At 39.3% G+C, this 115,685-nt stretch overlaps 10 protein-coding genes, 2 long non-coding RNA genes and 3 other non-coding genes across 18 annotated transcripts; 7 read left to right on the top strand and 8 right to left on the bottom strand.

Moving 5' to 3' along the window:
* Positions 1-590: 590 nt before the first annotated feature.
* LOC133843513 (low-density lipoprotein receptor-related protein 1) lies at positions 591-76,346 on the bottom strand. Of its 2 annotated transcripts, XM_062277111.1 has the most exons (21): positions 75,388-76,328; positions 27,215-27,328; positions 20,175-20,300; positions 19,958-20,080; positions 19,627-19,875; positions 19,293-19,556; positions 18,802-19,178; positions 17,165-17,910; positions 15,202-16,281; positions 13,320-15,078; positions 12,607-12,902; positions 12,183-12,538; positions 11,038-11,303; positions 8,229-10,974; positions 5,815-7,852; positions 5,365-5,751; positions 4,057-4,870; positions 3,432-3,996; positions 1,674-2,994; positions 1,489-1,615; positions 591-1,432 (listed from the first exon to the last, which is right to left on the bottom strand). In XM_062277111.1, the coding sequence occupies exons 1-21, from the start codon at positions 75,593-75,595 to the stop codon at positions 1,280-1,282; spliced, it is 14,115 nt and encodes a 4,704-aa protein (XP_062133095.1). In that variant the 5' UTR covers positions 75,596-76,328; the 3' UTR covers positions 591-1,279. The 2 variants fall into 2 exon arrangements, with proteins under 2 accessions (XP_062133095.1, XP_062133096.1); XM_062277112.1 differs by lacking the exons at positions 591-1,432; positions 1,489-1,615; positions 1,674-2,994; ... (2 more) ...; positions 5,365-5,751; positions 5,815-7,852 and adding an exon at positions 7,977-8,128 and having other exon boundaries at positions 75,388-76,346.
* Positions 27,695-28,338, bottom strand: LOC133843519 (uncharacterized). Its single transcript, XR_009894514.1, has 2 exons — positions 28,110-28,338; positions 27,695-28,059 (listed from the first exon to the last, which is right to left on the bottom strand). It is a non-coding gene; the product is annotated as an uncharacterized LOC133843519 (long non-coding RNA).
* Positions 57,314-58,177, bottom strand: LOC133843516 (uncharacterized). The gene is made up of 2 exons (XM_062277116.1): positions 57,834-58,177; positions 57,314-57,748 (listed from the first exon to the last, which is right to left on the bottom strand). Exons 1-2 carry the CDS (start codon positions 57,994-57,996, stop codon positions 57,339-57,341), a joined length of 573 nt encoding a protein of 190 aa, XP_062133100.1. The 5' UTR covers positions 57,997-58,177; the 3' UTR covers positions 57,314-57,338.
* A 135-nt stretch (positions 76,347-76,481) lies between the features above and the next one.
* Positions 76,482-77,261, top strand: LOC133843517 (succinate dehydrogenase assembly factor 2, mitochondrial). The gene is made up of 3 exons (XM_062277117.1): positions 76,482-76,641; positions 76,752-76,918; positions 76,976-77,261. The coding sequence occupies exons 1-3, from the start codon at positions 76,624-76,626 to the stop codon at positions 77,256-77,258; spliced, it is 468 nt and encodes a 155-aa protein (XP_062133101.1). The 5' UTR covers positions 76,482-76,623; the 3' UTR covers positions 77,259-77,261.
* A 1,219-nt stretch (positions 77,262-78,480) lies between these two features.
* Positions 78,481-80,666, bottom strand: LOC133842889 (DNA mismatch repair protein Mlh1). Its single transcript, XM_062276182.1, has 2 exons — positions 79,741-80,666; positions 78,481-79,672 (listed from the first exon to the last, which is right to left on the bottom strand). Exons 1-2 carry the CDS (start codon positions 80,543-80,545, stop codon positions 78,504-78,506), a joined length of 1,974 nt encoding a protein of 657 aa, XP_062132166.1. The 5' UTR covers positions 80,546-80,666; the 3' UTR covers positions 78,481-78,503.
* Positions 80,667-80,976: 310 nt separating this feature from the next.
* On the bottom strand, positions 80,977-83,007 carry LOC133843188 (uncharacterized). The gene is made up of 5 exons (XM_062276624.1): positions 82,792-83,007; positions 81,850-82,733; positions 81,723-81,785; positions 81,423-81,618; positions 80,977-81,366 (listed from the first exon to the last, which is right to left on the bottom strand). Exons 1-5 carry the CDS (start codon positions 82,876-82,878, stop codon positions 81,208-81,210), a joined length of 1,389 nt encoding a protein of 462 aa, XP_062132608.1. The 5' UTR covers positions 82,879-83,007; the 3' UTR covers positions 80,977-81,207.
* Positions 83,008-83,272: 265 nt separating this feature from the next.
* LOC133840766 (probable ATP-dependent RNA helicase DDX27) lies at positions 83,273-86,246 on the bottom strand. The gene is made up of 5 exons (XM_062272812.1): positions 86,069-86,246; positions 85,171-85,995; positions 84,228-84,960; positions 83,573-84,110; positions 83,273-83,508 (listed from the first exon to the last, which is right to left on the bottom strand). The coding sequence occupies exons 1-5, from the start codon at positions 86,159-86,161 to the stop codon at positions 83,358-83,360; spliced, it is 2,340 nt and encodes a 779-aa protein (XP_062128796.1). The 5' UTR covers positions 86,162-86,246; the 3' UTR covers positions 83,273-83,357.
* Positions 86,247-86,268: 22 nt separating this feature from the next.
* Positions 86,269-87,021, top strand: LOC133840768 (uncharacterized). The gene is made up of 2 exons (XM_062272815.1): positions 86,269-86,420; positions 86,475-87,021. Exons 1-2 carry the CDS (start codon positions 86,386-86,388, stop codon positions 86,902-86,904), a joined length of 465 nt encoding a protein of 154 aa, XP_062128799.1. The 5' UTR covers positions 86,269-86,385; the 3' UTR covers positions 86,905-87,021.
* A 593-nt stretch (positions 87,022-87,614) lies between these two features.
* LOC133840767 (transmembrane protein 53) lies at positions 87,615-91,790 on the top strand. Of its 2 annotated transcripts, XM_062272813.1 has the most exons (5): positions 87,615-87,750; positions 88,146-88,292; positions 88,435-88,619; positions 90,544-90,825; positions 90,908-91,790. In XM_062272813.1, exons 2-5 carry the CDS (start codon positions 88,175-88,177, stop codon positions 91,496-91,498), a joined length of 1,176 nt encoding a protein of 391 aa, XP_062128797.1. In that variant the 5' UTR covers positions 87,615-87,750; positions 88,146-88,174; the 3' UTR covers positions 91,499-91,790. The 2 variants fall into 2 exon arrangements, with proteins under 2 accessions (XP_062128797.1, XP_062128798.1); XM_062272814.1 differs by lacking the exons at positions 87,615-87,750; positions 88,146-88,292; positions 88,435-88,619 and adding an exon at positions 89,660-89,752.
* A 58-nt stretch (positions 91,791-91,848) lies between these two features.
* On the bottom strand, positions 91,849-91,930 carry Trnas-uga (transfer RNA serine (anticodon UGA)). Its single transcript has one exon. It is a non-coding gene; the product is annotated as a tRNA-Ser (tRNA).
* A 158-nt stretch (positions 91,931-92,088) lies between these two features.
* On the top strand, positions 92,089-92,170 carry Trnas-uga (transfer RNA serine (anticodon UGA)). Its single transcript has one exon. It is a non-coding gene; the product is annotated as a tRNA-Ser (tRNA).
* A 124-nt stretch (positions 92,171-92,294) lies between these two features.
* LOC133841176 (rRNA 2'-O-methyltransferase fibrillarin) lies at positions 92,295-94,066 on the bottom strand. The gene is made up of 3 exons (XM_062273506.1): positions 93,917-94,066; positions 93,348-93,772; positions 92,295-93,085 (listed from the first exon to the last, which is right to left on the bottom strand). The coding sequence occupies exons 1-3, from the start codon at positions 93,927-93,929 to the stop codon at positions 92,504-92,506; spliced, it is 1,020 nt and encodes a 339-aa protein (XP_062129490.1). The 5' UTR covers positions 93,930-94,066; the 3' UTR covers positions 92,295-92,503.
* Positions 94,067-94,380: 314 nt separating this feature from the next.
* Positions 94,381-98,667, top strand: LOC133841175 (basic salivary proline-rich protein 2). 2 transcript variants are annotated; one of them, XM_062273504.1, is made up of 7 exons: positions 94,394-94,526; positions 95,271-95,494; positions 95,899-96,668; positions 96,729-96,820; positions 97,155-97,512; positions 97,576-98,043; positions 98,114-98,667. In XM_062273504.1, the coding sequence occupies exons 2-7, from the start codon at positions 95,419-95,421 to the stop codon at positions 98,249-98,251; spliced, it is 1,902 nt and encodes a 633-aa protein (XP_062129488.1). In that variant the 5' UTR covers positions 94,394-94,526; positions 95,271-95,418; the 3' UTR covers positions 98,252-98,667. The 2 variants fall into 2 exon arrangements, with proteins under 2 accessions (XP_062129489.1, XP_062129488.1); XM_062273505.1 differs by lacking the exon at positions 95,271-95,494 and having other exon boundaries at positions 94,381-94,526.
* Positions 98,668-100,004: 1,337 nt separating this feature from the next.
* Positions 100,005-100,619, top strand: LOC133843556 (uncharacterized). Its single transcript, XR_009894519.1, has 2 exons — positions 100,005-100,161; positions 100,248-100,619. It is a non-coding gene; the product is annotated as an uncharacterized LOC133843556 (long non-coding RNA).
* Positions 100,620-103,486: 2,867 nt separating this feature from the next.
* Trnar-acg (transfer RNA arginine (anticodon ACG)) lies at positions 103,487-103,559 on the top strand. Its single transcript has one exon. It is a non-coding gene; the product is annotated as a tRNA-Arg (tRNA).
* Positions 103,560-115,685: the final 12,126 nt, after the last annotated feature.

Genomic DNA, 115,685 nt, shown 5'->3' with positions numbered 1-115,685 from the left:
TTATATATTTATTGTATTTTTACAATTGCATTCGAATGTTTTATGTATTTAGTGCACATACATATTTTGAATTAAATATATTTATTAGGTTCTTTAACTCCGCACTTTTTTTACATTCATCATTTTAGAGTATTAAATGTTTTATTGTATATGTATTATTATTTCGATTTTTACATAGTATTTGTTGTTTATTAAAATTTGGCTTTTGTCTGAGCATTAGTTTTGTTTTATACAGGAAATCGCATTTGTTCGATTGCTTTAAAAAGTGACAAACTAAATAAATGTTATGTAATAATAATAATATATGTATATAGTTGTTGTGTATAATGTAAAGATATATCCTTTAATTGTACCTTATGTTATATAGACTAAGCAATTTGTTCGTTATATCGTTTGTCATGCGTTTTTGTTCGGTTTCAGTAACTGCTTATAGTGTTTTTCGTTTTGCGATTTGTGCGTTAATTTAATTTATATGAATGTAGATTTTGTAGTGTGCTCATTAAATTATTTTTAAATGCATTTCTCTCTTCTGTTGGTCACTTTAAAAAGTTGAGTTTTCCTTTAGCAATCACTTGCTAATTGCTTCTAAGTTTTTGCTTTGTGTTTTTAGTTTAAGATTTTTCACTAATTGGCAAAGGGTTTTTAGTGCTTGGTTTTTTTTTAAATGTTAACTAGGCTGCCGCACTGGGCGTTAAATTTATAAAATATTTACAAAATTTTCCATTAGCTGTACGTGAACTTCAACTAAGTCTACGAACTACACAAATTTACAAATGCACAAAAATGTTTTGTATAAAATTAAAATCATTATATAAAGAGGAAGGCAAATTTTTGTAAACTTTGCGACAATTACATAAAGGGCGCTTAAGCAGAAATGACAAGAAGGATTAGGAGTGTATGAGTATAAGGACATCAATATTAAGGACATAACACTTGGAGCACAAGGAGCTGCCTGAGTTGCAAATAAGACTAAGCGCTCTTTGGATGGACGGCCCCCCTCTTGATCTCCCCTTCTCTCCCCTTCCATTTCCCACTCCCTCCCTTTACCCTGCCCCTAACCCCATCTACAACAACAAGAAAAGTAAAGGGAACAAAATGTATACAAAACGTTTACAAAATTCGTAATATGGCTACGCTATCAGTCCATTGTTCGTGTTGAAGTCAGTTTTGGATTTGGATTACGTTTTCGATTTTGGATATCAATTTTGGAGTATGTGTGTGTCGATATGAGCTGCGCTTAGCACAGCTCACGATCCGATTGGCTAACACGACCCAATCATCAGAGTATGTCCGGTGTATGCGTCTCGTCGTGCGTATGTTGCAGCAGACCCTTGCGTTCATCGGGAGCTGTGCTCAGCGCTATCTCCACGCTGGCCGGCTCTGCTATGGCATCGGCGTACATCGATTCGTACACGGGATTGGCGAAGTTGCCCTGCAAGTATCATAGAGTTCAGTATCCAGACTTGTTAGTGATTTATCTCTACTTACCTTATCATCTTCGTGTGCGAATGGCGGCGCTTCGTCGGCGTCACCACGATACATGGGATTGGTGAGCATGATCTCCACGTTGTCCGTGAGTCGAGCATGCGAGAATGGTTGCGCAATGCGATGTTTTCTGCAAAAGCAAAACGAAATGAGTATACAGAATGTTTTTAAAAGATTTGGCAACTCACTTGAGTAAGTAAACAGCGCCGCCAAACAGGGCAAGGAGAATTGTGGTGATTGCCAGTATAACCGCAAGCACAGAGAGCAGACTGCCCGACTCCTGTTCGCCACTCAGCGCATCTGCACTCTCACCCAAACAGGGCACCACACGCTTGTTGTCGCACAAGCATTCGTTGATGGAGCTGCCCGGACGACAAACGCTGCACTCGCCGACACAATGCGGCGGCTTATCACAGTACTCGCCTTGCCACTCGCCAATGCAAGTGCAGCGCGGCATCACATACTCGTTTAGGTGGCAGAGTCCGCCATTGGCGCAGTGATTCACGCAGGGATTGTCATCGCCCACAGGCTTGTGGCAAAACTCGCCATTCCACTGATCCGTGCAATTGCATATGGCAACGCCCTTGATCACATGACAGGTGCCAGAGTTCTGGCAAATGATGCCAGTGCAGGGATCACGCGGTGGCAGCTGTGACATATCGCAGAATCGCGGCGGCATCGAAGTCTGACACAGATCCGATTCGCAACGATCGCCAATGTAGCGAGTGGGGCAAGTGCAGGTCAAGCGGTGGCCACGATCCATGCAGGTTCCGCCATTCTGGCAAAAGTCCCGACACGAGTTCGCTTCGCAATGTTCACCGTAGTAGCCACTGGGACATTTACATTGCCTCTGTCCTTTGCCACCAATGCTACAGGTGCCGCCGTTCTTGCAGAAGTCAGCACACTCATTGAACTCGCAACGTTTGCCCGTAAAGCCATCGGGACATTCGCATTGTGGTGCACCGGTCAATGTCTCCCGGCAGATGCCTCCATTCTCGCAGGTCATGTTCAGACAGTGCTCGCATTGCTCGCCCACATACATCTCTGGACAGCTGCACTTCATGCCTTCCGTCTCGGACACAAGACACGAGCCGCCGTTGTGACAACGACTCTGACAATCCGATACAGAAGTCTCGCAACGCGGTCCCGACCAGTTGGGCGGACAAGTGCACTTCAGCGGCGGTGGCTCCTGCAATCCTGGCAGCTGTGGCGCCACCGTGCAGTGGCCATAGTTCATGCAGTATCCAGAGCAGCGATAATGTTCGCAAAGTTCGCCCTCAAACTGGGGTTGACAAATGCATTTGGGCACATGATTCACCAGCTGACAAGTACCCAGGTTGCACATGAGTGGACAGTAGTTGGGTATCTCGGCGTGTGACTTGCAAATACCTTCGTCGGTCATCACATACTCGTTGGGACACTTGCAGGTGTAGCCAGTGGCAGATTCCGTCGAGAGTATGCAGAGCGCTGGGGATCCCTTGCAAGGTTCCTTGGCACAAGGATTGCTGACTGCAAAAGACAAAAAAGGAATTAATAAGTGAAAAACAAAGGCAGACTTGAGTAGGTTAACTTATGAAAACTTAAAGTGGAATACTTAGGAATACTTCTTACTATCCATTCGAAATATTAATATGATTGCATTACAAATTATGGTCTGTTAGTCCTAGCTCTTATTCTCTTTGAGGTAAGTCTGAAGTCATCTAACTAATAGACTCAGATAGGTGGTCACATCTATATCATCTTAAATATCGTATATTGATACAGAACTACATTCATAGATTGCAAAATTTACCAGATTTTCTGCCAAAGCAATTAAGACTTCTATCCTATGGTTAGCGGGTATTATAAAAGCCGAAGAATATATTATGGACTCTGCTTCTTATGTAATTTAGCAGTAAACTACCTCTACCCGTTATTCAACTTATTCAAAAGAGATTTCAACTTACTGTTGCGATTCTGTTTCATGGGATGCAGTATGCCAATGTCCGAGGAGCGATATCCCTTAAGCAAATAGGTGCCGTTGTCATTACCAAACTTGTTCATCTTGATGATGCTCTGATCGTACAGCTTGATGTACAGATAATCCTCAAAGACGTCAATCTTCTGTGGTTTCTCGCGAGTGCCAAAGCGACGCACAACATTGCGATCTTTGCCATTGAGACGGCACGTTTCAATTGTGCCCTTGCGGTAATCGGCCCAATACAAGCGACCCGTGGGATAGTCAATCGAAAGACTAATTGGCCAGCCAACATCACGTTCCACAAGGCTCTTCTTGTTGCTGCCATCCAGCGAAGCCACCAATATACCATTCTCCAGCGTGGACCAAATCATCACACGCGATTCCGGCTCCAGCACAATGTCCGTGGGATTCATGCCCGTGGAGACGAGTGAAATGTATTTCTTGCCCTCAATGTCGGTGGCAATAATCTCGTTGTGACGCGAATCAATGATGTACACCATTTGTGTGATCCAATCCACAGCCAGAGACTTGGGATCATCCAGATCGGGAATCTATAGAATTGCGAAAAACCATTTATTGATAAGTCTTTTAAAGTATTGCTGCATACTCACATTAAAGGCAGTTAGTTCCTTGAGATCGCGACGCACTCTTACGCCCACACCTTCGACGTGGGGCGTGGCAATCTTCATGGTGTGCACCTTGCCGTGATGCGAGTCAATCCAGAAGAGCAGCGTATCCTTCGGCCGGATGAGTATGTCGAACACATCGATCTTTAAGCTATCCGTTTGGAAGAAACCCACCACAGTTGTGCCCTCCTGCTTGGCGGGCAGTATGAAACGGAACTCTTGCTCCGAGGCCAGCAGCAGTATTTGATCGGGTCCCGAGGCCAAGCAAGTCGCATTCTTCGGTATGCCCTTGTGATAGCCAGCCGTGCACTTGCAATTATAGTGACCCGCCTTCTTCTCAATGCAAATCTGCGAACAAGTGCCAAAGCCACAAACCGGTGGCTGGCAATTCGTCTCATCGGAGCCATCGACACAATTGTACTGCCCATCGCAGCGGAAGTTCTTCGAGATACAGTCATTGTTCTCACATTGGAACTGATCATGTCGGCACTTGGGCAACGCAGCGCACACCTGATCCGATTCGTCCTCATTGTTGCCACAATCATTGACTCCATCACAGAGCGCTGACTTGCGTATGCACAAGAGATTGGCGCACTTGAAGGCATTGTAATGACAATGAACGTGGGCACAGGTTGCAAAGCTCTCATCACTGCCATCCAGACAATCGTCCCAGCCATCGCATTTCCAGCGGGACATTATACACTTGCCATTGCCGCAGCTAAAGTGATCCGGCGGACATGTGCAGTTGACCTCATCGGAGCCATCGGGACAGTCGTCATCGCCATCGCATTGATATTGCCTGTGAGTTGATTTAAAATTATTGAAAAATTATATATGAAAATAAAGAAGTCTTTTGATGGGTAACAAAGTAAGTCTTAACTAATGATCTGATCTTTTCTGACACAACCAAAAATTTACTTATTTTGCGAATTTATTTAAATTCATCTTTTGAGCGATTCCGATAATTTTGAATTCTATCTGCTATTAAATATACATTCTCGTAATCATTACTACCAAATGATTAATGCATTTAAAATTGCTTATATCATTAAACCTAATTGACATGATATGAATTTAGTATATTGAATCCCAATGCTAATAGAAAAAATGGTTTTTGTAAAATCAACAAGAAATTTAATTATTTTCGTGATAAATTTAAATTAACAAAAAAATAATCATAAATGCCTCTTCGAATATCTCCATAAAATACAAGAATATCCTCTACAAAATTGTATTATTTCAACTAGTAAAGTTCAATAAGCAATTTCATCATTTACTAGTATTCATACTCACTTGTTAATGCAGGTGTTAAAGGCGGCGCATTTGAATTGATTGGGCTTGCAGGTGATGTTGCAGTTGATCTCGTCGCTGCTGTCGTCGCAATGGATTTCACCATCGCAGCGGAAGTCATGCTTGATGCACTTGCCAGTGCCACAGCGGAACTCGCTCTCGGAACAGTTGCGCATTTGGCAGTTGAGCTCATCGCTGCCATCGCCACAATCGTTTTCGTAATCGCAGCGCCAACGGCCGGGAATGCACTTGGAGTTGTTGCACTTGAAGTAGGTGGGATCACAGGTGGCCTTGGAGGTGTGGCAGCTGGGCGGTTCGTCCTCCCCATTGGGACAATCCTCCTCATCGTCACAGCGCCAAGCCAAAGGTATGCAGCGACCTGAATTGCATCTGCAAGCAAGTAAAATAAATTAATGCAAAATAATGAATATATAATTGTATGATTGAGCTTACTGGAAGTCATTGGGTCCGCAGGAAACATGATCGCAATTGGCCTCGTCGGATTTGTCGGCACAATCGATGTCACCATCGCAGACCCAAACGTAAGGCATGCAGCGATTGTTGCTGCACTGGAACTGATCCTTCTTGCAGACGAGCGGAGTGCAGCCAGCCTCATCCTCGCCACCGGGACAATCCTGAACGCCATCGCAACGCTTCACACTATCCACACAGAAGGCCGAGCTGTTTGCCGTTGCCTCGCACTTCAGATGATTCTCAAAGCAGGTGAACTTATCGCAGTTGAGCTCATCGGTGTTGTCACCACACTGATTGGCGCCATCACAGATGGCTGAGGGATGAATGCACTTCTTGTTGCCACACTGATACTGTCCCGGTTCACAGTGGAAGGGCGGACAGGAGTCCGGTTCATCGCTGCCATCTCCACAATCGTCCTGCGTGTCGCATCGCCAATAGAAGGGAATGCACTTGTAGGTGTTGATGCACTCGAAGTGCGCCGCCGTGCAGTTGGCCCGACACGTGCGTCCATCGTCGGCGAGCACAAAGTTGTTGGGACAGGCACACTTGTAGTAGGGCTCCTCGGGAGAGAGGAGGCACAGGGTTGAGCAGTTGGCCTTCAGGCAAGGATTACCGCTGATGGGCTGCTGCTGACGATACGGATGATAGACACGCAAGTCCATGGGTCGATGTATGGTGGTGATCAGGGTAGAGCAGTTGCGACTATCGAAGCGACTGCAGTACTCAATAGATTTGGTCTCCCAGTCGGACCAGTAGATGCGATCCTCCCACACGGCAATGGCAAAGATGTGATGCAGATTGATCTGCGGATTGATGCTGCGCGACAGCAGCAAACGTGTGTGGTTGCCATCGAGATCGCTTACAGATATCGTATCTTCGCGAGCATCGCCCCAGAACAGCTGCTGCGTCTCAAAGCTGATGGTCAGCGCATTTGGCCAGCCCAGATTCTCGCGTATGATCATCCGGGGCTGTGAGCCATCCATGCCCGCCTTGCCAATGTGCGGATTGTCACCCCAGTCGGACCAGTAAATATTACGATGATACGGATCCAAGGCAATGCCACGAGGCTCGCGCAGCTGCTCGTTGATCAGCACACGCCTGTACCTGCCATCCAGCTGCGAGACCTCAATGGTATCCAATCCCTTATCGCACCAGTACAGATTCTTGGCCACCCAATCGACAGCCAGGCCATCGGGATTCTTGAGCATTGCCTGATGCAGCGTTTGTGTCTTGTTCTCTACCAGACAGTGTCGCTTGATGGTGCCCACAGTGCTGGTCACATCCGACCAATACAGACATTGACTATCCCAATCAAAGTCCAAAGCGACAGCATTGGACAGCGAGTGTATCAATATGGAACCGTTGCCCGTGTGATTCACCTGCCGTATGTAATAGCGATTGGAAAATATCAGTTTCATGGTCACATTGCTCGTTGATTTGCATGTATGATGATCCCGCAGCTCGTAGCCCTTGGCGCACAGACACTTGTACGATCCATGGGTATTGATACAGGTCTGCGAGCACGGCTGCTGCTCGTCGCACTCGTCGATGTCCGTGCAGAGATGCGTGCTGCCCGGCAACAGTCTAAAGCCGGGCAGACAACGGCACTCATAGCCCACCACCTTGTCGATGCATTCGTGCTCACAGATATCCGGTATTAAGCACTCATTCATATTGCACAGCGCCTCATCTGAGTAGTCGGCGCAGTCGTTGCGCCTGTCACACAACAGATCCGCACTGATGCATGCGCCATTCTTGCAGCGGAAATCGTTGGTGCCATTGCAGGTGCGGGTGTGGGCGCAGAGCGAGTCCAACTCATCGGAGCCATCAGCGCAGTCCGGTTTGCCGTTGCACGTCTGATTCTTGAAGACGCAGCTGCCGTCGTGGCACTCGTGCATCTGTGCGCCCCCAGGACAGGCGTGCGGCGGATAGGCGGGCTCACAGCCTTCGTACTCATCGTCACCACCCGGACAATCCTCGTCGCCATCGCACACGTAATGCGAATCGATGCAAAGGCCTACGAAGAAGAAAGAAATATGATAATTAAAACAAACTGTGTGGATCGCATCTTATTTCAACCAGACGAAAAGTGATGTTTCCCTATGCAGGGATGTTGCCAGCTCAGCCAAATTAAAAACTATGGTTTTGTGACTTTTTTTTTTGTTTACTTTGAATTCTTCTTCGGTAATTGGTATTCATATATGTTGTGTCTTCAGTACACCGAGGTGAGTACTCTTTAATCTCTTCAGAATCATATACAATTTTTGAGAGTAATCAATCGAGATTTTTTTAACTTAAGGACAAATGATTAAAAAAGTCGTATAAGGTCGAACTTAAATTATAAGCACTTTTGCCTTTCACATAAATAAACTGCAATATCGACAACTACTTACCACTGGAGCATAGAAAAGCGGGTGGCTGGCAGTCGGGAATGTGCGTAACACCGCCACACTGGGAACCCTCATCCTCGCCGCCTTGATCCCCACTGCTAGGGCAATCGGGCTCGCCATCGCACACCCACTTCTGGGGTATGCAACGACCCGAGCTCTTGCACTGGAACAAATGCGCCCGACAAGGACGACTGGGGCACTGCGGACCCTCATCGCTGCCATCTGCGCAATCGCTTTTGCCATCGCACTGCCAGCTGCTGGGTATGCAGCTGTGATCACAGGCAAACTGATTAACCTGACAGCTGAGGCGACAGTTCAACTCATCGCTGCCCATCTCGCCAACCTCGTCCATGCAATCATTCTCACCATCACAGCGCCAGGCACTCGCAATGCAGCGTCCATTCGCACAACGGAACTGACCCACGGCGCAGGTTCGATTCGCGATTTGACATCCTACCTCATCGGTGCCGTCGGGACAATCCTTTTCGCCATCGCAGCGCCAGCTGGGCATGATGCAAATGGTGCTATTCGCGCAGTGTTCGAACAAAGTGTCGCCCTGCTCACAAGTCCGTTGGGTGCAGTGCTTCTCATCGCTGAAGTCGCGACAATCGCGCATGTTGTCGCACATAAAGTGCCGCGAGATGCACTCTCCGCTGCCGCAACGGAACTGATCGGCCTGGCACTTGCAGCGCAGGGGAGACTCATCGCTGCCATCGCCGCACTGTTGAATGCCATCGCAGGTCTGATCGAGTGCAATGCAACGATGATTCTGGCACATGAAGTGACTATCCGGACACTGGCGGATCACACAATAGTTGCGCAGCTCATCGCTGCCATCCAGACAGTGCGTTACATTGTCGCAGGTCAGCTCCAGTGGAATGCACTCGCCCGAATGACAATTGTACTGCGACTTGCCGCAATTCGTGTGCGCGGCGGCAATGCACCGACGTCCATCGGGTGCAAGCACGCCTTGAGTGCAGTGGCATTTGGCCAGTCCGTCCTTGTTCAGAATGCAGACATCCTCACAGAGGCCGTTGAGTATCTTGCACTGATTCGCATCGCAGTTAATGCTGCTGTTCTGCACCGCAATGATGCCCATAGGCTGGGGAACTTGTTCGCGCAGGAAGAGCACATCCTGGCCGGTGTACTTATTGGCACGCACAACCGCATGCAACACCCAATCGGTCCAGAACAACAGATCCCCGTACACGGCCATGGCAAAGGCATGCTTGGGCGTTGTGTGCGCCAACACAACACGATTGGTGCCATCGTAGTTCGCATGCTCGATCTTGTCCAGCCGCGCGTCGGCCCAATAAAGCTGCTGCTGCTCCAAATCGAGCGTCAGCGCATTCGGCATCTTGATATCCGTGTGTATAATGCGCTCCACGCCATAGCCCGTCAGATACGCACGTTGTATACTCGGCGATTGTTCGTTCCAGTTGGTCCAATAGATCATGCCCAAGCAGGGTTCAACTGCAATGCCTCGTGGTTTGTCCTTGCTGTGCAGACTGAGCACATTGTTCACATGCTCTAAATTCTTTTCAGCCGACGGCGTAAGATGCACCAGCTCCAAGCTGCGTATGGCTGCATCGTTGTTGGATGTCCAGAAGAGCTGCTCGTTGACCATGTCGTAGGCTAAGCCCTCGACACGTTTCTGCTGCGTGACCAGCACTCGCTGGCCGGTGCCATTGAAGTGCACTTGATTGATGGTGCTCTGTAGCACATCCGAGTAGTAAACTAACTGCTCCTCGTAGTTGTAGCTGATGGCAATCACGTTGCGCATCAAGGTGGCATTCGTTATGATCTGCACCGGCCAGTTCTTGTTTGCGTGCTCCGTCATGTGGATGCTCTCGATGTTGCTGCGATAGCTGAAGAGCAGAAAGTTGTCGTAGGGCTCACAACTGACGCCATCCGCTGCCAGGCGACTGTGGGAACAGGCACAAATGGCGCTGGTGCCGTTGAAGAGGCACAACTGCTCGCAGCCACCATTGCTTTGGGCACAAGGATTGGTGCCATGTTGCACACGCTTTGAGTAGATCTTGAGATCATTGATGGCATCCTCTTTGGTCTTGAGTATGAGCCGTGAGTTGGATAGATTGGTGAGCGGTGCCACCTTTATGGAACCCTCATTGTATTTGTTCTCCGCCCAGTAGATGTAATCTCCAAGCATGGCCAGAGCAACAGGTTTGCTTTGCGTATCATTCAAGAGCATCTCACGCAGATTGCCATCGTAGTCCACCTTCATGATGGCATCTGGATACCTTTCGCACCAGTACACCTTGGTGGCATCCATGTCCACAATCAGACTGTTCACAGCCCAGCTGGGATGCGTTTGATTGACCAGCACAAATGGTTGGCTGCCATCGAGGCCGGTGCGTCCTATATGATTTTGGCTGGCATAGAAGAGCAGTCCCTGCAACGGATCCACAGCCAGCACACTGGGTTTCTCCACATGCGAGACGACCACATAGCGATGGCTACCATCGAGGCGAGCCACCTCAATCACATTACGCTTGGCATCGCTCCAGTAGATGTTGCCAGCGATCCAATCGATGGCAATGCCACCGAGCCAATCGTGTTGTTTGTAGCCAGCCAAATTGATGGCTTCCAATATGGTCTTTCGCTGCGTGCCATCGCGTCGCACTCGCGTAATTGTGCCCAGATCATTGTCGCCCCAATACAGCATATCCGTGTCCGCATGGTACTCAATATAGTTGGCCAAGCTGACGCGTGGTATGGGCAAAAGAGCCTGCAAAACAAGAATCACAGTTATAAGTGTGTCAATTCAAATCTAATTAGTAATGCAACTCACCTGCTTGGGTGGCTCAAACTGCTCTGTGGGATCAATCATCTCTACGCCCTGCAGCACATCGATGGAATAGAATATGAACTCGGCGCGTGCAATGCAACGTGTGGGATTATTCGGCTCCACATCGTAACCCAGTGCACAGCGACACACATGATCTGTGGCCGATGTGGCCAGGCAAAGCTGTTCGCAGCCACCGCGCAATGGTCCAGCACAGGTGTTGGTGCCAGTTTGGGCCTCGGCGTAGAACATTTTTATGCTCTGAACGCTCTCTGTAAATGTGGCGAAGAAGAATATAAAAGTTAATAACAACTACGAAAGTATCCGTCAAGTCGAGTCTGTTCGAATGTGAAATACCCGCTACTCAGTTTAGGTATAGTCTACTTTTAAGTATTGTTAATTTGTCCACTAAATGTAAGACAACAAGTAAGGAAGATACTTTCAAGTGTCTTATAGTTATACCACTATATGTGGTCAACGGAATACTACAACCATTGAGAACAAAATATACCATATATTTAGGTTTGGTACTAAAAACAAGTACGAAAGCTACAATTGAGTTTGTTTGACTTTGCGATACCCATTTTCAATAAAAGCAAAAATATTTCTTAATGTGGGAAGTGGTCCTGGCAAACATTTAAAACAAACTTGATATGCGTGCAAACATAACAAATGCTGTCTCTTATAGTCTCTGAGATCCAGTGTTACATACAGACAGACAGACATGACTAGCTCTGATCAGGAATATATTATATATTGTTTATGGGGTAAGAGATGACTCCTTTGGCCTGTTACATACATTTTCAAAATGCACAAAGTAATAATATCCTTCTACCCTAAGGGTAGTGAGTATAAATACGATTGTGACTGTATAATTACATCACAGATAAAATATAGATTATAGTAAATGTAAAAAGCCTTTTGAGCTCGCTTGATCTAGAATACGTTTGACATTATCTAAAGAAGGCATGGCCATATTCTATCACAAACTTGATATGGGTAAAAACATAGAGTAATTTTAGCGTCTTTAGAACCTATAACCCTTAGACCCTGATTATCACATGCTTTTTCTTTTAGCATAAGTTATATGTTAATATCATGGCTAGTCATAGATAGTGGGTTCATAAAATGTTCCGTTCATTTACACATACTTGTATTGACTCGAAGATAGGACAAATTTTGGCACGCCTCCTTCTCGCAGTGCATGATGGCGCTCTGGATGTTCTCGGGAAAATAGAGTGTGCCATTGTAGACGGTGAGCGAACTGATCGCTGTAATCACGCTGGACACCAGCACCAGATGCGTCTCATTTTTGGGTATATCGTAGTATGCAATACCCGAATTATCGTACGCATAATACACGCGCTGTGATTCAAAATCCATGGTCAGACTCTGTATTGTGTTGTTCTGCTCATGGATGACTTGGCGTGCGGAGCCATCGAGATTCGATTGTTCGAGTTGCCACAATTTGTTTTCCTGCGACGAATGTATCCAATACATTTTGCCACTGTGCCAAAAAGAGTGAGAAACCAAATGTTAATTGCGCATTTAATTGATTCACAAATAATACATTACTTTGCCGGATCCAGAGCAATGCTGTCCACCTTATTGAGGTTCTCATGAATGGGCGTTGTATATTCACCCTGCAGGTTGCTCACCAGAATTGTGCAAACTGTTTGGCCCGAGGAGAAGTACATGTGCTTGGCTATCCAATCGATGGCAAACCCATAGGGCTTCTCAATGTTCGTATTGATGATGGGCTCAATGAGGCCACTCGATATGCCAGCGCGGCAAATCTCATTCTGTTGTATGTCCGACCAATAGATGTGACTGTCCTCCACCAGGAAATCTATGCGTTGCGGTTCCACATGCTGCAGCATATTTGAAATATAATAAAAATAAATATGTATTTAAATACATTATTAATATATCACATTAAATTACAAAAATTGAATATAGTTACGCATAACTACACACAATTATGATATTTACACTATTTTACTAGAACCAATACTTTTTAAAAGTCCTAATAAACTATTGTACGAATATGGCACTTCCATATTATACAACGTAGGAATACATCTCTGAATCTAAATCTAAAACAGAGAGCTTTTTAAAATTCACAACTATTCATCTTGTGAATATACAACGTATAAGTATCTTAATGAAGAAGTATAGATTAAAATCTAACACAATACTCCTTTGCTCTTAATAAATCTTATAAATCTAATATTAAAAGCTCAAGACTGCAGCAGATAATTCCTTTTGGTAGTCATCAATCAACTCACCTTAGGAGATTGCCTGATGGTGGGAATGGTATGATGATTGGGCTGCTGCAGGTCAATGCCGCGTATCTCATCTCCAATGACAAAGAGCAGCACCTGCTCGTTGGGCACACAGTTGCGTTCATCGGCGGGATCCAAGCGCATCACATGGGGACACTCACACTTGAAAGTTCCTCGACCGCTCAGAAGACAGAGATGGGAGCAACCGCCGTTGTTATCGCCACAGGGATTGCTATTCCAGGGCTGGCGACTCGAGTGCAGCACCTGAATGCCAAACGGTTGAGTCGTAGTGCGTTGCATCACCTGAACATCGCTGCCATTCCATTTGTTTGCACGTATCACAGATGTAGTTCGCCAGTCCGTCCAGTAAACGTAGTTCTCAAAGACGGAAATGGCAAAGGGATGTGAGAGTATGTCTTTATTGCGTAGCACCACATGATGCTCGGAGCCATCGTATTTGGTGCTGCTTATCGAGTCCGATTTGGCGTCCACCCAATAGACACGCTTTTGTGTGTAGTCCAAAGTGAGGCCATTGGGCCAGCCAGCACTTAGCTGCCAATTGGTGGAAATGAAGCGTCTGCCCTCGCCGGCCATGCTGCAGCGTTCGATGCGCGGCGAATTGTCATCCCAATCTGTCCAGAAGAGCAAACCCTCGCGTGGATCCAAGGCAATGGCCCGAGGACTCTCCATGTTGCCGGCAATTAGGGTGCGCCTAAAGCTACCATTTAGCTTGGCCACCTCGATTTGATCCAGATTCGAGTCAATCCAATACAGATTCTTGCCAATCCAGTCCACTGCCAAACCCTCTGTTGTCGATAAACCCGAGTGTATAACGGCCTCCACATTGCGCAAACTTTCGCCCACCAATTGACCGCGATAGATTTTATCATCAATCACGTCCGTCCAGTAAATCTCCACGCTCGACTCGTTGTTGTACAAAAAGTCCAAGGCAATCAGGTTACGCAACGAACTGTAAAAGCTGCTGGCACTCAAAGTCTTTAGATTCATGCCACGAATCTCCTGTCGATTCGTGAATATAATATAAGGCTCATCGGGTGCTGTGCTCTTACACGTGAACTTATCGTAGGCCAGGTCGAAGCCCTCGAGGCATTGGCAGCCATAAGATTTACCATTGGTTTCACAGATCTGAGAGCACGTATCCCAGTGGTCACAGGCATGCAACATGCTGCAACGCTTGCCATTCGGTTTCAGAAACATATGAGCAGGACACGAGCAAATATAACCCTCGGGCGTATTGTGACAATAATGCGAGCAGTCGTGATTCTGTTCGCATAGCTTGTCGGCACACAGGAAACCCTCGTCCGTGGTGTCCTCACAATCGTTGTGGCCGTCGCAGAGTTGATTGACCGTAATGCATTTGTTGCTAAAGCCACACAGACGATCCGGATGCTCACAGAAGACAGTCTCGTTGAGATCGAACTTGGTGGCATGCAACTGCGTGCAGTTGACCTCATCCGACTTGTCAAAGCAGTGATTGATGCCATCGCACCGCAGATACTCGGGAATGCACTCAAAGGGATCCGAGCATGCGAACTCTAGGCTAGCACATTCATTTAGCTCCTTCCAGCCAGTGACGGGATGATTATCGCTCTTCGTTTGATTGCAGTTGGCCTCGTCGGCGGCATCCTCGCAATCATTGATGCCATCGCACATGTGCAGATCACCGTAGCAACCAATTGGTCGACAATAACGCTCTCCAGCTCCGCATTCATGTTCGCAGGCAAACTCATCTGCATTGTTCCTGGAAAATAGTAGATATTAGTAAGAGTAGTTGATCATTAAAGTCCTACTATTTGGACCTAAAGTAAACCAAGAGAATCTTTCCTTCTTTTCGATTCGATTATAAAAAGCAGTTTATATTTACCCGCAATTGTCGAGTCCATCACAAGTATCGGCAAATTGCCGACAACGTCCGTTGCCACAATCAAACTCGGGGCACTTGTCGAAGTCTAGATCGGATGATTCATCGGAGACATCGTCGGGTCCACAATCGACGACGCCATCATTGACCCAAGTGAGTTGAATGCAGCGTCCACTCTTCTCGCAGGTAAATTCATTGCTATTGCACGTGTTGTGCTCACAGTTGAGCTGATCGGATCCATCCCGGCAGTAGCTAATGGAGCTGCAGAGCAGAGCACGCTGATAGCAGCGTTCGTTGCACACAAAGTGCAGTTTCTTATCACAGGTGCGTGGATTGCAGGGACCCAAGGCATCGCTGCTCTCGTCGCTGCCATCCTCACAGTCATCGAAGCCATCACACAGATCCTTGCCATCAATACACTGACGTGTGCTGCGACACTCATGACCTGAGGTGCAGTTCGAACGAGCCGTTGATGACGTGGCCGTTGAAGGCGTCAGTTGTGGTATGCAATGGGTGCCGGTGCCGTTGAGGGTATAGCGATCTGGACAGCGGCAAATGGCGCCTTTGGGTGAGTTGAGACACATGCCCGGGCACTTGGACAGGGCACACTCGCTGGGAGTTTGCGGCAGAGGTTGTGTGGCCACATCAAAGATACGCAAATCGACTGCATTGCCATTGGGCTGCAGATGCACTGTCGAGCTGAAGGTATTCGTCAGATTCGTATGATGCACATGGAATCGCCAAATCGTTGAATTTATGTTATCCACCCAGTAGACTATGCCATTGTTGTGCACCATGGCATATGGATGGAATTGATGCGATTTGAAGAGGATTTCCCGCCCAGTGCCATCCAGTTTCATGCGCTCAATGGTGCCCAGCTTAAAATCACACCAATAGACGCGCTTGGTGCGTCGGTCCACATCCAGCGAACGCGGCCAGAGCATCGGCATCTCCTCAGATGCCTTTGCCAGCAGCTCTTTGTGTGTGCCATCCATCCAGGCACTGTAGATGCCCGCTTCGCAGGATTGAAATGCCCATTGTGACCAGTAGAGCAGACCAGTAGTGGGATCTACCTTGAGTGACCTGGGAGAGCATGAAAATAATAATACGCCAAGATTAGAGTTGATTTATGCAGTTGTAGTAAAAACAAGTGACATAAAACTAAAATTAAAAGATATAAATAAAGTCAAGTTTTTCAATGGGAAATTTGTGCAAATAAGAAGGTTGTTATTGTAAAAAATATCTCTAGATTTATATTTTCATTAAGAAAGGGAAAATACGAAGCTCGTAATTTCAATGAATTTCGTCATTTCATTTAAACATATCGCCGAAGAAGTTTTTAGTCTGACTCAGAAAAAATCCTTATCTTATTTAAGGATTCTAGTAATCCAACATCTTTTAAAATAGACAAATTTGAATTTTATTGTTGAATTTTCAAATTTTTACTTTAATTCAATTTGCTTCAATTAAAAAATAAGATTTAATCGACACTAAAATTCTTTTTATTGTTTCGAGCTGTTCCAGAGTAGCTACACAGAAATCAATATCACTTAAAAACTAATGAATGGATTGTCATAAAACTATGTGAACAAATAAAATAAAGTTGACAAATTTAGCAATAGAAAACATTTTGAGCAACTCGCAAAAACTTTTCTGGCGATGTGTTCTTAACAAGTTGCTGTGATTTTAATTTGAAGAAAGCGTCGTAAGGGAATTGAAATAATTATTCTTGAAGTAACCAAAATATTTTTCGAAAATTACATACGTTCACATTCATATATTTTCTGAAAACGATAAATAAATGCAATTCTGACGGTGGAAACTGAAGTCTAAGAAAAAAACCCCCCCTTTAATTCCAAGAAACTTAACGATGGAGACCATGAGACCAACTCCAATTTAAACTTTTTGAATAAACAATATCAACTTAAATGGTGTTTTACATTAAACGCCTGGCTGTCGCACTTACATGGCATCGCAATCCAGCGTGAAGGTAAGGACTTTGCTCATATTACGCAGCGGAGCAACGGAAAGCTTCCGATAACCCGTCCAGTACAAGTGCTCGTTAATCCAATCGTAGGCAATGGCATGCACCTGCCGCCAGCCAGTTGAGAGTGTTCGCGAAACGCTGCCATTGAGGGACTGGCTCTTGATGGTGTAGACGGGCTCGTCGGAGCTGAGAGGTGATGCCTCGTGGTCGGGTATGACGTACAGAATGGATTTGCCACGCACATTTACATCGATGGCCTTCGGGCCGTAGACGTTGTAAATGGGTACCATTACGTCGGGCTGCTCGCCAAGCTGTTCCAGCTGCTGCACCTGCTCGGTGCCGAGCGGTACGCCCGTGATGCGAACCAAACGCTTGTCGGTGTACACAAGGAATTTATCGTGCGCGGAAAGTAAACAGGTCGTCTGATTGTGCAATTTATAGCCGGCCGTGCAGAGGCACTTGGCGCTCGCAAATCCTCGTGTCCAAAGCGGCACACAAATCTGGTTGCAATTGCCGTTGTTCTCCCGGCACGGATGCGCCACCTCCGGCTGCTTCTGGCGATGGAAAATGCGAAAATTTGTGCCGCGCGTCACATTCGCCAGCAGCACGCGCGCCTTCAGCGTAAATTTGTCCAGTCCAACGATGGTCCTGTCCGTCCAGGGTGCCAAATAAATTGTGTTCTCGAATACCTCCACTGCCTGTATGGTCTTCAATGGCACTGGCGACTGTAAACAACGAAAGCAACAACAACAACAAAGGATAACGGAAATTGTGTTTAACACAAGGACAACGACAACACAACAACAATTGCAAATAGCGATGCACATGTTTTTTGCGGTTTTTCGGATTTTATTTATCTCTTGCAGACCTCACTTTCCAGATCAGGGAGTTACTTCAATTGCAACTAAGCGTTTCAGAACTCCATTTGGTATCTATCTGAATACTAACAGTTAATCACAGTTTAAATACAGTGTCTATCACTCAATCAGTATTCTATACACAACTATCAAATACTTGAAAGCGTTCAAATAATAAAGATACTTAATAAGAGCAAATCAGTGCGGTATTTTTGTACAAATGTGTATATCAAATATATCGAAAAAAAATCTTATTATTAATCATTTTTAAAAATCTATTTAATTTGGATAGGAGTCAAAGTTACAATCTCTTGAATTTCTTTTTAATAAAGGTAAGATGACTGTTGTATTTGTTTTTAATCTGGCTAATAAAATGTGAATTTAATTTTAATAATATTATACTTCAATTCATTCTGTTTTTATAATAAATTGCAATCAATAAATTTTTCAATTACTTTTCAAAAGAAAATAAAAATCAATTCGAAATGCAACTGGAATTCCGTCATTGACTGTCTTGTCATTGAAACACTTTTGTAAAGTGCAACTACCGCAAACTAGTCTTAACATATAATTGACTCCTTTGCAACTATTTGAGCTCAATTCATATATTAATTAAAAGTTTCGTTTCTCTTTATGTTGGCTTAGTTCTAAGTCTCTTTACGATTTTCCAAACAGATTAAAGTGTATTTGAACAACCACAAGCAGAACCACAACCACAATGTGAACATCATGTGCATAAATCAGGAAATGGCAACTCACATTTGGGGATTTTTTCAATGCCCACCGTTGTCGGCCATCGTAGTTGACCCGCTCAATGACATCCTTATAGACATCAATCCAATAGACATGCTCGCTGGCCAGGTCCAATGTAACGCTGCTAGGATGATAAATCTGTGTGCTGACGAGTGTTGTCCGATTGCTACCATCGAGCAGGGCACGGGACAGGCTTGGCGACCAATCCGTATAGAAGAGATATCCCTTGGTGGGGTCGAGGACCAGTGACGATGGATGCTCCACTTGATGGAGTATGAGGCGGCAAAAGGTTACCGCATTGGTGCACAGATATACCATGCCCTCGTCCTCATTCAGGAAATACCAATTCCCCGACAGCCAGTCTAAGCGCAGCTCCACGAAAACTGCAACACGAGTCAAAAACAACACACGAACATAAACAACAGCATAAACCAAACAGACAGACAGACAAACATCAGCAAACAATGGAGAAATTATGACCAAGACTTAGAACTCACATTGCTGGGGCGCAATGAAGGCAGAGACGGGCAGTGTCCAATTGACATTGGGTTCGTCGATGCGCTCGCAATGCATGGTTAGCTCAGACCACATCTTCTGGAGGGTGCAGAGTGTGCGATTCCGATGCCACACCTCGAAGGCAAGCACAAATTGTGACGACTGTGTGGACGTCAATGGAACCTCTCCGATTCCCGGTAGAGTGCTGATTCGTCGTATGCCGCCAGCGGACAGCAGAGTCAGTAAGGCAGGCTCCGATGGGGGCACTACGGAGACAGACAGCCAGATACATTCGAAATTAGTTGAAAATAAACTATGTAGAAATCGAGTACTCACCGTTTATGGCCAGACAACGCTTGCCCTGCTTCGTATAGCCGGAGACACAACTGCACTCGTAGGAGCCGGGTGTATTGCGACACAATTGATCGCATGTGCCGGGCACAGTGCACTCATCGTAGTCCATGCAACGTGTTGAGTTGACGGACTCCGGCACTTGTCCGGCCGTACAATAGCAGCGAGCACCCTGCGGCGTCAATTTGCAATTGTAGCTGCAGTTGAGAGCAGCACAAGCGGCATTTTGCTTATCTACAATTATCGATGGTGTTGTATTTGTAGTTGGAGTTGTCGATGTAGTGAACAAACAACCTTTGACTTGGCTCAAACTTACCACAATGCAGCTCATCGTTATCACAATCCCAGTGGCCATCGCAGAATTTTGACAGCTCGAGGCAGGCGCCATTGTGGCATTCGCCTTCAAAGGCTCGACACTTGGGCGCAATGACATCGTGACCTGCCACAAAAGGGGAAGCGATAGAGTGCAGTTAGATTTTAAAAGAGAGTATAATAAGAGTACAATATATAGTGCATACTTTTTGGCTACTTACAGTTGGTCTCATCGGATACGTCACCCTTGTCGCAATCGTATTCCCCATCGCAGAGCCATGCCATCGGTATGCATTTTAAGCTTTGGCCACATTGAAATTGCCCCTCGTTGCATTTGGGTGACTTGCCTGCAAGTAGCACACACACATACACATACAATCAGACCGAAACCACAATAACAATAACGTAAATGAAGATTTATGAACGGTTTGTTAGCGGTTTCGTTGGCTTTTGGTTTTTACTCGAGAATTGGATATGGGGAAGAGATCGGAACTAAGGGCTGCCTCGCTTGGTAAAACTGTTGTCTCTATCCTTGTACAAATCACTGAATTATTTTGCGAAAATTCAAAATAAGTAAACGGCAAAGAGCAACATTTCGAGGGGGCTGAGTGTAGAGGGAGATGGCAAAAGTATTTGTGGCATGATAAAGTTTCAAGTGCTTTTCGGTTTAAATAACAAGACTAGACTACTTAAAGTTTTCAAAAAGCTGGCATATTAGAAAATTCATTCGTACAATGTATTTTATTTACGAAAACCAGATGCTGTATACATATATTTATAATTTTCGTATTTCACTTAAAATGTAAAGTTTTTATATTTATAAGAATGCGACCCATTTTAAGTGCAAGTAATCATGTCACTTAGCAAAGCGTTTTCTTTTGACCATTGTGAAATCCTTTTGCTCTACATAAGTTCATTAATGTTACTAAGGTTGATTATCTGCAGTTGTTAAATTTCACGACAATCACAAACAAATAAGAAAGCCACAGTCGATTGAGCTTGACCATTTACCATTTACTAAAAATGTGCAAATTTTTTTGTAAGATATACATAATTAATATTCCAAATTATACCGAAATAAACCGAAAGCTATATTTGGTATATCGATATACAAAATATACTGAATTGTCAACCAAAACCAATGAGACTCGACTGCAACAGCCGTTTTTGCCTCACAAAATATTTTCCTAAATAACTTCAACAATCTAAGTCCAACCAATTTTTCTGGAATCATAAAGACTGTAGTTATTATTGTATCTACCAAAAATTAAGACACTTAATTTAAATTTACGGGGTCGAAAGTGGGGGAGACAAAAATCTAAAACAAGCTTTTCGAAAATTAAAAAAAAAAAGTGAAACCCTTCTTATAATATCTGAGATCCATGTGTTCATACGGACAGAATGACATGGCTATATCGTCTCGGCTGTTGAAGCCTATCAAGAATGTATATACTTTATAGTGTCCGTCTGCCTATATCATACGTAGGAACAAAGTTATAATATCCTTCTACCCAATGGGTAACAAGTAGTAAAGTAATAAATCTTTTAGCCCGTTTGGCTACCTTTACATTTTTAAATTAGCTATGCATTTATTTCATTTCTTTTAATCACGCTCACAATTGTTAAACCGGACAATATAGTGCTTCACGTCCGGTCAATGTTGAACAGTATTCGTAGCCACTCTGCTGCTGAGCCAATGCAGAAGACAGCAAAGTCAACAGGAAGAATATTGCAAACGATTTCATTCTCTCCGTTATTGAACAGATTTCAAAGAAGTATGAGTTACTCTTCAAAATAACTCTCCTTTTATATAGTTTTGTGATGTAACCCAGGAAAATCCAATATACTATGTCAAATTATATTATAATTAAAGGAAAAAATATTTCGACATGTATTTAAAAATTAGTGACAACTCTGGAATATTTTCAATGCATATCAAATGCAGATTCCATATGCATATCAAATGAGATTAATGCTTTCAATAGGGATTAAAGATTGTAGCTATTTGAATAAACTCGAATATTAATGCTAAGCAAAACTATATAAGTTCATAATACAGGCATTCATTATACCCGCTACCCATAGGGTAGAAGGGTATTTGAACTTTGTGCCGACAGGAGGCATCTCCCTATAAAGTAGATACATTCTTGATCAGCCAAGGCGATCTACATATATCATATCCGTCTGTCCGTATGAAACTATAAGAGATAGTTATAATTTTTTTTTTTAATTTAAATTTTTTTTCGACAGCATTTGTTGTTTGCACGCAGATCAAGATTGTTTCAAATTTTTACGAAGTTATTAAAGGTCTTAGTTGCTTTGGCTGACAATCTAGTATACTGTGCCGTCTATGGTATATTTTGAATGCGGTACTATATATGCGGTACGATATACCATATATTCATTTGGTATATTTCAGTGTTCTGCAGTATTTTGGTATATTTTGAGAAAAATACCGCAATATTTTGCTACTATTCAAGATGTGTAGCGAATATCGCAAAGTCGAACAAACTCGACTGTAGCTTTTTTACTTGTTTTTATTTTCTTGAAGTATGAAAGATGTAAGCTAATTACTATAAAGTGTAACCAACTTTGCTTTTTGACCATGTACAAGCTGTTTTTACATTTTCTTATCATCACAAAAAATGTATTTCTTAGGCGACAGAAATTTTATTTTTTATTTGCGTAGAGTTGAGAAAAAACAACAATGAACAAAACAAATTGTGGACTAAAAGAAGCGCTTCGTATAACTAACTAAAACAAATTTACTTTTAATATAAAGATTTACTTTAATGTTCTTTCTTTTTATATTTTTTTATATTACAATAAATTGCTATGAACTTAAAGTTTTATTTTTACAGGTTTTTGCTTTTCAAACCACTTCTCTTCTTCACATCCCCACGCCGGACCCGGAGGTAATTTTGAACAATCCTCCACCTTCATTATGCCGAATACAGAAGACAGCAAAGTCAGCAAGAAGCAAATTCCAAACGATATCATTCTCTTCTTTATTAAACAGCTTTCAAAAATGTATAGTACTCGTGAAAACAACTCTTCTATTTATATGGTGTTGTTATGTAATATATAATAAGACAATTGACTGTGTCAAATTATATTATACTGTTAATTAAAACTGAAAACATAGTGACAAGTATTTAACAATTCTTTACGACTCTGAAATATATTCAATGCATACTATGGAATGGAAGACCCATAACTCTTATTGTGTAGCTATATAAGATCATAATACGGGCATTACTTTTAAATCTCTGGAACTATTACAAAGATGCAAGTGTAACTTCAATTTAAGTTAATTACTATAAACTTTAACTCATTTTGCTTTTTGACCATGTAAAAGCTGTTTTTACATTTTCTTATCATCACAAAAAATGTATTTCTTAGCCGACAGAAATTTTATTTTTTATTTGCGTAGACAATTTACAACAAATTTACTTTTAATATAAAGATTTACTTTAATGTTCTTTCTTTTTATATTTTTTTATATTACAATAAATTGTTATGAACTTAAAGTTTTAGTTCTCTACGTCTGTTCTTTTCAAACCACTTCCTTTCTTCACATACCCACGCTGGACCCGCAGGTAATTTTGAACAATCCTCTTCCACCATTATGGCGAATACAGAAGACAGCAAAGTCAGCAAGATGAATATTCCAAACGATATCATTCTCTTCTTTTTTAAACAGCTTTCAAAAATGTATGGTAGTCGTGACAGCAACTCTTCTATTTATATGGTTTTGTTATGTAATCTATAATAACAAAATTCACTGTGTCAAATTATATTATACTGTTAATTGAAACTGAAAACATAGTGACGAGTATTTAACAATTCTTTACAACTCTGAAATATATTCAATGAAAACTATCAAATGGAGGACCCATAACTCGTATTGTGTCTGATATCAATGCTTTCAATAAGGACTAAAGCGAGTGTAGCTATCTAAGCATATAACTATGTATATGGGCAAATCCCACGTGTCGCACGCTACGTTCGCACGATTTTAGCTAATGAAAATCAATATTTTGGGGGGTTTTTTAAAGATTTACCGTAATCTTTTGTTATGTGTTTAGAGTGAATTGATAGTACTTTCGGAGGGTATAAGATTCAATTTCACTGAAGTCACTGTTTTGAAAATAATTAATAAAATTGTGACGTGTCGCACGCTACACAAAGTGGAAGTTAGTTTCAAAATTTTCATTTCAAACGCAATTTTTAGCGAATTCTGCAAAATAAACCCTATGAAAGTTAATATCCTAAAGAAAGTTAACAATATTAGAAGACAAAAACCGATCGTTTGGTCTTAATAATGTTTATAGATTTTTAGCAAAGCCGTAAAGCCATTGTGTCGCACGCTACACTTTTTCCGCTGGCATTAACATAAGACAAAAATCTTTTTATTTAAACTAAACATTATTTATTATATTCATAAATGTGCTTAAGAATTATTTCAGCGTGATTTACTTTTGATTTGTATGTGAGCCCAAGCAAAGGCAAAAAATTCTGAAGAATACAATAGGGATTTGAAGGTGTGCGCAGAGCACGAATGTAAGTAAAATTATGAAAATTACAATGAAAATTGGGTTTGATAAAAATTTGTGCATTTATAATGATCAAAATCTCTTTTTTTGGTTTAAATTCTTAAGATTCGATATCTACTTTAATGTTCCATATAAAGAAAAATTACAAAATGTGAAATTTAAAAATTGGTCGCTGGTGGACTGTTTCTGGGATTTGCCACATAAGTTTATAATACAGGCATTACCTTTAATTCTTTTGCTGTATTAGTACAGAACTAAGGGAGAACAGTAATAAAAATACAAACACAAAATACAATATTCCTTGGGTCTAAAACATAGTTTCCGGTAGACCCAGCAAACGAGTTAAAGAAATTGCTTGAAATCCATTTCATTTCCATGATCTTATATAAAGTTGTTATGAAAATTGTTACGATGAAATACCAAATCGAAATGATTACTTTTAGTAATTAATGCAGATGAAATGCCAATCGAAATGATTATTTTAAGTAAATTGAAAATCGTATTCTGTTACTTGAAAGAAAATAATATAAAAAAAAACTTTAATAGATTTATCAGTTCTGTTCAAAAAAAAGGTTAATAATTTATTTTTATGAATTTTGGGATACCGATTAATCAATGGATCTTCAATTTGTAGTACTATAGTACATTTAAATTATCCAATTGTTGCGATACTAAAGTCGCACAGAACGAACTTCAAGTGTGACTTTTGCAGCACATTTGGTTTCATTGTAGCGAAAATATTAAAAAAATGCAAATTGTCACGCCAAAATATTTGATGGAAAAAGGCAAACCAAAAAAAAAAACAACACGAAGCGGAAGAGGAATTCAAATAACGCGCAGCTCTCGAGTTGGTTGTCCAAATCAAAGGCGTCGACAATGGCAGCACCAACGACCATGTTAAGAGAGAGAGAGAGAGTCATAGAAGGAGAGGAGGGAGAGGGAAGGGCCTTCCACGCGCGGCCATAACCATAAAAGCCACGTTGGCGACACATGGGACGTCCGAAAGGAATGTTTTGGCTGCCAAGAGGTTAAACTCCAGAGACCAACCACACCAACCGAATCTGAAGCCGTAGTCGATGTCGATGCCCGCGTCTATTGTTTTAGCCCAAGTGGTGTTGTGAAATGTGGGAGTTGGGCGCAGTACTTAATAAGCCCAAGGGCATGCAGATGTTACGGTATAAATTTTAAATTTTCATTTTATTTGATACGACAAAATGGGGTGGCAAAAATCCTGGCCAAATTTGTGACTGCATGCTGGCAGTTATTTAATCAACTTGGCTAACTTCAAATGTTGTCATAAAGCAATTGTTAAGTATCTTTTTATGCTCCTCTCGAGGGAATCGATGGCAGATATCTAGGAATCGCAAACCCAAAACGAATTATGTACAAAAAAAAGTATAGTAGATAAAAATAAAGCCCTCGAAGTAAGAAATTGTCAATTAGTCAATTTCAAATTTCTTGCTGCACATTTTTGCCAGCCGACAAACGTATTATAATCGTAGCGATGACATTTTTGGGATAATAGCCGAGCTCCGCTTTTAGTTTTTAGACACAAGCACATGCAACAAACAAAAAAGGAGATATAAAAAATGGCACATAAATTAAATGAAATTTATTTCGAGAGAGTGCTAAATCCCTCGGAAAAACTTTTCAGCATGCCAGGCAGTTTAAATGCGATATATCAACTGAAGAGAGAACTGTGTGTATGCAGTTCTGCAGTCAGTGAGCTTTAATTGAAATTGCGTGGATGCAAGACTGATAGAGACAGAAAACAGAAGTGCAAAGGAGTGGGAAGAAGAGGAAGGGGAAGTGCAGCAGCAGCAAGTGGCGTGAGTTTGGCAGTGGCTGCCACATTTATTATAATCTGTTGCATTAATATTTGCCGACAATTTGTCGTCAGAGTTTGCCTGTTGTCTGTCGTCTGTTGTCTGTGCTGTGGCACTGTTCTTCTTCTCGTTGCTGTGTTGTCACCATAAAAATGCTATAATATGAAATGAAATTAAAAATGCCAACAGAGAAAGAGTTTGTGTGAGTGCATTGAGGCGACAGAGTCCAAGCTCCAATATTGTTGCTGTATCTGTTTGTACTTTGTTGTTGTCAACATTGCCATTTCGCAGAGGCCTTTTCTTTTCTTTTTATTTTTTATTGGCACGCATCGAAAATGTCTACACATTAATTTAGTGGGTTGAGTGACTCTGTGGCAGAGTCATGTGGGTTATATGGATGTCAACTTACAGCACAACAAAATCAACACAACTGCAACTGCAACTGCAGCTCGACTAGCTTCTCCAGTTGCAACTGCAACTGCAAATGCAAATGCATTTGGTAAAGTTGAGAGTTAAAGTGGTATCCCAAGCGGAAATTTGTAATGGCCACAATGGCCTAAGTGCACATCAGCAACAGAGCAGAGCAGAGTCAGGGCCAGCCAGCCAGCCAGCAGTACAACATGGGCCACTAATTGCATTTGGTGTTTTTGGCAGAGGCTTTTACGCATTTTGTGGCGCGTTGACCAGCACCTGTCATTAAGCGCAGTCAGCCAAAAACGTTTACAGCCAAACAGTCAAACCAATAATATTGTAATCAACGGCAACAGCAACAGCAACACCAACATCAATGCCAAATGGCAATGGGCATCAGGAATTGTTGTTGGCTGAACGAATCTATTGCATCCATGGATTCGAAAGTTGTACGCGTAGAGTACTCACCACATTCACTGCCCTCATCAGAGCCATCCGTGCAGTCTGGCTTGGAATCGCATTTCCAGCGCATTGGTATGCAGAAGCCATCGTTGCATGTGAAATACGAGGCTGGACAGGGACCTGAAATTGAGCAGAAGATAAAAACACATTTACTTGTATGTTGAACAATAATAGCTCGAAAAGTCGCTCAACAAAAAAAAGCGAAATATCTTCATTCATTCATTTTTTTATGCATATATTTAATGGCTGGTAAGCAGAATCATGTAAAATTTATCAAATGTGTAAAATTGTTCATACATGCAGAGACTAATGTGGCAGAAACAACCAATATGTTTTGCCTCTTTATCGTTTTGTTATGAAACTGAAAGTAATATTGATTTGATTTAAAGTACAAGCCATCAAAACATTGGTCTTTCAAAAGCAAACAGAGAAACTTATTAAATTAGGTTTTAAATATATTTGACGACTGAAGTACAATTTTAAATATAGTTTAGCAGCTTTAAAAATTTATTGTTTATTTTAGTTCCGTTTCCTTTAATCACTATCACAATAGCAAGGAATAATACAAAAAACTATCCATTGTATCCATTATATCCATTATATCCACTATTTTGTCGCCGAGCAAGCTCTTGATAACAATAATACACTTCTTGCCCTGTCAACTGTGAACAATCCTGGCTCCATACAGAAGACAGCAAAGTCAGCAAGAAGAATATTCCAAATGATATCATTCTGTTCTTTATTAAACAGCTTTCAAAAATGTATAGTACTTGTGAAAACAACTCTTCTATTTATATGGTTTTGTTATGTAATCTATAATAACACAATTCACTGTGTCCAATTATATTATACTGTTAACTGAAACTGAAAACATAGCGACGAGTATTTAACAATTCTGTACGACTTCGGAATTTATTCAATGCATACTATCAAATGGAGAACCCATAACTCTTATTGTGTCTGAGATCAATGCTTCCAATAAGGACTAAAGCAAGTGTAGCTATCTAAGCAAGACTATATAAATTCATAATACGGCCATGATTTTTAAATCTCTGGAACTATTACAAAGATGTAAGTGTAACTTCATATTAAGTTAATCCCTATAAACTGTAACCCATTTTGCACGATGACCATTTTTATATTCTTGGCATCATATTAACTTTTATTCTTAGAGAACAGAAATGTTGCTTTTATAAAGACATTATTAAATCTATATTTCAATAAAAATACAACGAAGATGTACTATAATTTTCTTTCCTTTTATCACTTTTATTCTAGTTAAGAAATATTACAACAAATTGCTAAGATCTCAGGAATCGAATATCTTTTTGGCTCTTCGATTTGCTATATAGCTGTTCTTCGCATATCCGCTGTGAACCAATAGGCAATTTTGAACAGTCCTCGGGCCATAGTTTGCTCCACGCAGAAGACAGTAAAGCCAGTAATACAAATATTCCAAATATCATTCTCTCGAAAATGCATCAGGTACTCGTTAAAAGAACTCTTCTTTTTATAGGATCTGCTTATGAGACCTATGAAAATCCAATTCACTGTGACAAATTATATTACTGAAAATATAACGAATGGTATTTGTAAATTATTTACAACTCTGGAATGTATTCAGTAGATACTATAAAATGGAGAGCTACAACTCTTATGTCTGAGATCAATGCTTTCAATAGGAATTGAATATTGTACTAATTGCAACAAATAAACTTTATTTCTTACATACTAACATTTTTCTTTTACAGCGAAAATATATAAACTACACTTCGTTTGGCTTAATACGGACTCTTTTAGTACAAACTCGGTCTTACACAATTACAAATTGACTTCTTTCCCCATTTTAAGACGCTGAAATGATGTTGAACTATAAATGCCAAATGCATTTCAAATTTGATATAAATAGAAACAAATAATTTTCTTACTTTTTAACTTTTTTAATTTGTTGAATGCTTAACCGTTTAATTAATTAATTAATTATATAAAGCAATTTCTTTAATTTATTAATTACTTTTAATTTTCAGAAAATTAATGATTTATGTATATTAACGGCATGTGCCCAGGAATGTTTGGTACATTTATCTCCGGCGGATTCTGCTCTTCCCAACATAAAAAATCTCTACCCGGTGGTAGTTTTGAACAGTCCTCGGGCATCATTATGCCGAATACAGTAGACAGCAAAGTCAAAAAGAAGTATATTCCAAACGACATCATTCTCTCCTTTATTGAACAGCATTCAAAAAACATCAGGGGCTCCATAAAACAACTCTCCTTTTTATATGATCTTATGTAATCTATGAAAATGCAATTCACTGTGACAAATTATATTACTGAAAGTATAGCGAGGACTATTTCAAAATTAGTTACAACTCTGCAATGTAGAACTAGATTTTAATAGAAACTCCAATAATAATAAACTAAACTAATGCATTTTCAGAGAAATAAGTGAAAACAATTATAAAAAATATAAATGCAATAAATAATCCCACATAGTTTGATATATTTAGCATTTAAGTGAAATAAATGCCCTTAAAATCTAATTTAAATTAACAAAAATTTATTTGAAAGGAATGAATCTATAGTTTATTAAGACTGTGCTTTGATAGATGCACTAAGTATAAACAAAAACAGATTCACTTTTATAAATAAGGTTTTTTATAATTTCCTTTTTTATTCACAATCATAATAGTTAAAAAAATATTACAATTAATCGATAGTAAGTGGTCTTCTGTTCTGTTCAAACCATCTCCGTTCTGCTTCTATCCAACTATCCAACATTAACTGGTTTTCTGTTCTGTTCAAACAATCTCCGTTCTGCTTCTATCCATCTATTCTTGGGATACACTCCACATAAAGAAGAAAGCACAATCAGCAAGAATAATTTTCCAAACGATATCATTCTCTCCTTTATTGAACAGTATTCAAAATACACCAGGGACTCGATAATTTCTTCTTTTTATATGATCTTCTTATGTAATCTATGAAAATGCAATTCACTGTGTCAAATCATATTACTTAAAATACAGCGAGGACTATTTCAAAATTAGTTATAACTCTGCAATGTAGAACTAGATTTCAATATAAACTCCAAAACTCCAATAATAATAAACTAAACTAATGCCTTTTCAGAGAAATAAGTGAAAACAATTATAAAAAATATAAATGCAATAAATAATCCCTCATAGTTAAGTTTAAGTGAAATAAATGCCCTTAAAATCTAATTTGAATTAACAAAAATTTATTTAAAAGGAATGAATCTATTAGTCCATTAAGACTGTGCTTTGATAGATGCACTGCGTATAAACAAAAACAGATTCACTTTTATAAATAAGGTTTTTTATAATTTCCTTTTTTATTCACAATCATAATAGTTAAAAAATATTACAATTAATCGATAGTAACTGGTCTTCTGTTCTGTTCAAACCATCTCCGTTCTGCTTCTATCCAACTATCCAACAGTAACTGGTTTTCTGTTCTCTTCAAACCATCTCCGTTCTGCTTGTACCCAATTCTCCCCGGGAAGTGGCCTGAATCCAGAAGAAAGCACAATCAGCAAGAAAAATATTCCAAACGATATCATCTTTATTTAGCAGTGTTCAAAATACACTAGGGGCTCGATAAAACTCTTCTTTTTATATGATGTTCTTATGTAACCTATGAAAATCTAATTCACTGCGTCAAATTTCATTATTTCATGAATACTGTACTGAATACTAATTTAATCATTTAAAATTTCAGATTTTCTTGCCCAGACATAAACTTTATTTCTTACATTGCTAAAATTTTTCTATTTACGAAGAAAATACAAAAACTAAATTTTAATAGAAACGCCAAAGCTCAATCAATTAGAATAATTGCAAAATGTGTTTGCAGAGAAAACAGTGTTAAAAATACAAATGCAATAAATAAACCCGTATAGTTTTGTACATTTAGCATGCAAGTGAATTAAATCACCATGAAATTTAAATTGGGTATGGCATTAACTAAAATTATTAGCTCAGATAACAACTCATCGATCAGGCGAAAAAGTTTTTTGTATATGGACAGACAACTAGTTGTTATTAGTTTTGACACCGATAAATATGCTTGATGCTTATTTACGTGTTTAAGTATTTTCTTTAAACAAGTTGCGAAGTTGAGTCTACTGTTATTGCTAGTTATTGGCTTTTCCTTATATTTTCACTTTCTATTTGCTATATTTCTAAAAAAGTTGTTTTGTATTGTTAAATATATCGAATGAATTTAGTATACATCTTCAGTCAAATATCTGGTAAAAGTTGCTGCCAAAGCAGTAATAAATTTGTGAATAACTAAAATTTAATTTATGAATTAAAAGAGAATGCTTATTGAACTAGTGAAACATAGATTTAATCGAATAATAATACGAGTCTTGAAAATGAGCATGAATAAGAAAATGGCAAGAAGGAAGCACTTGATATTTGTGCATGGTATCGTTAATATTTATCGCCTAACGCATTCGTGCTTGTTATTTTATGAATAAATGCGAGCTGTGGCAAATGGTGTGGTGTGGGTGTAGTCGTGAATGTGTATCTATGGCCACGCGGGTGTTAGATACAAATGTATCTATAACTACTACCCAAAACAAATATCATGTTTATGCAGTTTGTAGCCAGTTGTTGCCCAGTAGCTGTCGCCTTTTGTACGTGCCCACAATTAAAATTAACATAAAGAGCGAAGTGGCAACAACAACAAAAATAACAAAAATAGCTGTAGAAAAGTTTCTCAGACTTTGTTGTATTTATATTTGTTGTTGTTTGATTGTGGCAGCAACTGGCGGCGATGCTGCCAACGTTCGTGTACGTGACTTTGGGCCATTGCATCATTAGTTTAGCTTCTTTCTGGCCTGTCGTGGTCTCGTCCCAACCCTGCCGACACCTTAGCGCGCCTCCCAGTCTGATAAACAATAAAAACTAATTTAAATTTGCTTAACGCATAAATAAAAGGTGTCAAAATGTTGCGGTCTCCTGATAACTTTCTATACTGTGACAATTGGGTTTACTTTTCTTTCGATCGGTGGTCAAACAAACAAAACAATGTGTTGACACAGCCGCCTGCAGATAGAACGATAGAAGTTCTATAAAAACTCGATGAGCCAGCAATGAGAGCAACATATAGATTCCGACATGTCATTCAAGAGTCTCACACTATGCACTCTACTGGTGCTGATCGGCATTAGTGCCTCTTTGGCAAAAGATCCCGAGACATTTCAACCTCGTTCTCTTGAGCAACTGAGGCAAACCAAAGATATCCGCTTCGAAAGTCTGTATAGTCAGGATGATGAGGATAACGATGATATCCTCGATGATCTGGAAGCTCTGGAGGAAGAAGAAGAGTTGGAGAACCTTAACGACATCGACGAAAACATCGATGATGCCAGCGCTGATGAGCTCACCAAGCTATTGAAAGAACTGGAAGCATTGGAAGCATTGGAAGCCCAAGAAGCAGGATCGGCACGCGCAAATCAGGGCGGACGCCCCAGACGTCGTTACCGCAATGGCAATAGAAGATGCGGCAATAGACGGGCTAACAGACGCCGCGGCAATAGGCGCAATCGCAACGGTAACAGGCGCAATCGCAATGGCAATGGCAAGGGCAAGAGAACGAGAATCGGCGTCAAGCGAACGACAAAAGCATAAGATCTCTTCTTGCTAATGGCAATAATGTGCCTCACAAACAGTTCATTTTCTCATAGATATTATGCTAAGAATGTATTGTCAGTCAAGAAATTGAAACAAAAGATACCCATAATAAAAAGACAAACCTTTTAATTAAAACAAATTCAATTTTACACTTTAACGAGGTCTAGATGAATGAGATAAATTAACCTATTATAAATCAATGAAAGGTTAATTCGGACATCGCACTTCATTGCTCAAAAAGATTGTGGATGCAATACTAAAAGAAAAATGAAAGTTATTATAAGCGTGAAAACTGATATTGGACTTTAAATTGTGTAATTTTTGTGAATAAACATTTATAGTTAATTTTCAGTTTTGTAACAAGTTTCTGTGTTATTGTATTGTAAACTAATAAAAATGTTAATAAAAAATTTCAGACGGAAATGGTAAATATTCAGTATTCAGTATTGTTAAAATGACTATGGTTTTCATATTCTGTACTAGCAAAACATGTTGAACAAACAAGTTGAAATTATGCAAACGATGATTGGTTTCCAATAGGTTATTTTGAAAATAACAAACATTATAAATTCACAGAAATGATAGATTTATTCTTCAAAGACCACAACCGATTTTCTCAGTTTCTACGTTGAATTTTCATGCATATCGATTCTCACAAGTGTGCTGTAAAATTTGGTCTTAATATCTGAGTTTATTTTCTATAAAATCCTTTTGGATGTTATACCAAAAGCATAAAACTTTAGGTGTTTCATAATTTGTTTGAAATATTGCCGAGTGCATCCAATTATCGTACGCACTGAGAATCCACAATATTTGTAGCACACTTTTTGGCGCAATAGTTTACCATGCCGGGCGCATAGGTGGCGCTGCTATTCTCATTGTTGTTAACGCATCCGTTAAGCTTTATAGATGCATTTTTGCTATTACCTTGTTGGCGTGTGTGTGCGTTTCTATGTGAATGGGGTTGTTGGCGGCAGGTAACAATAAACGAAACAGCAAAAATATAAAAAATAGCCTCATAAATTTTGCGCTTTTGTGCGCAGTGCGTTTTATTCTTAATCTTGTTGTTTTCCACCGTACTTTTATCAGAGCTTTCAATAATTTATGAGTACTGCAATTGCATTCATGTGTGCCCATTCAGCGACTTGGCGGCATTGGAAATTAGTTATATGCCGTTTTGATTTAGTTTCTACAGCTTGAATGCACGTCTCGTGACTGCAACCATCTGGCCGGCCGTTAGCCAAAGAGTCAACCTGTCTGGAATATTAACAAACATTTGTCCACTTTAAACAGTTGCTGGTAATCGCAAAGTTATGCCTCTGGAATTCAATGCAATTCGGTGCACTCGTAGAACCAAATGTGGGCTTTGTGCTCTGAATACTTAAACTTCGCCATGTCCCTGCATTGCATTTCATTTTATTTTCTTTCCGCACATCTTCTTAATGGTTGGCAATTGAGTTCGTTTACCTGAGTGGTCTGGTTTCTCCTTAAATTACACATAAATATTATTGCCAAATCTAGTTTTTAATATAATAATAATAATTCTAATAATAATAATATTAATAATACTAATATTATATTCCTTGGGCAATTTCATTTTTTATTAAAAAGTCTACTAATACTTAATTAAAAAAGTATATATATTTATTACACTTTTAATTTAATTGCGTACTCGAATAAATAATCCCATAATACAGCAAAAAATCTCTATTATTTTTACACTGAATATCAGTACAAAAATACTTGAAAAACTCTTAAACTCTTGGAGTTTTGGCTGAAAATTTGATTTGCGGAACACGTTTGCGTGTTGTCCCTATTTACCTTCAACCTGTAGCCAATTTTCAAATCTCTTCTGACTGTCGTTTGGTCAGCGATGTGGGTGGTGAGTTAGCTCACCTTCTCTGTGTCTCCGGTGTATGCGGCATGTTGCAAGCAATGTCCGCTTGCCACTGACATTTGCCAAATCAAATAGAAATTTTAATTGACTCTTGGCTGCTGCTACGTGCCATTTGTGTGTGTTTGCTCGCAATTTTAATTTGATACGCTTTTGCTGTTGCCGGCTGTCACATTGTCGCCAAGTGTTTTCTCCTATGCGACATCCTATTACTTGTTAGTTTCGCTGTCCTTTACTGTCTGACTCGTTATGTTTTTTTGTCCCATTCTTTTGGTTGTTCGTTGCAAAGAGTTTGAGTTTTGCGGTGGCACACGGTTTTGATGTAACTTTAGCGTCGCGAGGCACGAGGCAAGCAAAGTCTTGCCTAAGCTGAGCTACGCTTGTTTTTCCATCCACACCCGACACCGAAAGCGGGTTAAGCGCCTTTGGGCACGACTCCGAGAGTCGCGCATTTGCATCTGCTTCGTTCCCGTTGCCACAGTTTGTTGCAAATTATGTGGGCACACGGAAGCTGACAGTGTCAGGCGCCCAGAAGCAGAAACAGAAACAGAACGACAACGAGAACGAGAACTCGAACCAGAAACCGATTCAGTAACGTTAACAGAATCAGAATCAGAGCAGAGTCGGTTTCGGGTCGACACTGTTTGTTGTTTGTCAACAACTTGGCACGTTTTTTTGGGTCAAAAAGATGCGCCAATGTATGGAGACTCTCTTTTCCCCCCTCACTCTCTCTCTCTCTCTCTAGCTCTCGTCTATTGTCGCCCTGTGCAGTTTTTAACACAGTTTTTCACTTAATTAGCGCGCTGAGTGACGCGTTGACAGTTAATGCAACGTGCAAAACGCTTCTGCATATGCAACATTTTTCACACACTCACTTGCTGACTGCGATTTTCATGAACGAAACTTTTTTTGTATTATCACTATGTGAAATTTGTAGAAAAAGCGAACAAGAGACGCTTTAAATGTTTGAGATATGCTCGCATTTTACATCTTTCAATTTAAGCGTACCATTTTAATGGGCAGCCAAGTGTGTTGCATGCAACAGTTCTCTGTTGCCATCGCTATCGCATTGAACGGCGCGCAAATTTGCAGCATGTGTGTGTGTATGATGTGTGTGTACTTTAATGATTCAGTGCTCGACAATTCGCACACCATTTTCAACAACAGCAGCAGGAGCAGCAGCTTTCACGTCGCAATTTTATGAGCCGCTTTTAATGAGCACCGTTAAAATCGAAACGATAAAAGTCGAAAAGGAATGTTTATATGGCAAGTGTGGTGCACTGGAAATGATAGCCAAAACCAACGACAGCAGCAGCAACAGCAGCCAACATCCTGGTCTGGTATTTTTGCCTGCAACGCAAGCACACATGCCAAATTCTCCGGTTGAAATTCTTTTCATTGCATTCTCCTGTCAACAGCAGCAGCAACAACTGCTGTATAATCGCAGTATGAACCAACAAAAAGCAAAAGCCCATACCTTGAAAAGGTGACCAAAAATTGTGCTTCCGACAAGTTTTTCCTATACACATAATGCAAGGGGTTCTCTCTCTCTCGATTATTACAAACATTTGTTGTAAATGATTTGAAATGGATTTCAACTGCAAACGCTTTAAATAAATAAATACGAAATCGATGTGAAATAGGCCGCATATTCCCCAACTGTATTTAAGTTAGGGTATTGCTTTAACCGCGTGTACAAATATGGCAGCTTCCGGTGGCGTTTCAACTTCCTTGTGCTATGGCTACAATTTCCACTTACATTGATGGTGACCATTTTCCTTCACTTCCTCGCTGACTCTCTCTCTAGCGTCGCTGTTTCGCGTTCTTTCGATACTCCATAGTGCCTTCGGTGGCACTCTATGTGTGTAATTTAATGCAGTGATGTGCGCATAATGAGCGTGATTGACATAAATGTACTTTAAATGCACACGGGACGGAACGGAACGAAACGAAACGAGACGCAGCATTTTCTCTGACTGACAGCTAGCTATCCAGGCAGAAGTGTATGCTATAGTATGCTAGCATTCAGACAGATGCCAAGTCTGGGGGATTGCCGCAAACGAATTCAGCAGCCGGCAAAAAAGGATACGGATCCCAGAGAGGAAGAGCCACAGTTGTATCCGGCATTTGCCAGTTTTGCTAGCACTCGGCTCGGTTTGTTGTTTGACCGTATGTTTTGTGCACTTTAATCGAGTTTATTATGTGCTTTTACAATAACTCCAGCCGGTTCTGGGCTGCTAGCCAGCTCACTCGCAAAACCAAAAACAAAAACAACACAACCAAACTCTCTTTAAAAACTCTCGCCACAAAAGTTGCAACGCTTTTTGTTTATTAATTTTAATTGTTTTAATACAAAACAATCTGCAGCAAACCGGCAACATCAAAAATTCAAAAACAAAAAAAAATTAAAATGAAAATAAAAATACAAAAGCAGAGCTACAAAACCAGCAGAAACAAAGTTGTTAAATGTTTTTCTGAAGCATTATTTGCAGTTTTTATAAGAGCTCTAAAATGAAGAGGTATGCGAATGAATGAAATGTATGTATGGTTTGTGTTGGCCAGTTCATACATTTTTCATCGAGATTTGCGAGCTACGAGAGCTGTTGACCACAGCCGAAAACCAAATAAATTTCCCATGTGTTGAGTGAAGTTTTACATTTTTAAAATCTCATGCAAAATTTTAGTTATAATTGATGTCTGCGAACATCACTTTTTCAGCCAGAGCATTTGGTAAGTGAAAAATCTATTAGGCATAGAAGTCAGAGAATTTTCAACAGCTAAAACAATATCTTGATTCATTTAACATATGCAATAGTATAGAAATATAATAAACACGTAAGACAGTAGGACATTCGATTGTGCCCGGCTATGAGATATCGATCTTCAATAAAAGCACAACAGCGGGGTATTGTTTTGAAAATATACAAACTTGATATACCTAAAAGTATTAAAATTTACCGAAGGTACTTAGTATATCGATACCCATTTCCAATACAAGCACAACAATCAGGTATTATTTAAAAATATGCCGAATTAATATACTACAAAATACTACAATTTAGCAAATACTAAATTTAATATATATGTTAAGATACGTTACGTTTAACGTAACGTACAAAATATACCAAAGTGTCAGCCAAAGCAAATAAGACTCGATCCGATTTCACTATATAAAACTATTTCTTCTACACTAGGATTTTTATCTAATTGACTATCATAAAGACTATAGTTATGATTGTATGTACTAATAATCGTAACTCTAGCTTCAAAATTACGCTTGATTGTTGTTCTTTTCGATTTGCTGCCCGATCTTCCATTCATATTTTAATTTTTCAAAAGAAGTACTTGTGTATTTCTGTAAAAATGCAACGAGAAAATATTCATAAAAGAAACCACACAACATGATTTCAAGTCTGGATTTTCATACTTTATTACATAATTCCCATTTGCATGACGCCATATTTGTCACACGCGTAAAGCGCAAATCTGAATGATTGTTTTATAGCTTAAGAATTGGCTATGATAGTTATTACCCAATATGAAAATACTATACTAGGGTTTACCATATTTTTATGTTATTTTGCAAAAACTTTTCGCAGTCATTCTCACACATACACACACACACCCACACACGCACACACTTGAGGTCCTCGAAATTGAGATGTTGTTTTGCGCCTTGGATGGGCCATAAAAAGTTGCAGCATCATCAGTGTTTGTTGTTATTCCTGTTTTTGTTTTTTTTTTCCTTTTTCTTTTTTGTTGGCTCCATGTTTGGCCCAGTGCAAAAAGTTTTTCTATGCATTTTGCTGGCAACTTTATGGCAAATATTTAAGTGCGTTGCCGTAGAGTTTTTGCTTGGTTTTTGTTTGGCAAATACGAAAAGTTGCATTAATGACACGCCACGACGATGCTCCAACACCTTTTTCGGTCTAGACTACTTAAACTTTCTGTGCTCGTCCAAGAAATATAAAATTTTAATAATCCTAATCGTGTCGAAAGTAGAAGGCACTGCTGACAACCGACAATTGCCGTAGAATTATCTTGGCAACCAGAGCATCGGGCATCGTATTGTTGTAAAAGCTGATGAAGCTAATAGTGTTGTTGTTGCCAGTTACCAGTTACCAGTTGCCAGTTGCCGCTTGCTACTTGCCACTTGACACAGTCGACATTGGAGGCCGGAAGATGATTCCACACTGACACACACAGCTGCTGATGCCGCTTCAATAGCCAGGCCAAGAAACCATAAAAGGCCGTCGGGGCATGCAACTTTAATCTGCATACACATATAGTCGCATAAAAACGGGGGCGGGTGGGAACTAGGGAGAGGAGGAATGAATCTACTAGTTGTGTACGATGTAGTTGCAGCAGCAGGCAGAAAAAAACTTTTATTCACAGCATAATTTTGCCGTCTGCAAACTTTAGCCTTCGTTTGCCGTCGGTTGTTGCTGAGTTTTGGTTTGAGTTTTGCCTGTCAATAACTTAAAGCACTTGCAACATGGCAACAGAACAGTGCGAGAACGAGAGAGTGACAGAGAAAGAGCGAGAGAGTAAAAGAGAGAGAGCCTGCTAGCCCTGGGGTATCCTGTGAAAATTTCCTTCATAAATGTTTATAAATACAATTTTTAGCCAGTTATCGTTGTTGCTGCTGCTGCTGCTGTTGCAGCTGCATTTGCGGCAAGTTTGACGTTCTGCGAGGGTAATCTAACAAATATTTCAAAGTTCAACTAGTTTATGATTACTTGTGGTTTGCCGTAAACCTTTTGAGCCAACCTCGATGTATTTTTTCTTGTGCCTTATCCCAACACGCTTCGGTCTCATCAATCTTTCTGAGCTGACAATTTTTGTGGCTGTTGCTGCCAGATGACTGCGCCCAAACACAAGCAACACAAGGCTTAAATGCTTTTTGCATTGATTTCCACAACAAGAACAACAACGTCGACGACGACAATAGTGGGACAGCAGCTAACGTTGATATCTAAGCAGCAAATTCATTTCGCTTGCATTTGTTTCACCGAGAGTCTGCGAGTTGAACGGGGAGGCGGAGTTGGGAGTGTGGGCGTGGCATGTAGTGTGTGTGTTATTGTCATGTAGTACAATGCATTTTGCGGCAATGCAAAACAATCAATCGATGATTTTCAGTCAATAGCTTGTCTTAGTTTTTGTTTTTGCACAGCAACTACTCGTGACATGCTCAATAAATATCTCATGCAGACGACATATGTCACATGTTAAGGATGTTTGCATCGCTGTTTGGAGAGTTCGGGAGTAAGAGAGGAAGATGATGTCGTTTTTAAGTGAAGGAAGCTCTTCATTGGCTTGTTTTGTTAGCACATCAGGTAAGTTTGTGTTTGTGGTTAACCAGTGCGTATACACAATGTGTTGTCACAGCTGCTGTTGTCACACGTACGCCATGTTATACAACTTACTATAGTGCTTGTACATGTGTACTTGTGTATATTAAGTATACGCCGCATTCCCACTCACTCACTCACTGTAAGCTGTCAATTGAAGCAGTTCACAGCTTAACACAGGCAAGCAGACAGCTGTTGCTGTTGCTGTTGCTGTTGCAGCTTCTCATCACATGACTGCTATCGCATCTTTGCCATCTTTCACAATTCATTTCCTACCAAAAGCTAACTGTTTTATATGCGCAAAAATAATCCCGTTTGAAGCAGCCAACCAACTTAGCTCATTGTTGTTCTGACTTGACTTGACTTTGACTTCAGCTTCAGCTTAATGCTGTCATCAACCCCCAACAAAGAGCAAACCCCCGAAAATCCGAGTATCTCATAATTCTTGTGGGTCTTTAAGTGGCTTAAATGCTATGGCGCATATCTGGCGCAACTCTTTAGCACACTTAAATGGATTTGCATGTCGCCCCTTCGCTTTGATCGACTTCTGAAATTGTCTCGTCAATCGCCACGACTCTCAGAGATTGTATATTCATCTCTATCTCTCTCGCTATAGCATACTTTTGTGCGCTACAAAAATGCCTCGAATTATTGAGTTTACTGCGGGGGCGAGAGCGGGGGAATAGAAAAAGAAAACGTGAAGAAATCATGCAAGGAGAAAGAGTAAAACGCTAGAAGAGAGAACTGAAAAAACTTTGGACTCTCGAACGCATATTTTAAGTGCCAAGTTTTGAATTGTGGGCGTCGAGTGTGCAAAAATGTAAGGAAATTGTTGCAGCTACTGCTATTTGCCATTTGCTATTTTCCTGCAGCCACTTCAAGCAATAAAACGAGCCAGGAGTCCGCAGCCAGCAGTCCGGACACCACTAGACACCAGAGACAAACAGACAGAGAGGAGCAGCAGTCGGCAGTCGGCAGACGGCAAACGGCAGCAACAGCGTACCAAGTAAATAAAAAATTATTGCAAAACTTTGTGCAATAAACGAAAAAGTAAGACATTCTGCAGAGTTTGGCCTGGCGTCGATGTCGACGTCGACGTCGGTGGCGAAGCATGAAAAACGCAGTAAAATAGTTACAGCCAACGCGCCAACAAAAACATTATGATCTTATGAGAGTCTTACAGAAATACACAGCTAGTTGGTTTCTACGAGTACAGCGCTTTCTAGTTGCTTCTTCATACATTGTTATGTAATCAACGCAGGTACAAGAGTTGCAGTTATCGTTGTTGTTGTTGTGGAGTGCCAACAACAACCAGGCCAACGCAGGCAGAACGTCAATAAGCCGCCATTTGGATTTAAGGCGCAGTTAAGCGGCCTTCGTTCAGTGTGTGTGACCCAAACACACAGCAGCCCATAAGTTCAACTGCCAACAGACAACACTTCCGTTTCCGTTTCTCTTTTACGCACACACACTCTCACACAGTCACTACGAAGCAGCGAAGCAGCGGAGTAGGCACGTGACAACAATGCCGAGCGACAATGGCACTAAACATCGTTGCTGACTGACTCGGCCAAATTGCGAACCGAGTCCTGAATATTTATAGAGTCAGGTTCTGAAAATAAACTATTTGTATAAGATATTTTCATTACGCATGCGAGAAAGCATGAAAACAAGATACGTAATTTACAATGTGTACTCCGAAATAATGTCATCATCGTATTTAAGAAAATGAGAGATAGAAGTTCACATTTATAGATAGATCTGTTGCTGCAAGAAAGCTGCACGATTTTTTAGAGCGCTAAAACACACAAATTCTTCTTTTATTTTTAGACTAAATTCATAAATTATCTTTATATAAATTATAAAACAGAGCGAGAGAGCTTAAAGAATTTCGTTTTCTGACGTTGCCTTTTTCTTTTACAGTAAAGACTTTTATTCAATCCATATTGTGATAATGTTTTTTATAGTGCTGGTTAACATGTAATAAAGAAATATTTCAGTTACATTCCATACGCTAACGATATTATTCTACACTTATCATTTTATACTTTGATTAGGTATTTCTGAAATTATAAAATAATTTTGGCGCAACAAGATCTCGTTTATTTTTGTTCTTTAGTTCGTTCTTGATCACATGTTCGCTTTAATGATTAGTTGTTTTTCTTCTAGTTAATTATCCAGCTTTTTTGGATTGACTTGGCAAATCTTACTTGTATGTATTTAAACGATAAAATTGGAATGAATTGAATTAAATTGATTTTTTTTTGTTTGCATTTCAAAATTTAAGTAAATATGTGAGCACATCTATGAAACTGAACAATACAACATTTCCTATTAATAAAAATAGTGATTATGAAATTAAACAAAACTGAAGATCGCTTTCGAACAATGAAAATAAAAAGGTACTATAATCGAAAAGAAACGCTCAACAAAATAGAACGAGAAGCAAAACAGAACGTTAAACAATGTTGGGAGCCAAATGAACAAATTAGTTCACTAATCAAAAATGAACGCACGAACTTGTTCAGTAAATTAAACTATATTTACACAACACTGAAATATAATATATACTGCTGCTGCTATAATAAAACTTGCAATTAATCATATTTTGCACACACAATCAGTCTTTTAGCCCCACTGTCAGTGCTACTCTTACAGTAGGTTATTAGAAGGCAGTGCAGCTATCAAATCGTCATAAAAGTGAATGCGAAAGCTAAGTCGCAATTTAGGTGTACGGTCATGTCCCGAGCTAGTTGAAAGATGCGAAATGTCAGTCAGTTGTCAGTCACTGCCTGGCTCAATTAGCCGTCTACTCTTCCACTAAGCGAAGCAGAGAGACCCCAGTGGAGGGAGTGTAATAGATTAGGGAGAGAAAAAGAGAAGAGTCCGATGAAATAGAGCGCATCGAAATGTTGACTCATTGCGCTTAGGCTTCACTTGACATTGCCCCCATTTCATTGAGCTAAGTGCACAGAAGCTACCAAGAATATTTCCCTAATTGCGATTCGTAGCGAGTCAATTTTAATTATTTAATATGATTTCTTCTCTTAGATTCAAGCGAATGTCTCACAAAATTGGGGTTTCAGCTTCAGCATTAAGTGCTTTATTGTTTTTCAAGTGGCATAAATCACACGCACGCTCAACAACTGACACAATGGGATAATTGGATGAAATTGAAATGAGCTGTTTGAAGATGCCATATAGATGAGAATACACATCTGAGAACAACATACATACATGTCTTCATAATCGCATTAGTTGCTGCCTTCTCCATCATTTTAATGGGACATGGAATTGGTCTTATGGTTTCACCGAATGCTGCTTTGGTCTGAGTCTGAGTCTCAGTCTGAGTCGAGTAAATGCAATTGAGATGCAAAATATATTATAGAGCAGTGTGTCTACTCGTTAACAAGTTTACCAACGTTTGAAACATTTATCATGCCGAGCATACAAATTGTCAACATAACGCTGTGCACTGAGACGACCTCGGGGCCAGCTGAGCATCATTATAAAAATATTACCACTGGGTGAACAAACAGTGTCGAGCAAAGGAACAGCTGAGGAATAATGGAAAAACGTGACCACAAGAGGCGCCAACAACCAAGGCATTGAATGATGACGACTTGAAGCGACGCCAACTTTTGGCCAATTGTGGCCCAAAACTTTATTTTGGTCACCGTCTCACAAAAGGATTGCGTTGAGGTGTTTGCTATTTAGTTGTAAGAAGATACTCGCATTCAGCTTTATTGTAGTTTTGTGAAGAGTGAAGAGGGAAAGGAGCAGTGGGCAGAAGGTGTTCTATCAGATTCAAAAAACGACCCTTCCCCGTTTTAGCTGGTAAACCGCAGAGTAAACCACAGCTGCACTTGACAGGCCACTCACTGGCAACCAACTCCCTACGCCTCCCTCCGCCTGTCCGTTCGTCCGGCTGTCTGTCTGTCTGACAGCCTGTCTCTGCGGCCGTGTCTATCTGCAAAAACACGCAGCAGCTTTAAAGCTCATCCAGCGCGTTGCTCATTAAAAACAACAGTCAGTTTGCCTCGTCCACCTGCCTGCACTGGACCAAGCCGAACCGAACTCAACTGGACTGACTTACTACCTCAGAGAGCTGCTCCCATGTTTGCTCAGCAGTAGCACTGGCACTGGCAGTGGCATTGGCAGCAGCAACAGCAAAAAAAAAAAAAAACGAAAAAAAGAGCACACACAGTCCACGTAATTGAATCACCCTCGAGAACATATTAAAACCATCCAAACAGACAGTGCGCTCGCATGGTGGAGCATTGTCTGACTCGCTGTGTCTCAGAGTCTGGCTCTGTCTCTGACTCTGACTCGACTGTGGTTTGTCCTTCAAACAAAATGACCGATACCGGGACTTAACCGACTCCCTCTTCGTTTGTTTTTAAGCACCCTACAGCCGAGGACAGATTGCCAAACATATCCTATTTGCAACTAAGCGGGTTGACTTCAATTTTGCGAATTTCGTGAGAAATTATTCACAACGTTTAAAAAATAATAATATTCCATGAAACGAATAATAAATGTAGACTTTATTTTTACGAATGGTGTATTACGACATTGTTTTCACATATATTTTTTATGGTATATTTCGAATGTATGCTTTTATACCAAATAGAATAATTTCGTATTTTCTCGTTATATTAGTTTGGTAAATTTGATCGATATCAACGCCACATATATTTTAATATTTTTAATTTTGTATATTTTTAAATAATAAGGCGTTAGCACAGTTTTGCGTCAGAATGATTTTAGTATATTTTAGTATTTTTGGTATATTAAATTGGAATATTTTGAATCGCCTCCTCGCATTTTCGAGCACACTCAACTGTAGCTTTCTTAATTTCTTAAAGGTCTGCAAACCAAAACTTTAACTAATTTTCATTGAATATATAAACATAATTCTTTTTTAAATATTACAAATTAATATTATTGTTGTGCGAGCTTAGCATTTAAAACTTTGTAAGAGCATCAATTGTGCGGTGCGGATGTGCTTTTGGCCATGTTCTTGTTTTCTTGCTTGTTTTGTAATTCAACAACATGTCGTTTGCCATTGTCGTTGTCCACGTTCTCGCAAGTTGCTGGAGCTGCAGCTCCAAACAGGTTCAGAGCGCCAACGACAACAGCAAGCCAAAGAAATCACGTCTGATATACATACATACATATAATATATACGACACATATGTGTGTATGTATATAAATATATCTAAACGATAAACATATACATATAACATATATACCATATTCCCATTTATATGTGTGCATGCAAGTACATCTGGCTGGCGGTTGGATGTGGTTGTGTCTTTTCTTGATTCCTGCACTTGGCGCTCTTATCATTTGTGTGCGGTGTCTGTCTGTGCCACGTAAACTGTATGCATTGAAGGCCCTGCCCTGGACATGTGTTGCACGATGGCGCAAGGTGTCCAAAGAGATCGAGAGGAGGCGCAACTGGGAGTTAGAGTATCGCCTAAAGGTTTAACCATGGACTGACTTGGGCACATTAAGCGAAGAACTACCAACTAGCTGGCTGCTAGCTGGTGGCTGCTGGCTGCATCATCTTTTGCTAACTCTCCCGACTGCCTCCGTTCGCCTTTGTCATTTCCAAATGCAAGAAATTTGATGCCAGCTGCTTGTTAAGCCTTTTTGCCTTTGGCTTTTCCTTTTCGCCAATGCCGTTGCACATTGCACGTTGCCACAACGCTGCACGTTCGCCCCTGTGCCTTTGATTTTTCCACGTTACTCCCCTCTTACCCTCTTGGTCATCTTCTTGGCCTGGCCTCGTAAGCTGGACCACGTTATACAGTTGATTGCAGCCGTCTCTGGCAATTTTATCGTTGCCGCTTTGGTTTTCATTTGTTTTTTTTTCTTCTTTTCCCACATTAAGATTTCCTCTTTTGCTGAACAAAATGCAAAACTCATCGATGTAATTTCTTGTCTTTTTCTGTTTTGTTTCTGTTGCTGTAGCAACAGAAGAAGTTCAATGAAGCGCAACATTTGTGGAAACTATTGTGTAAATCATTGAAGCTAGAACTACAAATAGACACACCGGCAATCGGATAATTACATGCATCAGAGAGAGTCTAGAAGATATCTCTTGGAATTACTTATGCTTAAGCAACTTTAGCATTTGCTTTTCTTATTATCCCTTAGCATCAAAAGCTTCTCCTTTTTGGTCATTTCCAAGCTGTTGAATACCCTTGGCCCAACCCCTGGGATTTCCCGGGATTGGGCATCGAGCAGCTTCTTGTGTTATTTATGAACTCTCAACGAGTTCGCAGCCCTCTTCCCAAGTCGCAAGTTTCAACTTACGATAAATACGAGCACACACACACACTCACTTACTCGTATATCAAATGCCCTCATGGGCAAATCAACACCTGCCAATGGGGGTCTAAAGCTGTGAACCTAAACTCGAATCAGAATCAGAATCCGATTCCAAAACCATTCTCATACTCTTATAGAGAAACGGTCAGCTTAGAGACGGCGCACGCTGTAAACTAATCTGCTCAACTAATCTCATTGGAAATCAATCTAAAATAAATCGAACGATTGGACAAACATGCTCTACGTGCCGGACAAACCTGTGACTGCTCACATTATAATGTGATTTCAGCTGTAAATGTGCAATAATTTATTCAAATTCCCAAAAGTGTTGTGCGCGAGCGTTCCCTTCCCCCTCCTCTGCGAACAACACATGCTATTAATATTTACACACACTGCAGAGACACATACACACACACATTTAGTTTTGTGTATCTTTTGGGCCATACCATTAACTTTTGAGTAGTCGTTACTTATTTGGAGCCTGCAGTCGTTTTTAAAGTCTCAGACTGCGTGGGTTGCTTTTGGGTCTTTTGGAACTTTGAAAGTCGTTAACCGGCAGCAACAGAACTGTTTCACTGCTTCACCTCCCCTCGCCCACCCGCCTCTCGTTTAATGCGCCCGCCCTTCTCCATCAGCTGCTTTTCATCTTGGCTATCAACTGTAAAACTAGTTTAGACATATTTCTTGCCCGTCGTTTACCTGCCTCGTTGAGCATCCAAAAAACCAAGAAACCAAAACAACAAAAAAAAAAAAGGCAAAAAAAAAAAGAGATCAAGAAAACTGTAACTCAAATGCGGAGTGACAAGTTTTGTGACTCTCCAAACGCATATTAAAAATTCGGCATATTGGGTGTGACATTTAATTTAGCTACTGAACTGGGCTAACCAACAACAACAAAAATAAAGTGTGTGTATAAAGTAAATAAAAAATGAAATACAGAAACTAGCTCCAAGAATCGAATTGGAATGGCCATTAAAGTGCTAAAGTTATTTGCACAGCATTTGAGTTCTTTTTTCGATTGAATTTCAGGCACTTGAGGAATTCTCTTTTACTTTTACTTTTGTTTTTTTGTTTTTTTTTTCGGTTTTTTGGGGAGGGTAAAAATAAACATTGGAGCAGGAACAAAGCACATTCACTGTTTCTCGATAGGCATTTTCTGATTATTTTTCTTGGCTGTTTGCTCGGATGAGCGCAAATTAACCTTGACAGATTAGATGGAAGCGATAGTCTGAGCCCCGTTAGAGCAATGTTTCCCAACCTATAGCCAAATGTTTACAAACAAATTTTTATACCCACTACCGGATGAGGTAGAAGGGTATAATAACAGGAAGTAAGTATATTTATGATCAGCGTCAACATCCGAACAAAATACTTCTGCACAGCCAAAATATTTGAATTATATTTGCGATTAAACATAGTAAATATTTCCACATTTTCTTGCTTCCTCACTAGTTCTACTCTCTAGAATATACCACTTCTATAGGTTGATAATAATAGAAATAGATTTAAATTTAAGTTCTTAAATAACTTTTTAATATTTATATTTATATATAAAAGAAATAATACTTCTGACAATTTAGAGTGACAGTAAAAATTAATGAAAATCTACTTCTTTTATAAAACTATTTATTTTATAAATATAATAAACTAATTTTGTTTGAAAATAGAGTTTCGATGTTTCTCTGTAAGTTTATAACATTTCTGAATTCAGATTTTACATTTTTACACCAAACTTGAAAGTAAAGTAATGAAATTCTTAAAATTCAAATTCCAATTTTCTATATAATCATTTCTTGAATGGTTTTTTAAAATAAATTTACAATGTAATAATCATACTCCTAGGCTACTTAATATATATCCATATTACCAATTTATGTACAGAAATCTAAATCAAATTTTATACTCATCGTTTAAGAAGTGTTTGTGAGTCGTGCATTTAATATCTGTGAGATGTATTCAATCTTCCTGAAGTACGTGCATACGATGTAATATATGTATAGAATTTATGTGTTCAGAATTGGAAAACATTTGTATTAATACTACAAAATGGGGCAACGGGGTATATGTAAGTCGCACATCAATCTGTTTACATATAAACTATGATGTAGAACATCATTTAACCTCTGGCCCACTGATTGACTGGTCGGTCTCTGGGCTTGTTTTTCATGCTCATGACTTTTGATTACACACATTTAATTGGTGCCTCAATCCACAGTCACATCCATAGCCACATCCACAGATCCACAGACTGCTGCAGTAAAGTATGCAAACACACGTTCCTCGATTGGATTGATTTTATGGCAGATGGAAATTGGGTCTATGCGTTGCGCACAACCGAATTCCCTTCTAATTTGTGCATCAATTTTGAGGATTTTGTTTTGCTTGGCTGCCCTGCTTATGATTTATTTGCTTGTTATGTCTGAAATTCTAATACGAAAATGTCGGAAATCATCTAAATTAAATTCTCTGGAAACATGCTCATAAATGCACTTTTCATTTCAAAACATTTTTAACGCTTCCTTTTCATGATTTGCTAACTTTCTGCATCTTTCACTTTATTAAAATTTCATTTCCTAACATTTTATTCATTGAGAATGCTTCGCTTGGTTTTTTTTTTGTCGCTTTGGATTTTTTCTTATTGTTTTATTCATTCATTTCTTTTGCACACTTTTTGTTCTCGAAATCCACTGAAGCTCTTTATTTTTTTACTAGTGTTTACTTTGCAACTATTTGCATTCACTTTGCTTCAGCTTCTCAGCTAGCTTATCAAATTCTTCAACTTTTGCAATATGCAGTATTATCAAGTAGTTCAAAGTTATTGATCTCAATCAAGAATAATAAAAACTAATTGAGAATAACATTGTAATCCAGTCAGCTAATTCTGGCAGTTTGGCAGTTACTTAAGAGGCACATGTTCATCCCCTTGCTAACAACTACCATAAATATTTATGCTGCAATTGAAGTTCATTGTAGCGTCGCACCCTCAGGCAATATACACGACACACATGTTAGTTGGAAGTACATTCCACTTGTGTCACTCCCTCGATTCTATTGATGCACCAGTAGCGACCTTCTTATCATGGATTTCATATTGCAGACAAAAATGAGATATCGCTGCTTCAAAGATAACTGATGTCTGCATAACTCACAGTCTCCCTTCCTCTCAATTGGTATCGCGGCACAGCTGTACAACATTCTTGCGATGTTTTTGTAGTTCAATACCTTTTAAAAACACATAAACATTCAATGGGAACAACAGCTGCACAGCAACCACACTTAAGCCGCTCAGCTGAGAAGAGAACGAGAGGGAGGCGGATCAAAAACTCAATCAATGCATAAAAAAACACGGTAGCTACTTCTCACTCGGCTTAGAATCGGTTACACAAGTCAGGGGGCAGTGATGGCGCTCAGCTGCCTGTTAAAAAAAAAATCTATTCAAATATGTTATGTACTCTCCTCGATTAATGAATGCCTGCTGAATTCGGTATCAATTCCATTGCAAGTTTGTAGCATCCAATTTATGTAACGAATTGATTTGTTTACAGATTTCACTAGCTATTCGTTGCCACTACCCAAAGGGTAGAAGGGTATTATGACTTTGTGACGACATACTTTTATATGTAGATATAGCATATAGATCATCGCAAGCACCCAAATATCAGAGATTATTTATCATAGATAGACATAAAATTTTAGACTAGAGCCTTGGTGATATCTGAAGAATCAGTAGCTATAGATAAAAATTATTGAAGAAATAATTCTATATAACTTTAATCGGTTGTAGTTCTTAATTGCTTTGCTTGAAAATTCGACATATTTATATAATTATATTCGACATATATATATAATTCGGTATATTTATATATTTATGGTATATAGTAGTACATCAATATTCGAAATATAAATCTAGGTATATTTCAATATTTTTCAGGTATATTCTTTTATTTAGTAGTACTTTAACAATAAAACAGTATTGGAGATTTTTGAAAACTCAGCTGTGATCAGATAAAAATGATTGAAGAAATAATTGTATATAACTTTAATCGGTTGCAGCTGTCAGTTCTTAAATGCTTTGGTTGACAATTCGGTATATTTTGTATTCTATTGTATATTTTGAATGTAATAGTACATCAATATACTGAATATCGATGCCGGTATAATTTAGTATATTTTCTGTATATTTATTTAGTCTTGGCGATTCCTGAGAAATTAGTCGCGATCACATAAAAGTTATGTAGTTATAAGTTATATTAATATATTTCTTATATGGTAGTAATAGCTATTCTATAGTATATTTTGAATGTTGTAGTATATCAATATTGTAAATCAATATATTTTAGTATTTTCACGTAAATTTATTTAGTATATTTTAACAATAATACCATTAGGTAACGGGTATCTCACAGTCGAGCACACACGACTGCAACTTTCTTACTTTTTGTTATTGTTGACGTAGCTACTGTAATTGACCGTTGTTGTTGTTATTGCTAGCTGTTGGGTGTTTTCCACATTCATTTGTTTATTGCTCGAAAATTGAGCATCTTGAAGATTTGCAGCTTGAGGGATTTTTGCGTTTACCGAATGATTTAGCAGCATTTGACAGGCGACCCGGCGTGGGGCTATTAAACTGCCAAAGTGTTCCATCACTCAACAACTACAACAACAATAGACACATTTGCTGAGAAAACGTTTCTTTTTTGCCTTGCTTTGTTTTGTTCTGTTTGATTTTGACCCCCAATGGACGCCTGTTTACTTAAGCTTCAAATTACGCTTAAATTGTTTTTACGCCGCTTCCCAGCCACTGTGAAAAAAATGTGAAAAAAGGAAAACTTTGACGAAATCAACTCAAGGAAAACCAGAAAATTTATTGTTCAACTTAAAATCTGAACTTGAAGTCGACTACAAAATGCACTTCCTCAATTTTTTTTGAAAATTACACATGTTTTGGTATTTTTATTAGTATTATTTTACCATATCAGTATGCATGCAATCTCGGTTTGCAGTCTGTACTTTCTTAATTTATATATTTTTTTATCACTTTGCTTGCATTTCACAAGGACCCACAAAAGTGTACCGCATTCTTATGACAACAAACAATTTTAGCACATAATTTGCTGGGAGAGTTCTCAAAGCCCAACCGCCGAAATCAAAACCAAGTGGCACCCTCACTTCCTTCCGCTCAACCACTATCCAATTGCCAGGCAGGCAGTCAGGCAGGCCCATTTCCATTCGCATTCTTGTTGCCCACTCCACAGTAAGTTAACAGCCTCATTGTCTGGGCTGCCATCAATAATTTATGCATTCAACCATCAATCACTTTGTGCTGCTTAACGCTAAGAGAACTGTGAACTGAGTGCTGAGAATGCTTCGACGCCAGCATCATCTCATAGAGGCAAAACAAACTCAACTTCATGGGTCCATTGGTCCGCAGTTCACAGTCGTCAGTCGTCAGTCTACAGTCTACACAGTCAACAGTCTTCAGTCCACACAGCGGCAAAGGCAAAACTAACTAAAATCAGTGAACTGTGCGGATGCGTCAGAAGGGAGAAAGAGAGATAGAGAGTCTGGCTAGGCGGGACAAGCGTAAATTGGTTTGCGTTGGGGGATTTGGTGATGTTGCTCTGTTGCCAGAGCCAGTCAGCCAGCCAGCCAGCCAGGCAAGGACAAACCAGACCAAGCTATACCATGGAAACCAAGAAACAGAACCAAGCAGACATTTCATTTCAATTGCCAGGCGCTGTGAAAATAATACGCCAAACTTTGAGGCACCGACAATGCAAAGGACAGACGCAAACCAACTGACGCACTGGTCGCATATTTTATGTATTTTACTTCATTATACACTTGCGACGGTTATTACGATTTCCTCACGAACTTTGCATAATGCAAATAAAGAAAGGCTTTCAACAATTTCCCGAGCCATGTCAAGCGGAGTGAGATGGATACACATTAAGCTTGACATTTATACTAAAGAATTAAAACATTGAGTTAATATATTTCAGAAAACTACAACTATAATAAATAAAACAATAGTACATTATTCATTAAGATACACCAATGCATCATGCTGATAATTAAGCAAATCTAACAGAGCTTGACCTACATAATAAATCGCCCACAGCCATTGTTACAAAATCATTAAAATGAAATAATTAGTCTAATAGAATTAGAACAATAATTATATGCATACAACTAGAACTATAGAAACTCTATAACAATAAATTAGCTCGAACATTAATTTGTGAAATACGCCCAGTCGAATTGTTATTTCACTTTATAACGAAAATGAAATAGAACAGGTGAAGGGCGACCTTTAAAGTTTACATATTTAAATGAAGATAGGTTAACTTAAAATTTAAATTAAGTCTAACAAATAATATTTCTCATGAGTGTGAATATAATATTTAAGTTTTTACATATATGTCTGCTTTAATAATATGAAAAAATATAGAAATGGCAAAAAAAAGTTTTCTTTATAAATTTTCTTTAATGCATGACAATTTATCAACATATTGTTGGCCATAAAAACAACAAATTCAAAGTGTATCTGCAAAATGTATTCGATTTTTATCCATGCTACTAACGCATTTATCTCACTTCTTCTTTTACATATTTCTTGGATACTTTGTCGCTGCTTTGGCTCGAATTCTTAGATCGCAGTTTTTACCAATCCCCAAGTTCAAAGTGTCACTTCTTCAACTGTGTGTGTGTGTGTGTTGATGCGACAATTTGCCTGCCAGTCTTGGGTCTTGTTGTTCTTATTATTGTTGGCAAATGTGGCTAAAGAAAGAATGGAGCTTTTTTCCCCATTGGTCTTTTTGTAAATTTGCAAAATTGCTTCCTTATTTCATTTGGCAAATAAACTGAAGCCGGCATATGCCACGTGACTTTACATATATACATTTAAGTATGTATGTATGTACCATATTTGAGATGTGTGTAAGTGGCAATTTTTGAAGGCCATTCACAACGATATTTGGGGCAAATGTCTTTTGCGTATTTGATTTATGCGCGTGCCACACAAATTGATTTGCAATTGCCAAGCGTCGATTCATAAGCACAAACAACTTTAGCGGCATCGGCGGCTGTCATGACAGCCCCGAGATTGTTCATGAAGCATTGTGTATGGGAAAACAAGTGAACACAAAACTGGCGTCATATTAGCTGGAGAGAAGAAGCCGGAGCTGGAGCTGAAGCTGAAGCAATGAGCTCTTTCCAAGTGCCCCAGTGAGCTATGTAAATGTGCCCGTTGAGGCGACATCGATGTCGATGTGGGTCTCGTGGCTCGGGTCTCGGGTCTCTGTCTCTCTCCCCCTTTTGCTTCATTCAAAGTTTCTAATACTTTGCTGAGAGGCAAACAAGTCGACGGCAAAGTTCACGCCCGCTGTGTAACCAGAGCAACAACAGCAACATCAACAATAATAATAACAAGAACAAGAAGAACAACATCAACAATAACAACAACAACATCAACAGCCAGCTAACAACAAAAAACCATTTAAATTATATTGAGTTTCTTTCCGTGTAATATTTTTGTTGCTGCCTCGGGTTATGCTCCATGTTCATCAAGTCATTGTGGAGGAGATGGGGCTTCATTTACATATGTACTTAACACGTGTTGTCTTCTACATTTCTTCTTTTCTTTTTGCCTGATATCATTTACTTTATATATAGTATTGTGCCCACTGATGGAAAGGCCAACGAAAGGGGAATACCGAAGCACAATTAGTTAATGAGAATCAGGCCAAATGTTTCATTCCAAATGCAAATACATATTACGGATAACTGACTGTCCCTGTCACTGTCTATGTTGTTGCAAAAGATGCGAGCGAGCTCGAGTTTGGGTTTCAGTTCGAGCTGAGTTATTTATACGACTGTAGAAGACACTCGTTTCGTTCTTAATCAAATTACAGCTCTAATTAATTTCAATTGTTGCGGAGTCAGGCTCTGGCACAAAATTAACTTTGCCAAGCTGTCACCGTGGTGGATTCTCGCCAAAAAAAATAAAAATCCCAACATTCCATTAAACTACAGAAATATAAACGAGACGTGGAATTAATTTAAAAAACATTTCATTTACAGAAAAAAGAAACAAATGGTTTAATTTCTTTATATGCTATATAAAGTATAAAAGTATGATCTCAAATGAAAATATTTAAAATATTATTTATTTTGATATTTGTTTATACATAAATATTTTTGTATTCATCAAACAATGTTATGTGCCCACTAATATTTAATCAGTAAGTCAATGAATAATAGAATTTTGACAAAGAGTTCTATCGAGCATTTCAATAATAAGAATATTAAGTTTATTTAATTGGTCTCTGGTCTCACTTTCATACACTAGAATTAAATTCCGCTTCACAAGAAATAAATAAATAAGGTTTGCATCATAAACGACAAAGAAGAAGAACAAATTAGGTTCATATTTATATGCTTTAAAGCTTCTATATTATGAAATAAAATATACTTAGTAAAATTAGGTAACATTTTTCTAGCAATTTATGGCACTTTCATACCACCACACTTTTGTACACTAGAATTAAATTCTGTGTTACAAATAATAAACAAATTATAAACGACAAACAAAAAGAAAATTTTTATCCATATTTATATGCTTTGTGCTTCACTTTTATGATATAAAATGTAGTTAGTGATATAAGGTAACATTTTGATCGCATTTTGCGACACTCTTAGACCACTGTGCGTGGCACGCCAGTCGCAAGTTCATTACAAACAATTGATTTGGCAGAACGGCGTAAAACTTGGCACAGGTACGACACAAGATGGCGAGACAGAAACGACAGAAACAGAGGAAGAATGAGTGAGGGGGCAGACAAAGTAAAAAGAAGAAGGAGGAGCAAAGGGGAAACTACATAGAAGGTATTACGCTCGCGTAGGCGAATGGAGGCGTCATCATTGACGTCGTCGCCGTTGTCGCTGTGACGCCAACTTTCAGAGCAACCACATCGATGGCGACGTCGTTGCTGAGTCTGCCCATGACCAGCGCAATGTGGTTGCAACTCTAGACAAAAGCCAAGTCAGCAAATGCGGCTACCTAGCGAAACCGAGCAACAGTGGCAGACGAGTTTAGTTTAGGGTGAGAGTTCTGACTGGTTCACAGCTGCCCCCGCCTCTGTCTCTGTCTGTGCCTGTGCCTCCCATCCTACTTGGCTGAATAGCTTGGCTTACTCTTGGGCCGTCTGGCTGACTGGCTGGCTTGTGGGTGTTGCGGTGGCAGTGCAATGGCTGCCGTGGGGCATTAATAATGAAAATATGCAAGCTGCTGCTGCTTGGGCTGATTGAAACTGAAAGCCAGAGCCAGCCAAGCAGCTAGCTAGAATATATGGCAAGGTGGTACATGGAAAATCTTTTGAAAAAAGGATTAACATTAAAATGTATGTGTGTGAGAGAGTGTGGGAGTTGTGAAAAGTTGGCTACTGGTTTGAGTAATGTCCGCACATAATGAGTAACAAAGCGCGCTAATGAAGTACTCAAGCTTAAGGCAATGTTCTATGGCCAACAACTCGAAGAGTTCTAGAGTCCATAATGCGGCGCAAAAGTTTCGTGCCTCTTCGGACACAGGGCTTGCAAAACATTTTAAAAGCCAACGCAGTCACTGCTTATAAATAAGCATATACAAACAAAAGCGGGCCAATTGCCAAAACGGAAATACGGAAATACAAAAGAAGCCAAGGCGAAGAAGAAACAGCGCAACATTCCGTAAACTGCATCGATGGAGGGCACGGAAAGAGCGAAATACGAGCAAACGAAAATTCTGTGCAAGATATTTTCCTCTTCGCTGTCACGGGCAAATATTTACTGAGTTATATGTACATATGTGACCCGATGTACCCCCATTTGAAAGTACTTTCAGAAAATTGAATATCATAAATATGACTGCCAAGGAAGCCATGCTCGTAAAGTTCATATATTATTTCAGCAATTGCATAACTACTTTTCCAAAATGGGTTCTACAACGTTCAACTGCTTATTTAAAGGAAATAACTTGAACCACAAAGTTCGCATATTATTTTGAACTACTCAACAAATTGTTGTGGCAAATGAGTTAGTTAATCGCCTGCTGTGTGCTTGATTATGATCCTCATTTGAGCTCGACTTTGTCGCTGATTTGATTTACTTATACATATGGTGCTCATAGATGTGTTTCTATATGTGCCATACAAGCATTATTATTTGTTTAGTAATGTCTGCTTGACTGACTGCTTATGGCACTTAAGTTGATTTGATTTACTCGCACTCGCTGTTGTTGCTGTTGTTGGCGCTATTATTGCTTTTGTTACACACAAACACACACACGAACACATATTTGTTGCGGCTGGTACTTTCCATGATCCCGCGGCATCTGCGGCGTATACGTAATTTGTTAAATAAAACGCAAGCTTGCGGTTATTTTGCTTTTGTGCTGTCGTTAAGTTTGTCTGCCTTTGGGTCGATGTTATTATATGTAGCAATGATAACAATAACAATAATAATAGCAACAATATGCGATGGCTAATAAATTTAATGTGCGCAAATTTAGCGCTCAATTAAGCCAGACATTCTTCTTCCCAGCTCTTGCTTTTTTTTTTGTGTGTTGTGTGTTGTTGTTGTGCTGTGTTTGAGGTTGATTTAATCGCCGCAGGGGCAATGTGGGAAATTGCCGGAAAATACTCACATACTCAAAGTCAAATATTAAAGGTGTGTCTGAGCGTTTGCTTACCTGAAACAAGAAGAGAAGACAGATTATAATGTGAGATGCCTTAGTCAATCAATGGTAAACAAAAGATGATTTTAAAGCTTTTTATTGTTGAGCAAGCCTCACTTCGGGGCAAGTTAAAGTTGAAGCAAATTTAAAAGGGTAAAGACTGTTTTTTTAATCAATTGAACATTTGCACTTGTTTGCTAAAAGCCCGTTTGTTTTGCCAGGAGGAGCCAAAGATGTGGCTTCTGTGGCTCCACACGGTGCTGTGCAGTGCGAAGGACATTGAGTAACCTACTGACGACTTAACCCGCACACACATAAATTCTCTCGAGCGACAGACGTTGGGCTTCTGAGATAGTGGCAGGCTAGATAGGAGCAGGCCAAAGCCGTGGCCCAGTGAGGCAACCAATCTTAAGACTCTTTCGGCCTGTGCGAAATTTATTATAAAATTCAATCTTTTTTTTTTGCTTCTGCCAGCCACCAGCCTGGCTAAGTGAACTTTTTGCAAACGTGTCGAGACAAATCCGCAGGCGGCCAACGACGAGTCCTTTTGGCCGTTGGAAGTGTAAGTAAAAACGAATATATCTGTATACGAAAAAATACATATAAAAGCAGGCAAGGTATTTAAATCGCTTTTAATGGAAAAATATGCAAAGCAGCGGAAGCCTACGTAAGCTAGTGGTGGTCCATTGGTAAGATTCTAGCCAGCCACACCGCACCGCGCCTTGCCGGAGGCTATTCTGCAAATCTGTGCGGACTATTGGCCCGTCAGGTTCCAGCAGTTCCAGCAGTTTGAATACCAGGCAGACGCCCTTCATTAAAATTCCAAACATTTTCACTTTACCAAGACGCGCGTACGGAAATGCTGACACACTTTAAAACAATTTTCTGGCATTCTTCTCTGCGCTTTGACTGTGCGGAGGCGACACAGCGCGGGACACGGGACATATGACAAACTTGACGTAGCATGTCAAAAGGTTTCAAGGCAATTTGGCACTGACAGATACTGGGATACGCACAGCACAGCACAGCACAGAGATAGAGATAGAGATAGACATTCAGCCAGCATTTGTCGTATGTCTTTCTATGCACTGCAAACAGTGCTGCAAAGTGTTGAAAACTTTTGCCGATGCCTTCAAGTATGCAATGGTAATTTTCAACACCACAATCTGACACACGCATACACATCGGGAACTTTCGAAAAGTTCTCGTCTTCCCAAGTAATAAATTGAAATTCAATTCGAGCAAGAACATTTCAAATTACTAAGACTAATGTGTCTCTTGTGTGTAGGCAAATACATTGGGATTCTTTCAACTGTAGATAGCAAAATATCAAAGCTCTCGTTAGCCAAATCACAGAGAACAGAATAGTTTACTCCGCAAATAAATACTATTGTAAATTGAGCAACTAAAACTATCAACTAGTATAAAAGAAGACAAAAAACATGTTTTACTTTAAACACATTTTGAAATTTTATATTACTAAATTGTTCTGCTGCTATCGGATCTGAATTGCTTTCGGTAACAAGTGATATATAGTATATTTTATCTATGACATACATATTATAAATCTAAAATCTTTTATACCAAATACAATTTTTGTTATATTGCCATATTAATTGTAGAAGTTATTAAAGAAATACTTTTTTATGAGAAAAACGCCTACTTAGTGGCTTTAGCTGAAAATCTGGCATATTTTGGTATATATATTTGAGTACATATATATTTTTGTATATAGTATATATTTAGTATATATTGTTAGTATTTTTTTATATAATTTTGGAATATATTTTTAAATTAATACTACATTGTTATGCTTTTATTCAAAATGAGTAACAGATATCTAACAGTAGATCACATGAGATTGTAGCCTTATTTAGTTAATTTTTTTATTTCTTAATGCAATAAAGGTTGTGTTTATTATAGATTTAGGTTACTATATATTCAGAAATTTTTTTTGCATACCAAAAGAAAACTATATGCATCTCATATTAAACATTTTTTTACAAAAGTGTTTAAAATAGAGCGCATTAGCTCTGACGAAATTCATAATTTGTCTCTATAAACAAAATCAGCTTATTTTCCATGAAATAATAAATACATATATAGCTACATGTGTCTATGCGATGTGTGTCCGAAATATAAATGCTGAACTCATCATTTCAACAGTTTGACATGGCATAAATCACTGGCGAAATTAGAAATTCAGCCCATCGACAAACACATAATTAAGCTTAATAGGAAAGTACATAGAAATAAATTGCATACAAATAAATACATTTGTTTATAATTAGTTACCAGCTGCAGTTGGGCTTGAAATGCAAATGCAATCTATACAATTTACACATTGTAAATAAAAGCATTTTGTATTAATTTTATGAATCTAATTGAGAAGCTGCCAAGGAAGGAAGTCTGATAAGCCATGCGCATACCTAAACTGATTAAATGAACTTGCACTGAGCAACAACATCAAGGCATTAAGCTGCTTTTAGAGAACAGCTGAAGCAGCATTAAATGTGTTAAGAGTCTAGACACAATTGCAGTTGTAGCAAGACACACAGAAGAGCATTCCAAAGACGCTGCTACTATAAAATTAAGATTAAAAGCACAAGCACAACATGAGAAGCTCTCTGTCTAACTCTATCTATTTAATGTCCGTCCGTCTGTCTGTCCGTCTGTCTGTCCGTCTTCTGTGTTTGTTTAAGGTGAGGCGAATGTGAGTAGCACTTTGCTGTCCATGCGCAGCTGTTTGTTAATGGTCTCCTTCAGACGTGGCAAACAAACAGAATGCATCTCCGCAAAGCGCAAAGCTCTCCTTACGCTCTCGGTGCCAGATTAGCTGCCAGAGCGACACAAAGGCGAGGAAATTAAAAATTTCTCTAATACACAATGCACAGCACAAGCGTAAAGTGAAACAAAGCAGCGTTTTAATTTACCAGTATGCCGCATAAAAAAATAATAATAAAACCCAAAACAACAACAACGACAAAAAAAAATGGCAAAAACAAGAAGAGAATATCTCTGTAGCATCCACGCTAACCGACAGCAAAGTGGAGCAACAACAAGGGGCATGTCAGCTCTGAAAAGCTGACAACAACAACAACAACAAAAGCACTAACAACAAGCAGTCTATATATAAGCCAAAAGCACTGAATCGATGCCAGAAAATGTCAAAGGCCAAACAACGGCTATCAGCTTCTTTGCAAATTTCGTGCTTTATCAACGTGAGCGAAATGTTGAATATTTGCAAAATTTTGTACCGCAACGAAAAAACAATTTGCATTTGGCTTTCCACACAATAACCAAAAATACAATTAAAATGCTATCACAATAATGTAAGAATTAAAACGAATATTTGCACAAATTTTCAATCTTTCAAGACTTTCTTTAATAACACAAACAATTTATTTTCTTGGCATTTGATTGAGAAAATTGATTGCACAACTAATTTATTTCAAGCCGGCTAATCTTTAATGCTTATGTTTAAATATGTTTAATTATTTATTTAAGTAATCCTAAGTACAATACATTTAAATTCTTCATATTTTATTAACATTAATTTATTCAATTCATTAATATTTCCTCGTCTATATTCTATATATTTAATAATTTTTTAAAGTTTGCTTCTTCATTTTTCATAGAGCATTCACTAGCCTGTCAATTTGATATGCACAGGTAAAATAACAAAAATAAAACTAAATATTTTACAGCTTTTCAGTGATGCGCATCGCAATCAATTTCTATGCGGCAAGCTGAAAAATACTGTATATCTGCATATAGTTTTTTTGATGCCCCATATAGTATATGTATACATAAATAAATGTGCACATATTTATTCACATTTTCAGGTCATGTACAGGAAAATGATTATCAAAGATTGATTAAAGTGTGTGCGGCTTTTGGGGTTGTAGGTCATTTCGGGCAACGAAACGCTGCCCCGTCGAGGTCAGAACCCCGAACTGTGTGTTGGACCAATTCTGGTGGCATACTATTTCCCATTTTTTGCTTTTTGTTATTTTTTTAGTATTCTCTGGTGGTGGTGATGGTAGTGGTGGTGGCTTTGTGACTTTTTACACAAGGCAGGGTTGGCAGCAGCAGTTTGCAAGTTGAAACAAATGTTACTGTGTGAAAAGGGTATTTATATAGGATGATATTATTATTGCAACTGGGTCGCCCGCATTTTTTCTTTGGGGGGGAGCACCAAAACTCAAAAGCGTTGCATGTGCCTTCAGACAAAATGAAATATGGCATATGGCAGAGAGACACACAGGCATCTTGGGATTTTTTTTGTTATAAGTAAATGCCATTCATTAAAACTGTCAGCAGTGCATTCTTACATTTTATCTAAATTAAATACATTAATTAAGAAATTCATTTCATGAAATTGAAATTGAAATTGAAATTAAAGGCAAAGCAAAGTGCAATTGTATTTAAAACCTTTCTTGTACTTTATAGTACAATTTAAACGTTATAGTATATCAATATACCATATATAGTCTTTGGTATATTTTCGTATTTTGTGGTGTATTGATTCGGAATATTTCAGCAGTGCATTCTTTAATTTTATCTGAATTAAATAAATTAACTAAGATATTAATTTCGTGAAAATGAAATTGAAAGGCAAAGTAAAATTGCATTTATAACCATACTTGTACTTAATGATATATGGTAAAAATAATAGTATATCAATATACCGAATGTAGTATTCGGTATACGTTTCTCTTTTTTGGGATATTTTTAGAACTGTCGGCAGGGCATTCTTACATTTTATCTAAAAAAAAACGTTAATTCAGAAAATCAGTTCATGAAATTGAAATTGAAAGGTAAAGCAATGTAAAATTGTTTTTACACCGGTAAAATGTACTTTATGGTACATTTGGAACGTAATAGTATATCGATATAGTCTTTGGTATATTTTAGTATATTTTTGTAGTGATTTTGTATACTTTTAGAATAATATCGCACTGTTTTGCTTTATTGGTTGGTAGCGAGTTGAGCTAACTCGTCTGAAGCTCTCTTACTTGATTTGTATTCATATCATGAACTACTAAGTACAATAGGTAACAATCAAGATTGACTGATTAAATGCTATCGATTACTAATTTGTATTTTTATTTTCCTGAGCAGTTTTGTTTATTTGCCTTTGTTGCAACATTCCAGCGTTGTCAATCATTTGTCAATTTGGCACTCCATCAAATGAATATCGCTTCAAGTCCTCCTTTGTGTGTCTGTTTTTTCACCAATGATTTTTACACAATGTAATACATACTATCATATATTTACATATATATGTATGTGTATACCGTTTTTAAGTATTTATGTATATACACATGTATATTTATTTATTAATTTGTGCAAATTGAAATTCGTGCACGTCGAGTGCCAACAATTCCATCTGTAAAATGTCTGGCAATGATATTATTGTTATTAATACCAATCGAGCGAGTCAATTTTTCATCTCCTCTCAGTGTTCATAAATCTACATGTCGCACTTTTCGATACCCCGCAATCAGATAACAATTTAAACAGGGTATAATGATGTAAAAGATTTAAATACTTAGTACAAACATTATCTTGAACAAAGCATTTTTAATTTAAATTTAGTAACAAAACTTGCTTTCACTAGCTTAAAGATAAAACTTAACAATAATTTCAACTGCAGCAGAGCATGCTTTAGTCAGGACTTTCGCAAAAAAACATTCCTTTTTTATGTTATCGGCCTTTTTGATTAAATTGAAAGAAGTGAAAAATTGCGCGAAACGCGTAAATTACACAAATCAACGGCAGAAACAATAACAATAAAAAAGAGTATGAAAACTTCGAAAATGAATTGCCACTTTTTATTGTTTTATTACATTTCAATTTTTAACTGCAAAACTTTTTTGGTATTTATTGCAATTTCCATAAATGAATGTCCGAAAGAAATATTGAATTAAATGTGTGAAAATGCGGCAAAACCTTTAACTAACCTAATGCGAAATTCCCTGCAGCGATCTGACCTTAGTCAACGTTAGTTTTACAAATGGATTAACCTGGCTTTATTAGTGTCCAATTTATAACAATTTAAGCATATCAAAAAACAAAGCTTTAAACAAACAAAGTTCAGAGACTAACGAAGAATTCGTGTGGAGTGATTAAATAATTAGGTGGAAAAGATGCTTGATGTAAATAACGTATACGTAAGCGGATGCGATATCAAAGAGATTAGCGTAAATTGAAATTGATTTTGTGTGCAACAGATACACGAAATGGAAATTTTAAATGAAAATTGATGTAGGAAAATGCAGGAGAGCTAAGAGATGAGAGAGAGTCGCTGCTTCTCGCCGCACTTGCGACCAACGAACCGCAGTGGCAGCTTATTCGCTTAATCCGCTTAAGCCATCGATTTATTTTTGTAGTTATTGCATAAGCAATGAGCGAATATATTTGCACTTCACACATTAAGGTATTAAAATTAATCGATTCTGTGAAACGGAATATCGTATATAATGTGTAGCATTTAACTTTTAAATAGAAAAATATTATTTTGAAATTCATTTCTCTGCAAAGCTTCTTTAAATTAAATATTCTTTGCGCATCATCATTACGCTTCTGCCTTAAGGTATTAAAATTAATCGATTCTGTGAAACTGAATATCGTATATAATGTGTAACATTTAACTTTTAAATAGAAAAATATTATTTTGAAATTCATTTCTCTGCAAAGCTCATTACAATTCAAAATTCCTTACTTCTCCCTTGAGGTATTAAAATTAATCGATTCTGTGAAAAGAATAGCGTAGATAACATGTAATATTTAACGATTAAATTTAAAAGTATTATTTTGAAATTCATTTCTCTGCAAAGCCTCTTTTAATTCAATATCATCATCATTACGCTTCTGTCTTAAGGTATTAAAATTAATCAATTCTGTGAAACGAATATCGTAGATAATGTGTAAAGTTTAAAGTTTAAATATAAACGTATTATTTTGAAATTAATTTCTCTGCAAAGCTCATTACAATTCAAAATTCTTTACTTCTCCCTTAAGGTATTAAAGTTAATCGATTCCGTGAAACGGAATAACGTATATAATGTTATATTACATTTAACGTTTAAATAGAAAAGTATTATTTTGAAATTCATTTCTCTGTAAAGCTTCTTCCAATTCAATATTCTTTGCGCATCATAATTGAGTTTCTCCCTTAAGGAATTAAAATTAATCGATTCTGTGAAGCAGATAATGTAGATAGTGTGTAATATTTAAGTTTAAATAGAATTTCGTATAGGAAAGTATTATTTTTAATTTCATTTCTCTGCAAAGCTTCTTCTAATTCAAAATTCGCTTCTCTCTTAAGGTATTAAGAATAATCGATTCTGTGAAACAGATAACGTAGATAATGTGTAATATTTAAAGATTAAATAGAAAAATATTATTTTGAAATTCCTTGCTCTGCAAAACTTCTTCCAATTAAAAATTTTATACTTTAAAATTAAGCGATTCTGCGACAAAGATAATATTTAAAGTTTAAATAGAATTCCGTATATAAAATTATTATTTTTTAAAATAAGAATTTGTTTCTTTACAAGGCTTCTTCAAACTCTTTTGTATCACAATTAAGTTAACTCCTCTCTCTTGGGCAATAGTAACTTCTCGAACAGCAATTAAAAGCGGTTTTAATTAAATTTCCATGTAAATGCCATTGCCCATGCCACATCCACATCTACATCACATCTGGTATAATCACCCTCAAAAACTTGCAATGTTTTAGTTTAGCCCGCGGCATTCGCTAAACACACAGACGAATAATCGCTGGGCATAGGCCATCATCAGTATGGAGGTCTTTAACGCTTTGTCAGTGAAATTAAACTAATTAAAATATTTCGGCTTATAAATCATCACAAGGGGGGAAATCCCCCTCCATACACATTAATTTTTGTAAGGGAGACTTGCTTGGTTTTTGATAAAGTTTGTTAGTTTTAGCGCCAATTTTAATGTGCAAACTTTTTGTTTGGGGAGGAGGTAAGAGTTTTGTCAGCTCTGTTACGGGTTTGTTTGGAAGTCGCTTTTGGTTGAATGATTAGCAAAAGTTTTTAATTTTCTGTCTGTCTCACTTAAAAGTCAAGTAGGAAACTAAGTTTTTTTTTCTTCCCTTTCTTTACAACGCTTAATGCAAAATGAAGTAGATCTAGAGAAACCAAACAGCTTTCTATTCAACATTTTTTGTTTGAGATTAAGAACTGCAAAAATAAAGAAACAGAACAAACTCGTCACTTCTTTAGAGTGTGTGCGACTCGAGCAGAAAATTGAAAGGAAAAAAAAACATGTGAATGAGGGCTTACTGTATGTGAATTGGAGTGTAAATTTCCAAGGACTTTGATGTAGAAGATTGCTACTAAAAGGAGTAAAGGACTTTCCTATTCATACCTGTAAGCATATGCGAACTTTCACTGCTTCAACACAAAAAAAAAAAAAACATTTAAGAAATTTTAAGAATTTTCTGAGCCAAGTGGCTTTTAAGCTAAAGCTCTTTAGTAATTTTACTCAACAATTTAAGAATTAATATAACACGAGACTTGTGTTTTTACTATACAAATATAAAGTGAGCCTCTCTTTGTCATTTGATTAGAAAGTCAAAGATGACATAGTCTTAAAAGTATTCATGTCTGTCTTATTTTAATCAGCATGATTAGCTCAAAGTTCATTCCACAACTCTTTTGAGAATCTGTATCTCCATTGTCACATGGCGACAATCTCATATTTCACGACTCGATTATTGTTTCGTTGATAAGCAGACTTTGCCCCGCCACTAATAGCGCTCCCCCCCCTCTCGCCCAGCCCCAACCATTGGAAGTCGAAGTTGGAAAGCCTTTGGGGCATGTTATTGTCTTGTAATGCAGTGAACGTGGACATGTCATAAATTAGGAAAAGCTCGACGCATCAACGATTATGTCAAACATTGTGACAGAAGCGGATCTTATTGATGATGCTTATCAGTGGAGGGGAAGACAGACAAAGAGAGGGGACAACAAATGTGAGTTGGATGTGACATGACAAGGGACGTTGTTGATTAGACCCAAAACGAAAGATGGATGCGCTTAAATCATTTTATCATTTTTATTTCATTTTCTTGCTTCCTTTTTTGTCTTTTGGCGTTTTTGCGCACAGCATTTTGTGCTGATGACCGGCAAGGCACCAGTCAGCAGTCACCAGACACTAAGCACAAATGAAAATGTGAAAATGTGGAGTGCAAGAAAACCCATTTTCAAATAGGACTACAGGCGGCAAGGCTGGCAAGCAAAACAACGGCAAACAAAAGGCGTTGCGTACAAACGAGAAGTGGAAACAATTTGCCAAAGCGTCGAGCGCTTGGTTATAATAACAGCAACGGCAGCTGAGAGTCATCGGGGAATATGGCAGGCAGTCTGGCAAACAAAAGGCGTCACGCAAAAGCAACAAACAAAAAAAAAAAAAATATAGCAGGAAAAAAATTAGTGCACAAAAAGCGACAACAAAAAAACACACACAAAGTACAGCAACAGCAACAGAAACGGTGACTGCATCAAGGTAGACAAATATGTACAACAACAGCAGCAGCAGCAGAAAAAAGCAAAGCTTATGGCATGGCAACTCCCTTTCGCCCCTTTATACTGTGTTCCCTTCCATTCCCCCAGTCCCCACTCACCATTCTAGTTGTCGGCACTGAAGCGCACTTCAAACAAAATGGCGCCCACATGGAAGCGTGCGATTTGCCGCAATTGCGTATCATTAATTTGCGTTTTAGTTGCCATCTCTTTGGCCATTCTCTCCCTCTCCCTTTCCCTCTCCCACCCTCTTTCTCCCTCTCTCTGTGCCTCGCCAACTCACTGCTTAAATTACTTTGTAAAATGTGTTCGTGCCTGCAACGCGGCGTATGAGCAATAAATGTTGTGCACACTCCTCCAACCAAGTCAACAACCAAACACCAAACGACTGCGACCATTGGCAACGTTTATACGCCGCACACATAATGCGAAAAACACGATCGTTATAAGCATTCAAAAACAGAAGAGTGTAAACACCAATTTTTGTGTGTTAAAACTAATAGGAAATTGTATCGCTAATACTTTCGTTTATTGATCTAAACAATCCACTTGAAATGTCGTTAATATTTAAACACTGCTGTTAAAAGCATCATCAAATATGAAAGGAAACACTATCCATTTAATTAAGATTAAACCGAGAAAGCCTTTTCAATTTGAGCACACTTGTGTTTCATTTATTCATTAGCTAAGTAAATTAGTGAATTTACGAGAATGCAGCACAAATCCGAATCCGAATACGAACTCGAATACAAAATACACAAAATCAATTTGCATAAACATAAATTATGTCTATATACGGTTGAATGTAAAGTTCTCTCTCTCTCTCTCTCTCTCTGTGTGGGTTGGATTTGGCACTGCGGCTTGTTGCTACATGACTAAAACATTTACTGCGACAAGCTCAATGCCTTAGCACTCATCACTGACATGGCCCCGTCCCCGGTCTCTGTCTCCGTCTCGTTCTAGGTCCCGGTTTCGTCCTGCTGCAAGCGAATGTAAACAATGTAAAATGATTTTCAATATTAAACCGGGCAACAGCAGCAGAGTCGTCAGCACAAGTGTTGGACTTGTGGAAAGAGGACTATGCCAATGTTGATGGTTGTTTCTGGTTTACACAGAATTTTTACTGCTATTGCTGCTCGCTGCTCGCACTGGCTGCTTTAATGCCGCTTATGCTTCAGCATTATGGTCGCATTACGTACATCGTTCCGGCTTCATGTGGCCATATGTTTTATAAGTCTATACACATGTCCGTCCGGTTTTGTGTGCGTTGTGTTTTCCTTTTTTTCTACCTTCTACTCATAGGGTAGAAGGGTATTATAACTTTGTGCCGGCTGGAAATGTATGTAACAGGCATAAGGAGGCATCTCCGACACTATAAATTATATATATTCTTGATCAGCGATCTAGCCATATCTGTCAGTCCATCTGTCTGTCTGTCCATCTGTCCATATAAACACCTAAATCTCAGAGACTATAAGAGATAGAGCTATAATTTTCATTCGAAAGCATTTGTTATGTTTGCACGCAGATTAAGTTTGTTTCAAAGTTTTGTCACGCCCACTTCCGCTCCCGCAAATCGACAAAAATCGAACATCAAGCGTAATTTTAAAGCTAGTGTCGCCAATTTTGGTATATACAATAATAACTATAATCTTTGTGATTCCTGAAAATTTGCTTGCGATCAGATATAAATTGACGAAGTTATTAAAGAAATACTTTTGTATGGGCAAAAACGTCTACTTACTTAGTTGCTTTGACTGACAATCTGGTATATTTTTCATTATATGGTTTATTTTGAATCTAGTACCATATCAATATACCAAGTATAATATTTGATATATTTAAAGTGTATGTGTGGTATATTTGTTGGTATATTTTAAGTTCATAAGGCCAAAAGCAGTTGTTGTTGTCGTGTCTTAGTTGACAATTTGGTATATTTTGTACTTAATGGTATATTTTCAATTTTCTAGTATACCAAATATAGTCTCTGAAATATTTCAGTATTGTTGGTATATTAAGTGAGTATTTTAAGAATAATACCACAATATTTTGCTTTTATTCAAAATGGGTAGCGGGTATCTCACAGTCGAGCACACTCGACTGTAACTTTCTTACATGTTTTTTTGTTACGAACTTTATGGCTGGACAGAGGCGCCAAAGAGTTGAGAGCTGAGCTGAGCAACTGAACTGAGTAACTTTAATGGCTGCTCCTGTGCAAAAGAGTTTAAACAGCTCTCTCACACACACATTGACATCTGTAGCTCTATTTAGTTTTAGTGCATGTTTTAGTCTTCAAATTTGATGATATAGCAACATGACTACATTCCCATTTTGTTGTGGTCTTAGTCCATGAATGGACTTTATGGTTTAATAAAGCCTATTTAGAGGCGCATATATGGATTTATTTTATAGCTTGTACAGCCAATTAAATAACTCTTCTGACTATGATAATAATTTAAAAAGGCAGCTTTAACACTTCATTTGCAATATATTGATTGTAATGTTATTGAATTTTAATTTATGTCTTACTTTCGCTACGATAATTAAATCTTTGACTGGCCATAGTTTTTAATTGCATTCTCTCGCAATATTTCTCACAAATGCGTTTTTAATATCTTTTTTTTTATTTTCAACCTTGATTGATTGCTTTTAAATGCTTCTTATGTGTGTACTTCAATTTCTGACTGTTTTTAATGGTATTCCACATCGGCGAGTAGCATTTGGTGAGCTCAAGTTATCTCAATGATGCTCAACGTTAACGTTAACGTTATGCTTGTAAATCCTTGAAAGTGGCGCTCGAACATAAAAATTATTTTAATCGAGTGCAAAATGGCTAACAAATAAAATGCGAGAACAAAATTAAGAAATGGCCTCAAGTAATCGTAGAGTCGAGAGCACGGTCATTTAATGGCCGAGTCTAGGCAATTATAAAATATTTTCATTATGAGAATAGGGCAAAATAATTATGCCAAAAGTCTGCAAATACCAAGTGCGGACGAATAGAGGGGAAGGGGGGAGGAAGCAGCAAGGGTCGCGGTGGGGCAAACAGGCTGTGGTCCACACTTGAGCTGCTCGTTGAGTTTGTAGCTTTTGGTTTGGTACAATTATTCCATGCTCATTGCTAATTAAAACTAAATTGAGTGCACACACACAGCTACAACGCGAGAGAGGCAGAAAGAAAGAGAGAGCGAGAGAGAAAGCACTCACACACACACAGATAGTCGCATTCTGACAGTGTCAATGTGTGCGGTTTATGGAAAAAGCAAATGCATGTCGGCATCGTAGAGCTTAAATTATTTAAATGTCATAATGCTCGCCGCGACTTTGCCTCCTTCTCCTTCTTCTCTTCCTTCTTCTCTTGTTCTTCTCGTTTTGCCCCCACCAGCAAGTGACAAGTATGTTTAAAAGTGTACGTGTGTCTGTGTGTGAGTGTCTGACTGAATGTGTAAGCATGTGTGTGCGTGAGCTCATTACAAGCTGTCACGTGGAGAGGAGGAGAGACTGGATGAGTCTTACAGTATTTTGCTTGTGGGCGGTCGTGCGTCAGCAGTGAGCAATGAATTTTTAATTGCCATCTAATTATTTGCAGTTCTTTAATTGAAAACCTGAAAGCACAATACACACACATGCACACACGCTCGTCTAAGTGAATACTATTCGTAGTTGAATGGAAACACCGCCCGCAACATCAGCAATGAATGTCGTAAATGCAACATGAATTCTTTGAATGGAGCTAGACAAGTTCCGTAAACACTCAAATAGCCAAATAGGCTGAGGCATAGGAGAACGAGTTTTTCGAAAAGATCTTAAATATACTTTTCTAAACGAAGGTCAATTGCAAAATATTCTTCGAAGAAAGTATACTAAACTACTTGCTAATTGAGCTAACTCAAAAAGTTGAATGTATTTTTAAATATCATGATTATAAAGCGTCTACAATAACCATTAAAAGTTGACAATTGGTATTTTCTATTTTCTAGTATTTAAATTTTCATAATACATTCACTTGATACCATTTAATAATTATATTTTTATATGAAATCTCATGAATTTATGCTAATATCTACTATAAATCTTGCTTGATATATTGAATATGATAAACCATAACGATCATTTACTTAAAAGTTGTTATAATAGTTCGTATATTCATTCATCAATCAGATACTATTTAAAGAAAAAAAATAGATAGAATAGAAAACTATTCGAACTGTTAAACAAGTGGGAAAAATAGTTGTATAAGTTAGTTCTCAAAACGCTGAGAGTATTGTGCAGAGAACGCGATACTTGGTCACAGAATCCAGAATTTGAGAACTGAATGAGGACACATTAGCAAACTTTTGCAAGTTTGTAAGTTTGCTTTCGTGAAACGTGTTTTCTGAAAAAAGAATAGCTTTGCAAATCATTAAAAAAATCTGAATGTTATTTTAGGTTGGGTAGACTAAAAACTACAAATCTCTGATTTTTATATTTAAAATACTTGTAAATTTACTAATGTTAAAAAAGGAAATAATATGTATTGCTTTAATCTCATGTTAAATTATATTTTTAAGCACATGTACAGCTTTAGTTTTTCAATGTAACTATGTATACAAAAGATGTTTAGTTTTGCTGGAACCTAGGACGTAATCCTTTAATTTATACAAGGCTAAAAGAAGATAACGTCATCCGTGTTCGGATTGATTTCTAGCTAATTGATTTTTATTCGTAATTAATTTCATTTAATTTTAATTAATCCTTTGTTGTATTTTACTCAAGTTGTAAATATATATTTTGTATTATTATTTGCAGCAGCTAAACCTTACAATGCTGAACTGCAGCTTGAGTTCTCATGGCCATATTGGGCGACAAAGTCTAGACTTTAGACGACTCTGGACACTGGCATTGTGTCTTTGTTTTCCGAAACCGGTCCGATCCCATCATCATCATCATCAGTTGTGCGTCATGCGATCCCAGACGGACCATAAAAGCATTGCAGCTCCAACAAGAATGACAAGAGACGACCAAGTCACAAGTCACAACAACAATGAATTGTCTAATAAATCAATACAGAGAAAAATAAAAGAAAATGCTGCCACAACATGTACAACAAAATTAAAGCAAATACTCTCTCGAAGTTCTCGTCATTCCTCCTCCAGTGACCAAAAACTACGACTAAGCCAACACTCGTGACTTGCAAAGTGGGTCGACAGACAACGTCAGCACTTAATTGTTGACCACTAATTATTTGCTTATGAGCTTTGCTGATGCATGTCCTTATCCAGCACTCGAACCGCATTTGCAGTTCTTCAGTTCGTGTGGACTTCATTTGTAATCCACGCGGGTATAATTAGACAACACTTGGGTACATTTATTTAATCATGCTCTTTGCCATATGCTTCGTTTTTCGAAGTCAAACTTTGCCACATGTATTGGATTAGTTAAGTGGTAAGGTTTTATGTTTACAAATTAATTTTATTTATATATATATATTTATTTACATGTTTGTGATTTTACACAATTACAAAAATAGAAATTAAACAATTTTATATATTATCCAAAATTTAATTGTTTTTTAAAGATGCAGTTTTCTTAACCCAAGCTTATTAAAAATGCTTTATATTTTACAATCTCATCTCTATTATTTTTATAATGATTCAGTTTCATAATCTAAGCCAATTAGAAACAATTTTTATTTTATAATCACAACAATTTCATGACATTGCTGATTAAAATGAATTAAGAGTTGAACAAAGAGCAATTTAAGACAATTCCTTATTCGATTGTATTTAGTGTAATGCTCGAGTAAGATTTAGTACATATAGAATCAGTATGTAATCGTAAATATACCATCTTACATACTAAAAGTTTAGTGATTAGAATCATAATCGAATATAGTATTCTAATAGTCTAATAATGCTTTCAAATTATCTTTTTAGGAATTTGCTTAAGGGCATCTGTTGAGCGGCTCTCTGAATTACGCGCTCTCGTGCTCTCTCTCTCTGCCCCTCTCTTTGCTTTGCCCTTCTCTTCTTCTACTTATTTAATTTGTTTTTGCTGCCAAAGACTTAAAGCCGGCCGGCTTGTCCAGTTGTTTAGTTTTTTCAGTTTTTTTTTGTTTTTGTTTTTTTTTTTTGGTTTCTTTGCATTGTTTGTTTAGACAAGCGACTGCACATTTTTTTTGTTGCCTACCTCCAACTGTCTCGCTCTCGCTCTTGCTTTTGCTGTTGAGCTCTGTCCATCTCGCTCAGACGACCTCACGTTGCTTTTATTTTATGGGCTTGTTTGCTTTGTTTTTGTCTTTTTGCTGAGCCTTAAGCAGGTGTGACTTAGCTATGTATGTAAGTATGTATGTGTGCGTGTGTTTAAGCCGGCTCATAGACTTGTTTGTTGCTGACGGAGTTTTTGTTGTTGTTGTTGGTAGTGGTGTTACTTAATCGCCTGTGCGCTGCCTATAACATAGTTTGCTCTTGAACTTGAGGTGAGCGCCAAAGCAAACAAACATATGAGCATGAAAACGGAACATGAAATGTGATCTGGTCAAAGGTGTTTAAAATTAGTTTTATTTTGTGAATAAACTAATTGGTTACCCACTCCATACATCCTAACTCTCTCTCTCTCTTTCTCTTTTTCTGATTTATCCTCCTGTTTCCCATCGTCGCGTTGCCAGCAATTATTAAAACGCAGCCATTGGCGACATGATAAACGATTTCCGCAATATTTCCGCCCGCTCTTCGGAGAGGGTTGGCAAGGGCAATGGACCCAACAGCTGCCGTTTCAGCTGGGGTTGGCTGCACTCTCTTTCTCTCTTTCGCTCTTTCTGCTTTCTCTCTCCCCTCGTTCAACGCTTTACTGTGGCCCACTTCACACGGCTTCATAATTTCGAACACAGCACACAAATTGTCCTTGCTGACAAAACTGTTGAGCAGCGCCGCAGCAGCGGCTTGTTTACAGTTTGTTCTGCAGTCAGAGCAAGACAGCTGAGGGCAGTTGAGAAGTGAGCAAAGAAGAACGAACGACACAAGAGAAAGAAGCAGTAAAAAGAGTGAATTGAGCAGAAGGCAAGAGACCAAAAAAGGAAAAATGAAGGAGCCAAGAGATTCCACAAATAAATTTATAAACATTTTACAGTGAACGCAGCCTAGAACGGCAAAAACCACAATGGCATTTCACTGTCTTTTTCCGGGCAAGGAAACTGCTCGTTAAATCTGAATGAAGACATTCTAGATAAAATTAACCCTATTTCCAAATGTTCTCAACTTCTAATTGATGAGTTACTTCTTCAGCTATATGTATCTGAATTCATAATAAAAACATTATTATTAAGATGGAAGTTAAAGTTCAGTTACTGACACAAGTGAAACAAAAGCTTTACAATGCTCTCTTCTGTGACTTTCTGAATTGTGTATAAAAGGTTAAGAATTTGTAATGCTCGCCCCAGAGACGACGTAATAAAGTGAGCCAGCCAGCCAAAAATAATCTTTGTATACTTAAAGAAATCTCCAAAATTTGTCAAGAAAATGCTTTGCAAATTGCTTGGGAAATTGAAGTACTTCGTTAAGATCACACTCAAAAGGAAGCTTGATTGTTAAATAAGTTAAACCAAATTACCCAGTCAAAGAAACCATACAAAAAGCATGAATATAATGCGTGTGTGTTTTATTATTACCTAATCCGCTAAAATCTTTGTTATGTTACTTGGCTTGTCTTGTCTTAAATTGAATTCGTTTATCTTTGTCGGTCTTGTATTGAAGTCCGTTCCAATGAATATAATTTAAAACTTACAATTAGAGTTTTAACATTAAATTTATAGCTACAAGATATTTCTATGTTAAGTTGAGTTTTAGCAATAATTTAAGTTCAAGTAGTAATATTTTTAATTTATATATACACTACACTATTTTATTTTGTCACTCAAATTGTCGCGCTGTTCGTTTGCTTGACGCCACAAAATGAGGAAATGCTTACTTTAATTTTGTATTTTTCTTTACGATTCTGTGGACTATCTTAACGAGCGCAACGTTGAGTCTCCCCCGCTCCCCTCTTAAATGGACTTCTTGGAGCATGTACATGCATAATGCGACTCGAGGTCGCCACTGGGGGCAGTGTGGCACATTTAAGAAATGGCGTTGCACACACTGCTGCATGCGAGTGTACATAAATAAATGTTTATTTGCATATTTATTTAAATTTATTTGCTGCAATTCGTTAGAATTCTAATGGGCCACGAGTTGTTTATGCGGATGGTGGTGGGGGGGGGTGCAACAATGGGTTAAATCGGCTGTTGCCATATCTTTTGTTGTCTTTTCAACATTTGTAGCACGCTACATTTCACTTGCCGCTGCTGCAATAAAAATTCCCAGCAAATCCAGCAAAAATAACATAACAAATTGTATTATTATTAAAATTGTTATTTTGTTAGCATTTTTGAAACAAGGAAAAGAATTTGCATAACAAAAGAAAAGGGGCCAACGTGCGGAAGGGAAGCTGTTTTGTTATTTTTGGCATAAGTGAGAGCGAAACGAAACAACGAGAAGGAGCCCGAAAGCGAGAGCGCATTAATATGTTTACTCAAGCAGCTCCGACGACGACGTCGACGTTGACGCCAACGGCGACGCCAGCGGCGTCACTGCCGCCGACGGGTTAATGCACCGCTGCAGAGATTAACAACAAATTAAACCTTACCTTTCTCAGTCAAGGGCCTCAGCGTTGTGGTTGTTGGTGTAGCTGACACTGTTGTTGCTGTTGTTGTTGTTGCTCTCACTGTTGTGGAGGAGCTCTTGCCGACGCCGCTGCTACTGAGCTCATGTGACTGCAGCTCCTTCGATTTACTGCTAACGACTACAACGAAGCACAGCAACAACAACAGACACAAATTCGCTGTCGCCGGCATTTTGCCGCTGCTGCGCTGCCTGCTGCTCCTGTTGTTGTGTTGTTGTTGCTGTTCTCTTGCTTTGCTGTGTAAAAATAAGACAAAAACAAAACGAGCACACACACGCACACGAACGCACACCCGGAAAGCAGTTATTGCTTAAAATTTTCTTGTGTTTTGTTTATATGCTTAACATTTTTGTGCCGCAAATTGTGGCAGTCGCGTTATTCTCTGTTTACTTTTGCTTGTTTTTGGTTTTTCTCCTTTTTGCCGCGCGAATAACAAAATATGAGCGAACACACACACGTTCACACAAACAAATACACTTAACACCAACACATAGACAAACTTTCAATCAGGCTCAAGGCTCCCACAGATTGTAAACAGAGCGTTGCCTATACATACAAATATTTATTTTTTACATTTCATTTATTTAATTATTAAACATATGTATGTATTTATGAATTTAGCGTCGGCGTTTAGAACCAAATTCACGCACCGCAATCGCACCATACGCCAAGAAAACCGTAAGAAGACTGAGAGAAAACTCAACGTTAATGGTCCATGAGATTTACAAGGTATCGTTGCGCGCAACCACATTCTGAGAGCGTAAATGATGAATGAAAACGACGTCACAACATCACGAGTTCTGCGTGTAAGATTTAATTTAGTTCAACTACTAAATTTTGATAAAGTATATGTTAAATAAATATAAACCTTATTGTTTACTTTATATATTTTACTGAAATCATCAATTAAATTATTTGTCGGTTATTTTTTTCTCAAATTTTTGAAACACATGCTAGCGCTCTAATTTTGTCACCCCTAATATCATGTTTCTTGTTTTTGTCTGCAGCCCTCGACTAGTTTGGTTGAGGAACCCTGGTCATGAAATTTATTGAAATCTCGGCAGGCGGCGCCAAAGTGCTAATAATTTTTGATTAACGATTTTCCGGCATTCGAGTTTGGAAAGCAATGCAATAAAGATAGCATTAGAAAATTTGTAGTTACTTTTAATTTTGATGGGCAAGTAAAAATTGTTGCTGATAATGTTACCCCAATTGCTCGTAAGTAAAAAGTTTAGCTCCAAATTGGTTGCATAATATTGCTATTGCAATTGCAATTGCAAATTTTCTATTTTTGGCTTTCTAAATTTCACAATTTTTTACATATGTAGTTATGTCGCAATCTGGCGCGTTCAGTGCTGCGGACGTGGAGTCGAGGTGCCTCCAACTCGGAAACCACACAGGATGATGTTATTGTGGACTTTGATGATCCAGATCATCTGCCGCTGCCCGAGTATCCAAAACGTCCCAACGAGCCGCTAAATAAGCGAAAACAGCGGTAAGTATTTGATTGATTTACTGACAGACTGACAACTCAATCAAACAATCATCATAGTTTGCTTTACCAATCTCGCAAGCGCGGCATGCTCGAGAATGATCTGCTACTGAGCACTTTTGCTGACAAGTACCTCAAAGACTTCGACGAGGCGCAAACTGAAGTCTATGACGATCTCATCAATGGAGTCAGCAATGATTGGGACATTTACTATTGGGCAACGGGAGTGAAGCCAACACCCCAACAGTACAACACAGAGATCATGAAGTTACTCAAAGAACACGTCCGCAATGCCGAGAAAGTTACTCGCTTCCGTCAGCCAGAATTGACGTATTATTTGTAAAAATAGTTGCTCGGGGAAAACGTAGACAAGGCAACTGAGAACCGTTGCAGTTGGCCTTGGGGCTTATAGTTTTCCCCCCGAATTCCACGCACAACACTTCACACCACATCCCACATCCGAATTCCTGCCTAGCTTGGCTTCTCGTCCTTTTACTCTTTAGTGTTGTTTGCTTGTTTTACTTTAGTGTCACGAATTAAAACATGAACAATGCTTGCTGCAGTCTCCTTTAGTTCAGACGGTACTCCACAACTTATATCCACACTATATATTGTTCCTTTACACGAAACTACACAACAATACACTTTGGGAGGGCTGGCCTGGGTTTCCATGATCTAGAAATAAATATTTGTAGTATGTTATAAATAAAAAAAATAAAATAAGCAATATAAATCTGTTCTTATTGGACGCATCATTTTTTATTTTATCTGGGTAGTATTTTGAATAATACTAAATATAATATAATGCAAATACTTTAAATCATTTTTAAAAATTAACCAAAAAAAGCTCAAAATTTGAAATGTAAATATAAAATTTTTATTTACCATATATGTATATTTACAAGTACAATATATATTGAAGCAATAAATATAAATAGTCTATTGGCTCTGAAAATAATAAGTCGTTTTTTATAATATTTGAATGTATAGTCTTTTTCAACGTGGTTAACTTATCCTTCCAAGTTAAATAAATATATTGAATTCCGAAAAAAATGAATTGGAAATGGATGAATTGATGAAGCCATAATGTTTCATTTTAAAAATCATTTTTTTCCAATTTATATAATAAAAATAAAAAAATATTTCATATTATTCCTGAAAATGTACTAGTGAACTCTCTATTTGGGAGGTCAGTGTACTTAGCAGATATAAATTACGGAGATCAATATAATAAAGTTATTGTTGGAATAAAGATTGATTTATATTTATATTTGTATATTCAAGACATTTGATTTTATTAAGTTTTAAAGTTAAAATCTATTTCAATAACAATCCTTAAATTTTGTAATCCTAAATCCAACAAATTTATTTTAATGATCTCCGTAATTTATATTCACTTTTCAATACTTAGTTCACCAAAGCCAAATCCGAATTTTCTAAAATTTTAAAATATGAAAAATGTAACACCTAGTGGGATGAGAACTTTTAACAAACATATATTACATGCAAAGGTTCTGGCAAGCAATCAATTTACTTAGTTACATTTATATTTATTTATTTATATTAAGGGAAGTTCTGAACCAAAGTCTCAGCACCGTTCAAACACCTTGTAGAGCGTTGGCAAGTTGGTGAGCTCATAGAGCTCGCGCTTGAGTCGCTCTGGCGGCAACAGATACTTCTTGAAGCCAGGAAAGAGGACATGCTCCATGTGCCAGTGTTGGTCGCGCATGTCGCCATCATCCTGCCAATCGAGCTGCGCATAATAACGCGCCGTCTCCCGACAGAAACTCTCAAAGCATTCCGCCTCCAGGTCCCACTCCACCTCGGTGGCCAGGCGCAGCAGATAGACGGGCAATTGGGCACGACTGGGCATATGCTGGGGCAGCAGGGCAGGCAGGGATTCCAATAGGCCATCCTCCGAGATGCGCAGTGCGAAATACTCTCGCATTATGGGCGCCTTTTGCTGCAGAATGGAAGCGGCATTGGCGGCTAGCTCAGATTTGTCGCCATCCTCGGGCTCCCAGCCAGCGGCTTGACTGTTGAGCGCTATGAGCAGCAGCTGCTCCAGGGGAAGCGGCGGCACCACGCTAATCTCGCTGCAGTTCTGGAACTCGAAGACCAATCGTTGGTAATACAGCTCCTCGCTGAACGCGACCGTGTTGCACATGTAGAGACGCGTTTCGTGCTGAAAGATGGCGCGTCGCTCATCCACACAGCCCACATAGACGAGCTGCTTGAAGATGCCGCGCAGTTGGACTTGGCACTTGCGCTCGATGCGCTGCTGCATGTCCAGCACGCTGGAGAGTCGCACCTCTTTTGATTTGCGTGCTGCAATCACCCGGAAACTTTCTTCTTGTGAAGTTGTTGGTGTTTCGCAGCTGGAACCCGAATCGGCTTTTTCCAGCGGCTTGAAAAACTTGTCCAGCTTTTGCTCCGTAGAATCGGTGCGCACCATTTCCTTCTCGTAGATTCGTTGGGTTTTGTCCATTACTTGGGTGTCCTCCAGCTGCGAGGTGCCGGGCAGCTTGAGCTGCTTGTAGAAGCTTCTGGTGGTATTGCTGCCCAGCAGCTGCGCCTCCAGCTGCTGCTTGATGCGCTCAATGATCTCGTCCTGGTAGAGGAAGTGCACCTCGTGCTTGGTGGGATGCACATTGACGTCCAGATTGTGTGCTGGCATTGTGAGGCTCATGTAGACAAAGGGATGCTGACCACGCGGCAAGTAGGTGGAGTACACCGCATCCACCGCGGTCTTAAGTGCTGCAAAGCGAGATTCGCGGAATAAATAAAACATTTCTCGCCAAGAATTCATTAATGCATTTTCTCACCCGCTGACTCGACCAAGCGATGATTGATGAACAGCAGCATTATCGCCTTCTTTTCCGCATAGTTCACCTGGGTTAGCTGGCATTCCAGCTCGAATTTGAACATATCATCTTTGTAGCTCAACTCCATCAGCTCCTTGGCAATGGCAGCACCATAAATGGCGCGAATATTCTCGCTCCGAGTGCTGTTCGCCTGCGTCTTCAGAGCAGGCTGTTCGCCCTGTTTGCGCAGCACGAATCCTACTTGGGGATTGTGCACCGCGTATTTGGCGAGCACATCGGATATCTTTTGGAACTCTTCGGCCGGGGATTTGAGCGCTTGGCGTCGCTGTGGCATCGAGTAGAACAGATCCTCAATGCTGATGATAGTGCCCTGATTGCCAGCACATGGCTTGGCCGTGCCCAACAGTTTGCCATCCGAGTAGTTGGCCTTGTAGCCACAACGTTCGTTCGCCGTCTTCGTCTGGATGGTCAAATGGGCCACATGGCTGATGCTGGCGAGAGCTTCGCCACGAAATCCGAAAGTTGCGATTTCGGTGAGATCCTCGAACTTGCTAAGCTTGGAGGTGGTGAAGCGCTCGCAGACAATGGACAGATCCTCCTTGCGTATGCCTGTGCCATTGTCCTGAATTTGCAGCAATTTGAGGCCACCGGCTTTAATGTTTACCTGAATATGCGTAGATTTAGCATCCAGGCTGTTCTCTAGAAGTTCTTTGAGGGCGTTGGCTGGTCGTTGGATAATTTCACCAGCTGCTATGCGATTGACAACGACTTCATCCAGTTTCTTGATTACTCCAGGCTCCAGCATGGCGCCAAAATAATTCTGTGCAATGCATAGCAGCAAGCAAAAGAATGTTATCGAGTTATCGATTTAGATTTGTTTTGGTATATTCGAACTTATCGCTTTAATAGCGCAATTGTGACGTCACTCAGCACATTGATAATCATCCATGTATGATTTAATATGATTCTACACTATTCTACCATCATTTCAATATTTATATATAAAACATGGGTTGAAAAGTCCCGGGCCTTACACATAGATGGTGCTTGTTTTATTGCAGTCACCTTCTTTTCAGTTAATACTATCCTTCAAAACATAGCTGTTAAAATTTCATGCTATTCTATTAGTTTGTAAGTTATTGTGCTAAAAGTGACACAACTTTTGTTATTTTCAAAACAATGGATCACAAACAATTTAGCACTTAAAAAATTAAAAAAATTAATAACGACATTAAATCAACAATATTAATCCATTTATTAATTCATATATGGTTAAACACAAAGATTATTCAACAGTTCGTAAAGCCTTTGCACTACAACTAGTTTTGATTCGAGAACTTAAAGAGAATTTTCAAAATTCGTACATTAACATTAAATTGTACTGTGTCGTTTCAAACATTTAAAGTTTTCAAGGAAACGTTTGTTAACTAATACTACAAGTTTTCTGCTTTCCATTGCAGTGTGCTATTAGAACATCCATTTGCATTTAAAGCAAATAAACACCGATATACCCAAAATTATAGTCGTATATTTAAAATAGCTGCGAACTTTACTCCGCTTGCGCTCTGCAAGAATCTCATCGTAGTTAATATAAAGAGGATTCTTAGGTGGACTAAAGGAACCAAGCTGTAAAACAGGACAACGGTATTAAATATGTAAAATTTGCAAAAATATATACTTACATATTTAACAGTCTTGGTGAGATCATTAATGACGCCACGATAAGCGTTCAGGCTGCTGTGCAAATTGGTTAACTGCATCTCCAATGGCTGGCCAAGTTTGCTCTGCAACTGATTCTGTATGACGAAGCGCAGCGATGCCTGGATAATGACCAAATGCTGCAGATGATTGCCTGTGATCATCAGGATGTCGTAGAAACTGTAAGGATAAAGAATTTCAGTCGAGTTTTATTTTTATATATGTTTTCTATGTTTTATGTTTTCTCACATATCCTCTAAAAAACAAATTAATTTCATACTCACTTGTCCATGCCATCTTTTTTAACGCGCGCTATGAACTTCTTTGACCAATGATGCAAATGAAAGCTGTCGCGTGGGAAATTTATTAAATGAAAACAGTTTCTTCTTTCGATTACTTCTTTATACTCACTCTAGAATACCCTTCATAATTTTGTTCCGATAGATGGGAAACTTTACGCCAATATCACAAAGCTTCTTATCGTCCATGTTAAGGAATTCACCCAGTGAAATACGTGATTTGGCAAAATGCTCCACCATATTCTCCATATTCAAAGCTCGCAAGATGCTATTGAGTTCCTGAAAGTACTCCGGACAGTCCGACTTTAGGAAAATGCGTGGGACATGATCCCGCAGCGTGCTGTAGGTCAAGAAATCGGTGGGCACCATGTAGACATTATTTTCGCGTGGTAGCAACTCCAGAAGATCGTAAAATCCATGAAATTCCGCCACTTGCTTTGGAGTATAGCCTTTATTGTTGGCAATGGTTGCATTAAAGCCCGCCTCAATCAGCAATTTGACAATATCTGCATGATTGTTTTCAACAGCAAAGAATAGGGGAGTCCAGCCCTGGTTGTTCCTTGGCTCGAAGCTTACATCTTTGATGAGCAGTCGCACTACGTTGGTGTAGCCATTGCGGCAAGCAAACATAAACGGCGTCATGCCAAACTTATCCGAAACATTAATAATAGCTCCTTTACACAACAGCAGACGCACCAGCTTCTCAGCAACAACGGCGTCTTTGGAGAGGCAATCGCAGGCCAGCATCAGCGGCATTGTGGAATCCACCTGCTTGTTGACGTTTGCCTTGTACTTGTTTATCAGATGCGAGGCCAGCTCAAAGTTACCGTTATGAGAAGCATGCATCAGCATTGTTTGGCCACCGCATACCGGATTATCCACATCAAAGTGCAGCTCATCGATTAGTTCACAAACCCTATGAAAATCACCATCCACCAGAGCATTGTAGAGACTCTGATCTGGAGAGACATGAGGTTTGAACTTTTCCCGTTTTAGCTACGCGAATAATTAAAGTGTTTTAGTAATATCAAAAATGGAAATTTGCAATATTTACTTTTTCAGCAAAGTAGAAGCCGTCGTAGCTGCTCTCGTCAGAATCATCCGAATCCGGCGGTGGGCCATACGTCATTGTGTTTGTCATTTTGTTGTTGTTGCGTTTGGACAAAATGCAATGTATTAAAACATTTAAAAAATTGTAATTAAAAAATTACGCAGCGAAAAGCAAAAAACCAAACAAAAATTGTAAAGCTTGAAATGAAGTGTGACCTTACTGAATGACTCGATTACCCATTTTTTCGAAGCGAGATGGTCACATTGAGCAGCTCAGTATATGTTAATATTTAAAATAAGTAAAATGTATATTCTCTTCTTTTTAACATATTTGTATTGCGTGCTAATTCACACTTTAGTATTGACTTTAAATCTTCTTCAATGTAAAGCAAATTTAAAAAAAAAATGCTTGGTCAACTCCATATCTCTTTTCTATAACATGATGGTCACATTAAGCAGCTTAGTATTTGTATTTTTATTCAAATACACCAAGATGTATGTACACTTATTTATTAAATATTTATAATTTGTTTCAATATTTTATTAATTAAGAATGCGCCTCCGCAATAATTAGTTTTTGCCCTTTTTGTTAAAACGAGGCCCACCAAAGTTTTTGCCCTTGTTGAATTTGTTTTTGCCCGCCTTGTTGATCAGCTTAACGTTGCTCGTCTTCTTTTTGGCCGAAATCTTTGACATCTTTTTGTGACGATTGGCTTCGGATCTGATGAAATATAATATAATACTTGAATACCATGTACACAGTCGATTAGTTGTTTAATACTCACCTCAAACGCAGTGCTCCACTGCGACTGACATCAGTCAAATCGTTAGTGAAAGCGGATTGTCCTCCACGCCGTTTGGGTTTGCCTCCAGCTCCTGAATATTTGGTATTTTCAGTTGCTGCTCCCAATTTACCAGGTCGCTTGCGTAACTTCGCCATCTTGGCGCGCACAAGTGACACCTTCTCCACTTCCTTCATGGCGCGTTCCTTAGCCAGCTGCTCTGGTGTTTTCTTTCTTGGCTCCTCCTTCTTCTTCTTGCGCTTGGCCTCTAGCTCCTTAACTGGCGGCCCATCCTCGCCGTCGCCACCATATTCGGGTCGCTTCCGCTTGCCAGCTGTCTTGCCTTTGCCACCTGCAGGTTTGGCTGCTTCATCACCATCGTTTAAGGCAAGACGAGCTTTTTCATTCTCTCGCTGTTGCTTGGTCTGGAACCAGGTGCGTCTTTCATTGGGTTGCCCCAGCAGTTTGCGTTCCGTCTTCGACAGCTGCTGCTCCGTCTTGGCCAGCTGACGTTCTGCCTGCTCCTCGTCGAGGATATTTTCTGTAGATGAAAATCGAAATTAATCCATGTTTGAATTATTTAGAGAATGAAATTGAAAGATCTACGTTATACGTCCATAAGTCAGTTAGTCAATAAATATAATGATAAATAACTTACGGATCTCCGGCTCCAGACCAGTGAGCTTATTCCGATACTTCTCAATGATCTCTGGCGGTATAATGCGATTCTTGACGCTACTCTCGGCATTCTTAATAATGTCCTTAACAATCTTGCGCTCCTTCTCACCAGCCAGCGACACAGAAATACCCGCACGTCCCGCACGAGCTGTGCGACCGACACGATGGATATAATGCTCTGTGGTAATGGGCATCACAAAATTGATGACAGTTTTCACGCCCACTATGTCGAGACCACGTGCCGCCACATCGGTGGCAATTAACACATCAATCTGCTCTTCCTTAAACTTCTTGAGCGACTCCAATCGTTGTTGCTGCGTTAGGTTACCGTGCAATTCACCAGCTCTAACGCCCAACAGTCCTAACAGAATATGTAGACGATGTGCCTGCTTTTTGGTCTGGACAAAGACCATGCAATGATCATGGAAGGTGCGGCAAATCAAACTGGCCAATATGGGTTCCCGATCACCCTCCTTGTCCTCGCGAATGCGTATGAACTCTTGCCTCAAATTGTAGGCCACCTGTTGATTGTTGTTCACAAACACTTTGACGGGCTTGTCCAGTGAGACAGCAGCCAAGTCCTTGACCTGTTCACTCATGGTGGCTGAGAAGAGCATCGTCTGGCGCGTCTTGCAGCAGGAGTTGATAATCTCCTTCATTTGCTCCGCAAAATACTCGTCCAACATACGATCTGCTTCATCCAAAATGAGTACCTGAAATTTGAGATTTGATTCGTTAATTGCACTAGAAAGTAAACAAGTATTTTTGTGCCTTCTACAGTGAAGTCAGCTTGCAACTGCAGCGCAATTGCAAGTACCAGAGAGTTATCCGCACAGCTAGGAAAAGCTCAGCGCGCAAGGATGGAGCATCATCATAGAAACTAGCTATTGTACGACATGAGAAAAGTTTTGCTTTAGACTAACCTCAATGGAGTCCAAGGTAAAGCTGGGCGTATTTTTGATGTGATCAATAAGACGACCCGGTGTCGCTATAACAATATCCGGATTCTGTCGCAGCACAGACTCCTGCGCCTTCACATCGAGTCCACCAATTGCCAGACCAACATCAATTGAAGTAAACTGACAAAGCTGCTTGGTCACCTGATAAACCTGGGCGCCCAGCTCACGAGTGGGCACCAACACCAGTACTCTGGTTATGGCCTTGTTGTTAAGTGGCCTATAGAGCAGACGCTCCAGTGTGGGCAGCATGTAGGCTGCAGTTTTTCCGGTACCCGTTGCCGCACAGCCGCAAACATCGCGTCCGAGAAGAGCCACGGGGATGGTCGATGACTGAATGGGTGTTGGGTAGATGTAGCCGAGCACACCGATAGCGCGCATGAGGGGACGCGATAGATTCATTTGGTAAAAGGACGTGATAAGCTCGTTAGCCTCGATAGTGTCATCGAATTGCATCTTTTCGCCCTCCTCCTCCTCCTCATCGTCACCATTCTGTTTCTTCTTCTTGTTCTTGCTTAGCTTTTTCTCGCGTAGTCGCAGATTATCATGCTGCAGTTCATCATCGGAAAGCGCAATCTCCTCATCGCTCTGCTCGGCTGCCACAGCTTCGGCGCCTCCGCGTTGCTGGAGACGAGCAGCGATTTTGTCGTCTGTCTTTGTGCGCGCCTTGCGCTTTACGTACTTCATGAGATCATCCCAAGTGTCTTGATTGTACTCCTTAACCGAAGACACAAACTCAAAGCCCTTCTCAAACTCGGTAACCTTTTTGTGTCGCAGTTTCGTCGGTTGATACTGCGCAAAGCCGGGATAATAAAGAGAGTGTTTAAAGATGTATGGCAGGTGACATTAAATTATGTTTTCTTACTTCTACTTCGGCGTCTGAGTCCTCAGATAGATTCTCCACCTCGGCGTCGTCTTCAATTGTGCCGATCAAGTCCATATTTTTAGTTGCGCCCATTTTTATGCGCTTAGTGCAGCGCGTGTTTACAAATTTTTATGCTCAAGCCGACAACACGTGTGCGAGTAAGCAACAGAGTGACCGCATTTGAAAATTTGCTAAAAGAGAACTAGGCACAAGTTGGCAGCTCAGTTACACCGGCTGCTGAAATTGTTATCGATAAGTTCCCATAATCAGCTGTTCTGGCAATTGTTATGAAATTTTGTTAATTTTCCCATAGGAAAATGCTGCGTTTGTTGACAAAAACTCGCAATTTCAGGTATGTTAAATACTTTAACTACATCAATGGATATTCAAGCAATAACTTCTACAGGTCGTTGCTGCCCATCTCGGGTGTTCGTAGCTATGCACAGAAACTTCCAGGAAGCAGCATCAAATCGCAAGACGAAGAACCGATTAGCAATGAACCCATAAAATTCTTTGGAAGCCAGGCGGCCACTTGGCGTGCGAGTGAATCGCGCAGCGGTGGCGGCGACGAAGCACTGTGGTACCAGCCCTATGTAATCTCCGCCAGCCTGGCGATATTCCTGGTCTACTTCTGCATACTGCGCGAAGAGAGTGATATTGATTTGCGACTAGAGGGCAATCTGTATGATCACGTCAGCGGTTTAGAAGAGGTGCAGCTCACAGTCAACTACAGGTACAACAAGGAACACGGCTTAGACACAAAGGAACAGGAGAAACGTTTGACCGAACTGGGCGTTGATGTGCGACAATTAGATTCGCAATTGGCGGCACAATAACTTCGTTCTTAATTAGCTCTACGTATACTTTTTGTTAAGCCAAAAGATAAATGCAAATATTAACAAATTTAATCTGCTGCTGTATGGATTTATTAAATGTTTGATTGAGGACTCTAATTTTCTTTTTAATACTATTTTGTGACCTATTTTGTAAAAATGTAATCATTAGTTGACAATTGATATTATTTTGTCTTAATCATTGTAACTGGATGTGCGAATCCGATCGATCGGTCTTTAATTGCATTTTTTGAAGATATGTGTAGATAAATAGATTAAAACATGTTAATCCATTGTATTCGATCCTGTAAATAAATGACGTATCCTATTAGCACAATTAACCTGAATATTGGTTAATCCAGCATTTGGTATCCAAATGTGTTTGAGCGATCCGTAAATCCGATTGCATTCGCAGAAGTTAAAGTAAATGATGCAATTTAAATTAACTGCGATTTAAAATGATGGGAGTTGCATTTCGATTAGAAGATATACATATTTATTGTCAAATGTTTAGCTGTAAAAGATTCATTTTATATAAAATATATTTACAAGCGCAATTAATGACAAAACAACTATAGTTTAATTGATGCCACCTATTCATATCTGGTTTATTGTTAATAATTGTGCAATTGATTCGAGATATTGTCGATTAGGTGTGTTATCGATAAGAGTAATCATTTGGTATTTCGACAACTGCTAAACAGCAGGCACATTGTGTTTGTTGTTCTCTGGCAACAAAGACACATTCGCGGACGTTGGCGCAGTTTATTTTTGTTTTAGTTGCCACTCTGTGTTTATGAGTGTTTGGTAAAAAGTAAACAAAGTGATCCGTTTATAAATTCAGAGTGTGTAAGTGCTGACCATTAGAAAAGAATTTTCATTATCATCCAAAGTCCACAGTGCATCTTCCATCCGCATTCACACACACGCCGTATACTTGATGTGTCTCGTACAAACATAAGCATACATCTATATGTACATATCAATTTAATAAAAATTAAATTCGTCTGCAGCTGACGGGTTTGCTCAGGTCCAGGTCCAAAGTTCAATTTTTGTGCAGCGCTGTTTAGTTTGCTTCGGTGTGTGCATCGGTTTGCGTGCGTGTGTGTGAGTGTTTTGGTGTTATTGCGGGTGTGTGTGTGCTCCCTCTCTCTCTTTTACACACTCTGCATATTAATTATAATAAATGTTATATTTTCGTCAATTGTCGTTTCTTCTCTTCTTTCACGATGACTGCATACAGAACACACAACCAAGAAAATACCTGTAAACAATGGCTTCACATTTCTTTCGCACTGCATTTTACGCAACTGCAGCGAGAAAATCAATAAATCTACCGTTTGCCGCCGGTCGCACGGCCGCCACTCTTGCTGTTGGCCTCTCCTTTGGTGGTAAATGCTTAAACTTTTCTCTTAAGTGACACGCACACACACTCTCACACACTTGCAAATTTCTTTATTTATATTTATTGTATGTCTCGCTCCCACAACAACGGCAACTATATGAACAACACAAATGATCCGTCCTCATCAGCACAAAATAATCGCAGTGCAGCGCTGCCGTACGACAATCTATATGCGGATAATTTCTTTAACATTTCCGCCGCAGCCGGTGGAAAGGCCAAGGGTCTTCTGCAGGGGCCGCAGGCGGAGTACCGGGAAATGCAACGGCCATTAACGCGCAATTTCTCAAGCCTTCAAACACCACTGGTGCAGAATGTAAGCTAAACATATTTACATTTTTAAAATATTTTAATTTTTGTCATGCAATTGTATTCGTTTGATTTGATTATAATTCGTCAGCTATGTCTGCATTGCTTTAATTGTTTGCCAATCAACGCTTAATTTGTGCAGTGTTCGTTCTACATACATTGTGTGTATTTGCTTTCAATTGTCTCTCGCTCTGCCTAACATAATCATAAGATAGTTTAAAGTGCAAGCATAACATTATCCCTACCACAACATTTTGCATAATTAACATTACATTCAATGTGTTTACATTAGCATCACCCACTCAAATGATGATTAACATAGTAGCAGACCGCTGTTAAATGAGCCGGTGTTGATAAAAAACGATTGTGAACTTTGTTCCCGTACAATGATTTAAGTTTTCCATTTGAGCGATTAGCCGGCAAAAAAATGGAAATATATATTTATTCATATACAATATTGTACAGCATGTAATTAGCTGGCAGTCATTTGTTGGTTGAATAAACCGTATAAATATTTGTCATTTAAATATGCAAAATACGTTTGAAATAAACCCTTAACCTAAGTTGAGCTTTAAATACGTAAAGCGACCTCTACTGTCACGTTTGCGAACAAACCTACACACATATACACATATACATCCATATGTTCGTGCAATTGGGGCAGCTTTTATGATAGATAGATCATAATGGCGCTCAATGTCAAGCTTTCGGCTCAAGCCTACATTTGGTAGTTCTCTCTCTTTGCAATTTCCAAGTTCTGTGGACTACGTGTATATAAGTATATGTATGTACATGCCATATGTAGGTGTAGGTGGGCGCTTCTTCCAATCCCGCAATGTAATTCAATCCGCCGCAAATGGCAATTCAGATCCCTCAACTACACTCACGAATGACGATTTTCCAGATTTCCAGATTTATATAGGCTTTCATTGGAAGATGGGCGCACTTGTCACTGCTCTATGCTCTTTTCCCACACAAGGCAGTCGATCAAAGCTTTTGTATCTGCAAATACATGTTAGATAGTAAATAGTTATTGTTTTTCTCCCCTGCATTATCATAATTATGGATTTTATAATTGAAATTGCACTACTCTTAATATTCCTATATATACTGCTTAAGATATATCGGCGCATTCAACTTGTGAGTTTGAGTATTAAGTTTATAAAAAAAAAAAAAAAGAAACAGTAATATAGTAGGAACTGGCCAGTGGAACGGTAATTATCTGAATTGACTTTGTCTAGCGCTTATCTAAATTGCAACCTTCTTATCGATAGATTTGTTACGGTGTCTATAAAAAAAAAGAAACAAAGTACGCAATATCAGCTGGATTAAGAATATATAGAAGCTACAATTTAGTTTACTGAATACCCGCGATATTGACGGTTCTCGAATACGCCGCGCATGAACAAATACGCATTTTAATTATTATTATTATTTCCGAATTTATAATCTTTATCTAAGGAAATTATGTAATACTTATTCCAAAGTTCCTTCAAATAATATTTCTTCTTGTGTTTTATACGGTGTCTTTAAATATAATTTAATATATATTGTTTAAGTAATAAAAGCAATGTTATTAGGTCTACTAAGTGAATCCCCATCTTTAATCTGTTCAACAATGTTTCTTATCGATGAGAACTCTTTGGTCGGGTCTCAGGCCACATTTGAAATCAGATGTGATGCCAGACGTCAAGCCTATCTAATCGGTTACCAGATTAAAGTTACACTAGACCTAACCAAACAATTAATTGTTAGGTCTAATTTATATAAAGATCTGATTAGCACCACCTAAAAATGTTATTTTGAAAATATATTATATAGATTAAGAATAGATCCGGAAACGCATGACAATGAATAGATATATAAGCATAATCTATATATAATATATATCCGTTGACTAATGATGATATTTCAATATTTGTATTATGCAGAGCGCGATGACATCGATAAAGAATCGTAGGTATTTGTCCTCCAAGGATATAACCAAGAATATGACGCTCTATACGACTAACAAGGCGAATATCGAAGTGGATCCCAAGACTCTGAAGTTCAAGAAGCCCACGGGCAATCCCTTGGTCCTAATGATGGCTTGGCTGATGGCCAAGCAGAAGCATTTGAAGAAGTACGCTCAGATTTACACGGAAATGGGATTTGATGTGATGGTCGTGCACATTACACCCTGGCAGCTGCTCTGGCCGGCGAAGGGTACACAGGTAGAAGCCATAAAACTGATTACACTGAACTGGTTTTGATCTCTTTATTAACTTTGCTCTCCGTGTTTTATTGACTTGCCAGGTGGTCGCCGCAGAGACGCTGAAATTTCTGGAGAACAATAAACAATATGAGCCGATCGTTATGCACGGCTTCTCGGTCGGGGCATACCAGTTGGGCGAGATAATGTTGCAAATGTCGCGTGATATGGATCGTTATGGCAGCATTCTGGATCGTTTTGTTTGCCAGATTTGGGACAGTGCTGCCGACATCACTGAAATCCCAGTCGGACTGCCGAAATCGATTTTCCCAAAGAATGAGCGCATGCAGAGCGCTCTGCGCAATTACACGTTGTACCATCTGAAGACATTCCACAATCAGGCAACCATACACTACATGCGCTCCAGTCAAATGTTCCACTCAACGCTGCTCAAGGCACCGGCGCTCTTCTTTGTGTCCGACAACGATCCCATCGGCCCGCCATCCTCCAATCACGCTGTACGGGAGAATTGGGAGCGTGCCAACATTAAGGTTACATTCAAATGCTGGGAACGCTCACAGCATGCGGCCCATTTGATCCAGCATCGGGATGAGTACCTGGATACCCTGTTCCAGCATTTGGAGAGCTGCGGTGTTCTTGAGGCTGTTGGTGTGCCCAAGCGCGCAAAGTTGTAAAATACCTCTCCGATTCATTTGTGGGTGATAAATAAAATGCGACGATTTCATGATTTTACCTAGTTTCTAAGAATTAAAGTTTAACCATTTTGTTCCCTACGTACGTGTATGTGTGTGTGCGCCAGAATCTTTAAATTATACCAAAATTGATGGCTGCAAACAACAATTCTTTAGAATTAAGCGATGAATGCAAAGTAAAAGCTCCACTGTACGACAACGACATGTATATTTGTTATATTTTGAGACCAGCACCCAGCATCACCGCTAAATAAAGTAATTTGATTAAAACTAATCAAGAGCAATTGTTTTTGTTAAAGGAAAAATTAAAAAAATGAAAAAAGTTCAATGACCGCTGCGGACAGGATTCGAACCTGTGCGGGTAGAACCCAATGGATTTCAAGTCCATCTCCTTAACCACTCGGACACCGCAGCCTTGAATTCGACGCTGCCAAACTGCCTATTACTTATATGAGTGGTTTGACGGGAAATGTTTGCATAGGTGGCGTTTTAGCGAGTTCGACTTAACGATCATAGATGGCGCTGCACGAAGTCTATTTTTAAATACCAGTTTTGACACGCAGTCAACATGTGCTGCGGTGTCCGAGTGGTTAAGGAGATGGACTTGAAATCCATTGGGTTCTACCCGCACAGGTTCGAATCCTGTCCGCAGCGAAAAATTATTTTTTACTTTTTTTGTTAGTTTAGTTTTTTTTAGTTTTTAAGTAAATGTAATTCTACTCCGATTGTTGAATATTTACATCGTTTGCCCTTCGACTGCATTTAAAATGTAAACAAATTTTCGTTCGTTTTTGTTTTTTTTTTTTATATATTTTGTACGTCTGTTACAAAAAATAGTTTGCATTTTTTAAGTGTTTACAACTATGGTTTGTTTGATTTAATAGTTAAAAAGAAAACTTAATACAATACGACTGTATTAATAGAAGTATTATGTATATAGCTTAAAACCTATCCACATTCACAATCCTCATTCGCCTCGTCAGACTTTCACTGCTTTGGTGGTGGTCGGTAGACGCCCACAACGACGGCATGGTCACGCTCGTAAGGCTCCAGCGTGAGCTGCTCCTGTGGTTTCAGTTTGTCCGCCTGCATCTTCTTCACCTCAGCAGCAAAGACCGCTTCAGGTTGCGCTGTAGAATCAATGCACGACGCCTTGATAGAGATGACGAAGTGACCGCCATTCTTAAGGAAATGCTGGGCATTCAGTGCGACAATACGTCCCTGATCTGGCTGGGCAACATCAGCGAAAATGGTGTCCACCATGCCGACTAGCATGCGATACTTGTGTGGATGACGTGCGTCCTCAATGATGGGTATAATGTTGGTGCGCTTCTTTGCCACATTTATCAGATCACGGCCGGAACGATGTGAGAACTCCACGGCGTAAACGAGACCCTCGGGTCCGACCACGTCCGAGACGTGCGACACGGTTGTGCCAGAGGCGCCACCCAAATAAAGAACCTTGGAGCCGGGAGGCATGTGAATCTTCTCAACACCGCCAAGAATAGCAGCGGCCAACTTGGAACGGAAGGGATTCCACACACGGTACTCAATCTTCTCGCCACCAGTCTACAAAAAAAACGTTAAAATATAATTGTAGTTGACCTCATACAGCAAAGTTTTGATTGAGGCTGGAGCGATAGCTGCCTCAGTTGTGCATTAATTCTAAGCGTCACGTGGACACCGTCGGCAACTGCTTAGCATGCACCTGAAGTGCACACAGTCGCAACAGACGCCACGCACACTCATGACCACATTTTGTCATGTTCTGTACCCCTGCACAACATCATCATAAGCAGTGATGCCATCTATAAATAAACTGAAAACGTACCTCAACGGAAATTCGCTTCTCGCCGTAGACCTCGGAGCCGGGCACAAAGTTGCGGGTGACCAGAGCATCCTCCTTGCCACGGGCAATGAACACGCCCTCGTGACGATGTGGCTCAATGGTGACTGTTTTGCCGCCCTTGAAGCCTCCAGCGCCACCTCCACGTCCGCCACCACCACGACCGCCTCCGCGTCCACCACCTCCACGACCTCCAGCACCACGTCCGCCACCGCGGCCACCACCTCCACGACCACCACCAAAGCCGCGATCGCCACCACCTCCGCGTCCACCGCCTCCTCCACGGCTTCCGAATCCTCCGCCGCCTCCACGGCCACCGCCGCCACCGCGTCCTCCAGCTCCACCGCGGAAGCCACCGCCACCGCCTCCTCCTCTACCGCCGCCGCCGCCACCACCACGAGGACTGAAACCTGTTGAAAAAAAATCAACGAATTAAAATAACTGCTTCTCTTGCGTTCTTAGGTTAAGGTTGTGTTGTTTTGTTTTGTTTTGAATCTAAGAATGCTCATTTATCGTTACAAAAGTTTAATATTTGTTGTTTATGATCAACTTACCAGGTTTGCCCATTTTAAATATCTGTACTTTTGTGTTTTAATACAAGTGTTTCCACCAATTCAAAAACGCACGCGGTATATCAAAAACGCTGCACGCATAAAAAGAAACCACGTGTGTAGCGTGACCGCAAGTTGATTTTTAAAAAATATAGTAAAATACCAAATCTGTACAGTTTGATGTATAGTTCCCAGGGATGCACATTGTCGATGACCAGGGACGACTTTAAAATATTAAGAATGTGCAATCTAAGGTACATTTTCATGCCATTTTTCTAAGCATTTTGCTTAAATTCCTTGAAATGCTAAACAGAATATTTATTAAGAAGCATTTATTAGATTTTGAATATATTCATAATATACCTAAGAATTCCAGCTGATGAAATATGAGTTAACTTTCTCATAACAGCTAGACTTTTGCGTTAACATGACTCTATTATGCGTAAATTACTCAGTTAGGTCATTTGTGGTATATCATATACGGTCACATTGAAACTCTGCGCAAATATGGCCGTCGCCTGAAAATTATGTGAGAAAAGATAAGCGCCGTGTTTGCCATTTGTGTTTAAACCTACAAAACATATACAAGCGTGCACGCAAAACGTATACAAATGTAAGCAAATTAGTTTAGTGCCTGTTTCTATCGTTTTTATTAGCTTAACATACATTAATTGCCTGTTTCGGTTCGTGTTCGGTTTCGATTTATTTGTCGCTGACAAGGCAAAAACACGGGAAGAAAATATGCATACATACAAATGTCTATGTAGTATGTGCGTGCCTGAGTGTGTGTGTGTGTGTGTCACTTTGATTTTTTAAGAGCACAACAAATATCTATGAGAAGCCGGTATACGTGCTGTCCACTTTGTGAATAATATAAATGAAGTCGAAAATTCAGCCTGGAACATTGCATTTAATTGGCCTTCATGGTCATACGTGTCGCGGCATGGGCTGAAAAAACCGAAGAAAAATGGAAATTATGGCAAAAAAAATCGTTACGTTGATGCCACGGGTGACGCTACGTTTTGCGGCAGCCGCGACGCGCACGTAAGCACCGCTTACGATACCCAGCTGTTTGTCGTTGTCGTCTCTCGTTCTTACGTTGGCCGTAATGCGTGATATTTGGCAACCACACGCGAATAGTTGTGGGCTGGTAACGTTACGTTGCGTACAATTCCGTACAGTACGTTAAGCTGCCTTGCGCGCGTGTTTTTCATTCCGTTTCGTTTGTTTTTTATGTTACGTTGGGACTGTTTTTATCTCTCATTGTTGATATTGTTGTTCCTTCTTGTTATTGTACGACATTTCTAATGCCTCTCTTTCTCTCATGTTTTTATAATCAATTGTAATATATTTGCAGCTTTTTGTGTATGTGTTATTAAGAAAAAGAAAATAATATATATAAATATATATTGTTTATGATATATAATGAGATAGTGTTTGAGCGCGCGAGTTAAACGAATAGCGAATTAAACGTGCGTGAAAGAGAGCGCGATACGAGTCGTGTGATGGCGTCGCGCAGACGCCCCGATTTGAATCCAAAACTGCACATGGACAGACAGCCAACAGCTGCACGCATAACAGGTACCTAACAGGTATATCGATCTCATCGATAATTATGAGGCCAACGAATGATCGATATCGATATACACGCAAAACAAATCGCTCTTCAAAGAATTTTGGGGGAAACACATTTATTAATTAAAGTCTGCAAAAAGACAGTGAAAAAGATTCGAAGAATTCTTTAATTCTCAGTGAAAAAGATTCGAAGAATTCTGTAATTCTCAGTGAAAAAGATTTGAAGAATTCTCTAATTCTCAGTGAAAAAGATTCGAAGAATTCTCTAATTCTTAGTTGATTAGGCAATCCGAATGGATTTAGCTTTTCATTATCTAAATTGAATTGGACTTTCGATTCGCAAGTTGTGGGAGATTTTTGGATGCCAAGGCAACATTGCTAATCTGTATAAATACGTTTTGAACTTGCAGATCCATCTTTACCCGCTGGAAAGCGTCGCGAAATCGACAACGTTATGAAGAAGGCACGTGCCAACACCACCAACGATTACTGGGACAAGAAACTCATCGAAGCCGAGGAGAAGGATCCAAATCGTTGGCGCCACACCGGCTACAAGAAAATGTACATTCAAGGCGAGAGCAGCTCTGGAGAAAGTGAACGCGATACAGCCCAACCTGGTGGCTATTCGCGTTACCCAGGCGTGCCACCGAATTCCGCGCCACCGCCATCCTCGTCGTCCACGCGCTACGGACGCTCGCGATCACCGCACTCACGGAGTCGGTCACGTTTGCGCAAATCGCCGCCGCTTTCGCCGCCGCCGCCATCGCATTCACGTCGCCGCTCACCGCCACCGCAGTTCATGGATCGCCGGCCGGTAATGTCGCCACCATCGCCACATCACAACAACGGACCGCCGCCAATGCGTGGCCGTCCACGTTCGCCTCCCATGCCGCCGCGCAGCATGCCCCGATCCCCGAACAATCATCACAGTGGCAACAGCGATATGCTCCGACGACCGGGCAACGTTCACGGCCGTCCGCGATCGCCGCCGGAACCGGCAACCGGCTCATCTTCATCTCAGATGCGCCGTAAGCCGACAAACGCGTCGCGTTCACCGCTTGGCCGGCGCCGTTCGCCGCCGCTGCCGCCTCCATCGTCGTCGTCGGGAATGGAGAAACGTGGAATGGGCCCAGCGCATATTCTGCCACGGTCCAAGCGCCCACCGTCACCGCCCCCAAGGGTAAGTAGACAAATGAATATATTTGATATGGAATCGTTATTAATTGCAACACTTATTTAGCATTCAATGCGGTCACGCTCGAACAGCTCCATGAGCAGCAGCTCGGATGATTCCTGTTCACTGTGTTCGCCCAGTCATCGTCACAGATCTCGGTAAGTTTTCAAATATCTATCTCGTCATAATATCTTAAATACAGAGTGCATAGAAAAGACAAATGTTATGTAGGTGTAATCAAATCATTCATGAGGCAATTGAACAATGAGTTTTATGGTTGAAAACTGTAAAGCTGCGAGTTCAGCTTATCAATTACTTGTACACACGTATTTGCAACATGTTTTATATATCCACAAAACATTTGAAGTCTCCATAAACTGTTAATTGCAAAATATATTTATGCATTTGTGTATTAACATGATTTAAATTTTCTGTTTACATACCTTAGTCAACCAATATCTACAATTTCTAATGCTTCTTCTATACACACAGTTCTCGTGGTCCGCGTTCGCCGCCGCCCAAGCCGCGTGGCCATTATCGTGGCGCCGGGGCGCCACCGCCGTTACCACCGCCAGAGTCGCATGGCCGCTTGCACGGTCGCCCGACAACTCCGCCGCCGGTGCGCGGAGGTGGCGGTGGCATCGATAAGTATCGCGAGGCCAAAATGCGTCACATAAGTCACGAGCGCGGCACATCGTCGGATGTGCATATGAAAGTCGGTCGCGCGTCGCGTCATTCACCGCCGCCAGAGGATCCGCGACTAAAGCATCGGCCGCCAGAGCCACCAGAGCCAGCTGCACCTGCCGCAGCAGCAGTACCGCAGGCGAAAAGGAAAAAGAAGGAGAAAGAGGTGAGTTAATGCGTGCTAATCTTAAAAGAATTGAATGCTAATTTCTTGATTTATTTCCATTAGCTGCGCACACGTGTTAAAATCGAAGGTGAAAAACGGAAAAAGCAAACAAGTGCGACGGTTGCAACAAGCGCTAGCGCCAGTGGCAATAATGCCAACTCGTCATCGGATTCGGATGATTCGGGCGGTTCCGATAGCGATGATGCGAGCCCAGCATTGCCATCATTTTCGGCGACCACGCGTCTAACGCTATCCGAGCGATTCGGCAAAATGGCTCAATGGAGCATCGATCGCAGCAATATGGAGAATATGCGCATCACCAAAGACTCGGCGGGTGGTGCGCTCAAAGTGATGATCGAAGAGGGTATGGAATCGCCGCCGCGTCGTTATTCGTACTCGCCGGCACCGGCTGGTCACTTTCCCGAGGAGTTGGCCACCACAGCACCGTCGGGCATGCTGTCGTGGGATGATGTGCGCGTTCGTTACGAGTACTACAAGAGTCGCGGTTATTTGAGGGACTTGGATCTGAAGGTGAGTGTGATTATCCTAACCATGAAAGTTGTTAAATAATTCTAATATTCGTTTCTTTCTTGCTTGGCAGGATTACATCAAATGGGAGGAATGGTGGTATAAATATCAGGAGTGGTTAAAACAGGAACGCTATTACGAGTACTGGGATCGCAGCCAACAGCTGCGACGTCGGCGCAAGAAGCTGCCAGTTACTCAGCGTTTAAATTAAATGATTGCACATTATTTCTCTTAAGTCCATACGCTTTCAACCCCTCATAAAATTTCCCTCCTGATCCTTCCATTCATCCTGTCTTTTCTTCCGTTTGTGTTTTTCATCATTTCCAGACTTCATCTTAATTTCTTTTTGTACATTTAGAATGTATAAAAACGCATTTTGTATTTAATAACTAATTTATATATATGTTATGTATATGTGCATCAATCGTTGACAAATGTGGAGATGTACTTGATCACTATATATATATAATAATATATAAAGCTTGTTATATATTTCAAAATATAACGCAGAACATTGTATGTCTGTTATTTGGTCTGTGTATGTTATTTTTTCCAGGCATTCAAGAGACATTTGTAAACACATTAAATACCATACATACAAATCAATAAAATATAAATAAATATAAATTTGACTCTTGATTTTATTATGCCAGAAAAAATGAATTTCCGAATCAGTTCCGATTTCATTTTGAGCGAGCGATTCCAGTTCGATAACAAGCTCAAATGAAGTTTAGATGAACTGTTAACAGTGGCAGCTTTTTGCCGGTTGATGTCTTTGCTAAGCTTATTAAGAAAGGCGTCCAGACTAAGCTTAGTGGAGCAAGCTTTTCAGTAACATTTGGGAGCTGAGGTTGGTTTCAAGGTCGTCATTTGCATAATTTGCATAAATAAATAAACGACTACACTGCTTTTGACTTGGGTTTATGCGTGTAGTGGGAATATGTCGTGGATGTCAATGTCGTGACACGTCACCGGAAAATATGCATGGTGCGTTTGCCTGACGGCATATAAATTGAAAAATTCACATATAAAAATATGTAATTATTTGGCATGTTTTCAATTTGTGCAAACCAAAGGCGCAAGTATGCGCCGCGAAACGAAATGGAGCATGTTGCGAGGGGAGGTGACATCTTATCCAGAAATGGGTGGTACTACTTATTAGGGGTTGCGCATGCATATGTCACGGGGGATGTGGGGATATGTAGCATCTTGAAAGGAATGAGATTTCCGTTATACAAATTAACTGTTGTCGAGGGTAAACAGGTAACTGATAATTAGATTAAATGTTTGATGTTGCTGTCTCGATGCTGTTGATGGGGAAATATCGCTTGAGCAAAAAATGTGTCCACATTCATTAGATGTATGCACATTTGTGCTTTCCATAATTTGTTAATGAGAATTATTGATGAAAATACCAATCAGTAATCAGTGTATTAATGCTCAAGATGGTCGTGACGATGTCTTAAATGGTATGATACTTAACGGCATTATCTTTAAGTGCAGTTACATTATGCCGTCACATTTAACTTGCTACTCTATAATTGCCTTTGGCACTTGCTGTCTAGCCTCAATCTGGATCCCCATCATTATCATCATCAACAGCAGCAGCAGCAACACCAAGGGCCATGTCCTAGTACAATTAAGCAGTGCCTATGTCTGACTAAACAGCAACAGCAACAAAAGTGTTAAGAAGACTTTAAGCTCACGCTGAGTTCACCTCCCCACCCTCCTGTCGACAACCCAGCCCAATCATCCAATGCTGCGCACAAAAGAAGCTGGAAAAACTTGAGGAAAAGTCACGTCTAATTACACACATCTTAGAGCAGCATTTGACCTGGTTCCTCCTGGAGAGGGAGCAGAAGGCTTGGCATAGGGTTGCTTATATTTTCGCCAAATTGGTTTTAAAAGCCACAATGACGAAGAAGAAGCAGGCGACAGAAAGCGGGGGCGTGAGAACGTGAGCAATTATTGCGGTTAAGTAGCAAAGCGAGTGTCAAACCAAGTTTCACAGAACACACACACACACACATGCACAATGTAAGCTTTGTATAATCCACATAAAATACTAAATATGACAAATAAGTGTCAAGGAATAAACAAAGCGTCAAAAGCTGTAGCAGTGTAAGTGTGCGTGTCGCCCTCTAGCGGCCAGCATCAGGCTGTGCAAATGTGTGAAGAGGTAAAAAATTAAAATAATTGAATTGCAGTGCGGTGCAGCGCAGTGCAAAAATCAAGCGAAGCACAAAAAGTGCCGACAACGGATCCAAAAGACGACGAGTGGCGATTGCAAGTACAGTTAACGCCTGCGGCCGATAGTCATCATTAAGCAGCTCCATTTGTGCCGACCAATCACGCACAAAGAGACACACACAGCAGTTGAGAGAGGTGTGTAACCAAGGTTGCGGAGGGGGGACGGGGAGGCGGTCGTGTTGCTGCAAGGACTTGTGAATTAACAATTCCTTTCAATTAACTGTGCAACCAACAAAAAGGCGTGCAACGGCAAAAAAAAAAAAAATTTCAAAGAAATCAGCGAGTCCAACGATATTCTCTTCAATAAAAATCAGACAACTGCAACCAGGGCTGCAAGCGATTTCTTAACAAATCGATCACTCACATTTTTGAGAGTATTGTATTTAGTATTTCCATTTCGTTTTCTTACCTAGTATACTAAAATGTGCGGAGTCAAGCTTATCGCATTGGCTCCACAATTTATCGATTGCAGCCCTGGTCACAGCAGTGTTGCAGATGGCACAAAGTAAGAGTAATGAAAGCGTTGCATACGAACGGGCGCAGCAGCCAAACTACATAAATAAACGCAGAAAGATAACGGGCATATACTGCTGCAATGGGTATTCGGTTTGTGGGTTCGGCATTTGGCAGCGTGATGTACTACTATATAGTCGCATAGTCGGAGAGTTGTCGTGGAAAGAGGGGGTCTAAAATCAGCAGCGACTGTAACAAGTTTCGTGTTTCTCTTTACAGTTCTTTGCTTTTTGTATTTCGTTACAGTCAATCAGTTTTGCATGAGCGATTTCTTTACTCGTTTGCGCCAACTGTACAATTTACTTATTGGGGGCTCTACTCGCAGGGGGTGCAAAGGGGAATTGAAGCAGGGGGACGGAGCAGGGTTGCGGGTCGCTGGGCTTAGTCGCTGCAGTTCGAAACGAAGTTAAAGCGAGTTGCCTGCCACTGTTGTTGCTACTAACTACATATTGGGTTTACTTGGATCTTGTTTGCGCAAAAAAGTTTCTGTGTCACAGTTTGCGCAAACAACATTCAACCTTTTCGACTACTTTCACATTAGTTTGCAACTAGTTTGCAACTACTATTAACCAAAACATATGTATGCCTCACTTTAGTGGGATCAATTAATGATTTGTTCGACATGTTTTTTTGCTTTGTAAAGAAGTACAATTTGAATAGAACACATTGTCATCATGTGCAATGAATTAGTTTCAAATATTTTAGTTACATTTGTTATTTCCAATCATAATATTCCATTTTGCTTAAATGTTATTTCCAATCATAATATTCCATTTTGCTTAAATGTATATTTTGGTTACATGAAACTCTAACTTAAGTTGGCTGTGACTAATGATTATCTTTATTTTACTTTAAATTTATAAATTGCTTAATTTAATGTAATATATTCAACAATATTTCTCATTGAGAATTTCAAATACTACAAACTAACAAAAATAAAATAATACTATGTATTTGGAATATTATATTAATGATTTGTTCGATTTGTTTTTTTACTTTGGAGAAATGTGACATATATATATATATATATATATATTATTTTGCCAGTATATTGATTATATGAGTTCTTTATCTATCATTGAGAATGTATAATTTATCAAATTTAATTTATTAACATTAATTGTAGAACCTTTTAAATACTATTGCTTTCTAAAAATTATTTATCGAATATTTGGAAGTCTAGTATAAAGACAGGACATTAAAAAGATATCCGCTTAGGAATTAACTTTGATTCTTGACTTAAGTTCTGCTATGGAGAATTAAAAAGAATTGTATAGAATTAGTTGTTACGCTGCTGTCACGCTCTCAGGTATGAGTTTTTCTCTTTTGGGTAACTAGCAAAATTGGAATACATTTTTAGAAAATAATACAGTTTTAATGCGATATAAATCCAAATCAAATTTCCAAATCCATTCAATTCAATAGCTTTAAGCTTGAAATGGTTTAAAGTTGTTTACTTCTTTAGTGAAAACTGTCGATAGAACGAGTATTTGTATTGTTGGCAACTCAAAGCAGTTTCGTTTTGCAGGATTAGCCACAATTTGTGCCAATTTCCAGCTTTGCCTTGTCCCCTCGTCTGGCACTCCTTCGCTCGATAGCTTCTCCAAATATCCACTCTCTGTAATTAAAACCTCAAACAATCAAACTGATTCCGATCAGATATCCTCCCCTCCAACCGAACACTTCTCCCCTAATTTCATCCCCCACAAAACACAGGTCGGTAAAAAGAAGAAAAACTTTAGGCACACACGTAGAGATTTTCACACGCACTTTGTGCAAGAATTTTGTTACGGGGACTCGCTTGTATCCAAACTGAGCTCCATTGTGGGGATAAGGATGGGGACTGCATGTCTTTGATTTTCATTCGTCGACCATCGACGTGATATTTGCTTAATTTTCGCCCAGGGGCTTCGGTACGATTCAATTCGATTCGATTCGATACGTTTCGTTTGGCTTGGTATGGTTTCGTTTGGTTTGCACGAATAATTATTTGCCCATTTGGGATAAAGTTTTCCTGCAGTTCAGTTCAGGTAATTTTCGCAGTGAGATTAGAGCTGGCAATGTGTACGGGGCTGCACTCTGGGTGGACGAAAACAATTAGAATCAAAATCAAACGAAGCAAACCGGATACAACAGTCACCCACACATACGCACACACTCGTGTGTGTGGGATCCAGACAGACGCACAGACAATTGGAAACGGATATCAGGTAGTTGATTCGCATGGAAATCACTCGGAATTCATGTTACACTTTTCCTACAATTCTCCCCCAACTGTCATCGCATTTAAGCAAAAATGTCTTGTTCGTTTCACGGTGAGTTTTTACTGTAGCTGTGCTTAAACTGTTGGCCAGACGGTCAATCGGCAACCAGTTCTCAAGTGGCCAAAAATGTGAATGCCCATCTTCATCACCCTGTCTATTCCCTTCTCTTTCATTTACATACTTATTTATATCAAAGTTTATTTCAGCGCAAGCTGAAGCAACGTTTTTGTCAGCCACTGTTGTTGTTGGCTTCGCTATGCTTTATTTGTTTACACTTCATTCTCATGTTTCGTTCGTTGTGTTGTTGTTGTTGTTGACATTGGTCTATAAATAGCTGCGATAAGCACACGTGCGATCGTTCTCATTGCTCGACGCTTGCTTGTTGACTAAAAGTGTGTTTTGTTCGCTTGGGTATCAACGGTCCTGTGGCGCAATGGATAACGCGTCTGACTACGGATCAGAAGATTCCAGGTTCGACTCCTGGCAGGATCGAAGTTATTTTTTTTTTGCTTTTTTTAATATTATTTGTTAAATTAATAGAGTATTTAACATTTTTTTGCTAAACGCATTGCTATGTCTAAAATATTATATCAGTTTTTAAAAATATATGTTTATAAACTACGAACAAGTAATCAAAAGTCCACCACACAGAAAATACATTAAGTGTTAGTTTCTGTAAATTCTTACAAGTCGGAAGACGGTTGTAATCACATATGAATTGATGTATATTTCCATATTTACACAGATGTATATTTCCATATTTACACAGTCGTTGGATCAAATTTGTATTCAACAAACTTTGCTCTTTTATTGTACTTGTTTTATTAATACTTCATATTATGAACTTACCTGTCGATAAACGTGTAAGCACCGTTGTCTTGGATTTTATGTGCCACCAAAAATTTTAATGCTCGCTTTCTGCCCGCATTCATTCACATCTAAAGTTAAGCAAGCGTTTTTCGTTTATTCTAAAATTGCTTTTATTTTATTTCGTGTTTTTAGCTCGCAATATTTTATGTTGCCACACATAAAGCATAAGCAAATCTCTCGCATAAAGCAAAACTCTTCTGCTGCACACATACAAAAATGTTGGCTGAATATAATTTCATTACACTTTCGCCCCTCGTTTCTCCTCCCCATCTATCCATTCATCCATCCATCCATCCACCCATCCATCCAAGCAAGCAAGCGACATACGACCCCGCAGCAGAAACTGTCAACACGGCGCATTCCCATTTCCCCAACTGTTAACATTGCCTCGAGCCATGCGAGATAACGGTTTACTTTCTTAATCTTTGTACATAATTTTTGCAACCTCATGTTACGTAATGTCTGCTTCCAAAGTTTGGGGGGAGCTTGTCGCAGTCAACGTGTTCTTCTACTCTAAACACGTGGGCTGCTTTAATTCGTTATGCGGTTTGGCACATTTTCATTTAATAGCGTTTTTAAATTTGCGCTCAGTTGAAACTTTATTTTTAGTAAAGTTTACTTTTTTAAGTGTACGCGAGTTTTAATTCTGCGTTCACTGATTAAACTCTTTACAAAATAAACAGTGAAAATGTGCATCCATTAGTAATAAAAGAAAAATAAAAACAAATAAAATATTTATTACATTTAAACTAGTTTCCTAATTCAAATTTTGAGCACAACTAAAAAAAAGTTAAAAAATAGCTATCTCTTGTTTTGCTTCATAATAAATACTAATATAACTACAAATATTATATCAGAATGGGTATGTTTTAGTCGAAAGCTGTAGAACACTTTGCTGTAACTTTTTTGCTTGCTTTCCATACCTCTGCTTATCTGTCTTATGTTTTGTGTGAGGTTGTGTGTGTGTGTGTGTGGGGTGTGTAGGGTGCGCAAGTGTTGGCCTTTTATTTTTTGGTTTTGTTGTGCTTGTCTGGCCTTGGGCATTTCCTGTGCCGCCCCATTTACACACATGGTGTCCTTGCAGGTGTTCTTGCTGAAACGTCTTGACATTTCCTGTTGATAGTAAGTAGCTGGCAGGCAGCCGCAAAATCCAAAACTGAGCCTTAAGCTGCTGTTGCACATACTACTTGAGCAAAGTTTTCCAGCAACTTCAGTTTTGTTTTCTTTTCCACACTTCTTCGCATCTTACTCCGCAACTCGACTCCACTCAACTCGAAGCTAGTCAGTGAGGAGCTCAGAGCTCAGAGCTCAAGTCAAGTGTGGAGACGACGACGACGACGACGATGCCATACTTGACCGTAGTCAACAGCAAAACCGCAAGTGGCTGTGGCAGAATCAGGAGCTGGAACAGGAGCAGAGTTCAGACCGCCAAGCGAACCGTCGAGTAGCGAACAGCGAACAGCGAGCGCAGCCCAAGCAACGCTTTCAATTACCAACTTAGCGCTGATTACTTATTCCTCAGCGCAAAATCCGTCTTCCCCGCTTTTCCTGGCCAACCACAAGGCATATTAGTCAAAGCGAATTGCGGCCGAGCTCATAAGGAGTTTGGTCTTCGTCTTCGTCTTGGTCTGTCCTCCCATCTTCTTGACTTCATCTTATCCTGTCGCACTTTCACTGGCCTCTCAGTTCGTCTTTGCCACTTAATCTCGCCTCTTTGGTATGCACGGACTGTATTCAAATGAATTCTGATTGAATTCATTGAAGCTCATCAGTGAGAAGCGATTTTTTCTGATCTAAGACAGACACACACAAACACAAACACACACACACATACACATAGACTCACACATACAGAGACAGAGTCATATAAAAAGAGTCAGTCAGTTGGCTGGGCTGGTCGCATCCCTCCGACATTTATTTTCAGTAATGGAAAAAATGTGTTCTGCAATTTCGCTCATTTTTATACATAAATTGTGCCACGCAGCGCTGCTTGAAAGCTATACATACAAACATACATACGTATATACTGGTATAATGCTAAAAAGTAAAGTAAATAAAGGATAATGCAGCAAGGATATAAATTACATAAAGCAGCTAGAGAATGACTAACTGTGGCAGGCAGTCAGACGGTCCTCGCTGGACGCGAACGTGGCCAGCATTGGGCTGGCTACTCAAACAACGAGCGTCAGGAGCTGAAGCTGAAACTGAAGCTGAAGCTGAAGCGGGAGCAGCGAAAGCGGATGCCAAGCCGGCGCATTAGAAAATGGCGCACAGGAAACAGGAAGTATTTTTAACGATTGGTAAATTTTGACGGGCGCCTCATAACACAGCATCACCCCCACATCACCACCCCTCTCCGTTGAGTCACTGCAATGCGACGCGCTCTTTTCCCTGAACACATCGTCTAATATTCCTTTGTTATTGATGGAAATGCAAATTGGATTTTGGGAAATTTGCCTCTTTGTTTGCTTTTACTACCCTGCCACTCTGCTCTGGGACTTGTGTGAAAATTTATAGAAAATTATTAACGGCAGTCGAGCGCATTGCATTTATCATTCGCAATTTGCGTTTGCTTAGCATTTTTTGTGGCCAAGTGTAGCACTCAAGGCGACCAGAGAACTATTAATGGAGTTTAAGCAATATCCAAATGTACATAGTTAAAATAAATGAAAGTCAACATTGCGTATACGTAACAAACACATCATTCTGACCTCAATTTTGAATTAAACATTCATTATTCATTTCATACTTTTATTAAGAGTAAGGGCAGAGCCTTTTCCGAGTTTTAATATTTCTAAAAGTAATTAATTAAAAACTTTAAAAATTATAGCTAAATTGTGTTTACGATTTGCGTTTCAAAAATGCTTAAATTATTATTTCCTTTTAAATTTAATTAATTTATATGATATACATAAAAACATAATAAAAAAACATAATACTCGTATTGCGCAAAGCTTTTAAAAACAAGTACAAAAGCTAAAGTCGAGTCTGCTCGATTGTTAGATACCCGCTACCCATTTCCAATAAAAGCTTAACATTCCGGTATTTTTCCAACGATACTAAAATATACCAGAGCCTATATTTGGTATACTATTAAATAGAGTACAAAATATACCAGATAGTCAACGAAAGCAATTAAGACTCGACAACAGCAGCAGTTTTTTGTCCTACGAATTAGGAATGAATGAACCGCATTTATCAAATAATTATTTTCATAATTAAATCAGTCGAAAATGTATACAAACATATCCATTAAGAAAAATAAAAAGTATATTAACCACAATGTTGAATATAACATACAAAATAAACTCTTATATTATTGATGTATTGGTGATAAACAAATTGTATTAACTATTTATTTTTACTCTTTACTTCCATCTTCTAGAAACTCTCTTTATGATTTGTTGTGCCCTAAGTAAAAGGATTTAATTATAAACATATGAAATGAAGAACAAATTCTTTTATTTAATATATGTTTGTATAACATTCAATATAAATTTGAAGTTGTATTTGGAGCAACCAAATATTTTCCGTTTAATTTAACATTAATCGAAAGCTTGACAAACTTGTGCTAACAAGTCTCGTCGAATTAAACTGCTTTAAGTTTCTTTAATAATCTGAAATCATCAATGCAATTGTTGCCATTGTCCACGACAGTCCCTGAAGCGTTTCCTCCTCCTCCTCTTCTCTCGCCCCCTTTCGTTACGCTCGAAAGAGTCTCGTGCAATGGTCGCATGCAGTTTACTTCAAAGTAATTAACGCCGATCCAAAACAGACGCCAATTTGCATAGCTTTGGCTCCTCGTTTCTCAATCTCAATCCCTATACAAACACATATACATATATATGAGAGTGTGTGTGTGTGTGTATAGAAAAACTTGCAGATGGAAAACAAAACCTCTTGAATTTTAATTAAACGTTTTTATGCAAGATTCCGGAACGCCTTGTGCTTCTTCTCATTTTTCTTATTTTTCGGTTCAGTTTTGGTTCATCGTCATCGAGTTTCTTCATGTTACGCTTCGTCTTCTTGTTGTTGCTGTAGCTATCGTCGAAGTTGTTGTTGTTGTTGGCATCGTTGTTGTTGCTATTGTTGTGGAGAGTGCATTTGAATTTTTGCCTTTTGCGTTGTTGTTTCTACTAGCATAAGCGATTGCATTTTCTGCCATATAACTGAGAATATTTTTCTGGCAGCTGCAATAAGAACAAGCAAATGAAGAAAATGAAGAGAAGCGCACAAGCCAAAGAAGCCATAAGAATAAGAGAAGGATGAAAATGAAAATGGTAGTTCGCTGCATGGAGAGGGTAGAGGGCAAGTGAGAAGAAGAAGGTATATATAGTAGTGGCAAGCAACGGGTCTAGGGATCCATTGACTGCACTCTGTAATTCAATTATCGACTCTTGGCAGTAAAAAGTGTTAATTATTAGTTTCCTTTCTGCAGCGTGCTGAAGATGTCGCCGCTGTCGCCTCGGATGCTCCTGGGGGAAAATACTTGCTAATGAAGACGGTTGTTGTGGAACGGCTGCTGCTGCTGCTGCTGGATGAGCTTGGTTCGATGGTTGGGTATAAAGAAAAATATGCATTATAATTAAGCACTTCAGCATTGATGACAGTCGCAGAGCGGGCCAAGCACTTGATCTAACGATGCAGCGGGCAACTGGCAACTGAGTGTGAACTGAGTGCGCTGGATCCTTGAGAGTTCTTCTTGATAATTGATATTAATTTAAAACATATTTTTGCTGGATTGGCTGGCGAATTTGAAATGGAGTTAATTAGCTTAGAGGCAAACTCAACTACAGGCAACAAGACGTCGAAAAGCGTGGCATAAAGAACGAGGAAGAAAGATGATGGAAGAGAATGGAAAATGTAAAGGGACTATTGACCTAACAATTTCAATGGAAATTTAAATTCGTAAAGCATACTTTTAGGATACGTTTGATTTAAGATTTACTCTGCGCCTAAAATTTTGATGCAGATTTGTACATGCATGGGAACTGAAAGTTTTAGTTAAATCAGTAGCTCACCTAACTTTGAAATGAGCCGTCTCTTAATAAATCCAAATTTCAATAGAAATTTAAATTTGTAAAGCATACTTTTAGGGTTCGTTTGATTTTATTTTACACTGCATCTAAAAGTATGCTGCAGGTTTTTACCTACATCCGATTTATAAGCTTCAATTACAATAGGGGCTGTTAAATCACTATCTCAAATCACTTTTAAGTGAGACGTTATTTAATAAACCCAAAAAAGTTTAAAGGAACTATTGAGCTATCATGTTCAAAAGAAATTTAAATTTGTAAAGCAGACTTTTCGGGCTGGTTTTGATTTAAGTTTTACGCTGCGCTTAAAAGTATGCTTCAGATACTTGCATGCGAAATGTAAGCTGCAATTACAATGGGGAACCGTTAAATCAGTAGCCCAACTTACTTTGAAATGAGCCGTCTCTTAATAAACCCCAATCACGTCAAGCTAATTGTAATTCTGCACGCATTGGCGCTCTTAGGTCGCCTCCAGCGCCAGCACAAAAATGAAAAAAGGTATCAGGAAAAAAAGCCAAACATTTGGGCAACATCACACTTCATTAGCGCAGGTTATCGCTGAATTGTGCCATTGCTATTGCCCCAACTGTGTCGAAAGTAGCAGTTTGCGGATTCGACTCCGACTCCGACTCCGAACCCGTTTCACGTTTTCCGAGGGCATTTGAATTTCGCATGCACATGGCGCAGACATTTGAAAAACGGCAATGCGAATGAACAACGCAAACTCCCAGGCACGAAAAAACTGCAAAGCTCGAAAACAGAGAGAGAGACAGGCAGACAGACAGACAGACAGACAGCAGGCAGGAATGAAGCATATGAGAAGCAGAGGATGAGAAAGAGTTGTGCCACGTAGCTGACGCTGCCGTTGGCCGGTGTCAAAGGCAAAATACAAATTCGAAATGAAAAACAAGAACCGTAAAGTGAGAGCTGCATAAAGAGTGAGAGAACGAGAGTGTGTGTGTGATAGAGAGCGCTGGGTAAACCGTTGGCCGCCATAAATTATGCAGCACGCGGTAGCTGCAATCTGATGCCCTCAACGAAATGTCGGCTGCATTCAATTTGTAGCACCCCAACATTGCCTTACTTCTCCTATCTTCCACTAACTCTCACTCTCACTCTCACCCCAAAAAACACACTCATCGTGTTGCCATCTCTTTCGAATGTGGGCAAAAATAATGGCAGCTGCGGCTGCACGGCGAACTTGCCACGGAAGTTGCAGTTTGCGTGCAACTCCAGCCAGCCTCGGCTTAGCCATGAAATCTTCCACATACGCGTATGCCGACAATGCCAACACCAGGCGGCGCAATCAGGGAACGGATTGGAGCATAGGCCAGAACTCTTCCCTCAAAATAGGTGCAAGCTAAGCAAAAAGAAAGAGAGAATTGTAGTCGAGACTAAGATACCCTTTATTGGACTCACTATTTTTTAAATGGCAGATCTGTACTTCTGTTATCTCATATACAAACCAAAAGATTCAACCAAAAGGAATAATTCCTTTTATTACACTTGCAAGTCGCCTGCGAATTATTGCAAAAATATTTAATATTGATTACTGTGTACTTCAAGACTCCACAAAAGGTATTATGAGCATCCTCAGTGGAGTTATATGTTATGTATGTTATACGAGAGTAGGATAATATTCAATTGGATTAGGTGATGGTGATTTTATTTTTAATAAGACACAGTTTTCTTTGAAAATCCCTAATTTGGATAATTTTAAATAGAAATTTGTCTAAGAGACTTAAACCTTAATGGAATACTCCTAATGAATACTATGTCCCGTAATTTTGTCAATAAAATTTAAATGAGGTCACAAAATTATTTTTCTTCTAATCTGCGAGTTAAAGTGCTCCAAATTATTGCAACTGAATGTAGTCGACTCAAGTTTAAATAAAGTTTATTAAAAGTAGAGAGAGGATGGCTTAATATCGGATATATATGTCCAAAGAAATTATTTTGAGAAGTAATAATTTTGAATTTGAAAAACTGGTTTTCCTAGCAATTTCGTTTACTTATCAGCCCACCCTCGTATACATGTACATATAGCCACATACGAGTATGTATGAACATGAAGTCGTGTTTCCTTTTTTTCACACATTGTCAAGGCAACCGAGTTTTTGTTCGCGAAACTTGTTCGTCAGTTGTTGGGGTTTCTTAACAAAGGCAATCAAATTGCGCAGTTGTTGATTTTTTTGATCAACCAATTGGTGTTCAATATGAAAATTGTGCAACATTGTAATTAAAATGTTAAAGCACAGTATTTCATTATATTATATATTGTGCCTTATGAGTATTAACATATTTGCGTTTAAGCTTAAGTATTTACTAAGCTTATATATATAATAATACGGGAAATAAATATATAAGTAAATGCATTTATTAAGAATGGTTCTAGATTTAATGTAAGTAAACACATGTCAGATATCCTATAAGTTAATTACTCCACCCCATTCTTGATTTTTTTCCTTGCATTGCAAATAATCTCAGCTGTTAGCGAACAAAATATTTACATATGTATACATTAAGTAAGTAAGTAGAGAGACTGTGACAAATCCGTTACCCATTTTTAATAAAAGCAGATCACTGCGGTATTATTCTTACAATATTCGAAACTAAAATACTGAAATAATACTATACTTGGTACATTGATATTCTAGTACATTTAAAATATACCAGCAAGTACAGAATATACTAATTAGTATGAATCTTTCGGCATAAATTTATTTTTTTTTAAATTTGACACTCAAAGTTGTGAACCTGAAGAGTGGAGGTAAACTCCACAGGAAGCAAACATATGCGCAATACAGTGCGCTACTATATGACTTTGTGAAGATATAAATCTATTATGAGTATTCGATATGTGGTGTTAAGATACTACCTTACGGGCTTACGCATCTGCACTTTTTGTAGCCTCTACACTTTTTGCGGCCTCAAAAAGTATGCTTTATATTAAATAGAGAGCTTTCAGAGTGTAAATGTATCAATCATACGCCATGGATGCCATCGAAGTTTCCAGCTTATAGCACGTACAAAAAAGCGTTCATATGTGTGCAACACTTATGTGAGTATGTGTGTCCACGTGTGCAGACGCATAATAAACTACATTGAATGCTTACAAACCTGTCTTTATGGATTAATTTACCCCCAAGCACAAGCTTTACGTTGCGCAAAATATATGTAAAATATTTTTTAATTTTTGTTATGCTGTATAAAATAAAAACAATAAATCTTCCTGCTAACGTTTTTGTTATTGTTGCAATTATAACGCTAGTTGTTGTTGGCTGTGCGTTATATAAAACATGAACAGCAACTACAAGAATTTTTATACAAATTGAGTTTACTTCACACAGCAAAAGCCGCTGTCGCACTTGCCATCGACGCCGATGTCGTGAGCGCTGCTTTTGGCATTGCCAATTTGGCTGCCAGTCATCGGTTGTTGCCATTGACGACATGGTAAATTCGTCGCCATTGCCATGTCACTCACAAAATACAGCACACAACACAAAAAGAGAGAAGAGAGAAGGAAGTATGAAAATATGGAAAATAAGTATAAGGAAAAGCCATACTCAGCTCTAGGGTGTTGGCTGCCTGGCATAATTTAATAGAGTTGGTAATATCAATAAATTTTAAAAGCCTTTTAATGCGCATCGATAAAAATAACCATGAAGCATCTTTTTGCGACATAATTATGCCGAAGCGTTGACAGCATTGTTCCAATCGAGTTGCACGAGTAACCCGAAACCACCGACAAAGTAATTGCATGCGGCTGTACATTAAGCTCAGCGCAAATACACACACATACTCTTACTACTGTGTACAAGCCATACATGAGCACGAGATAAAATGGCAAGCATTTGAGATATTGGCGAATCAAATCCAATTATAAATTTGCTGATAGAAAGCACTATAAATACTTGAAGGTAATGCTGAAGATGAGCACACACGAACAATGTCTTGTTCTGAATCTTAAAGTTAATTTTGTTTTAATAGTCATTTTACATTTGTATACCCTCTATCCATAAGGTAGAAGGGTAGCTTTGTGCCTGCAGGAAATATATGTAAAAGGTAGAAGGATACCATAAGTGTTTACATTTGTATATTCTTGATCAGCATTAACAGCCGAGACGATATAGCCATATCATTATATCTGTCCGTCTGTCTAGAGTAGAGTTTCGATTTTTTGGTATAGTCAATAATTACTATAGTATTTATGATTCCTGAGAATTTGATTGCGATCAGATACAAATTCTAGAAGACATTTAAGAAATACTTCTGTTTGGCAAATCACGCTTACTGTCATCAAGTCTTAGCTGCTTTGGTTGACAATGTAGTATATTTTGACCTCTATAGTATATTTCGAATGTATTACTTAATCGATGTACCAAATATAGCATTCGGTATATTTGTGGTATATGACAATTTGGTATATTTGACCTCTATAGTATATTTCCAATTTAGTACTTCATAGATATATCAAATACAACTTTCAGTATATTTCAATATTGTTCGCGCTGAATTGATTCTATTCAATATTTTTTACTTGTGTGTAAATAGATAAATACGAAAAAATCATGTGTAACTGCAGAAGCTTACTCGCTTACTTACTCTTATATACCGTACGTTTATATAGTTTTATACCAAATGTTCTATATTATTGAATTTTGCTTTTCAATATATTCACAGTGAGAATTTAACACAACTGCTTACTTATGTAGGTGAAAACCTACATATTTAAGATGCAACAATTTGCAATTTTTCCGAACTAATTACCACAATTAAGTATAAAGCTTAAATATACGCTTAATAGTCATTTTAAATATTGCTTACAGCAGAGATAAATGCATTGAGATGCGGCAAGGACTATGCAGCATTTGTAGCAGACTTTAGTGCGCTCATGCACACTAAACCAATGCCCCAACTTGTAAGCGCCACTCGCACGCTATCAAATCAACTCAACAACATGTTCAACTCCGGCTAAGCCCCCATGGAAATTTACTCGCAGCAAAGCAAAACCAAAAAACAAAAAGCGAAAAACGAAAAAAAGCAAAAATGAGGGGAAGCGAATAAAAAAAATTATAATAAGTAGCAGACCGGCGATGGCGATGGCGAACGATAAAAAGTGTTGAGCGCTGTCGTTCATATGCAATGGGAAAGGAAAGAATGCAGCAAACCGCAAACAGGCGCCACCCACTCTCTACGTGTAAAGCTGTCCGGGACATCACCCAAAACACCAGGACCACCAGCGTCATTGCCACAATCTGCAACGGCAACAGCAACAACAGAAGCAGCAACAGCAGCTGAAGCTACCAAAGACAATGGCAGCGCATGCATCCCTTGTTGAAATGCAACCAACGAAAATTCATGGTATTAAGGGAATGCCAAGCGAGCTGGGCAACAAAACAGAATCAAATAAGAACACAGCTGTCGCAAGTGATGGGCTACAAAATACCCTATGAGAGTAATATGTCTTGTATTGAGTAACTCACTTATATAGGGTATCTATACGGAAAGTTTTGCTAACTAACGCCTTGAAAGTTATATTTGCACTTTGATATACTAGAACATATGTATATACTATATATTCAGCATTTGGTATTTCTAGTATTTAATTGCATCAACCTTTTAAATAACTCATGTTTATATCTTAGATTTTGCTGTTGACGATTTGCACAGAAGTTAACTTGGCCTTATCCGCTTACAGCTGCAATTGTTGTTGGCTGATGGGAGCATTGCAACTTGGTTACGGTTTGTCGCTTTGCTGCACACTGCCAGCAAATGCCTTTGGCTTATAAAATATTTAAACATTTTGTGGCAACATATTTGCACTGGGCCCGAGTCAGCAGTGTTTTCTCAGTTTGCTGCATGACAACGGCAGGATAAGGTGTTTGGGGACGAGGACGAGGATGAGTGTTGCTAAAGTTCAAGTGGTGGTTGGCAGCGTTTGCTATTAATATTGTGCGACAGCTGTTGGACTGTTTAAATATTTATTCAATACGCAAAAAAGTATGGCGTCGTCTCGGCTTATCGGGGCAAAGGATGATGACGAGCAAACACTGTCATTGTCATCGGTTTGGTTCCGCACTTGCTTCTGCCTGATATGCTAATACGGTTATGGTTACGGCTGCCGCTGCCGCCGCTGTCGCTGCTGCTTCTGCTTCTATTCTTTGCGGTTGTCCTTGTCGTTGACTGAGAAAATTTCATTATGCCAATTACTTGCATCAAAGCTGCTGGGATAATTGACTTTGCTTAGCGGCAGGCAGACAGTTTTAGACTCATTCCCTTTATCCCCCTCCCCACCCCATCCTGTTGAGTTTGAAACGCTTGCATAAGACGAAGCCTTTATGTGTTTCACATTGCACATTAGTTGCTGTGTATGTGTGTCTCTGTGTGTGATTGTGTGTGTACGCTGTCCCCATTTGGGAGCATAAAATAATTAAACTTAATTGACAGTTTTTGGCACCACCTTTGTACCAAAGTACTGACATATATGTATGTATGTATGTGCGTGTGTGAGTGCCCTTTAATCTAATGAGCTTAACTTTGGCATCAAGTGCCTGCTTAGCTTTTAGTGTAGTTGGTCATTGAGTTCGGATATTTTTAGCAACTGTCAACTGGGCCATTTCAGTTAACGCTCTCCGCAATGTTAAAGCAAAACTTTACATATTCATGAATAATTTATAAATTGGAATTTAGAATAATGAACTATTTTAAC

This window comes from Drosophila sulfurigaster, chromosome 3 (genome assembly GCF_023558435.1).
Source record: "Drosophila sulfurigaster albostrigata strain 15112-1811.04 chromosome 3, ASM2355843v2, whole genome shotgun sequence".
Classification (NCBI taxonomy): Eukaryota; Metazoa; Arthropoda; class Insecta; order Diptera; family Drosophilidae; genus Drosophila; species Drosophila sulfurigaster.
The sequence above is the reverse complement of the archived record's forward strand: the minus strand, read 5'-3'. Positions and strand labels throughout refer to the sequence as shown.

Coding starts and splice junctions, on each gene's coding strand:
- LOC133843517 (XM_062277117.1), top strand. Junction 76,919..76,975: donor CTAAATAAGCGAAAACAGCG/GTAAGTATTTGA, acceptor CAATCATCATAG/TTTGCTTTACCAATCTCGCA.
- LOC133843516 (XM_062277116.1), bottom strand. CDS start 57,996: ATGTTTGGAATTTTAATGAAGGGCGTCTGCCTGGTATTCAAACTGCTG. Junction 57,749..57,833: donor ATGGACCACCACTAGCTTAC/GTAGGCTTCCGC, acceptor TTTCGTATACAG/ATATATTCGTTTTTACTTAC.
- LOC133840767 (XM_062272813.1), top strand. CDS start 88,175: ATGGCTTCACATTTCTTTCGCACTGCATTTTACGCAACTGCAGCGAGA. Junction 88,620..90,543: donor AAACACCACTGGTGCAGAAT/GTAAGCTAAACA, acceptor TGTATTATGCAG/AGCGCGATGACATCGATAAA. Junction 90,826..90,907: donor GGCCGGCGAAGGGTACACAG/GTAGAAGCCATA, acceptor TTGACTTGCCAG/GTGGTCGCCGCAGAGACGCT.
- LOC133841175 (XM_062273504.1), top strand. CDS start 95,419: ATGGCGTCGCGCAGACGCCCCGATTTGAATCCAAAACTGCACATGGAC. Junction 95,495..95,898: donor AACAGCTGCACGCATAACAG/GTACCTAACAGG, acceptor TTGAACTTGCAG/ATCCATCTTTACCCGCTGGA. Junction 98,044..98,113: donor TGAGGGACTTGGATCTGAAG/GTGAGTGTGATT, acceptor CTTGCTTGGCAG/GATTACATCAAATGGGAGGA.
- LOC133843513 (XM_062277111.1), bottom strand. CDS start 75,595: ATGCCGGCGACAGCGAATTTGTGTCTGTTGTTGTTGCTGTGCTTCGTT. Junction 15,079..15,201: donor GATGGACTCGACAATTGCGG/GTAAATATAAAC, acceptor ACTATTTTCCAG/GAACAATGCAGATGAGTTTG. Junction 12,903..13,319: donor CCATCAGGCAATCTCCTAAG/GTGAGTTGATTG, acceptor AATATGCTGCAG/CATGTGGAACCGCAACGCAT.
- LOC133843188 (XM_062276624.1), bottom strand. CDS start 82,878: ATGACAAACACAATGACGTATGGCCCACCGCCGGATTCGGATGATTCT. Junction 81,786..81,849: donor ATTATGAAGGGTATTCTAGA/GTGAGTATAAAG, acceptor CCCACGCGACAG/CTTTCATTTGCATCATTGGT. Junction 81,367..81,422: donor TCACCAAGACTGTTAAATAT/GTAAGTATATAT, acceptor CCTGTTTTACAG/CTTGGTTCCTTTAGTCCACC.
- LOC133842889 (XM_062276182.1), bottom strand. CDS start 80,545: ATGCTGGAGCCTGGAGTAATCAAGAAACTGGATGAAGTCGTTGTCAAT. Junction 79,673..79,740: donor TCGCTTGGTCGAGTCAGCGG/GTGAGAAAATGC, acceptor CTCGCTTTGCAG/CACTTAAGACCGCGGTGGAT.
- LOC133840768 (XM_062272815.1), top strand. CDS start 86,386: ATGCTGCGTTTGTTGACAAAAACTCGCAATTTCAG. Junction 86,421..86,474: donor ACAAAAACTCGCAATTTCAG/GTATGTTAAATA, acceptor TAACTTCTACAG/GTCGTTGCTGCCCATCTCGG.
- LOC133841176 (XM_062273506.1), bottom strand. Junction 93,086..93,347: donor AGAAGCGAATTTCCGTTGAG/GTACGTTTTCAG, acceptor TTTTTTTTGTAG/ACTGGTGGCGAGAAGATTGA.
- LOC133840766 (XM_062272812.1), bottom strand. CDS start 86,161: ATGGGCGCAACTAAAAATATGGACTTGATCGGCACAATTGAAGACGAC. Junction 84,111..84,227: donor TGGTCTGGAGCCGGAGATCC/GTAAGTTATTTA, acceptor TTTCATCTACAG/AAAATATCCTCGACGAGGAG. Junction 83,509..83,572: donor AGTGGAGCACTGCGTTTGAG/GTGAGTATTAAA, acceptor ATATTTCATCAG/ATCCGAAGCCAATCGTCACA.